The sequence below is a fragment of the Doryrhamphus excisus genome, linkage group LG20 (genome assembly GCF_037039965.1).
Source record: "Doryrhamphus excisus strain RoL-2023G ecotype Guam linkage group LG20, RoL_Dexc_Guam_v1.1, whole genome shotgun sequence".
Taxonomy (NCBI): Eukaryota; Metazoa; Chordata; class Actinopteri; order Syngnathiformes; family Syngnathidae; genus Doryrhamphus; species Doryrhamphus excisus.
In genome coordinates this window covers 6306172-6446247 of record NC_136376.1, presented here as the reverse complement: position 1 = coordinate 6446247, position 140076 = coordinate 6306172, and the positions used below count along the sequence as shown (strand labels likewise).

Here is a 140076-nt window from a genome sequence, read left to right as displayed (position 1 = left end):
TAAAAAGTTAACTTCATTTATATAAAGAATCGTGGTATTAATATTTTTATTGTTCCGTATTTATATCATTGAAAGTTTTTTTGAAATATTTCTTTTATATTCTTTTATATTTGAAATGTCTGTCTGAAAATACTCAATGATTTCTAATATAAAGACATTTTTATAAATCTTTCTAAATTTATTGTGTATCGTGCGAGAGCGTGCGAGAGCGTGAGGGAGCGTGGGAGAGCGTGGGAGAGCGTGAGAGAGCGTGAGAGAGCGTGAGAGAGCGTGAGAGAGCGTGAGAGAGCGTGTGAGAGCGTGTGAGAGCGTGTGAGAGCGTGTGAGAGCGTGAGGGAGCGTGGGGGAGCGTGGGGGAGCGTGAGGGAGCGTGAGGGAGCGTGAGGGAGCGTGAGAGAGCGTGGGGGAGCGTGGGGGAGCGTGGGGGAGCGTGAGGGAGCGTGGGGGAGCGTGGGGGAGCGTGGGGGAGCGTGGAAAAGCGTGAGGGAGCGTGAGGGAGCGTGAGGGAGCGTGGGAGAGCGTGGGAGAGCGTGTGAGAGCGTGTGAGAGCGTGGGGGAGCGTGGGGGAGCGTGGGGGAGCGTGAGGGAGCGTGAGGGAGCGTGGGAGAGCGTGGGAGAGCGTATGAGAGCGTGTGAGAGCGCGTGAGAGCGCGTGAGAGCGCGTGAGAGCGCGTGAGAGCGCGTGAGAGCGCGGGGGAGCGCGGGGGAGCGCGGGGGAGCGTGAGGGAGCGTGGAGGAGCGTGAGAGAGCGTGAGAGAGCGTGGGAGAGCGTGAGAGACCGTGTGAGAGCGTGTGAGAGCGTGTGAGAGCGTGGGGGAGCGTGGGGGAGCGTGTGAGAGCGTGTGAGAGCGTGTGAGAGCGCGTGAGAGCGCGTGAGAGCGCGGGGGAGCGCGGGGGAGCGTGGGGGAGCGTGAGAGAGCGTGAGAGACCGTGTGAGAGCGTGTGAGAGCGTGTGAGAGCGTGTGAGAGCGTGTGAGAGCGTGGAGGAGCGTGGGGGAGCGTGTGAGAGCGTGTGAGAGCGCGTGAGAGCGCGGGGGAGCGCGGGGGAGCGCGGGGGAGCGTGGGGGAGCGTGAGGGAGCGTGGGGGAGCGTGGGGGAGCGTGAGGGAGCGTGAGGGAGCGTGGGGGAGCGTGGGGGGGCGTGGGGGGCGTGGGGGAGCGTGGGGGAGCGTGGGGGGCGTGCAAACTTGGCAAAAAAATGTGCAAAATGTTGTGACAAGTGTGATGATTTTTTTTTTTGCACGTTTAAAAAAACAAGATGTCTTGTGTGTGTGTGTGTGTGTGTCATAATCAAAGCACTAACTTTAAAAACACTTGTGTGACAAATCTAAAAATAACACTAACTCAATCTCCAAAGTTTTTTTCCCGCAGGAAAAATGGTAAAACAAAGGGCACACAAAAAACTGAATAACGACAACTCTTGTGTTTGCCATGGTGTCAAAAACAAAAATCATAAACTGCAAACTTGACCAAAAAAAAGCAAAAAATGTGCAAAATGTTGTGACAAGTGTGATGATTTTTTTTGCACGTTTTAAAAAAACAAGAGGTCTTGCGTGTGCGTGTCATAATCAAAGCACTAACTTTAAAAACACTTGTGTGACAAATCTAAAAAAACACTAAATCACCAAAGTTTTTTTTCCCCCCCAGGAAAAATGGTAAAACAAAACGACAGCTCTTGTTTGCTATGGTGTCAAAAATCAAAAACTGCAAACTTGACAAATAAAAAAGCAAAAATGTGCAAAACGTTGTGCAAGTGTAAAAGGTTTACTACTGTGAAACAAAACTTCATCATGAGGCCTTGTGTTTTGCCAAATGTACAAGAAATGACCGAGTATATGACCGAGGCTTTGTTGTCTTTTACTGCTAAAACGGGAGAACATGGATGAGACAAAGATACCAGACATCAATCAAATCAATTCACTGACTTTACCTCTCATGTTGCCCTCCGAGTCTCCATCCTACTTGGATGACGGACAGCACCAACATGAAGTCACTTGTGTGTTGTTCAGCTTACAAAACACGACACTCACAGAAATGCAGTCTTTCATTTTTTTTTATCTCCAAGGCGTCTGAACGCTTGGTGCCAGGCAACACCTCCAGTGTATCCAAGCTAGAAAGAGATCTTGTTCCCGAAAGACTTTTCACGTACTTGTTAAACAAGTTTATCACAGTCCACCACTTTGTGTGTTAAATGCCCACATACAGTACACGGTTTACACCATTGAAGTACATTAAGCAAAAATAAGCAAATCTTGTTATAAAGGGAGATAAAATCCAAACCTACGTACCTGTGTGGAAAAGTGTGGAAAAAGTGGCCCCTCCCGGAGTGAAAGTAATTGAGTTCAATCAGTGAGAAAAAGCTTACAACACAATTTCTAAAGCTTTGGGACTCCAGAGAACCACAGCGAGAGCACAATTCAATCCACAATTCAAATCAAAAATTTTGGTGCTGCAGATTGCTCAAATGCTTCTTTTTCGTGTGAAAATAAAACTCCTGAGACCATCCAATAGTCGACCGTTTGGCATCGATCAATAATAAATAGAACGCAAACAGCATTGTGTCGTGGGATGTGACGTCACAAAAACTACCTCTTTAAATAAACTGAGCGTATACACACCTACACAGACTCAACATATATACTGTATATCTATATATATTTAGATATCTTTTCATTAATTCTATTGACGTGAGTTGGGTAGATTAAAGTGCATTACAATGACTGAAAACAAAAATGGAACCAGACGGAATTGAAACAACACTGGAACCTCCAAAGTTCTAAAAAAAAATATTGCTAAAAAAAAAAAGGAATGTTCTGCTTTTTGAGCGATCGCCATAATAAAAAAAAAATCCTGCAGTACCTAAGAAACCCACTAGAGGCCAGTATTGCTCCACCGACATCTTTCTTCTACTGCTCCATTATTTTCCATTTTATTTTTCTTACTTTACGGCTACATTTTGACACATGAAGATTAAATAAAAAAATATTAAAATGAGTTAAAACACCTTAAAAAACCTAAGCAGGTATACATTTATATAAGCATAAATGTATTTTCTTTTAAAATTATTCTTTTTTTCCTTGTAAAGAAGTAGCAGTTACGCAAAAAAAGTGTTTTTAAATATCTCTGCCTGGTAAATGTCTTTTGGCGTTAAAAGATAGATAGATAGATAGACTCCCTTTATTGTCATTGCACAAAAACACAGTAGTGAAATTGCCAACGAAATGTCGTTGCCTGGCTCCCATATAATAACAGACACAAAAGAAGATAAGTAATAATAAATAATAATAATAATAATAATAATGTGGAGAATAAATAGATAGAATAGACACCAAATATGAACAACATAATGTAAAGTGCAGCGTGAACAGTAAATTGCCCAAATAATTTAAATAAATAATAATAATGTAAGTAAAGGTAGAGGGGCTTATTTGGCATTCAGCAGTCTGATGGCCAGGGGGAAGTAGCTGTCTCTGAACCTGGTCGTCCTACAGCGGATGCTGCAGAGCCTTCTCCCCGATGCCAGGCGAGAGAACAGTCCATGCTGGGGGTGTGTGGGGTCAGAGCAGATCCGATGGGCTCTAGATACACACCGGCTGTTTGCTATGTCCTTAATGGGGGGGAGGAGCTGGGTCCCGATGATCTTCTCCGCTGATTGATCATTGATTAGATAATGTTCATTTATTTCATATTGATCATCTATTTTATATTGATCATTAGTTTAATAGAGATCATTTATTTAATAGAGATCAATTTGAAGTTAATACAATAACTTATTTACTTTAAGATCAAATCAAATTGTTTATTTAAAAACGTCTAACGAAATAAAAAGATCGACTTTGGCTCCTTTTCAATGAACGACTATAGTTTGGTTTCATTTTCCTAGCTCTTTTTATTTCATTTTTATTGAGAAAGACACATTTCTGACTTTTATCACCAAATGGCTTACAGTTTTTTGCACGTAAATCTGGTGTTGGTGAATCTGTCGATAATTCTAAGCAGAGTTTTTCAGAATTTTTTAGAAATATAATAACTGCATTTCCGTCCTTCTCTTCAATAACAAATTCAGAATTGTTATTGTTTTCAGTAAAACTTAGTTCATTAGTTCTTACTATACCCGAAGAATCCACAAATAGAGCAAGCATTGGATTTTTATATGAAACGATTGGTGCTACTTTTTCTTCTTTCCTGTTGACCAATAACTTTGTAGCTTGATCTATCGGAACCATGCGTGCACCAGAACTATCAATTGCTAATCCTAATTCTCCATTTTCTGAATGTGACAAATAAACTGGCTCTTCAAGACTGAATACAATCCTAAATTCTTGTGTACGATCATTTTTGCATGGCATCATTTACATTTTATCATTTTCATTTAAAACAGTTAAACATCCATATTTATTTTGAATATTGATTGTTCCTTGAAGTGTAGATGATTTACTAGGAACTAAATCGAATATTTCTGTTGTCGACAATCCTCTCAATTTCGTATCAAGCGAATCATCTTTATACCACACATAAAAATGATATGAATATCCGTCTGTACATAATCTGACGTATGGACCAAGACCAAGTGTGAAATATTCCAAAAATATTGGACATGCACTAGAAATAGAACGACTCAGTCCCAATGCTCTCTCAGATGTTAAATTTGCGAAACTTTCCTTTGAAAGAGGTTTTTTTACACTTCAAATTCAAATCATCACTAATTTAAGTATAACAAATAGTGTCTATACCCATATTTCTGAAAAACCACTAATTGTTCTGTTTCATATTTTTTTCAATTTCAAAAAGTAAAGGGAGTCAACAGAACTACTCATCACAGGCTGCAAAATGATTCTGTATTCATTAAAAATTAGGTGAAAAATGTTAAATATTATCATCATTAAAAATGTTCAAATAAATGTAATTATGTTTCAAAATTTTGAGATGCTATGAGCTTTTTCTTAGATTTAAAATTTAACGATAAAAACAATAATTCATTAAGAGAATTTTTAATTCATGTCATTTAGTTTGAAAATTGAAACTATTTAGAATTATTAAAGGTATATTCAAATTGATGCATCAATTCTAACTTTTGCAAATTCAGATTTTACAAAAATGATTGAATTATCATAAAAATTTCATTATTGAGTGTTCTCATCTTCTAGTTGGTTAAAATAGCTCTTTTGATAAAATGATAGATTTTTAATACTTTATACATAAATTTGTTTTGTTAGTGGAATGAAAACCTATCATAGTTTTAATTTAGTGTTTATATGTAAGATTAAACAAAAAAATTTTTTTTAAAGAGCTCTCTTACAAAAGGTAGAAATTTAAAGAATTATGACTTGTGTTGGGCTATTAGTGTCAGAATTGCTGTGTGAAGAAGAATAACTTGATTTCGTTGGACTCATGAGGTTTATCAATATTTTTCTTGCATATTTGGTTAAACTAAAAAATAAAGAATATACAAAAAAAACAACTTTCAAATTAATCAAGGAATAAAGGTCTTATTGGGCATTTAAATATAAATATTCTAATTTATGAAGAGATGAGAGACGTATCATCATTTTAATGATAAGCAGACCACGACAAAAACATTAAATTTTTGAAATGTCTGTCTGAAAATACTCAATGATTTATAATATAAAGACATTTTTATAAATCTTTCTAAATTTATTGTGTATCGTGCGAGAGCGTGCGAGAGCGTGCGAGAGCGTGCGAGAGCGTGCGAGAGCGTGCGACAGCGTGCGAGAGCGTGAGGGAGCGTGAGGGAGCGTGAGGGAGCGTGAGGGAGCGTGAGAGAGCGTGGGAGAGCGTGAGAGAGCGTGGGAGAGCGTGGGAGAGCGTGAGAGAGCGTGAGAGAGCGTGAGAGAGCGTGGGAGAGCGTGAGAGAGCGTGTGAGAGCGTGTGAGAGCGTGTGAGAGCGTGGGAGAGCGTGGGGGAGCGTGGGGGAGCGTGGGGGAGCGTGGGAAAGCGTGGGAGAGCGTGAGGGAGCGTGAGAGAGCGTGAGGGAGCGGGAGGGAGCGTGGGGGAGCGTGGGAGAGCGTGGGGGAGCGTGGGGGAGCGTGGGGGAGCGTGGGGGAGCGTGGGAAAGCGTGGGAGAGCGTGGGGGAGCGTGAGAGAGCGTGGGGGAGCGTGAGTGAGCGTTAGGGAGCGTGGGGGAGCGTGGGAGAGCGTGGGGGAGCGTGAGGGAGCGTGAGAGAGCGTGAGAGAGCGTGGGGGAGCGTGGGGGAGCGTGAGGGAGCGTGGGGGAGCGTGGGAGAGCGTGGGGGAGCGTGAGGGAGCGTGAGAGAGCGTGAGAGAGCGTGACAGAGCGTGGAAGAGCGTGGGGGAGCGTGGGGGAGCGTGGGAGAGCGTGGGAGAGCGTGAGAGAGCGTGAGAGACCGTGTGAGAGCGTGTGAGAGCGTGGGGGAGCGTGGGGGAGCGTGGGGGAGCGTGGGGGAGCGTGGGGGAGCGTGGGGGAGCGTGGGGGAGCGTAGAAGAGCGTGGGGGAGCGTGGGGGAGCGTGGGGGAGCGTAGAAGAGCGTGGGGGAGCGTGGGGGAGCGTGGGGGAGCGTGGGGTGGCGTGGGGGAGCGTGGGGGAGCGTGGGGGCGTGGGGGAGCGTGCGGGAGCGTGAGGGAGCGTGAGGGAGCGTGAGGGAGCGAGAGAGCGCGAGAGAGAGCGAGAGAGAGCACTAACTCAATCACCAAAGTTTTTTTCCCCCGCAGGAAAAATGGTGAAACAAAGGGCACACAAAAAACTGAATAACAACAGCTCTTGTGTTTGCCATGGTGTCAAAAAATATAATAACTGCATTTCCGTCCTTCTCTTCAATAACAAATTCAGAATTGTTATTGTTTTCAGTAAAACTTAGTTCATTAGTTCTTACTATACCCGAAGAATCCACAAATAGAGCAAGCATTGGATTTTTATATGAAACGATTGGTGCTACTTTTTCTTCTTTCCTGTTGACCAATAACTTTGTAGCTTGATCTATCGGAACCATGCGTGCACCAGAACTATCAATTGCTAATCCTAATTCTCCATTTTCTGAATGTGACAAATAAACTGGCTCTTCAAGACTGAATACAATCCTAAATTCTTGTGTACGATCATTTTTGCATGGCATCATTTTCATTTTGTCATTTTCATTTAAAACAGCTAAACATCCATATTTATTTTGAATATTGATTGTTCCTTGAAGTGTAGATGATTTACTAGGAACTAAATCGAATATTTCTGTTGTCGACAATCCTCTCAATTTCGTATCAAGCGAATCATCTTTATACCACACATAAAAATGATATGAATATCCGTCTGTACATAATCTGACGTATGGACCAAGACCAAGTGTGAAATATTCCAAAAATATTGGACATGCACTAGAAATAGAACGACTCAGTCCCAATGCTCTCTCAGATGTTAAATTTGCGAAACTTTCCTTTGAAAGAGGTTTTTTTACACTTCAAATTCAAAGCATCACTAATTTAAGTATAACAAATAGTGTCTATACCCATATTTCTGAAAAACCACTAATTGTTCTGTTTCATATTTTTTTCAATTTCAAAAAGTAAAGGGAGTCAACAGAACTACTCATCACAGGCTGCAAAATGATTCTGTATTCATTAAAAATTAGGTGAAAAATGTTAAATATTATCATCATTAAAAATGTTCAAATAAATGTAATTATGTTTCAAAATTTTGAGATGCTATGAGCTTTTTCTTAGATTTAAAATTTAACGATAAAAACAATAATTCATTAAGAGAATTTTTAATTCATGTCATTTAGTTTGAAAATTGAAACTATTTAGAATTATTAAAGGTATGTTCAAATTGATGCATCAATTCTAACTTTTGCAAATTCAGATTTTACAAAAATGATTGAATTATCATAAAAATTTCATTATTGAGTGTTCTCATCTTCTAGTTGGTTAAAATAGCTCTTTTGATAAAATGATAGATTTTTAATACTTTATACATAAATTTGTTCTGTTAGTGGAATGAAAACCTATCATAGTTTTAATTTAGTGTTTATATGTAAGATTAAACAAAAAATTTTTTAAAGAGCTCTCTTACAAAAGGTAGAAATTTAAAGAATTATGACTTGTGTTGGGCTATTAGTGTCAGAATTGCTGTGTGAAGAAGAATAACTTGATTTCGTTGGACTCATGAGGATTATCAATATTTTTCTTGCATATTTGGTTAAACTAAAAAATAAAGAATATACAAAAAACCCAACTTTCAAATTAATCAAGGAATAAAGGTCTTATTGGGCATTTAAATATAAATATTCTAATTTATGAAGAGATGAGAGACGTATCATCATTTTAATGATAAGCAGACCACAACAAAAACATTACGTTTTTGAAATGTCTGTCTGAAAATACTCAATGATTTATAATATTAAGACATTTTTATAAATATTTCTAAATTTATTGTGTATCGTGCGAGAGCGTGCGAGAGCGTGCGAGAGCGTGCGAGAGCGTGCGAGAGCGTGCGAGAGCGTGCGAGAGCGTGCGACAGCGTGAGGGAGCGTGAGGGAGCGTGAGAGAGCGTGGGAGAGCGTGGGAGAGCGTGGGAGAGCGTGGGAGAGCGTGGGAGAGCGTGAGAGAGCGTGGGAGAGCGTGAGAGAGCGTGTGAGAGCGTGTTAGAGCGTGTGAGAGCGTGTGAGAGCGTGGGGGAGCGTGGGGAAGCGTGGGGGAGCGTGGAGGAGCGTGGGGGAGTGTGGGAAAGCGTGGGAAAGCGTGGGAGAGCGTGAGGGAGCGTGAGAGAGCGTGAGGGAGCGTGAGAGAGCGTGAGGGAGCGTGGGGGAGCGTGGGAGAGCGTGGGGGAGCGTGGGGGAGCGTGGGGGAGCGTGGGGGAGCGTGGGGGAGCGTGGGGGAGCGTGGGGGAGCGTGGGAGAGCGTGGGGGAGCGTGGGGGAGCGTGGGAGAGCGTGGGAGAGCGTGGGAGAGCGTGAGAGAGCGTGAGAGACCGTGTGAGAGCGTGTGAGAGCGTGGGGGAGCGTGGGGGAGCGTGGGGGAGCGTGGGGGAGCGTGGGGGAGCGTGGGGGAGCGTAGAAGAGCGTGGGGGAGCGTGGGGGAGCGTGGGGGAGCGTGGGGGGGCGTGGGGGAGCGTGGGGGAGCGTGGGGGAGCGTAGAAGAGCGTGGGGGAGCGTGGGGGAGCGTGGGGGAGCGTAGAAGAGCGTGGGGGAGCGTGGGGGAGCGTGGGGGGGCGTGGGGGAGCGTGGGGGGGCGTGGGGGAGCGTGGGGGAGCGTGGGGGAGCGTGGGGGAGCGTAGAAGAGCGTGGGGGAGCGTGGGGGAGCGTGGGGGGGCGTGGGGGAGCGTGGGGGGCGTGGGGGAGCGTGCGGGAGCGTGAGGGAGCGTTCGGGAGCGTGAGGGAGCGAGAGAGAGCGAGAGAGAGCACTAACTCAATCACCAAAGTGTTTTTCCCCCGCAGGAAAAATGGTGAAACAAAGGGCACACAAAAAACTGAATAACAACAGCTCTTGTGTTTGCCATGGTGTCAAAAAATATAATAACTGCATTTCCGTCCTTCTCTTCAATAACAAATTCAGAATTGTTATTGTTTTCAGTAAAACTTAGTTCATTAGTTCTTACTATACCCGAAGAATCCACAAATAGAGCAAGCATTGGATTTTTATATGAAACGATTGGTGCTACTTTTTCTTCTTTCCTGTTGACCAATAACTTTGTAGCTTGATCTATCGGAACCATTCGTGCACCAGAACTATCAATTGCTAATCCTAATTCTCCATTTTCTGAATGTGACAAATAAACTGGCTCTTCAAGACTGAATACAATCCTAAATTCTTGTGTACGATCATTTTTGCATGGCATCATTTTCATTTTGTCATTTTCATTTAAAACAGCTAAACATCCATATTTATTTTGAATATTGATTGTTCCTTGAAGTGTAGATGATTTACTAGGAACTAAATCGAATATTTCTGTTGTCGACAATCCTCTCAATTTCGTATCAAGCGAATCATCTTTATACCACACATAAAAATGACATGAATATCCGTCTGTACATAATCTGACGTATGGACCAAGACCAAGTGTGAAATATTCCAAAAATATTGGACATGCACTAGAAATAGAACGACTCAGTCCCAATGCTCTCTCAGATGTTAAATTTGCGAAACTTTCAGGATAGTGAGCTGATTTTAGATACCACCATAATCTATGAAAAATGTTAGTCATCATTTTTAATCAAAACCTCATTTAAAAATGATTTGAAACTTAGTACTGGATGTCAAAAAATATATATTTTACATGATATTTTTGGAATAGGGCGAATTTAATTACTCGATTAATTTTATTATCATTTAAATGGATTATTTTTTTTAAAATTATTGCGGAATCTAGAAAGACATCAAGTTTTTCAAATTCTGAAATTTCATATTTATTATATAAAACCGATTGTAATCTCTTTTTCGATTAAATTTGATCTGTTAGTGAAATAGGTTAAGATTCTTGTTTTAATAAATATTCCGTGCACTAGTTACATAGAAAACTCATTTGATCACTAGTGATCTTTTTTATTTCTCAGACTGAATTTCAACTTTAGTCAAATGATTTACTATTACTACTAACAGAAATTGGTATATACTATAGTAAATTCATATATAATAAATCTTGTGAAAAAATGATATTTTTAATTCCTTTGAAAGAGGTTTTTTTACACTTCAAATTCAAATCATCACTAATTTAAGTATAACAAATAGTGTCTATACCCATATTTCTGAAAAACCACTAATTGTTCTGTTTCATATTTTTTTCAATTTCAAAAAGTAAAGGGAGTCAACAGAACTACTCATCACAGGCTGCAAAATTATTCTATATTCATTAAAAATTAGGTGAAAAATGTTAAATATTATCATCATTAAAAATGTTCAAATAAATTTAAATATGTTTCAACATTTTGAGATGCTATGAGCTTTTTCTTAGATTTAAAATTTAACGATAAAAACAATAATTCATTAAGAGAATTTTTAATTCATGTCATTTAGTTTGAAAATTGAAACTATTTAGAATTATTAAAGGTATATTCAAATTGATGCATCAATTCTAACTTTTGCAAATTCAGATTTTACAAAAATGATTGAATTATCATAAAAATTTTATTATTGAGTGTTCTCATCTTCTAGTTGGTTGAAATAGCTCTTTTGATAAAATGATAGATTTTTAATACTTTATACATAAATTTGTTTTGTTAGTGGAATGAAAACCTATCATAGTTTTAATTTAGTGTTTATATGTAAGATTAAACAAAATTTTTTTTTTTAAAGAGCTTTCTTACAAAAGGTAGAAATTTAAAGAATTATGACTTGTGTTGGGCTATTAGTGTCAGAATTGCTGTGTGAAGAAGAATAACTTGATTTCGTTGGACTCATGAGGTTTATCAATTTTTTTTCTTGCATATTTGGTTAAATTAAAAAATAAAGAATATACAAAAAACCCAACTTTCAAATTAATCAAGGAATAAAGGTCTTATTGGGCATTTAAAAATAAATATTCAAATTTATGAAGAGATGAGAGACGTATCAACATTTTAATGATAAGCAGACCACGACAAAAACATTAAATTTTTGAAATGTCTGTCTGAAAATACTCAATGATTTATAATATAAAGACATTTTTATAAATCTTTCTAAATTTATTGTGTATCGTGCGAGAGCGTGAGGGAGCGTGAGGGAGCGTGAGGGAGCGTGAGAGAGCGTGAGAGAGCGTGGGAGAGCGTGAGAGAGCGTGGGAGAGCGTGGGGGAGCGTGAGAGAGCGTGACAGAGCGTGACGGAGCGTGGGGGAGCGTGGAGGAGCGTGGGGGAGCGTGAGAGAGCGTGGGAGAGCGTGGGGGAGCGTGGGGGAGCGTGGGAGAGCGTGAGAGAGCGTGGTAGAGCGTGGGAGAGCGTGAGAGAGCGTGGGAGAGCGTAAGAGAGCGTAAGAGAGCGTGAGAGAGCGTGTGAGAGCGTGTGAGAGCGTGTGAGAGCGTGGGGGAGCGTGGGAGAGCGTGGGAGAGCGTGGGAGAGCGTGGAAAAGCGTGGGAGAGCGTGAGGGAGCGTGAGAGAGCGTGAGGGAGCGTGGGGGAGCGTGAGAGAGCGTGACAGAGCGTGGGGGAGCGTGGGGGAGCGTGGGGGAGCGTGAGAGAGCGTGACAGAGCGTGGGGGAGCGTGGGGGAGCGTGGAGGAGCGTGGGGGAGCGTGAGAGAGCGTGGGAGAGCGTGGGAGAGCGTGAGAGAGCGTGAGAGACCGTGTGAGAGCGTGTGAGAGCGTGGGAGAGCGTGGGGGAGCGTGGGGGAGCGTGTGAGAGCGTGTGAGAGCGTGGGGGAGCGTGGGGGAGCGTGGGGGAGCGTGGGGGAGCGTGGGGGAACGTGGGGGAGCGTGGGGGAGCGTGGGGGAGCGTGGGGGAGCGTGGGGGAGCGTAGAAGAGCGTGGGGGAGTGTGGGGGAGCGTGGGGGAGCGTGGGGGAGCGTGGGGGAGCGTGGAGGAGCGTGGGGGGCGTGGGGGGAGCGTGAGGGAGCGTGAGGGAGCGAGAGAGAGCGATAGAGAGCGAGAGAGAGCACTAACTCAATCACCAAAGTTTTTTTCCCCCGCAGGAAAAATGGTGAAACAAAGGGCACACAAAAAACTGAATAACAACAGCTCTTGTGTTTGCCATGGTGTCAAAAAATATAATAACTGCATTTCCGTCCTTCTCTTCAATAACAAATTCAGAATTGTTATTGTTTTCAGTAAAACTTAGTTCATTAGTTCTTACTATACCCGAAGAATCCACAAATAGAGCAAGCATTGGATTTTTATATGAAACGATTGGTGCTACTTTTTCTTCTTTCCTGTTGACCAATAACTTTGTAGCTTGATCTATCGGAACCATGCGTGCACCAGAACTATCAATTGCTAATCCTAATTCTCCATTTTCTGAATGTGACAAATAAATTGGCTCTTCAAGACTGAATACAATCCTAAATTCTTGTGTACGATCATTTTTGCATGGCATCATTTTCATTTTGTCATTTTCATTTAAAACAGTTAAACATCCATATTTATTTTGAATATTGATTGTTCCTTGAAGTGTAGATGATTTACTAGGAACTAAATCGAATATTTCTGTTGTCGACAATCCTCTCAATTTCGTATCAAGCGAATCATCTTTATACCACACATAAAAATGATATGAATATCCGTCTGTACATAATCTGACGTATGGACCAAGACCAAGTGTGAAATATTCCAAAAATATTGGACATGCACTAGAAATAGAACGACTCAGTCCCAATGCTCTCTCAGATGTTAAATTTGCGAAACTTTCAGGATAGTGAGCTGATTTTAGATACCACCATAATCTATGAAAAATGTTAGTCATCATTTTTAATCAAAACCTCATTTAAAAATGATTTGAAACTTAGTACTGGATGTCAAAAAAATATATATTTTACATGATATTTTTGGAATAGGGCGAATTTAATTACTCGATTAATTTTATTATCATTTAAATGGATTATTTTTTTTAAATTATTGCGGAATCTAGAAAGACATCAAGTTTTTCAAATTCTGAAATTTCATATTTATTATATAAAACCAATTGTAATCTCTTTTTTCGAATAAATTTGATCTGTTAGTGAAATGGGTTAAGATTCTTGTTTTAATAAATATTCCGTGCACTAGTTACATAGAAAACTCATTTGATCACTAGTGATCTTTTTTATTTCTCAAACTGAATTTCAACTTTAGTCAAATGATTTACTATTGATAACAGAAATCGGTATATACTATAGTAAATTCATATATAATAAATCTTGTGAAAAAATGATATTTTTAATTCCTTTGAAAGAGGTTTTTTTTACACTTCAAATTCAAATCATCACTAATTTAAGTATAACAAATAGTTTTTATACCCATATTTCTGAAAAACCACTAATTGTTCTGTTTCATATTTTTTTCAATTTCAAAAAGTAAAGGGAGTCAACAGAACTACTCATCACAGGCTGCAAAATGATTCTGTATTCATTAAAAATTAGGTGAAAAATGTTAAATATTATCATCATTAAAAATGTTCAAATAAATTTAATTATGTTTCAAAATTTTGAGATGCTATGAGCTTTTTCTTAGATTTAAAATTTAACAATAAAAACAATAATTCATTAAGAGAATTTTTAATTCATGTCATTTAGTTTGAAAATTGAAAATATTTAGAATTATTAAAGGTATATTCAAATTGATGCATCAATTCTAACTTTTGCAAATTCAGATTTTACAAAAATGATTGAATTATCATAAAAATTTCATTATTCTAGTTGGTTAAAATAGCTCTTTTGATAAAATGATAGATTTTTAATACTTTATACATAAATTTGTTCTGTTAGTGGAATGAAAACCTATCATAGTTTTAATTTAGTGTTTATATGTAAGATTAAACAAAAAAAAATTTTTTAAAGAGCTCTCTTACAAAAGGTAGAAATTTAAAGAATTATGACTTGTGTTGGGCTATTAGTGTCAGAATTGCTGTGTGAAGAAGAATAACTTGATTTCGTTGGACTCATGAGGTTTATCAATATTTTTCTTGCATATTTGGTTAAATTAAAATATAAAGAATATACAAAAAACCCAACTTTCAAATTAATCAAGGAATAAAGGTCTTATTGGGCATTTAAATATAAATATTCTAATTTATGAAGAGATGAGAGACGTATCATCATTTTAATGATAAGCAGACCACGACAAAAACATTACATTTTTTAAATGTCTGTCTGAAAATATTCAATGATTTATAATATAAAGACATTTTTATAAATCTTTCTAAATTTATTGTGTATCGTGCGAGAGCGTGAGGGAGCGTGAGGGAGCTTGAGAGAGCGTGAGAGAGCGTGGGAGAGCGTGAGAGAGCGTGGGAGAGCGTGGGAGAGCGTGAGAGCGCGTGAGAGAGCGTGTGAGAGCGTGTGAGAGCGTGTGAGAACGTGTGAGAGCGTGTGAGAGCGTGGGAGAGCGTGGGGGAGCGTGGGGGAGCGTGGGAGAGCGTGGGGGAGCGTGAGAGAGCGTGAGGGAGCGTGGGGGAGCGTGGGGGAGCGTGGGGGAGCGTGGGGGAGCGTGGGAGAGCGTGGGGAGCGTGAGGGAGCGTGAGAGAGCGTGAGAGAGCGTGGGGGAGCGTGGGGGAGCGTGAGGGAGCGTGAGGGAGCGTGAGGGAGCGTGGGGGAGCGTGGGGGAGCGTGGGGGAGCGTGAGAGAGCGTGAGAGAGCGTGGGGGAGCGTGGGGGAGCGTGGGGGAGCGTGGGGGAGCGTGCGAGAGCGTGATAGAGCGTGAGAGAGCGTGAGGGAGCGTGGGGGAGCGTGAGGGAGCGTGAGGGAGCGTGGGGGAGCGTGGGGGAGCGTGAGAGAGCGTGAGGGAGCGTGGGGGAGCGTGGGGGAGCGTGGGGGAGCGTGGAGGAGCGTGGGAGAGCGTGATAGAGCGTGGGAGAGCGTGGGAGAGCGTGGGGGAGCGTGGGGGAGCGTGTGAGAGCGTGTGAGAGCGTGTGAGAGCGTGTGAGAGCGTGGGGGAGCGTGGGGGAGCGTGGGGGAGCGTGGGGGAGCGTGAGAGAGCGTGAGGGAGCGTGAGAGAGCGTGAGCAAAAAATGTGCAAAATGTTGTGACAAGTGTGATGATTTTTTTTGCACGTTTTAAAAAAACAAGAGTGTGTGTGTGCCTCATTTCCAATACCTGATTTTTCATTAGTGAGTGCCATCTAATAATAATGCTTTAGTTTCATCGTTGTATTGAAATGTTTGTTCTACATCACTATCAGAAATGAAATGGGATCCTGAAACACTTCCATCAGTCCCAATATTTTTAGAATTGATGATGTTCTGTAGTGCTATTTTTAAGGAAGGACTTGATGATTTTGGCTGTGATTTTAATTTGTTTTTTTCACTTTCTGTAACTGCTTTGAAAATTTGTTCTTCTGAATTCTAAAGCACTGTTTGATGAATTGTATGTAAAACAACTATTATTCACTTCTATTATGTAGCCTTCGTTTCTTTTTGCAAGTGTGAATAGTTGATTATCAGGTGAGTAAAATTTAATTTTTTGACTGACTAATGAATTTGATGATTTTGCAGTAATTCCAGTGTCAAATGCGCTTTTTAAGGCGATAGGAACTCTTTTTTTAGGATCTGTTTGTATTAACAGAGGAGTTCCAATATCCAAATCTTTCATTTCTATCTTAGCATTTTCGGTAGCTGAAACATGTAAAGCTTGTAAAGAAGCATGTAAAGAAATGAAATTTTATAATTTGATCATCAAATATAGTTTGATCATTTCCAAAGAATTAAATTGAATCAAATTAGATGAAGTGAAAAAATCAGCTGTCTTTTTGAAAATGATAGGATTTTTATATTATGTAATGAAACTAATATAAAACTCATATTATATCAAATAATTTTGAAAGTCTTTTATTCAACTTTTTGATCAGAATTAAATTGAATAAAATGATTAAAATCAATCACAAAAAGATTGAAAGAAATTTTTATTATATTTATTGTTCTAACCTCTACTTAAAGATAAAATTATGAGTATTTTTATCAGTTTGAAATACTTTATTAACTTATAAACCTTAAAGAGAAGACATTTTTTGATTCGATATTACAATATTTTTAATATTGATATCATAACAAATTCAAAAATTTGAAATAGAATCTCTAATATTTTCAGAAGGTTTTGGTAGTTAATATAAAAGTACAAAATGTTTGAATGGAATAATTGTTTCATATTTGAATAAGTTTATTTAAATTAAATTTGAATAAATTTTAGCAAAAAGAAATATTTGACATGTAAACATTTCATCTGTACTTTAAACCTTACTTCTGCGTATCTCTTTTATATGCTTGTGTAGTACGTAACAAATTAATTTAGCAAAAATAGATCCTATCTTTTTCAAAGAAATACAAACATTTGGTCAATTGAAAAACTTATACATTTTTAATCTTCATCTACAATTAAGTACAATATTAAAGTAAAATAAAAAAATTCTAAACGTTTTTCATTCTTTGAGAATAAAACCGAGAATTCTCAAAAGACATATTTATTAACAAATATGAATTTAGACAATCGGGTATAAAAGATGATATAATTGGCCAAATATACCAATCAGCAGGTACTTTTTTTATAAACACGACGTTTCACAATTTATTGGATAATCAATTCTTATACAACGAAGAATACATGAAAAAATCCTAAAAGACTAATCTTCATCTCTCTCATTAGACATTCACCTTAAAGTAAAGATACTCAAAAATGTTAATATTTTTTATTTAAAGAATTTGCACAAGATTTTTTGAATTGTAATTTTTAGATGATCAAATGTCACTAATTAATTAATGTTGTATTTCTTACTTCAACTCCCAAAAAATATTTTTTAAATTGGTTTAAATCACTGTTATAATGAATTTAATAAAAGTTGTTGAATAAAAAGTTTAAAATTAAGATTTACTTGATATTTTAATCGAATTTTTTTTTCGAATATTTTATCAATTCCGATGCCTTGCTTTGAGGCTTTATGGTCTGATAGAGATAAAAAGAATTTTTGAAAGACATTTTGTGTATGGGCTATTTATTTAGTTTCTTTCATGTCTGTTTCAATCATGAAGAGAATTAAACAAATTTGATTTGCCAAAAAAACTGTTTCAATTTAGATTATGATTCCTAGATGATTCCTAGATTTGATTAATGAAATTTGGAATTATTGTGAAAGTAATTTCTTTTGTTTTATGGGATATTCTCCCATGACAGTCAGCTTTTTTTGAAATTAATACCAACATGAATTATTAAATTATTGAATTTAAACAAAAAAGTTATCTAAACAAAGAATAAGAGAATGAAATAGTTGATTAACAAATCAAATTTTAATTATTTTTACATTTTTTTAATTTTTACGTTTATGTTACAAATGATTTCTATGATCATAAGGACATTAATATTTTAGATCTTTAAAAAATTATTTTTTCAAAAAAGAACATTCATAAAAAAGATTATCAATTTACTTTGAATGTTGCTTAAATTTTTCATTCCTTCAGCAATAATTAAGAGATAATTAAACTTCCTTATGTAGAAATCAAAAAAACTAAATCGATTTATATTTTTTAAATTTTGATGTTAGATTCTAATAGATTTTTCTTAAAATTTTAATTGAATCAAAAAATTCCAGTATAGCAATACAATCATATCTTTTTGAATTTTTTCATATTTATTTTTCTATTATCATATACATTTAAAATAATCATTTTTCTATGAAAAAAAATCTAAATTTGGTATTGAGTTTCTGATTTATTTGAAGATTCATCGAATTTACTTTTTACTAAGAATATAAAAAACAACATTGAAATTTTATTTTTATTTGTGATTTGTTCTAAAAAAAAATCTGAAGCAATTGTTTTGAATGCACTCAATGTATTTTTTAAAATAATTGATTTATATTTTCAAACAATTGAAAGATGTAATCAAAAGATTTTTTAAATATTTTGAAACTATATTCATCCTACATATGAAAAAAGTAAATTATTTCTATGAAATTTTATATAATTTGAAACCACTTTTTTTGTAGTTAAATTATCCTCCACACTATTAAGAATATCTTGCAGATTCTTATTGCAAAGCTTTTTGATCATTTCCTTAAGATTTAATATTAAGGAAAAAAATTCTATTTTTGAATGTCTAAAAAGATAATCAAAAGATGAATAAATTACTCCTAAAGAATAAAAGTTTGTAGTCAAATCACATTTTTATTGTTGGGATGAAAATTCATATGAACTAATCGATCTCCTTGTTACTGTTTTCCTAATTGTTCTGGTTCTAACTACGTTTTTATTATTATGATTTTGTAATTGAATTGGATTCGATTGATTACCATATACTCCAAAGTTAGATACACTGCTATTGTTTGTTGGATTTGTGAATTGTTTTTTCGTTAAACTTTCATTTCTAAATTTTCTTTGTCTTTCTTCATTTTCTTCATCCATCATTCTCTTTTGTTTTTCGGCCGTTGAATTTCTATAAATGGCTTGTTCAGCTTGGAAAACTAATTCGAATATCTGCTCGGGTTATCTTATCTGAATCGGTTTATCTTTTTGACACTTGGTGAAAAAAACATCTCGTTCAGCCTGACGATATTCTAAACACTCAACATTCATGTTTTCATTCTTTACTTTTACTCTATATCCACCATTGGGCTGCTTCTGCACTTTAATTAATTGTTCTTTACGACTGTTAAATGGATCAAAATTTGATGAAATTAATTTTTTGCCACTGTCGTAGGAGAGACTCATAGCTGTTTGTTGAGAAAACAAAATGGGGACAAATGTTCTGTCTTGAGGTAAGAAAAGAGGAGTGGCATCCATTAAATCAACAACCGTTGCAAGACCACCATCTATTTCTGGAAGTTTAACAGCAAGATTTCTTTTTTTGGGAATTCCAAGAAAAGAAGGGGGAGACTGACTGAATATGAACCTGAACTGCTGATTACACTCTTAAAAATGCTGGGTTAAAAACAACCCAATCTGGGTTGTTTCCCAACCCAACGCTGGTTAAATATAGGACCAACCTCGCGTTGGGTTATTTTAACCCAACAAGTTGGGTTGGTTCTCTTAACCCAACAATTGGGTTGTACATTGGGTTGTTCATATGACCCAACGCTGGGTTCATATTTACTACACGGCTGGGTTATTTCAACCCAACAAGTTGGGTTGCCAATATACCATATATATATATATATATAAAATTTATTTATTTTTATTGTATGCTAATATTATTAATAATATATTACAATGACACCAATGTAACAATAAAATATTTATTAAAATTCAACATTTCCAGAACATACAAATATAACAACTCACAACATTTCCTTCACATATGAACAAATTATGTCCAAAAAAATTACATTTTAAGAACGGGTGAGGGGGACAGCTATGAGAGAGTGATATATACATAGAACAAGAGGCTCTGTGAGCAGCAGCACAAATGGGTAGGCGATTGTGCCTGCTGCAAGTATTCCACCATGTTAGCTCCGACCTATGATGAGAAAAGAAAAAAAGGTAAGTATTTTGTAAGTATTTCTAGCAGTGCAGAGCAATTGTCATCAGCTCTCTACTGAAGCTATTTCAATATAACATCTACGGGGAGAAGTGTGACACCTGTAAAGTCAATGGCGTGTTCAACAATTTATTCAGGGGGTTTGGCCAGTCTAATGTTTGGTCTGTGGTTTGTGTGATATGTTTGGTCACACATCACTATGGAGTAACAACTTACACCAAGTTACAACTTGTAAGAATAGTGCTTCATGAAATGAGAAACAGCCAAATGTTACGCTGTCACACAGTCCACGAAATACAATCTTTTCAAGTCGCTCCTCATAAAAAGAGTCCTGCTTTAAAACTGTGTAAAAGAACAACTGGAGTCATTTCACAATTCATTTACATTTTAATTTCTGTTGAAAGGTAAATTACTTACCAGCTTAACATCGATGAAGGCTCTCTTCACCTCCTGAATACTCGCCCGGGCCAATTTCCTGCCCTTTTTAAACACAGGCGGAGGGAGCAGGATGGGCAGCAACGTCATGGGCAACTTCTCCCCTGGCATCTGTAGGACAATTATGGGTGTCATTACCAGATTGTTGAGAACATGAGTTTTAAATATTATAATATATTACAATTTTAGATAAAACTGTTTTCAATATGTTCCACTACTGTGCAGTGTTGTCGTATTGCAATCAACCCTAAAATAATATTGAGAAAATGTCTCGATTATGTTTACTTAGTCTATATTAAAACACAAAAACACACCCCAAACATTTTTTTTTACCAATTGGGATCATAATGTGTACCATAGAGGGTTTGTCATCATTGTCTCGAGCAGTGGTGAGCAAACTTTGACTCGCAGGCTGATATAAAAGCAATATATATTGGAATCACAAGATGGCTCACCCTGTTAAAAATTTGGGTATTGGTACAAGCAACAGTGACTGACCCACCGCCATTTCTTATGTGTAGAACATATAGTAGGCACAGTAGCTACTGTAAAACAATACCCATAAAATGAAGGCATGAAGATGACTTACCTTTCAATCAGCCCCGGTAGCTGCCACTCAATCAATTTGGAACTGACAAACTCATCCATAGATACTTTTCAACGAACTGAAACATCACAAAGAGGGTCCATAAGAACAAACATACCATGAAATGAAATAAGATTCAGTAGTCCAAAAGTATTTTCGACATTTATATGCGACTTACAAAACTGTCGTCGAATTCGCGCCCAAACTAGTTCAAACTGCTAAGTATACAGTGGACTATCGGTGGCTAACGGAAGCCCGCTAGCATGCAGCAGTCTAGCTTAAAAAAACACCGGTTCATCAGCACGCTCGTATTAATTCACGAGTTTCTTTAACTTGATATCACATAAAATGGCAAATTGACGAGATAACTGACGTTGTCCTCATAACTATCACACATGTCTCTTGTAATTTCAACAACATAGTTTGGTTCCTACATAGCTCGCCAGCGAATGTGTTCGCTTGCCACTTTTGGAGGGAATGGAAGTTTGCTAAGGTTACCGATCGATTCCTCAAGCTAGTACTCAACAGTGCTTCACGAACTTACATTTTAACACGTTTATGAAGCGTTATATAATAATATAAAGACATTTATACGGTAAAACAATAGTGGGAATGTAACAAACCTTGCTCCGTGCTGAAATTGGTCTCCTCAGATGAAATGTGGGGTCCGAACGAAGTAAGTTTGTGGGCGGGGCTTTGTTGCGCATGTCCAAAATTCTACCCAACGCTCTGGGTTGTCCAAAATAACCCAGCATAATATAATGGAAATCACAACCCAGCAGCAAATAACTCAGCACCCAACTGAGATAACCCAGCGAATTGGGTTCTCAGAATACCCAACTCAATAAAAATAACCCAATTAAATGACCCAACAGGCTCAACCCAGCGATTGGGTCAAAAAAATAACCCAGCATTTTTAAGAGTGCATTTTGATTTGTTATTGTTATGATAATGACAAACGCATGGTTGCAGATGACCACAATATATTCCATCAGGCATCCACAGGGTAGGGCAGGGTACACCCTGGACTGATCGCCAGCCAATCACAGGGCACATATAGACAAACAACCATTCACACTCACATTCATACCTATGGACAATTTGGAGTTGCCAATTAACCTAGCATGTTTTTGGAATGTGGGAGGAAACCGGAGTACCTGGAAAAAAACCCACACATGCACGGGGAGAACATGCAAACTCCACACAGAGATGGCCAAGCGGGGGAATCGAACTAAGGTCTTCATGATCTCCTGACTGTGTGGCCAACATGCTAACCAAAAAAAACAGAAAAAAATGTTTTAAATATGATGAACAAAACAAAAAAGTTATAATTTTCGGATAATTCTGGTTGGCCGAGTGTGGAATTGAACTCGCAACTCCTAGCTGTGAGGCCTGCGTGCTAACCACTTGTCCGCCATGTAGCCTGGATACTGTATATGTAATATAAATATGTAGTAATGTACTTTGGACGAAAACCCAACTACTGTTTGGTTAAATCATTACATGACATAAGTACAGAACCTTGTGAGTTCCTAATAAGCATCGGTGGTCTTCCTTGCAGGTCAATGACCATAGGGGGTGTCACGTTCACCCTGGAGCAGCAGTCCAAAGATCCCCAGTCGGTCGTCTATTCAGGCCTCTACAACACTGAGGGGGTGACACACACCAAGAGTGGGGAGAGGCAACCTGTTCAGATCGACATACAGGTACACTTAAGGCGATGCATGTACCAGTTATCATGATATCAGGCGCACTTTGTTTGGCTAATACCCATGCCCGTCTTATTTAAGTTATTGTCCAGTAAGTAGAAGAAGTCAGAGTGAACCGGTGTCTCCCAGCTGCAAACAATCGGTTTAAAGTAAAGTAAAGTAAAGTAAAGTAAAGCCAAGTTGTCCTGCTTCCAGCCGAACCGAGGGTGTATGAAAATAGAAAAAAAACACACAAGAAGGTACTTTTACAATCAGTAACTGTTACATTTGTTCACTTCCTGCTTTCCATAATACAGTTTAAGTTTATTTATTTTTTTTTTTTGTCTTGTACCAAAGTACAAGGTGATATGACCATACAATGACATTATGTGTACCATAGTAACTGTCCATATAGTGATATATGTAGCACATCATGACTGGTTCAAGACTCTAAGCTAGTAATCATAGCGGAGTGTATACACAAAAATACCATAGGTGAAGGAAGGTCATTGTTTTGCAAGTGTAAAAGTAAACATGTGCAAGTCCAAGTCAAGTCCAAAGTCATAGGCATGTAATTATGTCCTTACAAGTCATAAGCACTGCTAAGTCTTTACCAAATACAATGCCTTGACTTTGTAATTAACAAATGCAAATGATGTTATCCTCGGTAGCATGTAGACCCATCCTGGAGCTCACAGAAATGTAAACCACACCCTCGTTGTTTGTTCTTAAACGTCATTGGACATCAATAGATGCATTCAATGAGGCAGATTCTGTGGGGAAATTTGCTGTTTGGCTTGAAATGACTTAATACCGGTTTTGTTAGTTGAATACTTTGAATGGGGACACACTTAGTCAACACACTGACTGTATTTTCAAGACATCAGACTAAAGTCGAAAGACTAAAACTAAAAAGTCTTTGATGATATCAAGTCGAGTCCAAAGTCATCAAGTGTTTTGTCCAAATCACAAGTGTGAACACAACCGAAGTGGCATATGTGTTATTGTTATTATAAATGGTGCTTGTGAACCCCGGTTATATTTTCCATCAATACATTGTATGTTTTTATGTATTCAGACAATTTAATAAGAACTGTATCCACAATTCCGCCTTCACAAAAGGTAACAATGCTTAGTTTTTAATTGTGGATGTAGTCTTCAGCGGTGTGACACTGCACCGCGTCATACGGAGGCTTGTTTCTAATATTTTGGTTACGTTATGTAGCTAAGTAGGGTAATTTCTGTCAATCTAATAACAACTATCTCTCTTTGTTGTGTGGCTACACTTGCCGATTCTGCAACTCCCTGTTAAATAAGCTATACAAGGTAATGCTTTTTACTGTGTTGCTTCATTGCTTTTTTTATCATTAAATTAAATTGTATATGCAGACACAAGCGCAAGTCCAATTGACCTGTCATCCATCAACAAAGAGAGGCAATCAGGCTCATCCTGGTCATAATGTGTTAGGTTTTTGTAAAGCAAAGTTATTACTATGATGAAACGTTCAAGTCAGCGTCTTGTGTGAACTCGTGTGAACTACAAAAATGGAACTATGCCGTTTTGAACCCAGTATTATGACAGTTTGTGATTATATGCTCCTGTTGTTGGTGTTTAAGTTCTGTCTACCTCGTTCAATGGATGTAATACTGTATAAAAGGATAAAAATATCAGGGTTTTTTCTATTTTGTGTTGTAAATGGTGTATTTTTTGTACAAGTGACAATGAATTTAAATGTGTGTACATTTTTGACAGATATATATGTTGTGATATACTATTTTCTTTGACTCGACCTATGCAAGAAAAAAAATAAACACCTAAAAAGTGCAAGTTAGGATTGATTCTTCTTTGGGTTTATTGCATTAATATAACTCATCTAAGATTTGCAGTTCCCCAAGAAATGTATTGGTAAGTCACTAAGAGTGTGATTTCAATTAACTACCTTGTTATTTATTATAACATGCTGTAATATTAGTTTCTCTTTAGAGGTGGCTCTCTTGACAGCGTCGCTTTATCTTTAAGCCACTTAAACCAACCTTAACCAAGGCTTAGAATGTTCAGCATGGATTTAAAGTGTGTGCGTGAGACAATCTTAACGTTAGAGGATTACATAGGAAAAAAATCCATCTATATGTACTACAGACGGGTGCAATGGCAATGGCTGGGGTCACTGATCCCAGCTGACTTTGGGTTTAAGGTCGCCACTCAATCCCAAGGCACATATAGACAATTGAGAGAACCTAACATGCATGCTTTTGGAATGTGGGAGGAAACTTAAGTACACGAAGAAAACCCACGCATGCACTGGGAGAACATGTGGTGGCAATAACAATCCATTGTAAAGAAAACATTGGGGACATTCACGTGATGAAGCGGCGTCTCACCGCCACCAGGGGGAACCCACACAATTGTGGAGAGGGAAACCTTTCCTCGCATACTCAACTGTCAGTGCAATACAGTACTGCAAATAGACACTGTTCTTGTATGTACGTTTCATAAGATATACGTTAAGAAGGTGTGTGACAGATAATGTATCGTTTGTGAAACAAAGTGTGAGACTTACTGTTTAAATATGAACACAGGTACCGTCGAATGGATGGATGCGACTCACTTCCACGTTAAATATGTGACGTCATACCGGAAGTAATAATATGCATATCAGGCATTAACAGTGATAGAGAAGTACTGTAATTTACAAAATACACTAATTAATGTACGAGTGTAGAGACAATAATAAGATTGCATAGATTGCATAGATTGAAAGTGATGGAATTAAATTGCGATTTGACTTAAAACATAATAATTAATAAATTATTATAATGAATAATCTAATAAAATAATTTTTATTAGAGCTGAATTAAACGAGATTAAACGAGAAATTAAACGATAATTAACCGTAGAATGCACTGATGCACAGTAACACACCCCGGCCCCTTTTACTTACGCTGTCTCCACCCCTCTGCCACCGCTTGCTTATCAAAACGAGCCCCCTCCTCCGCCTTACTGTCCCCGCCCAATGGCTCTCCCTCCCTTCCTAACCGCTGCAGTCACCGCTTCGGAAAAGGCGAGCGAGGCTGAAAAGAGAGCCCCAAAGCTGGGTGTAAAAGCAGAGAAGTGACACCCCCTCCCCCCTCCACCGCGGTGGTGTGTTGAGCGTTCCTCGCCCCCGCACGGCAACCCACCGACTCCCACTGCTGTATCTCCGTCCACGTCGCCTGGATTCGATCATCCGAACGGCACCATGGTAAGCGGCTACTGTTTTCACCCTGCGTCTGGTAAATACTCCTCCATAGTGAGCAGGCCCGCGTCTTTTTACATTGAGTAATCAACTGTTTTTGATTATTTGGGTTAAAAGCTGACCACAACGAGCACCCGAGGTGGGGATCATGCTTTAGCCGCCACTGTTGGCTCCTCTGTGCAATACCCGGAGGCTGTCACCAGCAGCCTGAAGCCTTTGGCCCACATTCGCTTCTCTTGATCCCTTCTCGTCTGAACTGTCACTGCTTTTTATTTTTTTAGTTTTGGTGACACAAATCCATACAGGAAAGCCAGCCAGACTGCAGACGGGAACGTCGTGTGTTTTTGTGCAGACTCATCGTTGTGTAAAATGTGTGTGTTGACATTTGCAACAATGCAGTTTGCATAATAGCAACCAAATGTTACGTTTGCAATGAAAGACCCATAAGAAAACCGCTGTAGCGAGTGGCCACTAGACTGCATCGTACTGACTGCTCATTATGTATTAAATAAGTGAAGGTGAGGTTGCCTAGTAACCACAAGGCATCGGTAGAGTGACCATCAGATTGTCCAGAACAGAACAGGAATCGAGCTGGGATTGACGCTGTCATTCAAATGTATGGTGATACCCGCAAAAGAACATTAAATAGTCTTTTAAAACACTCAATTCTACTTGGGCATCACATCATTCTAACAAATGTAATGCTATAAAAGTACTAAAATGGTTATGTTAATTTTGCTAGCATGTAAGTAACGTTTTTGTGTTGCTAGAGTCTTTGAATGTTAGTGCACTTCATCTTTAAAAGGGATGAGTTTTGCCGGGAACAAACCAAAACGCACATACCGAATCACTTCTTCAGTGAATGATTGAATGAACGACTCCAAGGTTCACTGCCATCTTGCGTTACAACGTGCATAGCGAAAGCATAGTTTTGCACTTAAGTGCCGTATTTGGGCCAAATTGTTTGACTCAAGTCTGCGATTGGCTGGCAACCAGTCCAGGGTGTACCCCGCCTCTCCCCCGAAGACAGTTGGGATAGGCTCCAGCATACCCGTGACCCTAGTCGGGATAAGCAGCCTAGAAAATGGATGGATGGATGGATGTACTGACAAAATCTGCAGTTACACAATATTACAACTTGTCAAAGTATCTTCCTGCTGGAAAATATTGCATTGCTGCAGCACTAGGCTCCAGCATACCCGTGACCCTAGTGAGGATAAGCGGCCTAGAAAATAGATGGATGGATGTACTGACAAAATCTGCAGTTACACAATATTACATCTTGTCAAAGTATCTTCCTGCTGGAAGATATTGCATTGCTGCAGCACTCGGCTTCAGCATACCCATGACTCTAGTGGGGATAAGCGGCCTAGAAAATAAATGGATGGATGTACTGACAAAATCTGCAGTTACACAATATTACATCTTGTCAAAGTATCTTCCTGCTGGAAAATATTGCATTGCTGCAGCACTAGGCTCCAGCATACCTGTGACCCTAGTGAGGATAAGCGGCCTAGAAAATGGATGGACTGACAAAATCTGCAGTTGCACAATATTACATCTTGTCAAAGTATCTTCCTGCTGGAAAATATTGCATTGCTGCAGCACTAGGCTCCAGCATACCCGTGGTGGACCATCCTCATTAGGGTCACGGGGGTATGCTGGAGCCTATCACAGCTGACTATGAGCAAGAGGCGGGGTACACCCTGGACAGTGATAACTGAAGTAAAGGGGGACTGCATGGTGCAGGAAGACGGTGCTCTAGTGTATGTTACGTAGTGTTGATTTGTATTGTGTACGTCTGTGGAAGTAATTCATACCTAAAAAGACATCCAGAGGAGAAATGGGTTAAGAAGCAGGAAGATTATGTCACAACTGAGCTTATTTATGTTGCCAACTTTGCTCTTTGTGTAGTTAAGTAAAACACAGCTTGCAAAAACGTATTCTGCTTATATGGCTTTTCTATGCAGAATACAGCACCTATACATGATATACTGCACATGGCGTGCCAACTTGTGGCCTGTCAAATGACAATATTGAGCGCCCTGAGGTGGCATTGTGTGTGTGTGTGTGTGTGTGTGTGTGGTGGGCGGGTGTTGGGTTTTGGGTGCACATTTGCAGCAGCACATACAATATAGCGGATTGATCCATGGAGGCCATATGCTGCTGCGCAATCAAGCTGGACTCTGAAGAGATAAGAGCTGCACTTGCACAAATCCAGCATCCCACTCAATCTGCATTTATTCTCCCAGTGCATCACTGCGGTGGTTGGCACCAGTACCAATACCTGTACCAGTGACTGTGGTCTGCCAAATGTTGTTCAATCTGTGCATTTATAGTTAATGCAACAACTGTTCATTGTATATACAAGTATTTGGATATGTTGCTATATTCCTTTAATAATGTCCAGTCTTCTGGGAAAATGTGTCTGTGGACAATTTTTTTTTTCCATTTGAGAAGTCACAGACCACTGCTGACTCTGTTCTACTTCATCTCAATACTGTTGGGTGGGTACTCGTCCACACCAAACCTATCCAAGCATGCTTTTATGTGTATTCTGGAACCTTCCCTAAAGTTTTACCGCAAAGATGGAATCATGAATTAGGATTCAAACTCTAGTCTAACCTTTCAAAACAGATTCATTAATTGCTTAAGAGCCACGTCCCAATACTTTTCACCTATCCCTTGTCAATTAGCCTTGGTGACATTGCTTCGAATCGCGTTTAATTAAAGAACATCAGGCGTTTACTGTGAATAAGCCTCATGAATGCACACATCAGCTGAAACGGGGGAAGAAGTGCATGGAGTGTTGCTGGGTTTATCGCATCAGATGCTGGTTAACATGCATTATGAGGCCTTCAGGACCTTTTGTAGGGATAGAAATAGTGGACAGGATTACAGTTGGCACACATACTGTAGTAGGATTGTATAGTAAAATAAGTGATGCTTTTTACTGTGTTCTTTTATGTATGTCTGGAGCAGGAGATGGCCTGCAATGTGTTTACAGAACCAAATCTGAATGCCATGGGAAGGAGGACCTTATAAATAAAGTTTTGTCATTCTTCTCCTAAGATAACTCCCCATTCTAGGCTTTTTAATAATAATTTACAGGACTTTTGTAGTTCAAAATGGTGCTTGCTTCTCTGCACGATAGATGGATCAGTCCTACTCTCACTTTGGCCGCCCATTTATCCTGGTGTTCAATACACTGATGTGCTGCAGGGAGTGATGCAGGCGTTACTGCCTTCATGAGTGGATACTGCAGCCATTATCGTTTTGAAGTACTTGACAAAAACACACCGCAATCGACTGCTATTGGATAGATTTAAGACCAATTGAAGCTCCAATTTTTGTAATTTCCTTTTGCCCCTGGTTGGTGTTGTGACCAACACATAGCTTCATGATGTCATCTTCATCATACGTGTCAATTATGACCAAGATCTGACTTTGCGGAGCTGGGTTATTAATGTTTACATTTTTGTGGTGCATCGTCGGACTGAACAGAAAAGTTTGTATCCATGCTCCGCCCACATCCTATGATGTATGCTTCCATCTGTCTTTGATTTGAGCTCATACGGTCAAAGTCCATCCCTGGTGTTGGAAATTAGCAAAATTCATAGCTAATAGCTGGCGACCAGTCCAGGGTGTACCCCCCCTCTCGCTCTAAGATAGCTGGGATAGGCTCCAGCATACCCGTGACCCTAGTGAGGATAAGCAGCCTAGAAAATGGATGGATGTACTGACAAAATCTGCAGTTACACAATATTACATCTTGTCAAAGTATCTTCCTGCTGGAAAATATTGCATTGCTACAGCACTCGGCTGCAGCATACCCGTGACCCTAGTGAGGATAAGCGGCCTAGAAAATAGATGGATGGATGTACTGACAAAATCTGCAGTTACACAATATTGTATCTTGTTAAAGTATCTTCCTGCTGGAAAAAGTCAAAAGTCAAAGTCCATCCCTGGTGTTGGAAATGAGCAAAATTCATAGCTAATAGCTGATTTAGCCACAGGATTTTGGACAGGAAGTGACAGTATTGTTTTCATTGATTGTTGGGCTACGCTAATGTCATAGGTCACGTTTTCACGTCAAAATTAGGACTCGTGGGTTTGTCATGAGACAGTGACACATTGAAAAATGTAAATAAATAATAATGTTTTTATTTAATGTAGGAATTCTACGTGCTCGAGTCAGATCTGTTGCGCCCCCTCATCATGTCTTTCACATTGGTGACTGGGTGCTGAAAGTCTATAATTAGGGGTGTTTTTTTGGAGTTGGCCATAGTGTTGCTGCCAGCCATCCTCTTCCATGTGCAAAAATGTGTTTTGTGTTTGCAAAAGGTCTGATTGATTGCGAATAAGGGATCCATTATTGATGAGACTGCACTAGGCAGTCAGCCTCTGTACTCACAGACGTGCTCAGTGAGCCCACTGCAGAGGAAGTGACTGGAGTTGCTTCTGTACTTCCTGTAATTCTCCAAACCAAATCTGCTTTGCTGTAAGTCTCCTTATATCCACTCGTACTTCCCAAGTGTGGCTAACCAGATGTTTGTTGTAAATACAGCAGTACAGTGTACACCTATAACTAATACCAGTGAGCAACGAATGAGTGAGGTTCCCAGGCTGGAGAAGTTATCATTAGTTCCTAATGGTGGAACTAACTTTGGTGGCTGATCATACTGTATTTTTAAACAAGGATGAACATGCTGGGCAAACTGTATGTTGTTAGTCTTAGCTTGTGTATTATGTGAAGACCGTTAGCTCTGAGCCTCAGGATGTTTTTTCAGTTTTTATTTTGAATGAACAGCTATTGTGTATTGTTTTATAGTGTTCTAAAAGGTATCGAATTGTCACTACGGGTAACAGCACACCCACGCTCAATGGCGGTGTTGTTGTGTGCTATGCTGAAACTCAACCCTGTTTGTTGTCAGCCGCGTCTGGCTCGCCGTTCTGCATGTAGTAATGAAGCGCTGTTGGTTTTAGTTTGAAATCTGTGTCAAAAGCTAAGTCGCTCCCATGACTTAATTCCGTGTCACCTCTGTCTCCTTGGTGTTCTTAAAATACCGCAACGCTCTGTGAGGTAAGTCTGCAAGGCCGTAAGCCAGATGACATAAGTGGCTCTGGGCCCGCTTTGTGTGTTGTTGTGTATTATTTGAGGTATGACATTAGGTATTATCACAGGTACACAATCTGTACAACAGTATCAGTATTTTTTTTTTGTTGATTTAATCTGAAACTTGTTTTGATTAATCAAGTCACCGGTTAGGCTCCACAACAGTTTGGTCGTTTGGTCTGCAAAACCAATCAGAAATGAGGCAAAAATGCTGATCACTGTTTTCCAAAGTCCAAGCTGATGTGTTTGTGAATATTTTTAGGCAAAACACAAAGATATTATGGTCTGCTTTCATGGATGACCTAAGGAAATGTCAAAAAATAACTATAAAAGCAATCTTCACTCGCTAAATGTACTGCAAAAAAGGTCAGTAAGGATCATTAATAATGCCGCCTACAGAGAACATACTAACTCCTTATTTCTAAAATCACAAATACTTCAACTTGCTGATATAGTTCATCTTCAAACAGCTAAAATAATGCATAAGGCTAAAAACAACCAATTACTTAAAAATGTCATCCAATACTATAGAAATATGATCTCTGGGAAGAACTAAATTTGAAACAATACGTTAAAAAGCCATAGCATTTCAGTATGTGGAATCAAACTATGGAATGGATTGAGTAAGGACCTCAAACAATGCACAATGATGAGCCAATTCAAGAAACAATACAAGCAGTTGATGTTTGCTAAATACAAGGATGAAGAGTCTTGAACCAATAATGATGTGCTATATATATCACTATATTGACACTTACTATGGTACACATTATGTCACTGTATGGTCATATCACCTTGTACTTCAGTACGAGGTACATTATTAAAAAAAACAAAAAAAAAACCCTTAAACAATATTATGGAAAGCAGGAAGTGAACAAATGTAACAGTTACTGATTGTAAAAGTACCAGATGGAGGGGTAGGATTTAATAAGCTTTGCTTCTTCCTACTCCTTTTGGACATGTGGAACTGTGAACTGATTATGTGATGCATTCAATTGTACTCTGATGCATGTTCAAATGAAATAAAACCATTACCAAAAAATCCCATCCACAGGAACCTTATTATCAGCTGGTGTCTATGTTGCCCATAGCTAATGATTATTACAGTTGCTCTTGGTACCTTAGTGCTGTTTTTTGATTAACAATTAGTAGCAGAAAAAGATTTTAGAGGTGTATTTTGTTCAAAATGAAGATGTATTGCACCACGAGGGACAATACAATGAAGCTGCTCGAAAATCAATCGCTGGCTCAGTATCATCATCACCACCAACCATCATCGCCATTGCCCCCTCAGTGACTCCTATGGGAAGTATTTTTATGAACAAGACCCGGTCATACCAATATCAGTAACCTCTGTTTTTCATCTCTCCTCAGGGAAATGAAGCCAGTTACCCCCTGGAGATGTGCTCGCATTGTAAGTATTTCCTTTTAAAAATCTTCACTTTCTCCACCTGATGATAATCTCAGCTTGGTGTCGAGAATCGAGCTGTGGTGTTGTTGGCACATTTTACACACCGCAAGGACACGGTTGAGAAGCAAGGGGCTAAAAATGGGCCTACTACAGGCTGCATCCGTTTTTAATGAGCAACGAGGACGCCAATGGGACGTTCTGTAATTTGAAGATCCAGCTCAGGGACTGAAAGGATGACCTCATTGCAATTACGCCTGATTAGGAAGTCTGACACTTGGGCTCAAGAGTTGATCGTATGTGTTTAGGTGCCAAATTTGTGAATTTAGCAGAAATTACAACTTGTTTTGACTGTGAACTCGTTAGCAAGCCAATACTATTCTGTTTGAGTCTTCTGGGAGGCGGTGCAGCACATTGACACAGTGACTATTTGTTAACTGTCAATCAAATCTGCGTCTCTTTATATTTATTAAAAACAGAAACGTAAATAAATAAACTGTCTTCAATGCTTGTACTGCTATAACCTTCACTTTTTCAGTGCTTTGGTTTCGGTTTTCTACAAGAAAAGTTCTGATAAAACATTCCACTGTTCTGAAATATCTTAATTTGTATTTCTCTACATAAAATAAGATGAAAAAATAAATAAACAATTTAAGCTGTCATTTCTCGGTACATGATACCATACAGCATCCAAACTCTCACATTAAACTTTCATATCAAGGCGGGGGGCCTCAAACTAGCGTCCTGTGGGCCGCGAGTTTGAGACCCCTGCAGTAGATCATAGTAACAACCGCCTTATATAAGGGTTGCCATTTTTATACCGTATATTCGCCCAAGCAAGAAGACCTCAACATATTCCAAATAACTACATAAGCACATCGTCCATACTTAGACCGTGGGCCTTCCAAGCATTCCTCCCCAGTCATGGTGCCACCATGCAGGGGTTGGATGATGAATGCCCCTGAGCTGAACCCATCAAGGACCTCAGTCAGGGATATTTACAGCCTCTCTTGGTTTAACCCCATCAGCTGCAAATTATATATATTTTTTTGTATTTGGTGTTCATAAACAGACTCTAGGGACGCATTAGGGTTAGAACATCATGAAAAGTCTGTTTTGCATAATAGGGAACCACCATGTGTAATATATTCTTCATAGTTTAGCCCCATTCTTGATAGTCTAGTCAACCGGACTTTCTTGTTGCTAAGGGATTTCCCTGAGGGTGGGAATCACTGTCAGTGGTGACAGTCCCGGTGGTGGTGGGGGGGTTCTCAGGGGTTTTCTAATGACTGCGTAGCTATAAATAATACCATGTGCTGCCCAGCTCGGGTGCTGCATACAGGCCGAGCTATACATTATGATAGCAATCAGCATAATGCAGGAAATGGCTGCACTCACCTCTTACAGCGAGAACACTCAAAATCGGTGTGTGCGAGCCGAGTGATAAATGTGTGCATCTCCTTTTTTTTTTTTTTGTAGTCCTGGTAATGACCCGATTTCCTGAACAGCACACAGAAACCATCTCCACTGGCACACTTTCACAAGTGAAGCACTAGTTTCACATAGTAGGGAGAGTGACTTTTGCACTTTTATGACTGCTTTGTTGTTAGGAGGTCGAGTGGTTAGCGCGCAGACCTCACAGCTAGGAGAGCCGAGTTCAATCCCACCCTCGGCTAGCTCTGTGTGGAGTTTGCATGTTCTCCCCGTGTATGCGTGGGTTTTCTTCGGGTACTCCGTTTTCCTCCCACATTCCAAAAACATGCTAGGTTAATTGGCGACTCCAAATTGTCCATAGGTATGAATGTGAGTGTGAATGGTTGTTTGTCTATATGTGCCCTGTGATTGGCTGGCGACCCCGCCTCTCATCTAAAGACAGCTGGGATAGGCTCCAGCACCCCCGCGACCCTCGTGAGGATAAGCGGTAGAAAATGAATGAATGAACTTAGGACAGTGTTTCAAATGTAATAAGCCAAACATGTACCACTTCCACACGAAATGGGAGGATAACTTTTTTGAACTCTATCATGTCAGATATAGGCAACTGTGAAATAAGCAGTGGAAAATGAATACATGAATGAATACATAAGCCTGGCCACTAGTTGGCGTGGGCAGCAACCTAAACGGGAAAGCCCAGACTTCCCTGTCCCGGGATACCTGGTCCAACTCCATACATGTCCAGACATGTCCAGGGTGTTTTTATTCGTTCTAGCAGGTTACACTTGTTATCCTGTTGTTTACAATGAGCTTATCAGTCAGTGCTAGTAATGCTAGCTGAGCCATTTGCTCCTTATTGTTGTTATTACAACATTGGTTCTGCTGCTGCTGCTTTGAGCAGTATATGGTACTTGTTAATAAATGGCCATTTGGTCCAAGAGAACTATGCTTTGCCCGTCCACTTTCTTGTGTTCTCCAAATCATTATCAAAGCCAAAAAATTTTTTGAAAGACAACTGCCTCTCTCTAATTTATTGCCTTATTCCAATAAACGCCCACCTCCCGTTTGCACTGTAATTGGGAATGTGCTGTAATACATACACACGTACAATGCACACATTTGATCTTGTATGTTCCAATGTTCTTTATCTCTTCTCTATAGAAAGCTTGGACTCTAGCGGTCACACTCTACCTTTCCGTATTATGTAACTAGCTTCTTTTTTTTTTCTTCACCTACGTTGTGGCTCAACACTCAGCAACTCAACTGCTTAGCTTGCGTGTCATATGTCCATGTATGTAAGTCTACTTAAGCTTACCTTTTGTGTAAGATGAAGGGCAACACTATAAGCTGCAGGTTGTGGGTTTTAGTCATTAATAGACAATTGTTTGTGATCAGGTTAAGGGTTTATGGTGGTCACCAGGTAGGGGTTGAATGGGTTCCTTTTGCCTAGTAACACAGATTTTGGTGCATGTAGTGTTTATTATATTCAATAATCACGGGGGCAGCAGTCTCAATAGGGGAGGCCAGCTGAGAGACATAACGTAATCCCTCCATCGTGTCCTAGGTCTGGCCTGGGGTCTCCTACTGGATGGTCATGCCCCGAACACCACCGAGAAAGTTCATTTTGGTCGCTTATATCCACGATTCTTCATAAGTACCCCTAAATCGTGATGATCAAGCTGCAAGTCAAACTGGTCCCATTCATTCATTTTCTACCGCTTTTTTCCTCACAAGGGTCGCGGGGGTGCTGGAGCCTATCCCAGCTGTCTTCGGGCGAGAGGCGGGGTACACCCTGGACCAGTCGCCAGCCAATCACAGGGCACATATAGACAAACAACCATTCACACTCACATTCATACCTATGGACAATTTGGAGTGGCCAATTAACCTAGCATGTTTTTGGAATGTGGGAGGAAACCGGAGTACCCGGAGAAAACCCACGCATGCACGGGGAGAACATGCAAACTCCACACAGAGATGGATGAGGGTGGAATTGAACCCTGGTCTCCTAGCTCTTTCGCCGTGCCGCCCAAACTGGTAACAGTGTCTGGAAAAGAGCGCTGTATCGAGCAATGAAATATATCTGGACAGTTTTCTTATTCAGTGCTCCTTTTAATGCCCCCCCCCCCCCCCCCCCCCTTCCCGATGCGGTGCATAGTCAACGAGCTGATGCAGCACAGCCTGTCCGGGCGTCCAAAACCCATAAACACAACCCACGTCCGTCTCTCTCGTTTCTGCATGGTTGTGAGAACATCTCACTCTCTTGCTTCTCTGCGGCCATGACAGTTGGCACACATCACAGTTCTTATCAGTGATTCCAACAAGGCTGCCCGCATGTGGGTCAGAAAGAAACCACGCAAGCCGATGAATAGATAGCTGGAGTCACTCGGGGAGCTCAGATTACAGCACATTGTCTTTTGGGTTTGGCCACCAGGGTCATGTGACCATGTTTGGACGGGCTTGTCTCGTAATTAACAGCTGGCTTTGTTATTGCCGTGTATGATTACACTTTGGCTCCTTTGCGACAATGTGAACCATAAAAAGTGTTACTTGGTTTCCTGTTTTTTTGTTTATGGCACAATATCATACAATTCTAATGACAATAAACCCAATTGATTTAATTGCATTTTGTGATAATGTGGACTTTCATTCATTCATTCATTTTCTACCGCTTACCCTGCGAGAGGCAGCCAATCACATGGCACATACTATAGACAAACGACCATTCACACTCACATTCATACCTATGGACAATTTGGAGTCGCCAATTAACCTAGCATGTTTTTGGAATGTGGGAAGAAACCGGAGTACCCGGAGAAAACCCACGCATGCACGGGGAGAACATGCAAACTCCACACAGAGAGGGCCGAGGGTGGGATTGAACTCGGCTCTCCTAGCTGTGAGGTCTGCACACTAACCACTCAACCGCCGTGCAGCCATAATGTAGACTTGAATCCATTAAACATTCATATCATTGACATTATTTTCTACAGGAAAAAAATGCTTTGGTTACAGTTTGTTTTGGTGTGAGTCGGACCTTCTGGAACGCATTAATGATCTGTACAAGGAATCCTACTTCACCGAAATTCACTAATCACCGTCAGGTCCAGAAACAATAAACTGTGATAAACAAGGGATTACTGTATTTACAATAGGTTGGACAATTTGGGGTCATTATCATGACTAGTTTGTTTAAAAAAATAAGCAGTAATTCTCCAACATGTAAGAATCGGTAATAAAGTGGTTGGATCAGGACACAGTGTACCATCTGCAGCTTGCTACCATGCAATATGGAGGTCTCGTCCTTGACCTAGTTGGAAGTGGCGGCGTCTTGGTGACAGCTTATTCATGTGCCAGCAAGGACTAGTCTGGCTTCTTCTTTTGTTGTTGTTGTTGTTGTTGTTGTATTTCCTGTAAAATAAAGTGCTCCGACTGTCTAATGTCTACTTAACTGGTTACTGCATTCTTTGTCTTCCTTGTGTCTCTCAACTCCCATCTTTTCCATCCTTGCCCCCCTTTTTCCCCACCCAGTCGATGCTGATGAGATTAAGCGGCTGGGAAAACGCTTTAAGAAACTGGACCTCGATAACTCGGGCTCGCTCAGCGTGGAGGAGTTCATGTCGCTGCCGGAACTGCAACAGAACCCTCTGGTGCAGAGGGTCATCGACATATTCGACACTGACGGCAACGGGGAAGTGGACTTTAAAGGTGGGTGCCACACAGTGAGAAGAAACCAATAACAGGTCATAAAGGCAGTGAGGCACATAATCAATAACCAATAGGTTAGTAGGAAACCAAGACAGCAGGGAACCAATAATAAGCTACACATAGTAAGAACAGAACACTATATTATAAGCAACAGGCAGGAGGAAACCCGTGACAAGGAAACTGATACTTTACAAAGGTAGACCATAGAGCAAGGGTGTCCAAAGAGCGGCCCCGGTGGTCACCCAGCAATTAGCTTCAAGCACACCTTGAACACATCATTCATTCATTCATTTTCTACCGCTTATCTCCCGAGGGTCGCGGGGGTGCTGGAGCCTATCCCAGCTGTCTTTAGACGAGAGGCGGGGTCTCCAGCCAATCACAGGGCACATATAGACAAACAACCATTCACACTCACATTCATACCTATGGACAATTTGGAGTCGCTAATTAACCTAGCATGTTTTTTCCCGGAGAAAACCCACGCATGCACGGGGAGAACATGCAAACTCCACACAGAGATGGCCGAGGGTGGGATCGAACCCGGGTCTCCTAACTGTGAGGTCTGCGCGCTAACCGTGCAGCCCCCTTGAACACATCCAATGCTCCAAATGTAATGAACATGCTGTTTATTCATTCATTCATTTTCTACTGCTTATCCTCACGAGGGTCACGGGGGTGCTGGAGCCTATCCCAGCTGTCTTGGGGTGAGAGGCGGGGTACACCCTGGACTGGTGGCCAGCCAATCACAAGGCACATATAGACAAACAACCATTCACACTCACATTCATACCTATGGACAATTTGGAGTCGCCAATTAACCTAGCATGTTGTGTTTTGTGTAATTGAGTTGTCAGCACTAATCCTCACTATCTGCTGCCGCAGAGTTCATCGAGGGCGTGTCGCAGTTCAGCGTCAAAGGCGACAAGGAGCAGAAGCTTCGATGTAAGTTCAACCTCCACACAGTCTTCACAGACTGGATCGCAACAGTACAGGAAGCATGTCCACTTAGCTACACTCCCTGCTAGAATCAAGCCTTTTCCAACTTATTAGGAGCACGTAAACAAGGTAGTTGTCATGGTGAGTGACGTAACATCTTTTGGTCCGTGCCCCCCCCCCTCCCACTTCGTGCCACGCAGTCGCCTTCCGAATCTACGACATGGACAAGGACGGCTACATCTCCAACGGCGAGCTCTTCCAGGTTCTGAAGATGATGGTGGGAAACAACCTGAAGGACACGCAGCTCCAGCAGATTGTGGACAAGACCATCATCAACGCCGACAAGGACGGCGACGGCAGGATATCCTTTGAAGAATTCTGCGCCGTAAGTTCTTTTTTTATTTTATGTTGACGTTTGTGCTGATGCGGTCTTTGTTGTCTCTGACGCAAGCACAAGTGAGCTAACATGTGTGACTCACTGGACACAACATTAGGTACACCCGCTTATGAGATCCAATCAAAAGTCAGCATTCAGTTTATCATGGTTAATTGAAAGTATGGGTCCGTATTTATTAGTTGAATATTTTCATAATTAGAGCATAGAAATACCAAATATCAGTTTTTCACCTTATTAGAGCCCTCTAGATATGAAATAACACCCCTATAGTCACATTTATACTGGCATTACCCAATGTAGTCAACATAATAACAAAAACAATATAGGCTAATTCATGTTAGCATTGTTCTTGTTTTAACTTCCTGTTCAATTCAGTACTTCCTGCTGTTGCTATGGTGACATCAATAACATTACTGACCAGTGTAGAGTACTACATATGTCTTTGAATGTGTCTTCTGAATGCCTTATATTTCTATTTTAGTTCATGTAGCCGTTTTTATGCTTGAAAACGCCAAACTTGGGACAAATATGTCAAATTTTAGTCAATGAACATATTTTGGGGTAATAATAGGCATGTTTCTGAAAAACTGATCAAGTGCAAATTGGTGAGGGATTATTGTATCATTAAAATATTACAACCAGCTTTCAGTATAAGGAAATAGAGATGTTGCCTTTGACTGTCTAGATATGTATGTCTCTAATTTATTGTTGGTGTGCAATACATGTTGTTATTAGAACAGTTTGTTGGATGATGCAAGGCAATTTCCTGTAACAAAACCGCTGGAACTTGCCTGAAGAAAAAAAAAAGAATATTATAAATAGCTCCTGATGATTGTAGTCAGATAAAAGTGTGTCATCTGTTTGACGAAGGAGCCTCTTAGGAATATCATCACTGAACCAACCTCCATAATGACAATGTTGTTGCATTAAACAGCATCATTAGCATCTTGGTTCACCCTCGTAAGGATAAAAAGGATAAGCAGTGGAAAATGAATGAATGGATGCTTGCATCTTTGTTGGGAGGGACCTTTTACATTCCAGCACGCTTGGATGAGTTTGGTGTGGAGGTTTGGGGTGCGCTTTGGCCACATTTCTTCTGCCGTTTCTCCTCCAGGTGGTCGGCGGTCTGGATATACACAAAAAGATGGTGGTGGACGTGTGAGCGCTTCCTATCGTCGTCCTCTTCTTCCTCCTCCTTATCCTCGTTCCCTCTCCAGTCGCTTTCTCCTCCATCTCTGAAGATCTGCTCAACTAGAAAAAAACACGCTCCGGATTCCATCAGCGGAAGAATGATCTCTTTTTTTTTTTGTTGCCCTGCGACTGGGAATAGCCTTGCTAAAGTGTTAAGTGAAAAGCGAGTGCTACTACCGGTCACTTTTTTAAAAAATGATTAAAACGGACCTGAAAGACATTTTGAATGAGGCATAGGAGTGGCTTGTGTTTTGTTTGATTTTTTTTTTTTAATTTTTTACATTAATTCACACTTGACAGTACATAACTAGCTACTAGGGTATGAAGTGCCAAGCGGAACATATCCACACGCAACCCACCAGGCTCCATGCAGAGCCTTAGTTGACTCAAACTAGCTTAAAAAAACACAAGCATGCATACAATACAGTTTTAAGGCTTTTGTCCTCACTAGACGGGCCTGGAATGAGTATTTAACCGTGAAGAAGACTTCTTGCTGAACCTCGGATGGTATTTAAATTTTTTTTTTTTTAACTTCCCATCACCTCACCAGGCGATGAGCGAGCAGGGAGAAAAGAAATAAAAAAAAGACATTTTTTAGTCTTGCAAGGGAAAAGCGCTTCCGACTTGAGAAGATGGAGGCGGACCACCACAGATGCTGCTTTCAACAGGACTTTTTTTTCCAGTCGGGATGTAAAACTGGAACACCCCCACCCCCTCGTCGATCCCTCTATACCCCTTTATCCCAAACTCCCAAAGCTCTGCACTGCACGGCTTTGGCCTCCCTGTTGCTTGCATGACATGGAATTTTATTTTATTCATTTTTTTTTTTGTGCATGTAGGTGAACATGTTTGAACTGATCCTCTTGTTTACACATGGATGGTGATGTGAATATATTTAAGAATTTACCGGTCCACAGTGCGGATGTTGCCAAACGTTTTGGTCAATGTACATGAGAGGTAATCCAAATGAACTCAACTTATGTGGAATAATATATATATATTTTTTTTGTATTCTCTTGCCGGATCAGCCACATGCTTCTATTTCAAACGGTTGCATATCTGATCCTGTCTGACTGCCACACACACACACACACACACACTGTACTCAAGCTCATTAAAGGGGACATTGTTTTTTATTTTTTGTATATTTTCAATGTAGCTGTTCTCTATAGTTCAGACTACGCTTTAGTTTGTAAGTGCTTCTTTTTCTGAGGGACTTGGGTTTTTTTGTTTGTGTTGGAGGGGGGGGGGGTATCAGATAATATATTTAAGGTTTTTCCCCCCTCACTCTTTTTTCTGCATGCTGCATATTATGCTGTGGGACTGTTGGAAACTTGATACTGTATGAAAATAATGAAATACGATTTAAATAAACGTAAAAATGTTGATGTTTGTTGTTCCTTTGTGTGTGTTTTTGTAGTTGGATTTGAGTGTGGGTTACTCGCTTTAGGGCGGTCGGGGGGTGAGAGGCAGTGAGTACTTTCAATGTTGCCGCAGATCTGTAGAAATGTACTCTTCAATTGTAATTGTATGCTGCACTGCTCTCCGGTTTATTGCATTGTCCTGCTGTCAGTTTCCATTTCAGTCTGTACAGTAAAGATACTGTAGATATTGTTTCTTAATAGTCCCAAGTTTGTACAAATAATACTTATTCACCTATGGAAAAAGTTTCAACACCCCTGATTCAAAGTCCCTCACAGAAATGACGTGTTTAGAAAAAGCCAACGCTCTGTCTGAGCTATTCATTTAATAATATTTATTCCAGGCTGGTAATTCAACTGCACTGAACTTGTTCTAATACCAAGAGGAGACACTTGGGAAACAAAAACGCTCTTGTGATTTGTATTTATCAAATTTACTGTACACAGAAATCATACAGATTGATCATCGATCCCTCATCTGGCATTATGTCCGCAATTTATCACCGGTGATGGAGATAAATAAAACAACCAATCACCCTTCAGAATCTCTCAGCCGCTCGACTAGCGACCACTCGGATGTTGCCGTAGACCTTCGAAGGTGGACTTCCTGCATTGGGGGAGACATATTCAATTGTATGAATCCACATAAAAAAACTATTCACTCCAAATTTTGTCGTCCCATTTTTCACAAGATGAGCTTAGACGAATATTGTTCCGAAATCTGTGTTTGTGAGCATTTATAGTTCGACTCGCTCCCAGGTGTGGCAAATCAAGATGCTGATTAGTGGCCACAATAAAAGGCCGCTCCAAAATGTGCAGTATAACGATATTGGGGGGCTAAGAAAACTAGTCAGTGAGCACCATTTCCCTCAAACGCTGTTAAATACAGCTCAACTGCATATTTTTGGGGGACCTTTTATTGTGGCCAGAACCTGTGCTGTCTAATAAGCCACGCTTGTGAGGAGGATGACTTATGAATGCTTGTTAACCACAAATTTAGACACGTAGGGTGGCCTTTTATTGTGGCCAGAACCTGTGCTGTCTAATAAGCCACGTCTGTGAGGAGAATGACTTATGAATGCTTGTTAACCACAAATTTAGACATGTGAACAATATGGGAGAAATAGGCCTTTTGTGTACATAGAAATATGAGGATATACAACCAATTGACTTACCGAGGATGAGGTTACATATGGCTGTTCGGGCCATCTTAATGTTTTGAAAGGAGCCCAATATGTGCACTTTTCTGTTGAAAGAGCGATAAATCACAAAAAATATAGTCATTCATTCTATTCCTCCATTCAAAAGCATCACTAATTATTATTCGACTCACGTTTCTGCCAATACGATGCGAGTCTTTGTGACGTTCTCGATGGTGAATTTAGTTTTTCCTCCTTTGCCTGCTATCCTTCCAATGGCTCTGGACAAGTGGTCTCCTTTCAGTGGTTTCACTGCAGCCCAAAAACAACCACCAGAAATTAAAACAGCTGTACCATGATAAAAAAATATATATAAAAAAAATAGTACAATGACATTAATTCTTACCGTCTGTGATATCAAAGGTTTCTATAAAGAGCTCGTCTAGTCTGATGAGGGCCAGCGCATCCTGGGAAGAGGTAATAGTGGTGTTTATGCAAAATGTACCAATGTAAACAAAACACAAAAACATGTATTTCTTCAGCAGGTTCCTCTATCTATGTGCTTTACATAGATAGCCATTAGCTTGTTACTAGGAGTGTAATGATTCATTCATTACATCCATCTGTGTTTTGCAGATTTTTCTTACAGGATATCATTCAGCATGACGTGTCCAGGTCAAAACACATATGAGCATATTTGTGAATTCTTGCTAGCTGCTGCTAATTTAAGATGCCATACCACTCATTTGCATAATGACATAAGTGTAGGTTAGGTTTGCACTATTTAAAGTAAATAAATAATCATGGCAAGCATCTCTATTCATCCTGATTTTACATTGCATCGATCAGGGGCTTACCAAAATAGTACATTATCATTTTGGAACTCATTGCACACAAAATTAAGGTATTTTAAGTGCACCTTATAGTGCAGAAAATATGGTATATGAATGTATGCTTTGCTCCCTCAACACTAGTCCGGGTTTGTTTACTTCCGTTAGTTTTTTGTTCTTGCAAACATTTTCATGTACTTCCTGAAATCACAGTACACATTGTTTGTGTTTGCTGTCAGTAAGTGACATACTTACTTCTATCTGGAATCCCAGAACGAAAGCTTTAACAAAATCTGCTGCTTTGGTGAGTGCGCTGATGTCCTGTGTCTCTTTGCATGTCTGAAAAATATATTTACATTACATGGGGATAATACATGTTAAAGGCCACCAGGTTGGAAAAATGGAAGCATGTCCCACACCACTCACTTTAATTTCAACGTGTCGTGTTTTGAGGTTGAATCTAACTTGAAGATGCAGGTTTTCCACGATGGGGGAGTAGATCTTCATCCAGTTGTCCTTCAGTGGGGTGTACCTATGGGCAGGGACGGCCACTTTACGCATCTGATCCGCCCCCTGGAATAAAAAAATGCTAATTACTGTAACCCATTATATAGCATTTAACACATATTAAGAGTTTAAGGGTTGTGCTTACCCTTAGATTTTCTGCAGAAATTGGTGGAAACTGTGGCCTCTTGCTAGCTGCTGGTCCGTCCGTGTCCATGTCTGCTGGATCATGTTTCCGCTTTTGGCTCTTTTTAGACTTAACTTTAATAAAGGAGTCGGTGTCATTTTGTTCATCTGTGCGAGCGTCCATTTCTGTATTTGTCGTCGTGTCCATTTTCTCGAAATTTACTCACAAAGGACAAATAAAAAGGGGAAAAATTATCGCGAATGTGAACAGCGAGGCATGAAGCTGTCCTCGTGTAATCGGAAAGACCCTAACAGCCACATCGATGTCGCCTGAATAAAATAACACAAATAAATAACAATTCTTAACGAAAAAGTCAAAATTATATATGTTTATGTACCATATTATACGCAACTGTAATTTCAGTTCCTCATAAATGAGGAAGATTTTCACTTAAAAGACTACATTTAATCAGGCATATCTTTGGACATACAGCTGGAAAGAAGCTGGTCCTGTCGTGAAGTCACGTGACAGGACATGGAGGTTTACATTTGACTAGCTCACTCGTACGTTCTTACCACATTTTCCGTATTATTTTGACAAAATACTGGACCGAACAAGATGTCATCGCCACTTTCGAAGCCCCAAATCATCGCGCACATCCAGAAAAGTTTAAACTACACAGTGTTTGACTGTAAATGGATTCCGTGTAGTTCCAAGTTTGTGTGTATGGGCAACTTTCCAAGAGGAACCGGAGTGATGCAAATCTATGAAATGCAGCATGGAGAGGCTCAGCTTATCAAAGAGGTAAATATTTTTTTTTAAAAAGCATACTTTAACATAAAAGGGTTTGCTATTGATAATGAGGGGGCTTCCATTCCTAGTTGTGTCCCGTCTCCATAGCAACAAGTGACGCAGTACTATAATACTTTTCGACCTGAAATCAACAGCATATATCAAAAATATACGTACAAATCCTTCTTATACTTCATGATTTTGCTGCATCATGGACGACTGGTATAATACGGCATAATATAACCAAGTGTGATATTACTAACATATAACCCCGCACTGGTGTTTTCCAGACATTTTCTTGTCTGATTGATTAAACACACTGGCCGCCCCGCCCTCTTCCCTTGCTTAACCAATCAGCAGTCAGAACGCAGTGTAGATACATTCATGAACTTGCGGTGAGTCGGATATAATCATACTTTTTTCGAAAAAGCACACTTCAGTTATTAGTGTGAAATCTTGTTCAAACGATCAATATTAAAAAAAATACTCATGTCAGTGTTGCCCTAATTGTCCTTCATAAAGTTACATGTATTACAATTTATAGAATATTCTTTGGGGGCCATAAAAATGGTACATCCCTGTAATAGGAACTTGTAGTCTTATACTCATATCTACACTATAGTAATGCCTTCTATCTATTTTTATCTTTCAGGTAGAGAAGCCAAAGCCCATCAAATGCGGCACATTTGGGGCCACATCTCTCCGACAAAGACACATAGCAACGGGTGATTTTGACGGACATCTAAATATATGGTAATGCTTTTAAAAACAAAAACACAGTCATGTCCTAGCCATTAATGTGTTTATTTGAATTGGCTGCAGAACCAAGCAGGGCTACCTGAAGTGTACTCGTTCATTCAGTGCAAATCTTCTTGATCGTTCACAGGAACCTGGAAGTACCTGATGTCCCGGTGTACACTGTAAAGGCTCATAAAGAGATAGTGAACGCTATTGATGGCGTCGGGGGCCTGGGGATTGGTGACGGCGCGCCTGAGATTGTCACTGGAAGCAGAGATGGTAAACCAACTTGAGTACAGAAATATTTAAGTCAATTAGAAGAGTTTTGCAGGAAATGTTTACCTCTTTTACAACTTTATTCTAACCTGAATACATCAACAGTAGTGCAATTTCAATATTTGCTTAATTTAATCATCATAATTCAATAGCATAGCGTAATAAGAGATCCTTCTGTGCGTGTTACAGGCACAGTCAAAGTATGGGACCCTCGTCAGCGGGACTCACCCGTGGCCAACATGCAACCCGTTGAAGGAGACGCCAAGAGGGACTGCTGGACTGTCGCATTCGGTGCGTCCAGTATCAAATATATGTCTCTAGAAAATGTTTAACCTCTACTAAGTGAACGTCATCGTCATTGCAGGTCACTCCTTCAATGACCAGGACCGATGTGTGTGCGCCGGTTACGACAACGGCGACATCAAACTGTTTGACCTGCGGAATATGTCCTTGCGGTGGGAGACCAACATCAAGAATGGGGTGAGGTGGACATTGATGCTGCCTATTCTGTTAGAGTCAGGGGCATGTTTTAGCTAGCAAAGTCAAAAAGAAGATCCTTAATGGCTACATTTACATGCAGTCAGACAACCCTATCATAACCTGAATATTAGCAATAACCTGGTTGCGCACGGTCATATAAACACTAATAACCATTTTATCATATTATGGTTTTTACTCCTAGGTTACTCCTTTTCTAACCTGAATATTGGGTCATGTATATACGCCTATCTGGATACCCCATTGAAAGGAATATTGATTTGTGTTCTGCACATTCATTCATTCATTCATTTTCTACCGCTTATCCTCACAAGGGTCGCAGGGGTGCTGGAGCTTATCCCAGCTGTCTTCGGGCGAGAGGCGGGGTACTCCCTGGACTGGTGGCCAGCCAATCACAGGGCACATATAGACAAACAACCATTCACACTCACATTCATACCTATGGACAATTTGGAGTCGCCAATTAACCTAGCATGTTTTTGGAATGTGGGAGGAAACCAGAGTACCCGGAGAGAACATGCAAACTACACACAGAGATGGGTGGAATCAAACTCAGGTCTTCTAGCTGTGAGGCCTGCACGCTAACCACTTGGCAGCCATGCTCTGCACATGGTTCATTCAAAAGGAATCTTTGATTTTTGATAGGAAAACATGAATTTGAAAACATGGCGCCATGCAAAACTGCACATTTCTTGAGCGAAGGGGAAGTAACCATCTCATTAATGTGGTGAAAGACAGAAAAATATTTATGTCCTTTCATAGAGTGTTGCTAATGTTATTTTTGTATACAGGAAGAAGAAACAAAAATGACACACATGGTGTCATGACGTTGTTTGTGCGTCAATGTTTTGTTTGGGATATCCCGATTGTTTACAATTACCCTGTATACAGGAATAACCCTGTTTGCACCGCCACGTAAATCCGAATATTTCAGAAACCGGAATATTGACCTTAACTGGAATATTGACTGCATGTAAACATGTAGTGACTGATTTTGGCCAGGTTTGCTGCGTGGAGTTCGACAGGAAAGACATCAACATGAACAAGCTGGTGGCCACCTCGCTGGAGGGGAAATTCCACGTCTTCGACATGAGGACTCAGCACCCCACCAAAGGCTTTGCCTCTGTGTCAGAAAAGGTAATTGACTCAGGGTCGGACCCTGGAATGCCTGGTGTGTTCTAGACTCATGAGGGCAAAACATAAAATATGAAAACTGAGCAGTTTCTTGTCCTTTTTGTGTTTGATTTGACTTCAGGCTCATAAATCCACCATCTGGCAGGTGAAACATTTACCTCAGAACAGAGAGATCTTTCTAACCACAGGTGGATCAGGAAGCCTTCATCTATGGAAATAGTAAGTCTTCAAATTTTAATTTACTCCTCATTAACCTATTGATCATCTTCTATGCTCATTATCTCGACTTTATTGATCCCATCTTATGATGTGATCCCCAGCGAGTATCCTGCTCAGAGAAGCAAGCCGGATTCAGAAGGCACCAGTGTGGGCGTGGCCGGGACGGTCAACCTCTTACAGAACGTCACCCTGTCCACTCAACCAGTCGCCAGTCTGGACTGGAGCCCCGACAAACAAGGCTTGTGTGTGTGTGCCGGATTTGACCAGTCTGTGCGCGTGCTCATTGTCACTAAACTCAATTTGGTGTGATAAATCTCACACACACATACACACATGCCAAACCAGGATTTATACTTCCAAACCATACCATTGAACTGAACTGGACCTTTCAATTTATTTTTTTTTACATACTAAAATGTTGCACGTGACCTGCAATTTACTTCCTTTGAACTGACTTTTAAATAAAGGATGAGAAACGTCGATCGCTAGTGATCGTGGCCATGTTGGCTTGGGTTTGATCTCTCTTTCTGACCTTTCCCTCCTGCTGTCCTGTGGGCCCATTTGGATGTTCACCGAGGGACATTCTGATGTCTACAATTGTGACCTACTTCTCTTGGAATGGATTGCTTGTATTTTGTCATTGTCTATAGCCACTCACTAGTGTACATGTTTTATAAAAGGCACTCACGGGTACTTTAGAATGACAGGATAAAATATATCATGGTGACAAAAAAAACAAAAAGCTTTATAGAATTATAAAACAATCCATATAAACAATTTAGAAAAGGTGTAAATAACTGCAAAGCATTTAAATGGTAAAATATACATTTATACAGTCAATCCGCCATTCCACCGATGCGTTACTGCCATCTGCTGGACACATCGAGATATTCGCCATGATTTTACAAAGAAATTCTATAGAACGCAGTTCAAGTTTAAAAAGTACGATAATTTTAGAAACAACAACCCTCGTGATGATAAGCGGTTGAAAATGAATGAATTAATGTTTTTAAAAAATGTTTAAAAGTAGAACAAAAACGCAATGAACAAACAGAGGCAGTGTAGCAAAAAGTACTTCCTTCCTTCCTCAAGCGTCATTTCCGGTTTGTTTCAGCGTGGCGTGCGGCGGAAAGAAGCTAAGGTAGCGTTCTCGCATAGTTAAAGGTAAATATAAACAGATAATTTGAACAGCTTAAACCGCAAATTGCGTTAAAATTGTCATCTCCTGGATTCATATGTAAGTATAAGTAACATATGTGCCCCAGCTTACTGAATTTCCGTCAGACGTTGAATATTATCGATCGCCTGTCGTTGCTAAAATGCTAATTTTCAGCTGCGGCGTAGCAAATCAACACTGTGAACGTCTATAAAACAAGTTATACATTAATGTTGTTATTATTATACAGAACTATGGCCGCTGATGACATAACGGACGATTACCCTAACGAGATAGACGAACAGCTGAAAGGGTTCGACTCGTCTGTGTCTGCTGTTAAAACCATGTTGGACAAACTCATGTCGGTACCCAGGAATGATCAGCGGCAAAAGGTAACAACAGCGTTTAAGCATCTTTTAGCACATAAACATTTATACAATTATAACATATAGGATTAACTCCAGTATTATCTTATTACTGAGTAGTAAATGTGTTCATGTGTAAACATGTCAACAGCTGGACCCGCTGGACCAAGCCAAGCTGGATCTAATGTCTGTTTACACCCTCAATTCTTTATACTGGAGTAGGTTGTTTTTCTTCACTAATATCAGTGCTCAACTATGACTTGGAGTGTTGTCATTTTATTTTTACTTTGTCGTCTTTTGCAGTGTACTTGGTAACACAAGGTGTCAATCCCAGAGATCATGGTGTCAAACAGGAACTGGTACGTATCATTTTGTAAGCTTTTTTACAGTATTATTATGTGTTTATTGACTGTGTACCATGTATGTGGGTGCTTAGGAACGAATCAGGACGTACATGAACAGAGTGAAGGAGATCACGGACAAGAAGAAAGCAGCCCGTCTGGATAAAGGAGCCGCCGGCCGCTTTCTAAGGCATGCCCTCGCTGATCCGAAAGAGAGAGACTCCAAGAAAAAAGCAGCGGCGTCCGGCAAAACCTCAGATGTGACGCCATCAAAGCGTGCAAAGAAGAGTTGAGATACACTAATATGATGTGCAGCTGCTCTGAAATACAATAATGTAATTTTTTTAATGACCTCAAAAGTGACTTTTTGGATTACTGTGTGAATTACAATTACAAATGTTTATTAGTATTTAGTAAGACTTAAAACGAGTTCTGTGTAAACTTAATGTCATGCTTTTTTGTTAACCAAATGAGAAATTATAATTTCTCTATATTTGAAGTGATTCTGTGAATCCATATTTTGTATTTTTTTGCTGTGATCATACCTAAATTCAGGGGATAGACAGTTGATATCTAAACGTGGCTTTTTTATAGGGTGGACTAACATTTGTGTCATAATTTCAATGAGTCCTACATCTGGGATTTGCACAATTTTAAATATATTGAATATCAAAATGGGGCTGAACGGAGGACTAGTGGTTAGTGCGCAGGCCACACAGCTAGGAGACCATAGTTCGATTCCACCCTTGGACATCTCTGTGCAGAGTTTGCATGTTCTCCTCATGCATATGTGGGTTTTCTCCGGATACTCCGGTTTCCTCCCACATTCCAAAAACATGCTAGGTTAATTGGCGACTCTAAATTTTTCATAGGTATGGATGTGAGTGTGAATGGTTGTTTGTCCATATGTGCCCTGTGATTGGCTGCCCACGCCCGAAGACAGCTGTGATAGGCTGCAGCACGCCTGGCGGCAGAAAATGAATATTAAAACAGGGCTTTGCAAATACGGAAAATAAGGTATTCCTAATATCTTGAGCACAAATTAATTGTATGGTGCATTTTTATTTCACTATAAGCACAATAATAAAAACAGTGTTCAAATGAATCCATGTCTGTTTGACTTAAAAAAAAAACACGACTGGCTCCGGCTAAAGATTATTACTATAGCAACCGGCTAATAGACGAGCCTATACTGCGAAAGCTTAGAATGCTAGCATAGCTAACATCCGGGGATTGATTGATGGTGAAGAAACAGGAAGTCAAAGAACTATCAAACTAGCTTAACCTGGAAGAAAACAAAAATGACCGCGTGTTAAACTCACGTTAAATCACAGTGCAACACGAAAGAAAACAACTCTTAAAAAATACATTTAAAAGTGAAAATTATCCATTAAACATTTCTTGACTTCTATCAATGAATGAGGACAATTCGTCAATGAAGTAACCCGCAAGTCGATGATGGCGCCTCGCCAAACAAGTTCAAACTGCTCGGAAACGTCGACAGCCACATACTCTTCTACCGGAGGTGAGTAAAATGTGTTTAATTCTTAACACGACGTCACATTTATGTGCAGATAATAATTACATTTCATTTTATCTCCCCAATTGACACGGTGACGTCCCACACTTGAATATGAACCAATCAACGTCAAGCATACGGCGACGTATGCAATATGTATGCACGTTAATAATAAATAGCTTTGTTATGACTTTGTTTGCAGCAAAATGCACGTTTGCAACATTATGATCCATTAATTGAAATGTTAAGTATGTAATTCTTGCAGTTTTTAATATATTTTATTTATTTTTATTTCATTTATTTTGATACATTAATTGAAATGTTAAGTATGTAATTCGTGCAGTTTTTAATATATTTTATTTATTTTTATTTCATTTATTTTATTCGGTTTATTCACCCTTGAGATAAAGTCAAACTTATTACATATACTCATATTTCCCAATATGATGCAGAACTACAAGCACAATAAACATTCAAACTAAGCATAGTTACTTCATAAAGACAGTTTTTGTATACAACTGTTATAGTTGTTGGTGTACCTAATAATGTGGTGGCAGTAAATCAGGCAGAAAATTGCTCACTGAAAGCTGCACGCATGGTAACAATTTGGATGGGCCCTGGAGGGGGTCAAACGTGTGATTAGAAAATAGTCCAATACAATGTAGCTGTAAGGCAGTTATGTCACATTGAATAAAGACGCACACGTTGCTTCCTTTGTGTGATTCCCTCTGGAAAGCCAAGATCTTTATCTCAATGTGCCCACCAGTCCCTGCATGCCTCTAATCACGGTCAGGAAACAAGCAGGCGCTGAGCTCCACTCTCAGGAATTGATCTTTTCGTTCCTTTCATCATCCCTCCATTCTGCTGCAGCGTCCAAAGATGACGTTTGTTCTGCCAAAACAGCCGGCATCTCATTCCTCTTGACTTTTTTCCACCCGTTTGTTGTTCTTAACTCGCCTCTAAGACGTGTCAGACTTTGGCGTGTGGCTTTTTTTTTTTGGGAGAAAGGTTTGATTTATCCTCTCATTTCCTGCATTTGTCCTTCAATCTCAACTCTGCATATGCCGCACATAAAATGTTGGTTTACACTGATTGTGTGGGAAAGGATGTTTATATGGTATGATCCTAAATTACAACAAAGCATTCTGTAGTGGGGAAGTGGATGAAGTCAGGTTCCCTAGACCTGTGATATTAGCATCTTTGGTACCAACTTTGTGTATTTTTATGTCAAGATATTCACCTCTGAAACTCAGACTAAATTGCGTAGTAATGTTAGCAATTAGGCTGCATGGTGGAAGAGTGGTTAGCGCGCAGACCTCACAGCTAGGAGACCAGGGTTCAATTCCACCCTCGGCCATCTCTGTGTGGAGTTTGCATGTTCTCCCCGTGCATGCGTGGGTTTTCTCCGGGTACTCCGGTTTCCTCCCACATTCCAAAAACATGCCAGGTTAATTGGTGACTCCAAATTGTCCATAGGTATGAATGTGAGCGTGAATGGTTGTTTGTCTATATGTGCCCTGTGATTGGCTGGCGACCAGGATGTACCCCTGGACTGGATAGGCTTCAGCATACCCCTAATGAGGATAAGCGGTAGAAAATGAATGAATGAATGAATGAATGAATGTGAGCAGTTAATGTCGAATTGGTAAGAACATTGTTGTTGTTGTATAAAAGTACACTACACTGTATTAATTATCGTCTGAAAAAATGCAATAAAATAAAATTCAATGGACTGTGAGTTTTCCCACTCATCAATCAATGACATCGCTTACTAAGCCAGTCCCGAGCCAGGACATTTCGGATATTTACAAACTTGGAATGGGTCTTCAAAGCTGACTTTGGCCCTGAAAGCTGTAGGAAAGACGCCTGGAACAAAGTTTTTGCTTTGAGCAAAGTGAGTGAAAGATGGACATGTTTTTATTTCATCATGGGTTCGGTCGTGATCTACAGATGAACAAGTTTACACTTGTGTTTAAACAAGGGATGCTTGGAATTTTGCCCCATTATTGACAATATTTATGTGAAACATGAACCCATATTTCTTTTCTGTGCTTTAGAACATGAGAACATTAGTTAACATGAGCTAGCTAAAATGCACATCATTGGGATACACTTATTTTGACTATGAAGCCCTCTAAAAAAAACCTCAAACAACCTTGCATGGTTTGATATCCATGCTGTGATCATACATTAACACATACACTGATGATTGCAGAGTTCATTTTTAATCATTGCGTGAATAGCTAATTTATTTAATATCGTCCCAGGCCTAGTTCCCATGAGACGTTCTTTTTTCTGAATGAGAAATCTCGAGTAATGCGCACATTGTGCTTTTTTTTTTTTTTACTTTGATGCCACCCTGGACTGGTGGCCAGCCAACCACTGGGCACATATAGACAAACAACCATTCACACTCACATTCATACCTATGGACAATTTGGAGTCGCTAATTAACCTAGCATGTTTTTGGAATGTGGGAGGAAACCAGAGTATTCGAAAAAAAACCACGCATGAACGGGGAGAACATGCAAACTCCACACAGAGATGGCCGAGGGTGGAATTGAACTCGGGTCTCCTTGCTGTGAGGCCTGCGTGCTCACCACTCTTCCACCATGCAGCCCTGATATAATTATATCAGCAGAAAAAAACCCTGATACCAGCCAATATCCGCACCTAGAATAACAAAATGGCGCCTTCTTGTTTTCTAACGTCATCTTGTGAACCGGCAAGTGACCTGCTAGCGAACACATTAGCTTTCGTTCAACCTTGGTGGAGATCTGCGCTCTCCTGAGAGCCGTTCTGGTTGCCATTATTGTTGGTCTTTCTCCTTTGTAAACATTTAGACTTCATCATTTCACCTCTTGATTTTTTGCACCAAGCATAAGAAAAAGTGTCAGCATGCGTGTGGGCAAACATCATCAGACTTTCCAAGTCTCCGACAATGCACGGCTGCACATCCCAGTGAGGTTTGGCCTCTTCCTTTTCTTCCTCCCATTCCTCCTCCTCTTCCACAGAGGTGACGCCATGCTGAAAACACGCACAAGCCCACGCCTTGAACCCTTCTCCTCTCCTCACTTAAAATATCAACACACTTCATTGGCTTTCCATCAACTGGTGGTGTACCTCCGTTCCTGTCAGATTGTTTAATTTCTGGCTCTCTCGCAGAGTGAGAGGAAATCTACACTGAATGTTACACTTCACTTCACGTCACGGCACGATCCATGTAATAATACATGTAAATATGCAAATATGTTATATATATTTAAAGAAAAAAAAAAGCCAGTACATCAGCTTTGTGATGTTGGTGAAAGCATATTAGTGTAAACTTTTTTTTCCCTTTTTATATTTTTTCTCTCTGAAATAGTTCAACATTTATTTATATATTTTATTATATTTATTTATTTACATTTTATTTAGCTTAACTTTATTCCCATTATATTTTCACTTTCTGATCATAATATTCTCACTTTTTCCCACCCGAAATTTTGTCTCTCATAATATTACCAGGCAATAGGGTAGGTACCCATAATCATATCGAAGTTAATGTAACCCAAGGAAAATAAGTCAGCTTCTACCTTAGTAAATATATTAAAACAACCTATACAAAAATTTTAATTTCACTCAACATATATGCAATTAGTTGGTTCAACAAAATTGTATCTCATTAAATGACAGCATTTTAATTGGGTGGAAATTCTTTCCATAATTTAATTACGTTCACCCAACAAATTATTTCTTTGAGTGTAGGTGGCATCAGGCAGAACAACATACTTGCTCACGGTGCAACAAAACAGAAACAACACACCCACAGCAAGTTCACGCATCACATAAATGAACTACACAATGAAGTGTATTACAGACATCGCCAACTAGTGGCCTGGCATTCACATGACATTGTTTTCTGTTGTTTACAAGTTCGTTGTCATGTGAACGCAGCAGAATTAAGATAATGATGGTTTCCCTTTTTATTCTTGAACTTTATATCCTGGTGTAAAACCACCGGATAACTTGTTGAGCCATCAAAGAAACCAACACAAAACCACCTCTGAATCTTTTTTTTTTTTTTAAGGCAGTAGCACATGTGTATGACTGTCGTGCAGCTGCTAGCATGCCAACAACGCTCGGAGATGCTCACCATTCTCCAAGTGGACTCACTTGTGGTGTGTAATGGAATAGATCCCCCCCCTCGTAATCCTGGGACAGTGTTGTCTTGAAGGTCTGCACAGGGGCGGATGAGACCACAGCTGTTTGGACATAAATTTTCCACAGGAATGCCTCAAGTTGGAGGCTCGGGCTTAAAGAGCGTGACTGTAGATTCCTCCCCAGTTGACAAATGGCCGCCCAGGGGACTGTTTGTGTGTTTTTATGGACGCATGTGTGTGTGAAAAGACATGTTGAAGATCTTTGTACACAAGTGGTGAGGAAGAAGACTGTTGCAGGTTGGAAAAAATGGTGGGTGAGGGGGGGGGCTCACCACTTAAATAGACAGAGCAGGAAAACGGTCTCTTATTTTCTGGTGTACTCCAATTTATCTTAGAATTATTATGGACAGTTACTATAGTACACATAATGTCATTGTATGGTCATATCACCTCGTACTTTGGTACGGGGCAAAAAATTAAAAAATTTAAACAAAACTGTATTATGGAAAGCAGGAAGTGAACAAATGTAACAGTTACTGATTGTAAAAGTACCAGATGGAGGAGTAGGATTTAATAAGCTTTGCTTCTTCCTACTCCTTTTGGACATGTGGAACTGTGATGCATTCAATTGTAATCTGATGCATGTTCAAATGAAATAAAACCATTACAATAATGTTATGCAGTAGACTGTTGGTGATTATGGCAATTCACAGTCATATCTATGTTTATATTTATGGTATCCACATTTGTTGCAGGTCATGTGACTCGGGCTTAAAGCAAACCAAAGCAGCTCATGTATAAAGTTAAGACGTACCTGCTGGAAACAGACACACACACACACGGTCTCCTCCTGCTAAAATAAAACCAAACACAATCCAGAGGTTTATTGCACATCAATAAGGCCTCTCATCCCTCGTTTGCCTCCAGCTTTACCGGCAGCCTGCAGGCCTCCATCATGTGAGAGCTGCAGTAACGGCAGTGTAGGGTACCGTAAAGCCGTGATGGGCCTCCACTTTTATGAGCATGATATGAATGATGGAGCACTATGGCAGCTTATTCTTCTCCATATAGAGTGTGGAGGAACGTCTCCTTTATGCTTTACTGTTGCCTTCACAAACACAGTTGACTACACACTAGAATAGAATACATTATCATTGCTTTTTACACGGGCTGCACGGCGGTCGAGTGTTTAGCATGCAGACCTCACAGCTAGGAGACTAGGGTTCAATGCCACCCACCATTCCAATAACATGGTAGGTTAATTGGTGGTATGAATGTGAGTGTGAATGGTTGTTTGTTTATATGTGCCCTGTGATTGGCTGGCGACCAGTCCAGGGTGTACCCAGCCTCTCGCCCAAAGACAGCGGGGATAGGCTCCAGCACCCCCTGTGACCCTCGTGAGGAAAAGCGGTAGAAAATGAATGAATTAATGAATGAATTGAAAGACAGCTGGACTGTAGTTCAGCTGGATTGTAGTTCTCACGCACATCCACTAGGGGTCAGTCCAACACAGCTTTACCATCTCTGCTGGAGAGCTTTGATTGACAGGCTGAGGTCTGCTGTCGCTCACATTGAAGAACATCATGAGGCAGAGTTTGGCCTTCTTTCCCTCTTATCACTGCAGAGAAGAACAACGCTTTAAATGACGCGCGTCATGTTTGCGGATGCTTCCTGTCGAGCTGCGGCGGCATGATGGATGACGGCCACAGTGTAGCGTGCTGTTGTTTGTCAGAGAGAACTCCCCCCTCTCCCCCCCATCCCAAAGAAGACTTCTTCTCCTTTTAGAAGCAGAAAGTGTCATTAACTGACTAGTTTGTCATCTTACTCAAAACGAAGAAGCAGACACGCTTTGCTCTTCAAAGGCCGCCGTTTGACTTCAATGGTGGCTGCCAGAAATGATGGCCTTCAAAGTTGAAAGCAACATCATTCATCACTCTGCCAGACCTTGCAGGTGTGACCCGGTTCTCACCGCCTGGTCCACATACATGGACCTGTAGCATTGCATACATGAGAAGTCCAATGTTGCAAAATAAAGCAATTAATACTAACAGTGGCTAACTTGTTTTTTTATTGTAAGAATGATGAATAACCTATCAGTACCTGCGTGACTGAGAATCTACTCGGGCACTAACAGTTGTCTACTACATTTTTTTTTAAATTAATGAATTAATAGCCTCGTATTTTGTGTGGAAGTGGTACGTTTTTGCCTGCTTATTTTGTTCCTTCCTCACTCAGTTTCAAACTTATGTTAGGATAAATAAATTGGAGGCGTGGGATATAAACAAAACTAGCAGTGCTGTCGGCATGTTCGACTACGTATGGCAGAGTCAGATCAGATCTTTTTTTGCCCCATCCACCTAAATTATGTTTGAGATACTACATCAACAAGGATATTTCCCAATGCTAAAGTTGTATTATTATGTCTTATTGCTTATCATGTTTACGATATTAAGTAATACGAGTGTAAAGTTGAATATAGGGGTGTTACTTCATGTTTCCAGGGCTCTAATCATTTAAAAAGGATGTTTTCAGAAGGCCATAAGCAGGTTTTAAATGCTCTGTCGATGAAAATATTCAATTCATTAACAATGAATTGTACTTGGCGGAAATTCACTTTTCACGGTCGGATCTGGAACTAATTAACTGTGAAAAATGAGGGATGACTGTACATGGAAGTGCGTCTCTAATCGGTCACCTTCACATTATGCCTCCTCAAATTGTGTTTTATACTTTCATGTTCTAATGGCAACAAGGGTTAACTTCTTTTTCCACTTAGAATAGACCGTTTTGGAAATCCAAGGAAATACAACTGGAATAGGTACAGATTCTGGAAGATCTAGGAAGCTTTCTGTGCGGGTTATTGTGTGTCGCTTCTCTATAGGAGTCCACAACTCAATACAGAGGGCTGAAAATGAACAAAATACGTCGCCTTTAAGCAGGGGTGAGGCACGGGCTGAGCACAAATCCATGAATGTTAAAAAAAAAGGACCCCAGTACCAAAGCCATGTCTTCCTATGAGGCTTAAAGCATGAAGCATGCCCCCCAGTGTGTTTGAAGAGGCACTGACTGTTCACTTTCATGCAAGATTAACTTGTAGCTTTTCACAGTTTGCATTTTGTATGTCGCTGTGTGAAGTTCCAGCTTGTGCACACGATCAAAACCACCCGTGATCCTTACTGAAACACACCGCTGTGCTGTATTATATTTCTCAGTCTGGCCTTGTGCAGGTAGTGTTGCTGGAAACCATGTTAGCTTAAGCTACAGGGCTAGTTCTGGCAATTGGAGACTTAAATAATAATAAAAATAAGCATGTTGTGAAGGCGGAAGCACTCCCAGCAATGGTACAATATATTACATTTTTACATATATTTATGTTTTCTATTTTCAGAAATACTTCAAAATCCCTTTTTGTGTGGGATACCTGATGCTTCCCATGAGCCTCACCCAGATTCCTCTCTGCGGCGGCCCGCAGGTAAGTTGACTTGAGACGCCTCATTCTTAAGGAACGTCATGTGTGACTGTTTCACTGTCACTTAAACACACCATTTAACTGTGTGAACTAGGCTACTCAGTTCAGGTGTGCAAACATGCATGCACGTACCCTGTAGGCCAGCAGCGTATTTTATTGGGCTGGGGTATATTTAAAGAAAATGAACATCAAACATGGCCTGCATTAGAACATAACCAAAGGTGACAATTAAACACTGACAATTAAACAACGAAATATCAACATCCACAATTATATATGACTTAAAAATGAAGTCACAACAAAATGTATTGGCCTATATAATATTTATATAGCATATGGGTAATCATAACATGATTCATCCATCCGTTTTCTATGCCGGTTATCCTCACTAGGGCCGCAAGGGTATGCTGGAGCCTATCCCAGCAGACTTCTGGCACATATAGACAAACAATCATTCACTCCCACATTCATACCTATGGACAAGTTAGAGTCCCCAATTATGAACATAATGGTTATGTCATTTGAATATTCATTCATTCATTTTCTACCGCTTATCCTCGCAAGGATACACCCTGGACTGGTGGCCAGCCAATCACAGGGCACATATAGACAAACAACCATTCACACTCACATTCATACCTATGGACAATTTGGAGTCGCCAATTAACCTAGCATGTTTTTGGAATGTGGGAGGAAACCGGAGTACCCGGAGAAAACCCACGCATGCACAAGGAGAACATGCAAACTCCACACAGAGATGCCCAAGCGGAGAATCGAACCCAGGTCTTCCCGATCTCCTGACTGTGTGGCCAACATGCTAATCACTCGTCCACCATGTGGCCCTATTGTGTTTTGTGAGATAATTCAATCCTGCAATACAAGCCTTTTGTTCTGGCAATCAAGTGCTGGTGCTCATTGAAAAACTAATGACAGTGACCAATGTAGTATGTTATATTTGCAATTTGAAAGCCATTTCTAGTATGCTTGAAAATGCTTATTTAAAATAATAAATTCATATTTGAACATGCAAACTCCATCTCTGTGTGGAGTTTGCAGAGAGTGGGATTGAACTCGGGTCTCCTAGCTGTGAGGTGCAGCCCGCCATTTGAATATAATAGAGAAATATGCATTCAATCGCATATAAGGGCTTCATTTGTGTTGCCCTATGGACTTAGGTTTATCATCCTTTGTCAGAATTCAACTAGAAATCCTATCCCGGTTCTCTATCGTTCAATGAGGTGCTATTTCTCATCACATCATTAGTGATGAGGTTTGTTCATTTAATGATGAAGGAACGTGCGACCACCCACACGCTTTCAACAGGAGAGCACACCTGTTTGGACGCCAACTACTGGAAGCCCGTCAACGTTCCTCCCTGTAAAATATTCTTATTTGGGTCATTTTTCTTCACTGTTCAAAGACCGCAGAAGTGCAGTAGTTGATTGGAACTAAATGCTATCATGATAAATACTTAAATACTTGACATATTGAGCTTATTACTGGAGGAGAAAAGAGGCAAAGTCATTTTATATTTGTCGGTCTGTGATAAATGAGAAGGCGTGTGTGTGTGTGTGTGTGTGTGTGTGTGTGTGTGAGACATTAAATCTCCACCATTGAGTGTCATTGTTTTTGGAGGGCTACATATGGGCTAATTACAGCGGTTGTTTATGTCGGCATTAACAATGGCCTTCTGCTGAAGCTTTAATGTCAAACAGACTGGTGTGTGTGTATGTGTGTGTGTGTGTGTATGTGTGTCTTTCTGCAAGTTTGTCATTTAGTGGCAATAGTGGGAGCCAGCCAATATACAACTACAAATGTGGCTTTCTAATGTGTGTGTGTGTGTGTGTGTGTGTCATTAAGTGGTGATAAAAATCTATATTTTTTACTTTCACTTTCCTTTTCTTTTAGACAGCGGTATCTGAGGAGTCAGTATCACGCGGGAGACATAATGAAGGAAACTAAAGAAGCGCTGTCAAATGATTAATCAAATGAATCAAATTAATCATGAATTAATAATGAATTAATAATGATTAACTCATATTATTATTACTATTGTATTATTATAACTCTAAATGTAAAAGATAAGATAGTATAAGATGTGAAAAGGCTCCATGTCTTGTAACGTCAAAGAAATTTGAATGCATTCACGTGCATTCACGTGCACAAACGAGTGCACAAATGCGTGCACATACAGTTCAGTTCAGTTCCGAATATGAAAATCATAAATACTGTAGTTCATGGTGTTACATTTGTAAATAAATTGTGATTTTTATGTAAATTTGTGGGCGGCACGGCGGTCAAGTGGTTATCGCGCATACCTCACAGCTAGGAGGACCAGGGTTCGATTCCACCCTCAGCCATCTCTGTGGAATTTGCATGTTCTCCCCGTGCATGCGTGGGTTTTCTCCGGGTAAAAAACATGCTAGGTTAATTAGCGACTCCAAATTGTCCATAGGTATGAATGTGAGTGTGAATGGTTGTTTGTCTATATGTGCCCTATGATTGGCTGGCGACCAGTCCAGGGTGTACCCCGCCTCTCGCCCAAAGACAGCTGGGATAGGCTCCAGCACCTCCGCAACCCTCGTGAGGAAAAGCGGTAGAAAATGAATGAATGAATGTAAATTTGTGAAAGAAGTGAAAGAACTAAAGAACGGAAAAATTCACAAACAAACTTTTTTTTCTGCTGAACGATGAGAGTTTCCATACTGTGAATGGTATGGATGGTAACATGTTGACTTTTAGAACTCTTCATGGATGCCATTTTCAACAACAACAAACGTCAGAGTAATAACATAATGATGATAAATAAAGGCCACTATTGCCAGTGAAGTCTTTCTAAACATTCATTCTAAGAAGAACTTGACACTGTTACTTCACAAAATACATGACAGCTTCAGGATTACACGACTGGTGCATGTGTGCATGCATGTATAGTAACCATATATGATATGAAAAGACACCAACACACACACACGCACATGCATAGGTCTGATTATAATGATGTTGATGCAGGAATTGAAGCCGCTCGCCGTGCACGACAGAAAAACACATCCAAATTTAAACACCAGATAATTACTGTTCTCGTGCACACACACACACACACACACACACACACACACACACACACTCCTTGAGATTTTTGCTGCAAGCTACCTCAGCAGCAGTCCACCTTCTTTGCACGCACACACACACACTTAGTGTAAATGTAAATATGTGCATTGCAAACACCGTCACACACGCATGCTCTATCTCGCCCTGAGGCATGAACACTAGCACACACCTGCACGTCCATCCTGCACACCTACTGTACATCCACACATACGGTGGCTCCGTGTAGCTCTACAGGCCACCTGGGAGCGTCAGCGGCAACCTGAGGGAGCTCATTATTTCTAATAAGAGTGCATTGTAAACATGTGAGGTGTAAATAAATGCACCGTGCTGCTTTTAATAAAGGAGGGAGTGGAGCATCACTTGGAAACGTTCTGATACATGGTGGACTTGGTGACCCGTAGTCACCGGGCAAAAGAAGTCAAGTTTGGGATGTTTTTCAGTCTAGTTGTTTTTTTTTTTTTTTTTTTTTTTTTTTTTACAGTCGTGACAATTGCACAAAAAAGGCTTTCAAATATTTCTAAAAAAGGAAAACATAAATATTAAAAAAACAGCTGTAATTGTATGAAAATGCTGTCAAAATATTACAAGAAAAAAAATCGACATTTTAAAGAATAAACTGGTAATATTATGAGGAAAAATACTGTTAATAATTTAATGATGATAATAATAATATTTGTAATGATGGTAATAATAATAATTTTACAAGTGCAAAGTTGAAATATTAATGTAATATAAATTTAAATACATTATTAATAATTTTAAAAATAAAGTTTGTAATATAAATATATATCAAATGTAAATAAAAAATAAAGGGAATAAAGTTACTGTATATTATTATGAAAATAACATTTATGAGGCATTATTTAAGAAGTGAAATATTTTGAAAAAAAATGGGGAAAAGAAGCAAAAACAGAAGTTCATATTAATAATGGGCTCTTTCTCGAGACCATATCCAAACCTATGTGTGACGGAAAAAAACAAAATAGAGAAAATCTGTTGGTTGATGTTACTGTATCATATATATATATATTTAATATATTTTGGGTTTAATTTGTAAGAAAAAATGTAATTCTTGTTTATTTATCAATAATAGTAGTTATACTACTACTAATTATAAAATAAATAAATGACTAATAAATTAAACATTTAATTTAATTAATTTAAAACCTTGCTCTTTCAAGACAAATTTGAATTAAAAAGAGCATATCAAACAATAAGAGACAACAATATTAATATATATTATTATGTGTATAAGGAATAGATTGACTAAATAGTGTAGAGCACACATATAGTATGTACACAATCCCTCACTCGTTCCTGCAATCTCTCTAAATGGCTTGACCCGACCCAAACAGCCGAGTCAGGATCAATTAAAAGCTGTGTTTTTTTTCCTGGACTCTCACAATGTGTGTGTGTGTGTGTGTGTGTGTATCCCACCCACATCATCTGTGTGTAATTTTTTAAAGCCTCAGCTCATTTTCCATGTTTATTTGAACAAGGGCCGACTTAAAAGGTGAAGAGCGACAAAGCACTTTTTGATGGCATGGAATAATGTAGTGTGTAACGTGACTGCCTGCCTCACTAAATATTAGCTCTCTCAATGGCCCGTTTATTGTTTTTTAGCATTGTGAGGACTCAAGTCGGTTAGAAGAGACTTTAAAAAAAGGCTTCCAGAGTGAACTTGACAGGGGTCATTTCAAAGATTTCTGAATACAGTACAGTATGGATATGTTGGTCCCGCCAGTCTTTTGCCTTAAAGGTAACCCTAAAATGCAAAAGTGACTTCTTAATGATGTTTTAACGGTTAAATGCGTCCCTAGAGCCTAACGTGAGAAAAGCTTGACCAGGCGCCTCTTTATGACCTATGAAACAAGCCAAATAATGAGCAGCCTTTTGTTGAGCGCTTTTCATCACGCGTTGCATCACCTGATCGTGCCCGCGGACTTTGTAAACCTCCTTCAAGGACTTCTTCATCCTGCCCGAGATGGTTCAGAAGCTTCATAGTGAGAAGATGAAGATGCCATGTTAGCATGAGCTTCAATGGACTGCTTTGCCGACTTATAATGTTGTTTATATTTCAAAGTTGGATGCTTTTTCACAAGGTTCGGAAGGTTATAATGTTGTTTTTAATGTAAATGGAATTTCTCCCTTTGTTGGGCACAGCACATGAAATTGTCAGGAGCATATAAAATTAACAAAATCTGCAAAAGGGTCCAAAGTCCAAACAGTTAGCAGTAATTTCATAAGAATAATTAAATACAAAAGTTGTAACATAACAAGAAAAAGTCATAATTTCACAAGAATAACTATTGTTGGACTATTCTAGGAAAAAATAACATTTTAGTAGCACGAAGTTGGAATATGAAGAATAAAGGTGCTATTTTTTTTTAAAAGTCATAATATGACAAGCAAACTAAATAATGTTATAATTTTGGGGAAATTAGTTTGCGTAAAAATCAATTGTAGGAGAATAAAGTCAAAATATTATAGAAATAAAGTCCTAATTATGAAAAAAACTTTGTATTAGTAGCATGGAGTTGAAATATTAATGAAAAAAAATGTTTTTTTAAACAAACTCAAAGTTGTATTTTTTGGAAAATTAGGTTGGGGAAAAAGTTATAATATTAGGGGAATAAAGTCAAAATATTATGGGTATAAAGTCATCATATTACAAGAAGAAAATGTACAAAAATAAGGAAACAAATACCAAAGATAAAATTTATAAAAACGACAAAAATGGGAAAAAAGAGCAAAAACAAAGTTCATACTGATAATACCCTTTTTCACCTTTATCACAAGGTTTTGTGATTCATTGTTTTTCTTGACATATGTATATACCATATAACTTCTTAGCATTACAAAATATCAAAGTCGCCTTTGCATCCTGTCATTTTCAGTATGTGGCCCTCAGGGGAAAAAATTTGGACACCCCAATTCTATGAGATTGAGTGAACAAATAAAAGTGCCTATTGGATACATTTGCATTTGGTATTTAAAAAATGCCCTCTGGCACTCAAACGTCCAGCGTGTAAAGACATTTAGCTACATGTTACCTTGCATACCAGCTTTTATCCTAAAGCGAGTAAACAGCATCTTATAGTTCAACATGTTTAAAGCCCCCCTTTCTCCACTTTTGGAGCGTAGGGAATGGAATAGAACTTTGCTTCCTGTCAGGATTTGGGATTCCCTTTCTCCCCCCCCCCAACCCGCCTCTCGGTCTCAATTTTTGAGGAATGGGCCGCGTGTGACGCCCTGAGGTTTGTCTTAACGTGCTGCTGCTGCCTAAATAGACAGATGTGGAGTGCCACTAAACGAGGTGTTGAAAGAAGAAAGCCTCCATTTCCCCTCCATCCATGAGGTCATCTGCTTTCCTCATTCTCCCCTTTTGCACTCGACATGACAGGGGTCCAAACTTTTTCCAGCGAGGGTCACCCTACTGAAAAATGAAATATTTGTAAGCTGTGCCAAGAAGTTACATATATTTCAAGAAAAAGATGCATCTTAATTTTTTAATTCCCCCAATTATTTCAAATTTTTCATAAATAATTTTCCTGCTTTTTGGTGATATTATGACTTAATACTCATAATATTGTGACTATTTTGGGAAGATGAACTGAGCTGCTGAGCTAATGTAAGATTTTTAATGATATTGTTTTACATCAAAATTGCATCTGCTTTTTGATGTAAATTTGATTTGGGCATTTTTGCAATATTTTTGGAAATATTTAAGTTGCATGTCTCTATTTGTCAAGAAATAAGCAAGAAATATCTTAAGACATCAGGTGATTGAATATCATTTGAAAAACTATAGTATTGTGGTGGACACGAGAGAGCAGGTCTCTCACCCAGTCACCAGCCGGGTTGGGGGCGTGGTTTGATCCCTATTTTTTTGGCGTGTAAATGCTATATAAAAGATGTTCCATCATTGTGATGCTGTGGTTTTTGAGCCTTGACAAATAAAGCTCTGCATAAGACAAAACATTTTTTTTCTGCAACAGCCACAGTATCACTTAAAACAACGAAGTACTGTAACAACGCTTTTTGGCTTGTCTCTTCTACAGCATCGGTAACATGTAATGTGTTTTATGCGACTACCAGTGTGTAAAAAAAACTCTGATTTGTAAACAAATCAGGCTTTCCCTTACAAGCCATTGCTAGCAATGTAAACAGAGAAGCAGAACTTGGAGATAAGCTTATCTTATTTTATCTTTACAGCCATGCCCATATAAGGACGTTCACTCCTCTGTGACATCACAAAGGTGAAGTTTTACCACGCCTTCTAAAACCGAGCATTTTGAGGCACCCCAAATTTTTATCAGAGCTCACTTCCAAATGCGCAAACCTCATTATATGAAACTTTGGCATCGTTTAACACGAGAATACTACATTCTTTACAGCCACACCCATATAAGGAAGTTCACTCCTCTGTGACATCACAAAGGTGAAGTTTTACCACGCCTTCTAAAACCGAGCATTTTGAGGCACCCCAAATTTTTATCAGAGCTCACTTCCAAATGCGCAAACCTCATTATCTGAAACTTTGGCATCGTTTAACACGAGAATACTACATTCTAAGTACATTTATAGGTCAGAAAAGTGGAACAAGCATAATAGGTGTTCTTTTAATTCTATTTTTAGAATGCATTGCCCAATAAAAAAACAGCCGCAGCCCGCAAATGGCCCCCGGGCTGCAATTTGGACAATATTGAGGTTCATATTTGACCATTCCCAGTTTAACTGTATAACTCACTATAAGTATAACAAGTGAAAAGTATGATATATTATGACATTACGGTAAAACCAAAAGAAAACATCCAAAGAAACATAAGGGACTGGGACTATGAATGTTACCAAGTATGTTGTAAAGTACTTGTAAGTGGTCAATGCTATCTTTGACACAGTTCACAAAGTGAGCACACGGAGGAAAATTGACCCCCCAAAAAGCCGCCGTTGCCAATGATGGATCCCTCGCTAATCCAAACAGTTTGCCCAGTCAGTCGGCCAGCTGGGCTTCATGTGCTTTTGATTACTCTTCGCCATTTAGTTCCACAAAATTACATGCTGCCTAATGGCCTTTTAATGGTTATAGGTTTCTGTGCTCTTTAATGAGCCTGTGCCAGTTGGCTGCTCGCTAACGCCCCTGTGGAAATTTGGCAAAGGTCCAACGTGGTTGACTTTATTTGTCGCAACTTTACTACTTTGTTGTGCGAAAACCCAAACAAGCTTTGTGCCGTAATTCCCTGGCCTCAACAAAGATGCCAGAAGGAATTTTGATTGGCGGGACTCGAGTTCATTTTTACTGACACAATAACGTGGAACTGCAGTATCTTTACACAACCTTAGCTCCACCCCCTGACGTGACCTTCCTCGTCACCTTATCGGCGACTGATGCGCCATTTTTTTTTAATCTGTGCAGTACTTCTCTTTTCACGACCTGCTGTGTGTTTTGTCTTAATGGCGATGTTAGCAGCTGCTTTCTGATGACCGCCTGTTTACCGGACCTAATTAGGCAGAAAACGGCCGGCCACACTGCTCCGTTGGTAAATAGGCGGCCAAACAGATGGCCCGAGGACCCCCAGGGGCCGACTGACAGCTCTCCCGCTCAGGATGGTCACTCAGTCCACAATGTGTGCCCTGTCAACCATCACCATTAATACTGTCCATTTTTAAATACTTCGGTTTTACGACAAATTCATCTGTGGGAGGAACATACTGTAGCTTGGAACAACTTTACTTCGGTATGGGACAAAAAAATTAAAACATTAAAAATAAAAAAACTTAAACCATATTAGGAAAGCAGGAAGTGAACAAATGTAACAGTTACTGATTGTAAAAGTACCAGATAGAGGGGTAGGATTTAATAAGCTTTGCTTCTTCCTACTCCTTTTGGACATGTGGAACTGTGAACTGATTATGTGATGCATTCAATTGTAATCTGATGTACGTATGTTCAAATAAATTACACCATTACCATTATTTTAAAAATGAAGTTTAGCATTTTGTTAACGTCCCCTACTTTTTGGAAACCCCAACCAGTCCGGTTTTAACATATTCCAGCTTGTGCTTTGTTTGTTTGTTTTTTTTTTTACTTTATTTTGTTTTGGTTTGTTTACATAAAGTCCACATCACTATGAGTCCACAGGTAGCATAGCATTTTCTGATTCTGTAAAATAGCATACATTCACCCATACATTTTCTGCTGGAGCCTATCCCAGCTGACTTTGGGCGGGAGGCGGGGTACACCCAGGATAAATCAGGCTTTGCGACACATACTAAAATGACGCCTGGAGCTCTGCCATTGAAGTCCATGATCATTTTCTTCAACCAGTCGGCTAACCTATCAGAATGCTGCTATTAAAATGTGATTGTAATGTTAGCACTTTATCTCATAATGCTTGGTGCATTCAAACTCCCCTTAAAGTAACCAGAAAATGGTTCCAAGACCTATAAAGATCTAAACATCTACCAATATCCACATACGAAAGGTCATAACCTGGACGTCTTGGCAATCATCTTTGTGGGTGTTATCCGCCTCCCTCTTCTTCAGCCTTCCATCACAATATGACAGCTCCTGAGGAAAAATAAACCAGCCCATCGCCTGCGGGAGGAACTCTCTTCCGCTTTGTTGTTCTTTATAGAGCTTTATCTGTCTGCAGCCTTGACAGAGGCTCACCTGAGGGGACTTTGGGATGGATCACGGTGGCAGCAGCAGCAACAGCAGCAGCTCGCTACATGTCTGCCTGATGGAGACATCACCGCATAGCTATGCAGAACGACTGGGGGGGGGGGGGGGGGGCGAAGAGGGTGATGACTGGCCTCACCGCAGGCACCATCATGTTTTAAAAGGGCTTTAATTGCAGCGCTGATGTACATGCGATACTTGAGCTACTTTTAATGTTGCAGCAACTGCAAAAACTGCCATGATGATATTTTGGAGGCATCCGAGTGCTGCTCGTACATGGTGTATGTAAACACAACATGATATTCCTCGTGTGTTACTGTGAACATACTGAAGGAAAAGTGGGGCAAGTATGCATGCCGTGACTTATTTGGAGTGGGTCACGTAACGGATGCAGGTGTGCCAGCACTCTAGGGGGCAGCAGCTGACCATGTAGGAGTGAAGCTAAAGGCCATTGTAATACTGTACTCAACTTGGTTTATCCAAAAATACACGGAAGGGCAACCAGCGACTGTTAAAAAATATATTTTTGAACTTTTCAAATCCATCTGTGAGCTGAGTGTAAGGGAATTATATTTGTGTTATTATTCATCATCCGATTTTATTTGTGTATAATAGTGTAATATCTAACAATATATCTAATTAAATCATTCGATCCCAGCTATTTATCAAAAGACAATTAGACTGATCTTTCAAGACACACAGAATATTGCGTTCTATGGCTACATGAACATGGAACCTACCAAAAGACTTCAGAAATATCAGAATAATATTATCAGAAATATAATATTTGTTTCTACCTTTTTCCGTTCTTTAGTAAACAACAGTCAAACTTAAGTAAGTTTCAGGAAAATATCAGTTCCCAACCAGAAAAGATACATTTCAAGCATAACTTTCATAACACAAATATTTTTTGCTTTTGTTACAGCTGAAACAACTATTACAACATCATGACAATCATAATCATAATTACAGACCACAGCAAGCTAAAAATCAGCTTGGAACTTTCGATATCACTTCCTATCCACCATCGAGTTTGCTCCCCAACAAGGTAAACTGTTTTAAATGGCTAGTATATTTACTATATTGGGTAATATGTACGTATGTCAAGGTGACTATAGGGGTGTTATTTCATGTGTAGATGGCTCTAATAATGTTAAAAATTGATCTACAAGATCATTAAAAGGTTTTTGATGTTTTTTTTTGGGTGAAACATTATCATACTCATTAAATTCACATATCACGGTCGAGTATGGAACCGGTTATCCGTGATAAACCAGGGGTTTTGGATATTGCTTTTGTTTTTATGTTTATTATGTAATAATTGACTAGCGCTCTGATGGCTAGGCAGTTCAAAGAACCAGGAAAAAAGGCTAAAGAAAAGAAATCGCCTTTACATTCAAGTTATTATTTTATTTATTTAGTTATTTTTACACATATATGACAGTTATAAATGTTATTTCTGTATAGTTAATTAAGATTTGTGTGGTGAAAGCTTGACCCTGGAATGGATCAGTTCCATGTATAATATTTCCAAAAGTTTTTGGACCTGCCTTGTTCCTACCAAAAGGCTTGATGTGTTGCACTAGTTTAACATTGGGTACAAAAATAAACAGGCACATGCGAGGTCACCCCTGTAGGAGGATATGTGGACGTCCAGTCATTGTGAGTCTCTATTAGCATTCTGACGTTGTGTTAGGGCTCTGTGTGTGTGTGTGTTTGTGTGTGTGTGTGCCATCCATCAGCCGATCAAGGAGGCGTGCAATGACACCCGCCTGATACCAGAATGATGAGCAGGGTGTTTAGGGGGGGTCCATATGAAGCTAATGGCACATGACCATATGCTTGCTTTAATAGCAAATGGGCTGTTAGAAGATGATGGCGCCACAGGAGCACTATTGTTTATTTCTCTTTATTTTATTTTTTTCTACCCAGTCATATTTTCAGCATGTGTTTCATTTCTTTTCATAGTCAATAAAGTTTGATGACAATTCAAATTTAAAGCCACACAGACGGCACATCATAAAGTTATCATGGCAGAGGCGGGCCTCTCACTTTACTGCTCGGCCTGTGGTTTGTCCTCAGAGATTCATTTGACCTCTCTCGGCGTAAACACCGGTACCATTCTGGTTCTAGCAGGTCATATTTGTAGGACGAGTGCAGACCATGTAAATGCCACCCGTCTTGGGAGAGTAGCACACAGCGTTTTAATTTATTTATCTTTTACTATCAATGCGAGAGAAGAGTTGCCAAGTGCACTCCACGTACTCAAACAGCCCCTTGACCTTTTCAGACCTCTTCAGACCCACTTTTACAGCACCGCAACCAACAGAGGCTACGTACAGTAAGCCATAACTTTACTTTTAATGAATGTATGTCTTGTTAAAGGCCAATCCGGGCCCGTTTAAACATGACAATATTAGAGATTCACGACTTCTGAGATAAAAGGAAATGAAAAGGTCTTCTGTGGAGGTGAAAGAAACTTTTCTGAATTGTATTTCTGTAGTTAAAGGACTCATATTATTTTATACTCATCTCTTGTTTATCACAGTTCCAGACCCGAACGTGTCAATGTAACACCTACTCCGAGAAATAGGATTCACTATTAATAAACAGCATATTTTCATACTTAGAACATAATAACACATATATGACTTTCCTTTTCCTTTACAAACAAATATAAACATGAAACAACACTCCGTCACTTTTATACTGCTGTTATTATTTGTTTACATCGCATTGCGCAAGCTACGGTATCACCACAGCATAGCAAGCTACCGAGCTAACTAGTTAGCTTCTCAAATGTATACAAGTGTATACAAGTCTTATATACAAGTATATAAGTGTAACATAAGAAAAGTGTTTCAGGTGGAGTGGGGAAGAAGGACAAAAAAAAACATAAAACTTACCACTTCCACACAGACTGAGAGGAGAATTTTTTTTTCACTTGATCTCAGCCAGTCTCCATGCAGTAGGAATACCATCTCTCACCCACCCTTGCAGCCCGAGTGAGGACACACCACATAGGAAATGGATAGATGGATGGATGGATTGATATATACATCATATAGTATATACATATACAACCTTCTAAATATGTTATGTATATGTTTTATTATTAGAGCTCTCTAGACATAAGTAGAGCTAAAAAGTAAGGGAGGTAATATATTTTGGTCTTGTTTGGTACTCATAAAGGACACATATTACAGTTTAAAATCTTTAAAAATGTCCCTTTTATGCATAATAGAGAACCTTACATTGGATAAGCAAAATGCCTTGGAGCAATATTATGGACATAAGTCTCTGTCCTTAAATAACACCCAAAAGGATGCCCGTCATTTAATTCCGTGTCACATATCCACATATCCACCTTGAGTCATCATCCTGTGACGAGGTTGCTACTTAGAGTACGTCCCAAATCCTGCAGCAGCTCGCTAAGTAGCAGACGGAAGCTTCTCTCTTTAACACTTTCCAGTGTGCTGACAGAAGCACATGCATGCACACACTTTTTAATAACCCAAAGGATTCAAGCTGTATGATTCCCTGTATGACTTTAGTAAACTTTATAAAGCTATATTACTGTGTTAAATGTATATTAATAGGTTTTGCTGGAGCCTATCCCAGCTGTCTTTGGGTGAGAGGCGTGGTACACCCTGGCAATGCTCAAATGAAATGCATTATGAGAAAACTATCATAAAATTGGTACATGTTTGTATATTTATCAGGTATACATTGTGATTGTTAAATTGCTGTGTGATGAATTCAGTGTTCACAGCAACATGACACCGCAAGTCAGACTGCCACATTGAGTAATGGCTTCCTGTTGACAAGCTCGTTGTGGATTTTTTTAAAAGAATTGATTTATAATTTCCCAGTTTAATAGGTGCTCTCTAAAATTGTTATAAATACATACATAGCATGCAATGTCCATGTAGCGCCACTGTGTTTAAAAGTGGATATTTCACACATCCTCATGTTTCTCTCAATGAGTTTTCTTTTTTTAATATAACGCTACATCATCACCTCAAGTTGCGTTCAGGGCCCATAAATTGTAATACATGGACTTCCTAAAGCTGTGACATGTGAAATTCAAAAGATCTTGTGTAAATGTAATGTAATCATGTGGAACAAAGCTATATTAAACATATACTGTACATACAGTCAGTCTGACAAGTTGAAAATGTAGGACAAACACACATTAGGTGGTTTTTAGCACTCCTCACATAGCGTACACTTGTCTCATTAGTGTGTGCTCGATAGCATCACACAGGCACAAGAAGTTATTATTACTTTGTGTCAAGTGTTAATAACCTACTTAACAACCCGTGCTATCCCAACCTGCAGTGTGCTTGTCCAAAATAGGCTGTGACACAGTGGAATAGCACGAGAAGCAGATATGATGAGCCTGTAATTGAAGGTCAGACACGAGAGTGTGATGCTGTTGCACCTGTCTAATGCTTCTATTCAGAGCACCGTGGTTCTTACCGCATCATACTTTAACTAACTATAGGAGGTCTCCCACTGGGAGAGTGGAAAACTCTCAGTGCGCTATGGAGAAACATACGGAAAGATAGTTGAATCATACTAATAATTAATTAAGAATCATTCCAAAAATATGTGTGAATGGATTTATAGTAACTGTATTTTTTAATACTAAAAATGTGTGTAATATATAATTATTATCATGAATGTAAAGTAGGGCTTGATGGCGGTCGAGTGGTTAGCGCGCAGACCTCACAGCTAGGAGACCAGGGTTCAATTCCACCCTCGGCCATCTGTGTGGAGTTTGCATGTTCTCCCCGTGCATGCGTGGGTTTTCTCACATAGCTCATGTAGCTATGCTAATGGTTAAAATTAACATCATAACTCCTCCTCTTTTGTTTAATAAATTGATAAACAATCCTTGAGACCCATTTTTTGTGTCATGGCTGCATCTCTCCAGGTCTGGGAGTGACAGGAAGAAAAGCTCAGACTTTGCCATGTTGTTTGCATGCATGCACATCTCTATTACATATTTTCTGGGGGGAAAAATAATCTTATATATAATATCAACAAGGGCTGCACGGCGGGATAGTGGTTAGCACACAGACCTCACAGCTAGGAGACCAGGGTTCAATTCCACCCTCAGCCATCTCTGTGTGGAGTTTGCATGTTCTGCCTGTGCATGCGTGAGTTTTCTCCGGGTACTCCGGTTTCCTCCCACATTCCAAAAACATGCTAGTTTAATTGACGACTCCAAATTGTCCATAGGTATGAATGTGAGTGTGAATGGTTGTTTGTCTATATGTGCCCTGTGATTGACTGGCGACCAGTCCAGAGTGTACCCCGCCTCTCGCCCCAAGACAGCTGGGATAGGCTCCAGCACCCCCCGCAACCCCTTGTGAGGAAAAGCGGTAGAAAATGAATGAATGTAAAGTAAAAAAATGATTACATTCCACCTCCAAACAAACATCAAAATTTTGCATAATTAATCCGGTCAGTGCTAACTGTTGCAAACTTCATTTTCCAGATGGTTCTGAACATTGTGATTTAGGTCATGATGCTCGCTGTCTGGGATGAGGATTTTCACCAGTCTGTCTGTGCAATCAATCAACCACACAGAGCCATCACTGATCGCAGCACACTGGATGGTTCCAAAATGGCGCCTCTCAGTCCTTAATGTTTGGACTTCAGGAACACAATGTCTGATCCTGGATGAGTTACAGTTGAGCAGAAAGGTGCCGCGTTGGGCCTTTAAGAGCTTTTTTGGAAGTGTTTGTGCTTATAGCCTTGATGGAGGGCTTCTTTTTGGGCAGGTGGAGCAAGTAGGATGGAACAGTGGCGCTGGGATCAGACCAGGGGATGAGGATTGGCTGCCATGTCATGCATATCCTTCATAAATCTGTCCAGCAGAGACACAGAGAGAGAGACTAGTCCATTTTGGACTTCTCCTCCTTCCGTCTCTCCCAGAGTGATGTTTATTTTGGGCCCTCCACTTTCTCTGAAGGCCAGTGAAGTCATGATTTCATGAAGTTCCACCTCTGTTGGCTGACACTTAAAAGGCTGAGCCAGTGATTAACAACAACGAGGAGAACGAGAAGAGGGAGGGATGCATCATGCAAACTAAAGAAGGGTGTAATGGTTTGCATCGGAGTGTAGTGGATACGCTAAAACACGGCTGTCCAAACCTTTTCCACCAAGGGCTGCAAAATGAAAGGATGCAGGGGCCATTTTGATATTTTTTATTTTGTAAACATACCTGCAGATATGCTTATAGTGACTGTCGCTTAAGCTGGTCCTGCTTACGTCTGTGTTAAATACTCCATTACAATGTGCGTAACAATGGACAGGCGGGAACGCTAAGTGATACGACAGCAGAGAAAATAATGCAGAGTGATTTGTGAGGTCAGATTTTTTTCTAGTCTGCAATTTTGTGATGCAAATGTATTATGTTTTTGAACGCATATTGTTTTGAGAAGCCAAACTCTTTACTTAACTGTCCCCAACAACTAGCTAGGACTTTCCTCAGCACCGAAACCTAACCAGAACTCAGCTTAAGGACACAAAGTGGGGAGTGAGTCCCTGCTGACGGACTTCACTGCTAATGGCGGTGTCATACAACTTCATACCAAGAAATCCGAACTATCCCTTTAACAATCACAGTGCAAAAAAAGAAGGTAACCACTAACAACCTTTTGTGGTTCTGATGTAAAGATGGGGGGCTAAGTCGTTGAGAAGTTCCAAACAGCAGAAAAGCTAATAAACATTTATAGCACGGTCGTAAAATCACCCGCGCGCTTGACAATCACTTTTGTTATTCCTGCAATGTCATTTCAATGACCTTTACTGGAGAGCACATTACTCATATAACAACACCCCCTCTTGCTGCCCCCTGAATCCCCACCTTCCCTCGATGACATCATCACAAACATTATATGTTTGGACATATAATGTATGAATAGAACAATGACACGGTTAGTTTTGAATTTCACAGATGTAGTAGTTTGCCTGACATGAGTATCATAACTTTCTGAATCAAGGATAGAATAAAATTAGTTACGATTAATTAACTGAAATAATAACTGACTGGATGTGTTGGATGGTGATGTTTCCCCTTAAATAAAGCAAATTATTAATTCATTCATTTTCTACCGCTTATCCTTACAAGGGTCGCGGGTGTGCTGGAGCCTATCCCAGCTGTCTTCGGGTGAGAGGCGGTCACCAGCCAATCACAGGGCACATATAGACAAACAACCATTCACACTCACATTCATACCTATGGACAATTTGGAGTCGCCAATTAACCTAGCATGTTTTTGGAATGTGGGAGGAAACCCACGCATGCACGGGGAGAACATGCAAACTCCACACAGAGATGGCCGAGAGTGGAATTGAACCCTGGTCTCATAGCTGTGAGGTCTGCGCGCTATAAAGCAAATTATCATTTAGAAAATAAAAATGTTGTAATTAATATACACAAATAAAAATGCATTCAATAATAAAACCACACAAAATATCAATGCTAAATATGAATTTATATTAAAAAAATACAAAATATTAAAAATATATAGTGTACAAATATAAATTAAATAGTGTAAATATTGTTATATTGGAAATTAAAGACCTGAGTATGAATACTTCTTTATATGTTGTGAGCAAAGCATGTTGGGATTGTATGGCGGCAGTATGCGGCCCTGGCAGTGATGGAGCATGTTGTGTTTTAGAAGCTAATTAGTGTCGCGAGCCGTTAGATGGAACCATCCGTCTCCGTGCTCGGTAAATAAGCAAAATGGAGCAAATATGCAAGTTTGGCTGATGACGCCGGTCCTCGTAGCCTTTTGTCACTAATGGCCGCCATTAACCTCGCAGCGGCTAAATAATAATAGCGGCATCATTAATTAGCTTTAGAGGGAAAGTTTGTGGCTGAATTTCATTATATTGATAGTGTACGTGCATGGTCGCTTATCGTTATTAACGATGTCAAATGGGGGGGGGGGGGTTCCCTCTGTGTACGTCGGCCTTTTCCCATATCCCAAAAACATGCATGTATTGATGAATTGCAGAATCTAAATAGTGTGAATGGTTGTTTGTTTACATGTGTCCTGTAATTGGCTGGCCACCAGTCCAGGGTCTACCCTGCTTCTCACGTTTATGTGTTTATTGCTGCCTCTAAGATGCTTTCTCGTCATCCACCCTTATCCACACACACTCCAACTGTTGTACTTTTTACTCCTCTTTGCGTCCTCTTCATCTCCGGATAGAAGGACACCCGGATCTATTACTGAGGCTCTGCGGATATACAGAGACAAAATTAGAGACTTTGATTTTCTAATACCATTAGACCCTGAGTGTGTGTGTGTGTGTGTGTGTAGGGGAGAGGGGGTTGGGGGGTGGTGTCCAAGTGGAGATCCGATGGAGGACTCAATAAGAGAGGAAGAGCTGAGATTTATTAGTGGACACTAGTCCAAAATCAATCAGGTGATTGAATCAGGATATTATTGGTCGTAAATTACATAGAGTTTTATGTCAGAAAAGGAAAGGGGAGGGAGGGATATGTGTGTGTGTTGTCTAAGTGCAGAACAAGGAAGAGCAAGGTAAGCTAGTTGTCCAGTTGATCTGATTGTTGATGTCATGATGACCGATACGAGCGCCTTATCGTTAAGCCAGAGTGGAATGTCTACCTTATGGAATTAGCCAGCATCAACTCCCTTATCCCAGCAATTGGCTGACGACCAGTCCAGGATCTACGCCGCCTCTTGGGTGAAGTGAGCTGGGATAGACTCCAGCCTCAGTCGCTCTATCACAACTTTTAAAACATATAAGAATTAATACATCATGTTGTTTTGTGGTAAAAATTAATATATTAATATACATCTGAAACACATTTACTGCCAGCCACATGAGCCTGTGTTTAAGTTATATCTTAAATGGCTTATTTTGTCTGATTATGTGTCCTATATCAGGTAAAACTGATATAAAGGTGACCATAGGGGTGTTATTTCATATCTACAGAGCTCCAATGAGGCTAAAATCCTTATTTGGAATATTATAAACAGGTTTTATTTGCCAAACCTACAAAATGACATTGTTGGCAAGTGTTTGGTTTAGCTCAGCTTAAGAAAGAACAGACAGAGAGAAGAAAAAAAGCATCAGCAATTATTTAATAGCGTGTTATAATATTTAATAGCGGGATGTAACCAAGGTTCAACAAAAGTTGACCTATAAATAAATCAAAAGCACTTGACATAACAGCAGCACAGACATTGAATAGTACTGTAACTAGTCGTTTTAACCACAGTAGAGACAGATATAAAGGGTGACATCTTAGTTGTAGTCCATCATCATTTCTCACAGAGAAAAGAGAAATGACTCCTGCCATGCTTCCCAACGATGTCGTAAAAAAATAAAAAAGGCGAGCGGCAATATAAAGATAAAGAAGGCCTTGTAAATATAAACTACAGAGATTTACACAACTGAAGCGACATAAAGGTAAACACTAGTTTCTACTGTAATGTGTTATTTCCTTATAACGTCAGCCTTCATTGTGCATTTGCACTCATGCGGAACATTTTCTCATGCAAGTAAATGAAAATGAAACGTTTCCTATGATAAAAGCAGGTTAAAATGTGACGCTATTGTTTTTGTTTTATCTCACATAGCTATGCTAGTGTTGCTAGCATTGGGGTCCTCCTGTTCTACTCCTTAATGCAGGGGCATCAGACTCGTGGGCCACATTGCAGTTAGGTTAACATCTGAGGGCCACCTGTAACTGTAAAAAAAAAAAAAAATATATATATATATATATATAATATTATATAATTATTTTTTTATTTTATGATATAATTATTTTTAAATTTTTAATTATTGATAAATTTATTTTTTCCGTCAATTTTGACAAAAAATTGTACTGCATGCAATTGGAGGTGATTTTATATATATATATATATATAATAAATTTATCAATAATTAATTTTTTTAAAATAATTTTCATAATATATATAATGTTGAATAGTTTTAAAATATTTCAATAAATACATTAGAATATATAATAATGATAAAAGATATGTAAATATATTTCTAAAAGTTCTAATAATATATGTTTTCAAAGGTTCTTTTTGACATGCATTAATTCCAGGTTTTTGCGGACCACATAAAACAAATCTGGTCTCTAGCCTTGGTGTACGTGATATATTACAGAGCTCATTAGCATTAAAGCTACAGACACGCAAAGCAGCTCAGCCCTTTTAAACGACCTAAGTTCCATCATCAAGGCTGGATTTCACTTCCAAAACACTGTTGTAGGACCTGTGAGACTTATTTAAGATTGGTGAAAAACCCTATAGTATGGGACCTTTAAGCACCAAATAGCGCCAACATCTGTGGGGAGTCCATCTTTCCAAAAGTGCATTTCTTTATGAGCGTGAACATTGTTTCATGTGGTAGACGCTCCCTGTGAGTAGTACTTGGAGTGGACTTTAGAAGAGCTACTTCAAGCGGGCCTGGCTCTCATTTGGACGCTCTCATCTGTCTGGATGCTGGGAAGCATTCTTCTCTCCATCATTAGAGCAGGAAACTGATTATTATTATTAGCATGAAATCAACTTTCCAAGAGCTCTTGGACACGTCTGTGCTTCCCTCTTCTCTCTCAGTATGTCTGTCTTTTTTTTCGAATTCTCTCTTCTTTTCCAATCATAATTCTATTTTATTACTCCGTCCCTTCACTTAGTCTTTCTTTCACTCTGTTCCTCCGACAGAAGTAACCAGCATGGCTTTAAAGTTGTTGAACTTGCACATTAGTCTCATCATTTGAGCGCCAGATGTTTCCATGAAGTCAAATATGAGGACCACAAGAAGGTCAGCCATTGTTCTCCAATGCAAACCAATGTCACTTTTAATCCAAATATTGTAGTTTCAGTCTACATCAGGGGTCTCAAACTCAATTTACCTGGGGGCCACTGGAGCTCGGGTCTGGGTGAGACTGGGACGCATCAGGTTTTCCAAAAAAAACCAACCCAAAAAAAATTAAAAAAACGTTGCTTTGGTTCCAATTTTCTACAAGAAAAGCTCTGATAAAACATTGCACTGTTCTCAAATATCTTACTTTTTATGTTTCTACACAAAATAAGATGAAAAATAAATAAACAAATCAAGAATAAAGAAAATCAATCAATCAGTAATAAATAAATAAATATAATAATAATAATAATAATAATAATAAAACGGCAAATAATAAAAACTTAAGAAACCACATATAGTTGGTGGGTAGACAAATAATTTTTTTCAGATTAAAATTAACAAAGCATTATTAGAGCCCTGTAGACATGACAAAACACGACTATAGTCACATTTATACTCTTTATTTACAACATATTGCTCAACTGCAGGGTCTTGAGACACATGCTAACTAAATGGTAGCCTTCAAGTTATTTCCTTTAAACTTAAATAGCCAAAAACTTACCACTTCCACACGGATAGGGAGGATAACTATTAACAGTTATTTAACCTTTAACATGAACATTAATCAAACGTAATAATTTTTTCTGGGTACATGATACCGTACAGCATCTATATCAAACTTGCGCGGGGCGCACAAACATTAAACTTTCATATCAAGATGGGGGCCTCAAACTAGTGTCCTGCGGGCCACATTTGGCCCGCGGGCCACGTGTTTGAGACCCCTGGTCTACATGATGTTCAGTGTCGATGATGACATGATGGAATTGGACCAAAACATTTTCATATTTTGCCTTTATCTTGTAAAATATGCTGATTTTTTTCCATTTTTGGAAGTGTTAAAAGTCAGGGTGGTGTACGACTCTAATTTTGCAGATTTTATGAAATCTGTGTACAAAATTCTACTTATATTCTACTTATGTATATTTGGGTTAAAAATGTGAGTCACTGGAACAATGTGTCTTTGCAAAATTGATTTGCTGTACACTTACTGTTATGAGTATATTACAAATAGAATCTTTCCATCAAGTTCAACAATCTGTTCTGGCTCTCTCATTCCATCTTGTCTTACCTCTCCATTCTTCAGCCTCCTTCATCTTTCCATCCTGGAACAAGGCCTTATCAGCCACAGGGGGGTTATTAGTCTATCAGTTACACCAGCCAGATAACACAGCATGAAACCATCTCTCTCTTCCGTCACACGCATTCATAGTCCTCCAGTGGCGTTAGCTTTCATTAGCGCATCTGGTCGGGTTCTAAACACAAGAACACTGTTCTGGCGCGGAGCCTGCTCACGTGCAACTCACACATATAGTACATGTCGGCATGGGCGCAATGGGCGCAAAAGCACGTTCAGATGCAAGAAACACAAACTTAAGTAAAGACAAATGTCTGTGCTGACACACACACAAACACCAGCCCTGCCTTCCATCCATCCAAGCGCCTTGATTAGATTAGACGTTATTAATGGAGGGCCTGTGAGGCGAGCAGACAGCGGGGGTCACGCTGAGTTTAATTCCATTCCGGGATAACTTCATTTGGCCTGATGCGGTTGTTATTGCCCTGGTGCTAGATGTTTATAGGAAACAATAGCCCCCATAACACATCCAGACATCCTATTTAAAAAGGGTCAGCCGGGGGCAACGCATGCGCCAACTCCGCTTCCTGCTGCTAATACGCAGGAGAGCATCGACGGTCACTACTTCGAGTCGTTTGTCTTCTACCTATGTGCAACAGACAAGAATTAAGGGCACTGCTGGAATTTTGCTGTTTAACTGAAAAAGGGTTCTGGAATTGTTGATAATATTCATTCATTCATTTTCGACCGCTTATCCTCACGAGGGTCGCAGGGGTGCTGGAGCCGGGGCGAGAGACGAGGTACACTCTGGACTGGTCGCCAGCCAATCACAGGGCACATATAGACAAACAACCATTCACACTCACATTCATACCTATGGACAATTTGGAGTCGCCAATTAACCTAGCATGTTTTTGGAATGTGGGAGGAAACCGGAGTACCCGGAGAAAACCCACGCACGCACGGGGAGAACATGCAAACTCCACACAGAGATGGCCGAGGGTGGAATTGAACCCGGGGTCTCCTAGCTGTGAGGTCTGTGCGCTAACCACACGACCGCCGTGCAGCCCTTGTTGATATTATATATAAGATTATTTTTCCCCCCCAGAAAATATGTTATAGAGATGTGTATGCATGCAAACAGTGTGTCAAAGAGCTTTTGTTCCTGTCACTCCCAGACATGGAGAGATGCAGCCATGACACAGAGACCCCTTGGAAAAATGGGTCTCAAGGATTGTTTAGCAATTTATTAAACAAAAGAGGAGGAGTTATGATGTTAATTTTAACCATTAGCATAGCTACGGTGCTAACATTACAGTTTTTACACCAACAAGGTTATCTTATACAGACAAACAAAATGATTTAACTTACAGCTCCCATGTCTGACATGTCTGAGTGTTAGTGCCAGGTTTTGTTTTAAGATGTGTAGCAAAGACTGTTTTTTTTCTCTGCCCTGTGTGAAGTGCATCAGCAAAAACATCAAACCTACAGTGTCAACATTTATAGCTCACTGAGAGATAGTTGGCAGATGTGTAGTAGTGCCTTGAAAAATCTGTCGAAGTAATCCAAAATGGCCACTAAAGAGTGGGACAGCGTTTGTAAAATGGCTGAGATTCAATGAGTTAAAAAGTCAGGTTTGCCTAATCAAATATTATTCCAGAAACAGGTCTTGAAAAATAGAGGTCGTCTTATATTCTGGTCAATACGGTACTCTTATGGACTTCCATGCTGGAGTCTGGACAACTATTTATCCATCCATTTTCTATGCCGCTTATCCTCATTAAGGTCACGGTGTATGCTGGAGCCTATCCCAGCTGACTTCGGGCGAGAGGCGGGGTACACACCCTGGACTGGTGGCCAGCCAATCACAGGGCACATATAGACAAACAACCATTCACACTCACATTCATACCTATGGACAATTTAGATTCTATAACATAACATGACCCAGGTCTCAGGCCAACTACAATCGCTTATATAAACATATTTATTTGTCTAAATTGGGCACATAAAAAAGTATCTTGGCTCTTCTGCTAACTAACAGGAGTCAAACATCAAATGAGCCTCTTTTCAGAACACTGGAAACGTTCCTTTTTTATGCTACGTTGCATTGATGTCACAGCCTCTGACGTTTCAGTCAGCACCTCATCCAGGCTGTGGTGAGGAAAAAAAAAAGAATGAAAACAAAGGGGAAATAATATCCAACAGCTCGTTGTGTCTCGTATTCCGAAGTCATGTGTATGATGGAGCGTTCAGGGCGGATAGGTCATGCTCACTGTGGATGGTTTCCCTCATGATGGATGAGTTTGGCTGGAACGTGTCAGTACAGCGTTGACCCTGTTGATTGCATGCATGTTTCATAGAGTGATGCAACGTTTTTTGGCCTGATAACATCACAGCTTGGCAGGAATGACATGTAACATACAAGTAGCTTATATTTCCCAATCTTAATATGCTTAATGTTGCATCTGTTTGCAGTGATACCAGTGCAGCAATCATGCACCTATTATAGTGCTATAGTTAATGTAGCAGCTTGCTTCTATAACTGATGGCGTTGTAAAGCTGTCATCGTGAATCCATTGCAGCCAGGGGTCGCTACATCACTTTACTACGTCCTGCTGAGCATCAGTGAGTTCTGTGTACAAAACAAACATTTGATGAGTCGCTACAGATAAAGGAGAGGAGGTGCTATTATGCCCGACACTTGCGGTTCCTGGAATGATGATAGCTTAAATACAGTGTGCACACTTTAGGGAGGGGGTGTGTTGTCAACATGGCCTTGATAAAAGGCCTCCAAATGTGTGCGTGCAAATGTATCAGGGGGGCAGTCTACATCAGAATACTGGACTCAGGAAGGAGTATTCAGGGGCAGAGTTGGCAGGCAGATCTTCGGTAAGTTTAAGTTAATAGTCCCCACAGTCAGGTTCAGTCCAAAACGGCAGCAATACCAACATACTGTAAACATAAACAACAGGCAGTAGACACGGTAAGAGGGCACAAAATTTAGTAACACGATACCAAAATGAAGAACCCTCGGATGTGGCATGAGATACCACAAATTATCACAGTATTACTACAGTATTAATTGTCCCTGTACCCTAGAAACCGCCCATGAATGATACGGGAAAAGGCCGAAATGATACTGTGTCAAAGCCCAGGGCAGTGATACTGATAAAATATAGAGTTTAACCATGTCCAGTATCAGCCCCCGTAGCTGTCCACTCTGGTATCGTGCCCGTGAAACAACCAATCAGAGAACAGCGCACAAGCGTGAACTGTAACTATAAATATTCCTAGTACTTCTCCAGTCACCAAAAAAAAACAAACTTGATTAATGGAACTTTAATTGTCAGACATTGATAAGATAAGACTGTTGATAAAATATTATTGTTGAAATATTTTTGCAATTGTTGTGTTTACACTGTTTAGATATAATACATGTAATAAACTGAACATTTTCTGGAAACAAAATGGTCTTTTGATTAAATAGTACATGATAATAAGCTCATGATTAAATAGTATGTGATAATAAGATCAGTATCTTCGGACTCGGGCTGATACTGGCACGCGGGAGCATGATACTGGGCCTGATACCAGACAAACCATGTGACTAGCATGTTGCTACGTAGTTGCAACTAACATAGTAATTGGTCCTGTCCTTCCAGTGGCAAATATTAATCCTCAAACAAAGACTTCTGTTTCTAAAGATGAAACCATAAAAAAATGTTCCGCTCATGTCATCACGCATGTGGAACGTCGGCATTGACTGGACCTGTGAAAAACCAACAACGACATTCCCAGCGTTTATCTTTCCAGATAACGTTGATGGCTGTTTAACGTCAACAGTGACCTCTCCGCTTTTGCTCCCCCCCCCCCACCCTCCATCATCAAGGTCAGGGAAACTCGATACTCCCGCCATGCTGTGTTTTCACCTGGTCGTCACGGTAACCCCAAAAACACGGTGGCGGCCCATGAATGAAATTCCTGTGTGTCATCAATCACCGGCCAACAAAGCTGCAACTGTTATGCTCTTAGAGCGAAGCGGCGGGCAGGCAAGGGGAGTTTGCCAGCTGAAGCCCGTTGGGCCCCCCCACCGAGCTGAGGTCCTGCATGTTTCCACTGCTCTCCTGACACTGGCTCTGATTCAGTTCAGTCAGAGAAGCGATGACCTTTCTCCGTTGGAGCACTGGAAGACCTGGAATGTGCATGTGAACAAGACATGGCTAGCTTAGCTAGTCTACCTGCAGCGCTCGCATCAGCCATGCAATATTCATTTCAGCCACAAGTGGTGACAGTGAGTCCCTCAGTCTATCTATACCAATACTCCGGAAATATCTATTTCTTGGGGAAAACTGGAAGCTTTTAGGAATAGTATGGTTAGCTTATGTAGCTGTGCGGTGGATGCATCGGCATTTTATAGCACGGCGCTCCAGGCTAAAGGGCTTGCAGCTGGCGGAAGATAAGCGTGCACGTATGTGCGAACTGTGCTGGTATTTGTTGGCGTTTGTTCTTGGTGTGTTCTGCAATACTTCATTCCTGCAACAATTAATGAGATGATTTTAATTGAGCAATGTTTATTATTGTTGTTGCAGTTTGCACTGGTGTACAAGTGCATTGGATTGGTATTGTACTTTATCATTATTTAACTCTATTTGTATTCAGTTTATACATTTATTACTATAACTTGTAGATGTAATAGTTTATTTTATGTTTATTTATTATTTTAAATATATTTGCTATATGTATTTTAATACTCCGGTTTCCTCCCACATTCCAAAAACATGCTAGGTTAATTGGCGACTCCAAATTGTCCATAGGTATGAATGTGAGTGTGAATGGTTGTTTGTCTATATGTGCCCTGTGATTGACTGGCGACCAGTCCAGGGTGTACCCCGCCTCTCTGCCCGAAGACAGCTGGGATAGGCTCCCCTCCGCGACCCTCGTGAGGATAAGTGGTAGAAAATGAATGAATGAATGAATGAATATTTGAAATAGTGTTAATTAATATTTTTTACTTTTTTAGGCCAAGGAGTTGCACTAGGGGTCACTGTCGTAACTTACAGCCAGAACCAACTATGAACTATTTATTAATTATGTATAAAAAAAATTCCTGCAGGTCATCTATAGGTGGTGAATATAGAAGAAATACAATGCATGCATTTTTGATAAATAACAAACCCTTATGCAGCTGTGGGGACCCCCAGCCACAAGATGCGACAGTGAGTCCCTCAGTGTGGGGACCTTGTCTTTCTTAAGACTTTACATTTTATGTGTTTTAAAGTGTTTCTAAACTTTATCACTGTAACAGTAAACAGAACATATAGCATTCTATATTCTCTGTCACTTTAAAATCTTATGTTGCACTGTGTCCTGGCAGCAAGCAAGACAGTGTCTTTAATATTTGAAGTGGAAATGGAGTCAATGTGACGCATTACATCGCGCTCATAAATATAGAATATACTACTCCAATGTGTCCCTTCTTCGCCATAATACAGTATGTGTTTACATTTACATGCTTTGTGAACTAACCACAAAAATACTACTTTCTTTTATCAGCTAAACTATACGAACAGAAGCACAATGGTGCTAAGGATTATGCAATTTTACCCACTTTAAGGGCCCTAAAAGTGGCAGACAAGAAGGTGATTCATTATTCAGATATTACCTTGGACGTGTGGCTGCTTGGCTGTGAAATACATCACCTGCTATGAATCATTCATAGGCTCCATCTGTGGTCTAAAGTACAGTGATGGAGGAGTGGAAGAACGCCTTTCTTCACATCGCTGCACACAACAAAGTCATAGTGAATCTGCTTGTCTATAGCGTTTGATTGAGTCTTCCAATCTATCAAGTTGTAGCCCTTTATTGGTCAATGGCCTGATACAGATCATTTAGATGGGTGAACAGATAAAGATAGTGGTGTACTCACTCATGCCTAGTAGTAAAACCATCTGAGATCTCAGCCAACAACAGTAAATCCTAATCATGACAAAATAGTGCTTTGGTTTGAAAATGTGCACAAACTACCGTTATGTTCATACAGTCGACATCGCCACCAAAAGGCTGACTAAACAAACAACCAAATAACAGGTCAACTTATTAACTAAGTAGATGGCCAAAATCGACCAGTAACTAATAAACTGTCCAAAAAGCAAAAGTAATGACGAATAGGCTAACCAATTAACAAAATAACCTGCTAAGGCACTTACCAACACACAAAGACCAACAGACAAACTGACTTGCAATTAACTAACTAAATAACGAAACCTAAACCTAACTGACTACCAAACCAACAAACAATATACTTACTACTAGTTACAGTTACAGTATTTGTAAGACTGAACAAACAACTCACGAAAAACTAGTAGCAACTAACTGTTTAACTATCAGTGAACTACAGAACTCATCGACCAACTGACTAAACTGGAAACCAGGCAAATAACTGACTACTTAATGGGCTAAATCTTACCAACCAAGTTGCATGATGACCCTAACCCAACACACGAAAGACAAGTACTAATTTGCGAAGTAACTATCAATTATACCTACTGAACTTACTTTGGAAACAGGCAAATAACCAACTAAATATTGGACCAACAAACCATATTACTAACTAACCAACCAATGTAAGAGTAACTCACTAAGTAACAAACTACAAATCAACTGCATGACAAACCAAACCAAGGAAATTAAGAGACTGACTGACTGACTTACATATCATAGAAACAAAGAAGTGTTTTTCAATTATTTCAATGAGTCCTCCTTGAAATGACATAAAAATAGAGAATACATATAGAGTCTTGTATCCAAGTCTCGCATGTAGTCCTGCATCAAGGTGCAGCTGTGTGCTGCATTGGCTTGCTATCATTCATCCTAGCAAGCAGTGATTGAAACCACCCGCAGCCCTCCTGTTACAAATAAGACCCGCCGGGCTTCTTTCGCTAACAAATATACAGTACTCAAATAGACGGACTGAAGGACGAAGGACTTTGGCAGCACATGAAGAGAAAAGAACGTGCTCGTAGTGACTGCTCGAGGGTCAAAACATGGACAACAAATATATGAATCTCTGAAACATTCATAAATCATTACAATCCCAGCTGGAGTGTTCTGGAAAGTGGATCCGTTCTGGAGGTATCCTGTGTTCTTGCCCTTAAACACGACAAAATATGATACATAGAAAAGTTACACGTATGTATAGAAATGATAGATCATTTATCATTGAAATATGCATTAAAAACTTTACTGAAGTTAATGCAAAGTGACAGTATTAAGGATGATTAATTTTTGCCAATGGGGGGTTAGAATCCTGAATGATAGTACTATCATGTTACTGCTTAGGTCATAAGCCATGTTTATTGTCATCCCTCTACCTGAGACCAGTTCAACCAACACATTTATTGGGAGTACCTTCTTGCTATTGAAGTCTCTATTAATTTTAAACAATATTGATTTTTGTGTTTTTCTACTTGGGGCAAGTAACGTGGTGCCCCACCACATCCAGTAGGTGGAGCTCTGATGAAAACATCCCAAAATGAATGTGGCCATGTTTGTAACATTTATTTTGCATTTGTTTCCAAAAGTTTTAAAGTAGACTTATTATGCTTTTTCTACTCTTCTGACCTATAAATGTTGTTAAAATGTTGTATTCTCGTGTTAAAAATGTCAACGTTTCAGGTAATGAGGTTTGCGTATTTGGAAGTGAGCCCTGAAAGAAGTCTGGGATGGCTCCGAACACTCTGTTTCAGAGAGTTTTTTCTAACATCGGCTCACTGTGACATCACATATTCCTTATATGGGCGTAGGCATGCCCTCCTTCCTGGTCTGTTGCTCTGTGTTGTCTTGGGAGTGTGACCAATCACATTGGAGAGGCCGTGGAAATCCAAGAAAATACAGCTGGAATAGGTGCAGATTCTGGAAGATCTAGAAAGCTTTCTGTTAGCGTGTGTAGCTGTAACAAATACGTTTTTGGTTGAGTTAATAAGTAATTCTATGGCAATTAAATAAATTTTGATATTTCAGCTATATTTTTGCACAAAAAGCCATAACATCAGAGTGAATTTAATATACTATAATAATTAGTTGTCTTTTTGGAATAATTTCTTATTAGTGTGTCTACCTAAATTTGACTTCCTGCTGACTCTCCTTGTCCTTTCTTTGCTCTGAAGGGCAGCTCCACGCTTTGGGAACAGCACTGTGAGCATTTAGGCTCATTACTTGGCTTATGAATGAAAATGTGTCAAACTAGGGGGTCTGCCTGGACAAATACTCTGATAGTTGCTGTTGGTGTTGCTAAAATATCACTTTCGTTGTGAGGTTTTATAATGAAAACACAACACACCAAACAGAACACGGTACGATGTAGATAATAGTGCATTGTGGTTGTGTTGAAGAAAGATATACATACAAATATAAAAGTGAACTTGTTTCCCTCAAACGCATCGCATAGTAAGTCATGTGCGTACAGCAGAAGTCAACACACGCTGATGTTTATCACCTGTCAAACACATCTGAATACATCAAGTTTGTCATGACCTGCCAGGAGAGCTAATTGGCAGCTGAAAGCGTTAACACCTGCAAACAACCCACGTCTTGTATCCATGCGGCCAGGCTGCATTCTCCCTGCAAACACACACACACACATTAAAAACAAAGGGCGAGCAGTGAAGCAGAAGAAAAGTGCGATGCGGCGGTGGTGGTGGTGGAGGCGGGGGGGTAAAAAGAGGCGAGGCTGACAAGCAATGATTGATGTTCGCCCATCACGCTAGGCCTTGTGTGTGTGTGTGTGCTGCAGACTAAAAGCAGCCATTCAATCAATAAATGGCGGCTGTGTGAATCAACGGGGCTGCAGCCAGATTGCTGACGAGACATGAGAAGATGCGCAAGGGAGCATATTTCTCATGTAGATTAAAATCCTGGCGTGATAACCTTTAGCGTGTATGTGCACATGTACAATGTGTGTGTGTGTGGCTGCATGTAAACAGGCCTTCTATGTCAAAGTGTTGTGTTTGACCTATGTTTCAAAGCTATTGACTTACAACAAAATGAAGGGCAACTAAATAAAAAGTAGTAGAAACACTTTTAGTTGACTTCCCATCATTCAATAAATTCTGGTTCAAAAATGCACTTCAAAAACATGCAAAAAGTTTTTAAAAAATCGGACATCCCTGCGCTTGTTTTTGGAGCGATTTGGAGGATTTAAGGCAGGGGTCTCGAACTCAATTTACCTGGGGGCCTCTGGAGCTCGGGTCTGGGTGTTAAATAAACAAATCAAGAATAAAGAAAATCAATCAATCAGTAATAAATAAATATAATAATAATAATAATAATAATAAAATGGCAAATAATAAAAACTTAAGAAACCACATATAGTTGCTGGGTAGAAAAATTATTTTTTCTGATTAAAATTAACAAAGCATTATTAGAGCCCTGTAGACATGACAAAACACGACTATAGTCACATTTATACTCTTTTTATTTACAACATATTGCGCAACTGCAGGGTCTTGAGACACATGCTAACGACCTAAACGGTAGCCTTCAAGTTATTTCCTTTAACCTTAAATAGCCAAAAACTTACCACTTCCACACGGATAGGGAGGATAACTATTAACAGTTATTTAACCTTTAACATGAACATTAATCAAACGTAATAATTTTTTCAGGGTTCATGATACCATACAGCATCCATATCAAACTTGCGCAGGCCTTTCATATCAAGGCGGGGGCCTCAAACTAGTGTCCTGCGGGCCACATTTGGCCCGCGGGCCGCATGTTTGAGACCCCTGATTTAAGGTATTTATTTTTAACTAACAAGATATTTTTTCTTACCATGTTTGGAACGATTTTATAAATTGATGTCAGTGACAAAACTTGTCATGATGTGATGTTCATGGATATTACGGATATTAGCTACACTGGGGTATTATTTTGTTCAATGTGATTACTCCAAATGTTTCCTGACAGCAATGAATACAGAAAACGCTTACAGTACTATACAAATTGAAATAAAGTTATTGCAAACAATGCACGTTAGGTGTTCATATTAATGGAAATTGTGGTAAAAGTTGTTATTGATGATATTTGTGCTATGTACTCTCTCATTTGAAGGAACTAAGTTTGGTAACACAAGTGTTGAAAATTGACTTTTTGAGCACATTACTGCGAAACCAAAGTGCACCAGCAGTCCTTTGAGCAACATATTTGATGGAAATGTTTAATTTTCCTTCCCCTCCCAACAGATAGCAGCTAAAAGGGGCGGCATCTGTAGCTGCTTGGTGGATTTGATAGTGCATCGTTGCATCTTATTTGACTGGGGATTTCTGCTGTGCCTTGGAGGGCTGTGGATTGTGTTTGCAAAAACGCCGCCTGTTTGGAACGTCTGTCTTTCTTTGTGTTTGTGTCTCCTTGTTGGCACCAACGTCATATTTGCGGGCAACTGATATCAAACATTAGCCAACATTACAGTGAAATATCTTCCTCCGAGTATATGCCATGCTGCTATAAGACTATTTTGGCATTGTTCCTTTCGTTGCACACTTTTATTTGCTGACTTGATTGACTTTTGTCCCCCATTTTGCTGTAAAGCAAAGCAGGGATCCTCAACTGGTCCCCATGATCATAAAGTCGAGACCCACATTCAAGTCAAAACAAGCAAATTTATTTTTATATAAAAATATCATAAAGCACAGCAGCCTATCCTGTTATTCCTCTTAATTACTATTTATTATTACTGTGTCTTATAATGGGCCTGCAAATCACAGCAGTCCATCTGATTATTCCTCATAATTACTATTATTACTGTATCTTATTATGGGCCTGCAAAGCACAGCAGCCCGACCCATTATTCCTCATACCTAACTATTTATTATTTCTGTATATTGTTATGGGCCCGCAAAGCACGCAGCCCATCTCAATATTCCTCATAATTGCTATTTATTATTACTGTATCTTATTATGGGCCTGCAAAGCACAGCAGCCCATCCGATTATTCCTCTTACTTATTATTTATTATTACTGTATCTTATTATGGGCCTGTAAAGCACAGCAGCCCATCAAATTATTCCTCATAATGACTATTTATTATTACTGTATCTTATTATGGGCCTGTAAAGCACAGCAGCCCATCAAATTATTCCTCATAATGACTATTTATTATTACTGTATGTTATTATGGGCCAGCAAAGCACAGCAGCCCATCTGAATATTCCTCATAATTACTATTTATTATTACTGTATCTTATTATGGGCCTGCAAAGCACAGCAGCCCATCCGATTATTCCTCATACTTAATGTTTATTATTACTGTCACTTATTCTGCCGCAACTAATGGTGGAATAAACCATTTGAAGAAATCCCATCACTGGAAAGGTCTTGATCATCGATACTGTGCTATTTGTACTATGTAAGATTTTGTCGCAAGTGGCGTAATTGGAAAACATTGATTAAGATAATAAAGCAGTTTTTACTAGTATGGACTGTCTGAAAAGTCATCTTTAGGGTCAAGACAAAAGGAATTTGCATTATTATGAGACTCTAACTAAAGGTTCAGTTAAATGATGGAGTACTCTGCATGTTTTTGCACTACATTTGAAATAAAAAAAAGTATATATACGAGAAAAAAATCATGTACAGGACATTACAGTATGTTGGGTGTGTGTGTCTTTGTGTGTGATGGTCAGCGAGCCAGTTTTTTATGTGTTGATGTGCTTTCCACATTACCAAGGGAACCCCTCTGGCCTTGTTTGTGGTTTTGCATGAGTGTGTGTCTTGTACAGCTGGACTTCCACTCCTTCTTCATGCAATCCTGCTGCAAATAACGAACTCTGTCCCAGCACAGTTGGAGGCTGTTTTAACTAGAGAGCGTACAACTGACAGAAACTGGTACGCCGCTTTTGAACATTTAGAACATTCCCCCTGCAAAACAAAGCGGCCATTAGCACCAACTTGTACTGTATATCTATTTTTAGCCAACAAATGGCTGGTTTTGCATCTGTTGCTCAAACGTCCTCTGGGAAAGATTGGACATGTCGCTGTAGAGCCCGGCAAGAGCATGACCTCAGCCTAAACCTGTCAACAGACCATTACATCCCACGCTAACTATTATGGGGTGGAGGATGAAGGGGTGGAAGGGAGGGTGCATTAGGGCCAAAGCCATTGTAGCGCAAAGGTGTTGGCAGATATAAGCTAGAGGAATGCGCTAACTGGGATGTTTGTTGGCTAGTCTTGCTTCTACAAACACAGCCCGAGTCGACACGGTCTTATCAGCACGCTTAATAAAGCACAGCAACACCTGGAGAGAAACGCCGCATCACTCTGGAGCTTAGCCGTCCAACAAGATGTGGGCCGGTGGAATAGGTTCACTCGGTCTCATAAATCCTTCCAGAAGAGATGTTTTTCTACTATTCACTCCATTCCAAAGCTCTAATCTAAATTGTAATAACACTTTTTGTCGGTTTGTCTTCTCTGTGACTTTGACCTTCACATGACTTTACTCGAATCAGCAATTTAACATTTTACCAAGTACTCAACTCTTGAGTCCGCTTTTAATGTAGTGTGAATTTTGTCTGCATGAATGTAGCTTTCATTTGGAGAAAAAAAAGCTAATTAATGTAAATTCCTCCAAATACCTAATATTTTCAGAGGTTTTTCTACTTAATATACAATTTGTGACCATTTGTCCGTTGGTTAGCATGAAAAAATTTTATGCCTACAAATGATAACATTTCAAAACCAGTACATGTTTTTTAAAGGTCTTTACTGTTTGGTTTGTAAACATTGTTTGCCAAATGTTCTTTTCTCTTTAGGATTATCTGCTTGTTAAGCTAGCTGGTCACATGCTAGTTATCGGCTAGCCCCACAAATAAACCCTGGTACTGCATCACAAAGCTGGAAGTTGAAGTCGTTGCAATTAAACTCATTTATAATGACAAATTTCTCAAAATAAACGGTTCTAAATCGGTTCTAGATTCACAGTTATCAATGACAATATATTTTGAGACAATTTAGTGAAGTAGAATGCTTACAGCTTGTAAGCCAGCACATTAAATGCTAGTCAGAAACTAGCCAAGTAAGCAATGTTAATATTGAAGTTTGTGCAATTAATTGTCATATATTTACAAATGTATACATACACAATTCATAGAAACATACTCTAGATTCTTTAAGTCGATTTTTTGTCGTAGAATGTCTTAAACATTCGTTTAGCTTCTTAGCAAGCGTGCTGCTCACCATGTAACAATGGTGACAGACATTCATTCATTAATTCATTCATTTTCTACCGCTTTTTCCTCACAAGGGTCGCGGGGGTGCTGGAGCCTATCCCAGCTGTCTTGGTGCGAGAGGCGGAGTACACCCTGGACTGGTGGGCCAGCCAATCACAGGGCACATATAGACAAACAACCATTCACACTCACATTCATACCTATGGACAATTTGGAGTCGCCAATTAACCTAGCATGTTTTTGGAATGTGGGAGGAAACCGGAGTACCCGGAGAAAACCCACGCACGCACGGGGAGAACATGCAAACTCCACACAGAGATGGCCAAGGGTGGAATTGAACCCTGGTCTCCTAGCTGTGAGGTCTGCGCACTTGCAACAGACATATTGACTCCAAATAAATACAAACATAGCAATCGCACACACAATTTAGTGGCGGAGATGGTGTTGCGTGAAGTACATGTTAAATCGTTACTTTCAAAACTGTTTTTTTTTTTTACTGCTTTGCACCAACTTGTTCATGACTGTCGTCCACAGGGAGAGGGAGGGAGTTGTGGAGGTAGGTGAGCAGGGGAATTTGGTGAGGAGGAGGGGGGGGGGGGGGCGTCATACCTGAGGGTCCATGAATGGAATCCTCAGGTAAAGCGCTGTTGAAACAAATCTAAAGGAGTCTAATGACATGCACCGTGAAACTCTTCACGGGTCATTGACGCTGCTGACAGCCTGTGTGTGTGTGTTTGTGTGTGTGTGTTTGTGTGCGTGTGGTAGCATGAGCAGAGACAAACATTGTTGGGCAGAAAGGAAGCTGATGTCATTCAGTAGGAGGTCATCTGAAAGACATCTTGAGGGTCCCATATTGTTGTATTTGTCACCAAAGTGTCAGACATCCCAGAGTGGTGTATTAGAAGTGTGTTGTCCAAAATCTAGCCTTGTTGCTGGAATTTAGATGTGTAAAAAAAAAAGTAAAAAGTAAGGCTTACTGGGAACATGCAGGACGTGCAGCAAATGGCTGAATTCATGGTTCCATTTATCACAGCAAGTCTCCCAGGTCCTTCAGCAGAAAAACAGCCCCCAGACCATCACACTACTACCACCATGTTTTACTGTTGGTATGATGTTTTTTGTCTGAAATGCGGTGGTACTTTTACGCCAGATGAAATGGGGCACACTGTATTTTCCCAAAAGGTCTTGGAAATCATCAAGATGTTTTCTGGCAAAATTGACACAAGCCTCATTAGCCACGTTTACATGAGTGGTTTTTCCTCTTTCTGAATGGAATCTTTTCGAATGACTTTTCCGAAAACAATACAAGGAATATTAGATTCTGTTCCACAGATGGCGGTAATGCACACCGAAATCTGCTTGCCAACCGCAATAAACAACAGAAGAAGAAAAACACGATAAAGAAGAACGCAAGAACTCTGTCAACTGTCTGTTTGAGTGGGTAAAGATACCTCAATCGGATTGGGGAAAAGAATATTCCACCCCTGTGAATCTGATTATATGTTCATTCGGATTGGCACTTTTCTTTCGGAATGAGGTTAAATTCTTTCCGTTTGAGCAAATAAACTGAATTCAATTGGAATATTTGGGTCCATGTATACTAATGTTCATCTTTGAAATTTGTTTCAAAGTGTGACAAACATGCAAAAAACACTTTTTTTCACATCACTGTATTTGAATTTACGGGACATTTTCAGAGGAGCGCCGTATCAGGCCTCCTGGACAGCTGTTAGCTCCATCAGATAGGTGGAATAAATAGTGGAATAAGTAGCATAACCGTAATCACGCTCATATAACCAGGCCTTGATGATGCTGCCAAATTTGACACTCAACACACACATAAACACACCTGGGAAGTCCCAGGGGTGGGCTCAAAGTCCAAGGATGCCTGCTGGGATCACAAAGACCGACATTGTGCTTTCAGTCTGGCAAGCTGAGTGCACTGATAAGAGAGGGCAGAGCAGACAAATTAGACCCTAAATTAAAAGAATTCATCATGTCTCAACGACGACATGATCTTCATTCCCCCCCCCCCAAGCTGCTGCCTTGATAAAAAATAAGCAATGAATTGAAAAAAGCTGTCAACGGTCCCCAAATGTAACAGGTGCCAGGTGTAACACAACAGTAGCAGCATTAATGCAGCAACAGGACTCCATCATTCCCAATGATGAATCAAAAAATCGAAAACTTTCATGCAAACAGTCAACACGGTTGCAAGAAACACAAAAAGTAACTTTTTATGAAAGTTGCATTGAAAATGCGTGCACTAAAGCTGACTTTTTCCGTCTTAAATACTGAACAGTGAGCATTATTGACATTTTAGATGGACTCTGAGCTCTGTAGTATGAAATACAACAATAGTACAGCATGAAATACCTACAAAACATATTTATTTCTCAGTATTCAAAAACAGACATCCTGTCCTTCAAGTCTTCCAAAGGTGCATGCATGCATGCCTGGCAATGCTGTTGCTGTGGGAATCAAAGTGGGCTGCTTAAAAAAAATTAATTTGATGAAATAAACAATACTGTCACCGTTAAATTAAACTGTGTATCCACGTGTTCAAGTATTCATCAGCTACCATTACAGTATATTCTGCATTCGGTCAGACATTAGAACTATTCAGTCAAAAGAAAGTCACGCAATGAAGTTTAATCTCTCTGATTATCCTTTCAGTGTCACGCAAGCAGCAAACGTGTCTTTCTGCTACATTTTTTTTTACCACTATAGCAATAAAGGCACTGTCATCTGGTCTGTGCATTCTATGGTTTTTGTATGTCCTGCATTCTCTGTCGCCTCCTGGCCAAAGCCTCTTGTTTCTTCCTCTCAATTTCGGCTGCCGAGCACTTTCTCGCCATCTGGTTGGTGACAAACACTGGAGGGGAGAGAGGGAATGAGAGGATGGTAAGAGTGCATTTGGGATGTTTTGGTAGCACAGTTCAGTTATACACATAACTGGGGCTAAATTACCCCAATCTAGTCAACATACTGCACTATGTCTAGCTCCCTTTAGGTAGCCTATAATAATAACAACACGACTAATAATAATGGATTGGATTTATATAGTACAGTGATATACTGTAGCTATATAACAGCAGTGACTGGAATGGAGGAAACTGGGTTCAAACTGCCAACCTTCTGGTTTCTGGACAACCTGCTCTACCTCATGAGCCACTGCCAGCCACTGTACTTTAGAGCAATCAATGTACAACCTAGCAGTATACATTTACTATCCACCGAAAAGGAGTCAAGACGCAGCCATTATTATATAGCTGCCAAAATACGTGACTAGCAAGGCTGCACGAGTGCTACCGGCACTGGGGGAGCTGCTGTTCGTTGTGGGGGAAACATGAATCCCACCATGTACTCTGACATTGTGATGCAATTCTGATTGGGCTTCATGTTTCCCTCAATGAACCGCAGCTCACCTGTGGCGGCAGCACTTGTGCAGCCCAAGACTGTGACACAACCACCACGTTATGTTGTTGAAATGGCTGTTTGTTTTTGTTTTCACTGGATAGAAAATGAAAACTGCTGTACAAAGCTGTACCACTATACGTGATTAGCAAGGCTGCATGAGTGCTACCGACACTGGGGGAGCTGCTGTTCGTTGTGGGGAAACATGAATTCCACCATGTACTCTGACATTGTGAAGCAGTTTTGGTTGGGCTTCATGTTTCCCTCAATGAACTGCAGCTCACCTGTGGTGGCAGCACTTGTGCAGCCCAAGACCACCACCATTTTATGTTGTTGGAATGGATGTTTGTTGTTGTTTTCACTGGATAGAAAATAAACTGCTGTACAAAGCTGTACAACAACAACTCTATAAAGTACTGTATATCCACGTTCCATAGTATTGTCCCCTGACAGTACTGCAAGGGCTGTATATTTGTGTGAGATTATATGTTACCTTTGTTGCTTTTCGCTGCCGAGTCACATACACTCCTCTTGAAGGCAGCATTCGAGGGCTGCAGACCAGCAGTCACTGTACATGTTTTCACGTCAACATGACTTCCAGAAGAATTTCTGCTTTTTTGGCCTTCTGGTAGACTCTGAGACATCCCTGGTCTGCTGGTCCAGCCCCTTACTGGACTTTGCCATCCTTCAGGTAGCGAGTTAGACCGGACAAAGGCACGAGGTGATTTGTTGGTGTTTGTCGGAAGTGTTTTGTCGATTGGCAGAGGGGCAGAGGTGGTCTTTGACGGTCGGGCGGTGGCCTCAGCTGGTTTCTCTGGCTCAGGCTGGCTTTTGGAGAGCCACTCCACGGTGTCACACACCTGGTAGAAGAGAGCATCGTCGTCGTCCCAGTCGTCACATAAAATGTCTTTTGACAAGTCTGCAGCATCACAAGGCTGCTTTTTGTCTGTGATTTTGGTGTAAATAGTCTTTGACGTGGCAGATTTGCTCTCTGAAGTGTTTCTGGACGTGGGTGGACCTTCAGTGGATGTTTGGAAGCGAGGGTTAGGCTCTAACTTGAAAGTGCGTCTGTTGGTGGTCCTGACTTGGGGACACAGTTGCTCAAGAGTGCTGATGCTCGGCTTGGATTCGGGTACCCGAGCGAGCTCTGAAGGCTTTTTGGAGGCAGTGCGTTGGCATACAGTCTGTTTAGTGTTTGACGCCAATGGCGTCTTAAAGCTGTCTGGGTTCTGTGTCATGGCCAATATAAATGAGTCATTAAGGAGGTCGTCATTCTCCCAGTCGTCCTCAAAGTCGTCACACTTGCTTACACTTACAGTAGCAGAAGTACCCGCTGACTTCAACTTGGATGATTGTGATGCCTCTGCTTTACCGCTTGCTTCCTGGGAAGGAGACGATCTCAATGAGCTCGGACTGAACCCGCCGCTGGCTCCTTGCGTGGAAGAGTCAAAAAGGGCATGCAACTCCGCCTCTGTTCGATTTAATGCAGATGTCTGCATTTGCGTTGTGTCGGACTTGTTGTTGTTGTTTGTGTTTAGCTGCTCTGAGGCCTCCTTGTCCTGCTGCATGTTCTCATCAAACTTCCGGGCTAACTTCATGAGGTCATCCACACTGTTTTGCCTGTAGAAGCGAAAGGTCATTAACTCATTCGCTACCAAATACGAATTTATATGTCATAAATAAAATTTGCTCAAATTGTTCTACTGGTCATTATGGAAGAATGGAAAAAGGTAGAAACAAAGGTATTTTCTCAGTCTAATCTTTATTATGGTGTGTAACAAAACAACACATTATTGTGTCTATCTTGAAAAGTCAGTCAAAATGGCCGCTACTGACAGGGATGTCTTTTGAAAATGGCTGAGATTGAATGAGTTAGTAAGAAGACACCTTTTTTTTTTTTTACTCACCGAATTGACTTCTTCTTCACCCTTGGTTTGGGCATCTCGGGAGTCAAAGTGGTGCTATCGCCGATCCACTGCCACAGGGGAGATCGAGGCCCTCGTGGTTTTACATCCTGTCAGACACAAGAACAACGTTAGCGGCAGACGGCAACACGAATATTTAATATTAATTTAAAAAAAATAACTACTGACCTTTGGTGCTATGCGATTAACAATGTCGGATATTTCCACTGATCTGACATTCCTAGAGTCCTTCCCTGATAACAAGTAAGGGACTTTTGGAAGTGAATGATTTATTTAATAGTACATTGCTTTTTTGTGTTGAGCGTAAGTATTATTTACCCGCTTTTGGGGGCGACGTGGAATCCCAGATGATGTCCTGAGAAGGCTCCATATCACTTGGAGAGTCTCCATGGTTCTGTCCATAGAATCTGCCGTAGCCTCTGCACTGAGGACTCTGCAGTTCTGTGATAAGAGAACATCAATTACTGACTTTGTGCCTCCTAAAACGATGTTTTCAATTTTTTAACTAATTAAGTAAGTAAAACCTATGATAGTTAGTGACCCACAACATTTGAGTACCTTTTTTGCAACTAATGTGCACGTCAGCAGACCCCTCCCCCAACATCTCCTCCTCCGGTTTAAACTTCCTTAGAACGAATAAACACTATTTACATTATCACCTTTGCAAACGGTCCCTGATGGTGCCTCTGCGTCCTGTCTCGTCGTGTTCTTGTCTTGTGTTTTGCACGCTTTCAAACCAGACCTCCACGGTTCACCGAACGCAGTAGAACCAGAAGAAGAAGAAGAAGCAGCAGCAGCAGCCACCGAGTGCGTCCTCGGCTTGGACATGTTCGATTAAAACAGTGCAAACGACACGACTTCCGCTCACCATTCTTTTATTCGTAGCCTCGTCGGTGCTCAAAAGCTAAAGCTCAGCGAAATCAATGTGTAACATCCGTGGCCCGGTCGTGTTTGTAACACGTTTATTGTGTTTTGGCGTTCAATGGAGCGACTCACTGTGCGCCGCCATGTTTGTTTGTGATGTCATACGGAAGCCTCGCAGGGTCTGTCGCTAACAAACTCGCAGTTGTTTAATAGTTGAATGCTGACATAGAAAGCTACACTAATATGAAAACGTGCTTTAATCTTGTTATGTGAGCCACGTACAGCATATATCTTTTTTATTTTTGAGACAAACTTTGTTAAGACATTATTCAGTATCAGTATTATTGTTATTGTAATGACCCTTAGGGGTATTTATGTGTTATGTGTTGTGTTTGCATGTGTTGCAGTGGAGAGCTATGTTCCGGGGTTGGAAAGGAAAAGGAGTGACGGACAGGAAGTGAGGCAGAAACCACATGTTAGGTAGTTGTAGGCGTGGGTTACGACCACGACAGTAGCCCTTGTTAGGAAGCTTGGTTCTTTTGACGTTAACAAAAAAATGGCCGCCTGTCTGCTCTGGTGTTTGGCTGAGCGTAGTGAGCGAGTGTTACATTATTATCAGGTCAGCAACACAAGATATAAAAACTGTTAGATCTATAATTTTAATCATTGGACCTACCGGATGTCACAAAACTCTAAACACAAAAGAAATGACTCTTTGACACAATGTAAAGTAGTCAATGTACAGCTTGAATGACAAAATTACCATCAAAATAACTAAAACACAACCATTAATGTCTAAAACACTTGAATACACTTTTGTGTTAGCATTTACTGTATAAATTGGACCCAAGTAGCCACTTTTTCCTCCCTGCGGTCATGTGACTCATTAGTGTTAGAAGGTCTTGGGTGTGAATGGGGAGGAGGTTTGTTAGAACTGGTCACAACTGGTCACTGTGGTTAAAAAAATCTGCTTAAGGATGTTTTAGACCCTGAAACTGACCTGCAGCACAGCGACCAGGACCACACAGTGCTTTAGCAGGACAGGCTCCACTCAGAGCAGGCCTTGTGGTGGTCCACAGAAGAAGTTTATTGCACACGCTCAGCGTCACATCCACACAGTCTGCTGGAGACGATGGATTAATGGAAGTCCTGTTGTGTGATGAGACCAAGATGAATTTATTTGAGTTGAGCTTTGAGTTAGAGTTAAGCGTGTGTGGTAACTATAGATGAGGAGTTAAAAGACAAGTGTGTCTTGCCTACAGTCAAGCAAGGTGGTCTGAGTGTCATGGCACAGGGCTGCATGAGTGCTGGCGGGACTGGTGAGCTGGTGAAGCAGAGCATGATGCCCTCGCTTCAGAAATTTGCCTGCAAAACCATTTCCACACTGAAGCACTAGATGGTGCTTGCATACCTTCTTGATATTGAGTGCTTGATCTGTACACAGTCAATTAATCACTCTATTTAGAAAAAAATATACCTCTTGTCAATCAAAACATTTTTTGATACAGGTATTAGAGGTTGTAGATGTGCCTAATGAACCGCCCTGTCCTGCTGTGTTGCATCATAGAATATTATTCAAGTCTTTAGGGCGGAGCTATGTAAGATCCATCATGACACGTGTGAGCATTACTAAGAGGTGAGGCATCAGCCTTCCTGCAAACCAGCTTGGTCGTCTTCCAGCAGCCTCTCTCACGCGTCTACCTACACGGCACCTTCTTCTATTTATTGGTTACGCCCGGCTTGTTTAGAGGCAATTAGGGAGCTAATTGTGCAGATTTCTTTGCAGCGGGTATTACAGCGGGAAAAAAAAAAGTCAAAACGGAATGGCTGCTTGCCCGAGCAGCTGCTCGTGTTTATGAAGGGGAACGGAGATGTCAGGGGATCTAGCAGGTGTAGGCTGCAGAGAGGAAGAGGATGGCTGGGTAGATGCCAGGTCCTTAAGAGAGTAACAGGCTCGACTGCTAGCAGAAATAATAATAACCCGCTTTGAAGGCCTCCAGTGATGCATCTCCAAGGAGTAAATTGTGTCATCCGTGTTGACACAATGAAGGGTATATCCCGACACTTATGCCGCCCCCCCCATTCTCGCTTTACACCTCCGCTCAGTCTGCCAGACCGCCTTCGGCGAGCACATGCGTCTCGTGGATGACAGTTAGCATGTGGCGCTGCTCTCTAAAGTGGAGAGCATCCAGGACGGTTGGTGTGTCAGTGCCAACGTCGCCGAGCTGGGATTTCACCCGTTTCACAGTTAGTCTGCAGACGGCTGGGGCTGCCAATAAAAGCGGCGGAAGAAGCGCCTGGCCCTCTTCTCTAGAGGCGGATGAACGTGGTCTTAAGGGGCTTTGCCGCCCGTCAGGCGGAATCCCGGCGGCTCCTTTTTGGTCACATGAGGTGGAGAGGAAACGCTAAAGGGCTTCCAACTGTGCTGTGACCCAGCAGCTGGTGCTTGGGAACACCAGAGCAGTGCTACTATAAAACTGGTCTTTACTACTGCAGCAGGAACAGTACTGGGAGTCTGTAGTGACTTAGAAACTCTCAGTTTGAAAGACCAAGGAAAGACCAAGTACAGGAAGTGAGTGCATCCTGAAAAAAACTTAAGCGGCCATAGAATTGGACATGATAAAGAACCTCTGCGGCTGGTCTGCTGCCAGTTTACGGCTCGAAAATGAGCATGTCACACCCGCACCCTCCAGGCATTTCTTGCATGCTTTTCTAGCAACCCGCATTACTGGTTGTGACATAGACTTAACCTGGAATTACTTTAAAAGGGGACCTATAATGCTCATTGTCGGCCCTTTGTTGTGGACTATAGAGCAGCTACACACAATAACCGGCACAGAAAGCTTTCTAGATCTTCTAGATTCTGCACCTCTTTCTGCACCATTTCCTCATTCCGGCCAAAACAGTCTCTTAATTTACTTCACCCCGGGCTCTCCTCCAGGTACACCGACTCCGCTGTGATTGATCATACTCCCAAGTGTTCTCGAGGGCTTCCGGATAGCTGCCGAGCTCATTTTGTCTGATGACATACACACGATAAACACACTGATAAGTTGTTACTTAGAGCTTGCTCTTCAATAAGACCGAATAATGTTGGAAAGGCATCAGGCTTCAGCAACAGTTTTGTGGATAGTCCAGTTTTGCCCATGTTCACAAAACAGTCCTGTATTATTTTTTTTATTGCTGGCCGGTAATCAGAACTCCAACCACTTCTGCATGATGCTTGCCTTTTTAGGGAAGTTCGCTTTCCCTCACACCTGAAAAAACGGGCTAACACAGGGAAATCTTCGACAAACGAGTGTAATTATAATGTAATGCAATTTTCTTTCTCTGGTCAAAATCAGATGTTTGCCTTGCAGACTTTCAGTGTTTCTCGTGATTGGTCTCATGAATGTAAACAGGAAGTAGCCTTCACAGTTTTGGTGTATGGACTGTTGAGTGAAACGGCGCTAATAAACATGACATGGACAATCTAGAATGCTACAGTACACCAGAGATGACATCCTAACCACATACGTGCTAAATTGAAAACACATTCAACAGCAGTTTTGCCTGTTTTTACATCACCATTCCATACCAGTTGAGTTAAAATAGATTAAATGTCGACTGTGTCGCCTCCTTAGACTCTGCAGGATGCTACAAAGGTAGACACAGTTTGATTGACAGGAAATACAACGTAGAGGTCAACTACAGTCTCTCATGTTTTTGGGCAACACCTTTTGCTCCTAAAAGTTCACCCTAACCTTGAAAAAAAAAAAGCTAATGAAATAATAATTTTAGTCGATCTAATTAACCCCTGTCTCGACCCCCCGAGGGCTCTGCTTAACACAGATAGGTTGTCTTCTTGTCTGCATGGAATCTCTCCGTTTTTTAAAGTCAGGGAATGCCAAAAAAGTTGCTCATGAGGCTTTGCTAGATGTCACGTGAAGGACGCGGCAAAGAAAGAGGGCTGAAGCGTGCAAAGAGCATGCATGCTCTCCTAATTTATTGTGTTTATAATAGCACAGCTGATGATAAATGTCCCGCAGAGTGCACACGTGCTAAAATATTCATCCCGACCCTCCCCGTCCACCCGGCTTCTCATTTGTTGAAGAGAAAAAGGAATAAATTCAGACATTGAGCGGCAGTCATGTCATATTTATATGAATATGCAAGAGTATTGTTGGCACATGAAGATGAATCTGGCACATATGTGCCTTTTTAAGCTGTTTCAACGCTCTCTTCATGTGTGAGACGTGTGAGAGGGAGGTGAGATAGCAGGGCGGGCTACGTAGCAGCCATGTTTTCTTACAATCATGTCTTGAAATTACCAGGAAGTGCGCTTGCAAGCCACCATTGCAAGTAGGACTATTTTAAAAAGCCATAGCTTTTCAGTATGTGGAATCAAACTATGGAATGGATTGAGTAAGAACCTCAAACAATGCATAACGATGAGCAAATTCAAGAAACAATACAAGCAGTTGATGTTTACTAAATACAAGGATGAAGAGTCTTGAACCAGTCATGATGTGCTATATATATCACTATGTTGACACTTACTATGGTACCCATCGTACTTCGGTACGAGGTGCATTATAAAAAAAAAACTGTATCATGGAAAGCAGGAAGTGAACAAATGTAACAGTTACTGATTGTAAAAGTACCAGATGGAGGGGTAGGATTTAATAAGCTTTGCTTCTTCCTACTCCTTTTGGACATGTGGAACTGTGAACTGATTATGTGATGCATTCAATTGTAATCTGATGCATGTTCAAATGAAATAAAACCATTACCATTATCATTACCATAATAAACATACTGCTAAGTTACTGCATTGATCCGAATATAAGACAACTCGTCTTTTTCAGGAAAAAAAAAGGGGTCAATTTGTAACGTTCATTCAACCACTTCTAATTTAACAATGTAAAAACAATGAAACACTGGCTTCATAACAGAGACGTTAAGTGACCGTGACTTGCCTCACAGATGTGCCTCATGCGTATAATTTATGTTAACATTCTTAGTCGTCATACAAGTTGAAAAATAGGTTAATGAAACGCTAACTTTGTGACCTTGACGGTGGTTTGTATCAGTGAAGCGCCTCATGTATGTTGACTTTTAACATTCTTCACTGTCATGCAGGTGTAAAAAAAAAATGATGCTAACATCGATAACAAAAGGTATATGTTATTTGTTGTATATGTCATGTGGTTTAGCCATACTGGAAAAAAAATCAAAGGGGTCATACAATATAAAGACTGAAATATTTTTCAATATGATATCCACCGTTATGATTTAATGAGTGCTTCTTTTGTTTTCTCCTCCACTTTTTTGCCTTATTTGTTTTTGTCCCTCCTTATGCTCAGGTGTGCAGTGTTGATGATGGTGTTGGTGGATGGGAGTCCTCCGCACAGACACCCCCTCCTGGGTTAATGATGACAGGAAGTGGGCCAGATGGCACTGATCGGGGCTGCGGCGTGTGCGACCTCCTCTCCAGAGAACCAGGAGGAGGATGGAAGATGGAGAAGGAGGAGGATAAAAAGATGCGAGGTGAGCCTGTCATGTGTCATTGTTAGTGCTTTCCCACTGTCGACATCACAAGCTTTCATTGATGGTGATTTATGGTAATATATATATTTTTATAACCATGGTCGATAACATTTTATACAAATACATTTAGCACTATACTGCAATGCAGAGACGTATAATTTAAGACTCCTACAGCTTGATTCCTACTTTGAACAACATTGTGGGCCTAAGTAAAGAGGAATGATGAAATATAAAGCTTTTTCATTTTTAATTAGGTTTTCCACTCTGACTAAAAATACTAGTGAGAAACCTCCCATACAGTAACATTAAGCGACATTATATTATTTTTTCTAATTGACACCACATTTACCTGATCTCAAGTATCAATGTGTTGTTTACTTGATAGCTAATTATAAATGTTTTATATATACTTTAGTATAGAGCCACTGGTATTGCTACAGAACAAATTGATAAAACTGACAAAAAATAATACATAAAATTGGTGACTCCAAATTGTCCATAGGTATGGGGTACACCTCATACCTATGGACAATTTGGGTTTCAGACAGAAGGACAAAGTAAGATGCCAGAAACCTACCACTTCCACATGGAATGGGAGAACTTCTTTTCATTATGTCATGTCGGACATGCCATGGGTAACTGCCATGTATTCATTCATTCATTTTCTACCGCTTATCCTCACGAGGGTTGCAGGGGTGCTGGAGCCTATCCCAGCTGTTTTCGGGCAAGAGGCGGGGTACACCCTGGACTGGTTGCCAGCCAATCACAGGGCACATATAGACAAACAACCATTCACACTCACATTCATACCTTTTTCATACAATTTGGAGTCGCCAATTAACCTAGCATGCTTTTGGAATGTGGGAGGAAACCGGAGTACCCGGAGAAAACCCATGCATGCACGGGGAGAATATGCAACTCCACACAGAGGTGGCCGAGGGTGGAATCGAACTCGGGTCTCCTAGCTGTGAGGCCTGCGCGCTAACTACTTTAAATTAAATGCAAAAAAAAAAAATCAATAATCGTTTTTTATGACACGTTTGGGGACCCCTGGAAATCTCATGGCACCGGGCAATTGCCTGTGTTTGCCAAATGGCAAGTCTGCCCCTGCGTTAACACTATTATTACTATTATTCACAACCAAGCATGATTACATTTGTAAATGAACATAATTTTAGATATTTTTAATGTACACATTATATGTTTAGTCAGATGAGAAAGCTCATATTTAACGTGGACTTCAAATTCATCATCATTTAAGTTGAACTTGTAATTTGCGGACGTACATTTCACCAGTCATCTCGGCGTCTTTGATAAACCACATCCATATTGCAATTTACACTAATTGACACCACATGCATCAACACAGATGTGTTTCGCTCTCGCTGCTTCCATGACAGAAAATGAGGAAACGTCTCAGTGAAAACATCAAACGCTAATTTGCATCCATAGCCTCCTTCTGCCAATTCATTCTGGTGTGCTGGTACAGTACAGTAGGAATGGATTTATTATTTACAGTGGGAGGGCCACTTTGGTGACCAGGAAGGCGCACGGCGTCAAGCTCAAAATTGGGTGTGATAGAAATGAAAGAAAGTAAATATATAAATAGGCACGTTTTGATTATTATTAATGTCTCCATGCACACGCGGCTTTTCTCATCACATTGCACAAACTTACACTCCATGCACAAGTACCAGGCTGGTCCAAAATCATGCCCACCCTCCCCCCATCCTCCTGCCCAGGCTGGTCTTTGATCTAAATTTGGCTCTCATACGCGGGCATCATCATTTTCATATTTTTATACGCAAGCTTTGATGGAGGGCCCGCCACCGCCATCGTTGCCATGCTCACTTTCATCCTCCCAGCGAGCATATGGCAGCTTCCCCACAACACCAGAGTCCACTTTTAACACTTCCTGGTCCCCAAGTGCTTCTGTCACCGTGGCTAGAGATGCTGGAAATCTGCTGTGTTGTTGTAACCATGACAACCACACTCATGAGCTTGATTTCAAGCTTTTATGGGACAAGCAGGCATATTTGCTCACTTAAGTGGGTGTTTCAAGTGAGCTTTGTGGTCCTTGTTATGATCAGAGTAAAAGGAAACACAATTTTAATGCGATATATGTAAATTTTAATATAAATATAAATGTTTAACAATGCGATTACCTTAATCAATTGTTCAAATTTATTCTACTAATTTGAATCCCTTGTAGGGAAATATAACTGGTAATATGCCAACGTTTGATTTGATCTCATATTGATAGAAAGATATTTTTTGTTAATATATCATGCAACGGGTTGGCACGGTGGTCTAGTGGTTAGCGCGCAGACCTCACAGCTAGGAGACCAGGGTTCAATTCCACCCTCCGGCATCTCTGTGTGGAGTTTGCATGTTTTCCCCCATTCCAAAAAAACATGCTAGGTTAATTGGCGACTCCAAATTGTCCATAGGTATGAATGTGAGTGTGAATGGTTGTTTGTCTCCCTGTGATTGGCTGGCGACCAGTCCAGGGTGTAGCCCGCCTCTCGCCCAAAGACAGCTGGGATAGGCTCCAGCACTCCCGCGACCCTCGTGAGGAAAAAGCGGTAGAAAATGAATGAATGAATGATATCATGCAACGTTTTGTTTAATTAGTCAGTCAATAATGAATTAATCTGAATCATAAAATGTCAACATATGCAGGCAACGCGTCTCTAAGAAGGTGTGCTAATCCAAATGACGCTGTTTTGCATTTTTCTTTGAAGTAAAAATTCTTAGTAAGAGCAGCCTTTCCTCTTAAATTAAATTATCCACCGAGAAAGTAGTTATAATTCCTTAGTCTTAATCTTTGTTAAATGTAATTGCAGTTTAAATGTATAAACATGATAAACAGGCATACGCCAGAGGGGCTCCACTATTTATCTGATTACTGTTTCTGAAATGTTTACAGCAATTTACGTGGAAGGGAAAAAAAAGGAAAATTGCTGCGGGGTGTTGTTGTGGAGCTTTTATCTTGAATGCATTCATGTCCAGATTGTTCAGCCTTGGAAGGGACTAATTAGCATATATTATCACCTGCGCTGGTTGCCATGTTTGATGTAATTACACGGCTCCCCTGTCGACGCCATAGTCACTTAACTCACAAAGGAAGCCTGAAATGTCACCCACCGATTTTAACATGAAGTGAACCTTGATAAAATTCATTAATAAAGTTCAGTGCAGGTATTATTTTTAAGGTTTATGGCTTTATACATGGGCTGCACAGCGGATGAGTGGTTAGCACGCAGGCCTCACAGCTAGGAGACCCGAGTTTGGAGTTTGAATGTTCTCCCCGTGCATGCGTGGGTTTTCTCCAGGTACTCCGGTTTCCTCCCACATTCCAAAAACATGCTAGGTTAATTAGCGACTCCAAATTGTCCATAGGTATGAATGTGAGTGTGAATGGTTGTTTGTCTATATGTGCCCTGTGATTGGCTGGCGACCAGTCCAGGGTGTACCTCACTTCTCACTTGAACACAGGTGGGTAGGCTCCAGCACCCCCGCGACCCTTGTGAGGATAAAATGAATGAATGGCTAAGTACTCTATCCATGTTCATTCTTTTTAATCAAACATTTTCAACACTGGAGGATTGAGTTGTGGTCTCCTATAGAGCAGCTACACACAATAACCCGCATAGAAAACTTTTTTAGATTTTCCAGAATCTGCACCTATTCCAGCTGATTTGTGCTTCCTGCCAAAACGGTCTGTTTCCTTCCCAACTATGAACCATATAAGGAAGTTCGCCCCTCTGTGACATCACAAAGGCACACTTTTACCACGCTTTTTGAAACTGAGCGTTTTGAGCCATCCCAAACTTCTTTCAAGGCTCATTATCTGAACCTTTGGCATCATTTTACATGATAATACAACATTCTAACTACATTTATAGGTCAGAAAAGTGGAAAAAGCATAATAGGTCCCCTTTAAGTTAGTTTATTGGGATATTACAGTTTTCTGCAAAGTCTGAATTAAATGGTTTATTATTGCATGTCAGCTTGCAATTGGTTAAATTTAAGTCCAGATAAAAGTGCAGATGTAGGGGTTTAGTTTCACTTTTTGCTTGCAATGGATAGAAGTGCTCAGTTACGGGTGTGCCCTGCCTTTTCCCCGAAATCAGCAGGGATAAGCTCCAGCTTATCTGTGACCCGAGTGAGGACAAGGGGTATAAAAAATGGATTGATGGATGTATATATAAGTATAACAGATGAAGCTATGGTGAAAATAAGCTAGTGGCACCCACTTTGTAATCGGTATTAGTGCCACTTGCAGGGCTGGGGGTGAAATCAAGTTAGTTATTTAGTTGATTATTATTGATTATGTATATAGTTAATTTTTCTGCAAATTTGGAGTGTGTATTGGGTATAAGTACTACAGTAACCCACCAGATCCAGCAGATAGAGTTGTGTAGAAAAAAGCTAAATATCTGTGAAAGATGTCACTCGATTTGCAATAGTTAATACTGCCACCAACTGAACTGGACAGAACTGTCACTAATTAGGCTGTTTTGGAAAAGCCACACCATCATTTCATCATTCCATCTTCCTACCTATTTCTTTGCGGTCTGCAAGCACACCAGAAAACAAGGAAATAAGTGTCAGCAGGTGGCGCTACATTACCAGTCCCTATTCCCGTGTGCCCTACAAGCAGTACTACAGAATGTCATTACGGCAACAATAAAGGGCGAAACACACCTCCTCCTCCTTCTCCTTCTCGTGTTCATTTGCAACTCTCCAAGCTTATAAACTTCATGCGATTGCCTGTGTTCAAGTCAACATGGAGTCCCTGGGCCAGGTTTTTTGGCAAGTTGCAGCGTTAATTTATGAAAAACAAATGTGAGATATGCAGATGTCTTTTGTTTGAAGCAGCTGTTTGTTGCCGTTGCCAGGTTTCAATCAGGCGGTCTCGGAGGAGAAAATGGGGGAGCGTGGGGCCAAGGCTCCCCTCGTGTTTGATGTCTGACAGGGACTGAGGGACAATTGGCTGAAGTGTGAGACACCCACAGCTGATGTGCAATTACTGTACTATGTTGATAATATGGCAGCGTATTCAAGGCCGTGCATCAAGCTAATGATGTAATGTCCTTCATATTATCAGTACAGTTTGTTTAAGGTGCAGGAACCCCCCCTGCAGTCCTGAACTTCATTTTTACCCTCAAAGCATGCACACGTTTCAAGCAGGAGGACGCATACGGCTCATTTTCCTCCTCCGTCTTCTGACAATGGCTGTCAGCCGCGTTCATCGCTAATTTATGGCGCTCATTAAGCCACGCGGACCGCATAAAAAATGGCAGCAATTATCATTTATCTTGATAAATTATTTACCAGGGATCACTTTCCTGCCTGGTCGGGGAGCGGCAGAGGTGGGAGTTTCGGAAACAGCTGGCGGAACAGGAAGGAGACGGCACGATGCAAGGGTTTGAAGGCGTGTTTATTTTATACGATTATCCTGCTCTGTGTATGTCATTTACAGAAAGTGACAACACAAGCAAAATTTGTGCAAACTTGCGAAAGATTTGCAGGGAAGCTTGACGACAAGTCGACTTCTCTTTACGTTTTATATGCAGGAGATCATTATAAAGCTAACACAGTACATTATGTCTGATTTGCATGAATAGGAAGCACATTTTATTGCTAATTTAGAACCAACATTATTTTTTATTGGCTTAAATGGCCACCCTCATTGAGGCTCATGGAAAAGATCTAAAACAGGGGTCTCAAACTCAATTTACCTGGGGACTGGAGCTCGGGTCTGGGCAAGGCTGGGCCGCATCAGGTTTTTCAAAAAAAAAAACAAAACAAAAATAATTTATTAAAAACAGAAAAATTAATAAACTTTGCTTTGGTTCCGATTTTCTACAAGAAAAGCTCTGATAAAACATTCCACTGTTCTCAAATATCTTCATTTTTATTTTTCTACACAAAATAAGATCAAGAATAAAGAAAATCAATCAGTCAGTAATAAATAAATATAATAAAAATAAAACGGCAAATAATTAAAAATTAAGAAACCACATATAGTTGGTGGGTAGACAAATTATTTTTTATTTTTTTATTTTATTATTAATTATTTTTTTCAGATTAAAATTAACAAAGCATTATTAGAGCCCTGTAGACATGACAAAACACGACTATAGTCACATTTATACTCTTTTTTTATTTACAACATATTGCGCAACTGCAGGGTCTTGAGACACATGCTAACTAGCAAACTAGAGAGCTAGCGACCTAAACGGTAGCCTCCAAGTTATTTCCTTTTAAACTTAAAAAGCCAAAAACTTACCACTTCCACACGGATAGGGAGGATAACTATTAACAGTTATTTAACCTTTAACATGAACATTAATCAAACGTAATAATTTTTTCTGGGTACATGATACCATACAGCATCCATATCAAACTTGCGCGGGCCGCACTAACATTAAACTTTCATATCAAGGCGGGGGCCTCAAACTAGTGTCCTGCGGGACACATTTGGCCTGCGGGCCGCGTGTTTGAGACCCCTGATCTAAAATTTGTGTATGGATGAACCAACATACGTACGTCTGCACTGTCAACGTATGAGAGGGTGGATCCTTTGCAGGTTGTTCTTGAAGGCCCATAATATTAAGCAAAGGTAGACCTAATGTGAATCAATTCTGCATATTTTTAGTAGTGGGCATTGCTATTGTATGATTCTGCCTCTCATATCCCAACTTTTTTTTGCACGCCACTACTTAATCCATTCATCCATCCATCCATTCACTATCCCGGTCTGAAGTCTGTTCCAGGTTACATTATTTTTTTTACTCAGAAGCCAAAACTTCGGTACTCACGCTCACTTATAGCCTCTCACATCAGCAACCAGGAAATCCTCTATTTAACATATCTGCTATTGATCATCACTAGAGTGCTTATGTATCGCCTTGAGTAGTAACAAAAGAATGTTCCTCTGCTACTTCCCCTCTATTTCATGTATAACTACAGCACATGTCTTCAAGTAGACAAAGAAAAACGCTCCTTTCTTCCTCCGACTGCAGCCAAAAGCGATGGAGGGACAGCTTTATGCTCCTCTCGTACGGCATCACGGGGATCCACCGCTTACTGTGCTTTAACGGCGGAATTAATGGGCTGGCAAAAGTGGCCATAAACTGATAATATAACCATTGAACATACTTGCCAGGACAATTACGATAATACAACGGGAAATGGAGGCGGCGCCGTAAAGAGGAACAGTCGTGTGCCGCCTCGTCATTCGTCTTCTCGCTCAGATGAGATGCGATTAAATCGTAACAATCACGCAGGACTCGCTGGAGGGTTTGTAAGACTAAAACTTTGGAAAAGCATAAAAGTTTAGGGGTTCACCGCACTCCACGAGCGTTAGCATCAGACTTCCATGGCAAAAGGAGCGATAAAACACCTCGGCGAAAAGGCTTTGAAGCTGAAAAGAGAAGGCAGAATTTTATTGTCAAAATGCCATTGAGGGATGTTTTAATGGGTTATTACAAGAGGGCTTAACATTTTATAAGACGACTGGGGTGAGTGGCACGTTCAAAGGTCAACAGCCATTAATTATGAGAGCGTTGGTGCCCTCAGCACTCACAACGTTCAATAAGGATGAGTTTACATATTTTATTCTCAGCACTATTTACATAAAAAGACCTGAATCCACCTGATTATAAAGTCCATGCAGCAACCGCCTGACAGGTCGTCTTAACGAACGCCATCCCATCCCTTAACGAGCGCATAACAGTGGGGTGTAGACTGCGCCAAACAAAAACAAAGACCCAATAATAATAATAAGAGTATGAAAAATGATGGCGAGCAGTCGTAATGAAGATGAAAAGTCTCGCTCTGATTTCTAATGATGATACATGACACAACATTAATTAGCCGCCTGGCCTCCATTAATAGCCCATGAAATATTAAGTTCCCAATGGATGGGAAAAGTGCGAAAAAGCAAAGCAGGGAATATCGGAAGGCAGGTAACTTCTTTGAAACGGGACTTAATATGTTTTTTCCACTTTTCTGACCTATAAATGTTGTTAGAATGTTGTATTCTCCTGTTAAACCAAACCAAAGTTTCAAATTATCAGGTTTAAGCATTAGGAAGTGAGCCCTAAAATAAGTTTGGGATGGCTCAAAACGCTCTGTTTCAAAAGGCGTGGTAAAACTGCCCCTCTGTGATGTCACAGAGGGGAGAACTTCCTTATATGGGCATGGCTGTAAGCCAGCATATCTCTCCACCTTCCCCCAAGCTCTGCTCCTCTGTTTACTTGCTAGCAATGGTTGGTATGTGAGTTCCTGATTCCCTACTCGTAAAAGAAATGCATTTTAATCTGTAAGCAGCATTTCACACTGGACCGTTTTGCGATTATGGGCCAGTATGCAGCTGGACTAGCCGACAAACTTCCCAACGTTACTCGATCATGTGGACGAGTCAGAAGAAGAAGCAATAAGTAACAATTTATCAGTGTCCTAACTGTGTTTATAATTCATGAAGCAAAAGCGCTTGCATACAGGAAGCTAGGTTGCTAATAGCCGTATCCTACCATAATTAGTGGCCACCTAGAGAACGCTAAAATGCTAACGCTACTTACCATTGAGAAACATCTTGAAGCAACCTCTTTTCTTGAGAAACGTCGGACTATCCAGTCTCGACTTCCAGATTGGATTCGGAATCCAACACATACGGTTGTATGTTAAAATGCAAAGAACGCATTTCCTGTTATGAAAACGTGCGCAAAGGTGTAATATTCCAAACCGTACCAAGGCCACATAAATTTTGCTGGCCCATTTTAGTTTGAATGTGTCTTTAAGTGACATTGAAGTGAACGTGTAGTAGTTTAGCATGGGTAAGGGTGTTGTGATAGTGATAGCTTTAGCAAGGCCTTGGGACCTAATGGATACTGCTGTGCTTGTGTGTGTGTGTTTGTGTGCGTCGATTGGCGGTATAGGGCCCTGAATGGCACCTGTCAGCCTCTTGATTAACGAGGCCCTCTGCCCTTCAATCCCCCGCCTGTCACTCAGAGAGGACGCATTAATCTTCATCGGCCTCTTGTCAGGTCAGGGCCGCTATAAGACACCCACTGCTGTGGGTGTGTGTGGGTGGGTGTGTGTGCGTTTGTATCCATATGCTTCAGTGCATGTCTATGCGTGTGTATGGGCGCATTGACTTGCACCAGATGATGCTTTGTGAGAGAGAGAAGGGGTTAAAAAAAACACCAGCAAAGCATCAAAGACCAACGTACGTAAAAATAATGACTAATTCATTCTCCGTAGGTGTGTGTGTGTGAGTGTGTGTATGTGTGTAGTGAGAGGACAGATGGAGAACGGTGCTCACACATCCCAAACAACGCCATTATCCTAACGACCAATCAGACAAGCCCATAGCGCATCAGCGCGAGCCAATCAAAGAGCCTGTAGCTCAATTAGAGCATAATAAAGGAACATTCATCATTCAATTAGGCCACTTGTCACTGAGCCACAAAGGCAAGTAGCCAGAATATGCAAAAAGAAAGGCAGAAAGAAGCAACAACACAGTAAGACACGCGCGGTGCAAGGGAAGGTTTGTACACTGTTATGCTATCACTTCCTACAGCAGGTTTAGGAAACAAAATATTTGACCCTGATGTGATTTGAACACACAACCTTCTGATCTGGAGTCAGACGCGCTACCGTTGCGCCACAGAGTCACATGTGCTGATTAGCAAAAAAACAGTACCAATGAAAACAAGGCAACATACAGCCATTATCTTCTAAATCAGTGGCAACACAAGTGAGTACACTTCAGAGTCGGCGTGTCCAAGGTGTAAACATTTAGCGTGAGCACCATAGTTATTTAGCTTAGAGTCTTAATCATCTCGGGCATGGATTTGACCAGAACTGCACTGGAATCCTCTTCCACTCCTCCAGGATGACATCACTGTTTTAGCTGGTGGATGTTAGACACTTGCTCTCCTCCACCTTCCTTTCCTTCGCTTTAGGACGCCCCCTCAGCATGGTGCTTGTCATCTGAAGGTGTGTTTCGACAACTTATCATGTTGTATCTGCTTCACAATGTCACAGTACATGCTGGAATTACTATTTCCCCTCAGTGAACCACAGCTTCCCAGTGCCAGCAGCACTCATGCATCATGCTTGACTGTAGACAATACACTATTCACTTGTGTAGATCATAATATTTATTCATTCATTTTCTACCGCTTATCTTCACAAGGGTCACGGGGGTGCTGGAGCCTATCCCAGCTGTCTTCGGGTGAGAGGCAGGGTACACCCTGGGCTGGTCGCCAGCCATTCACAGAGCACTTATAGACAAACAACCATTCACACTCACATTCATACCTATGGTCAATTTGGAGTCGCCAATTAACCTAGCATGTTTTTGGAATGTTGGAAGAAACCGGAGTACTTGGAGAAAACCCACGCATGCACAGGGAGAACACAAAACTCCACACAGAGATGGCCGAGGGTGGAATTGAACCCTGGTCTTCTAGCTGTGAGGTCTGCACGCTAACCACTCGTCCACCGTGCATCATAATATCTGTGTGTTAATTCATTGTGTAGTAAATTTATACACTGACTACTCTAAAGTATAGTTCCTATCAAAAAATGACGGCTAGAGTGTGTGGGTTGTACTCCCTTTTGTTACATGCTGTAGGTCATTTTTGTTTCCTGCTTCAAAATGTGTGAGGCACACATGCTCATTCTGTGCGTGGTCTTGTGTGCGTGGCCCCCTGCTGATGTCAGGGTTCACAGGTTAGAGGCCAAATGCCTGGTCCAATTACAGGCTTGTCACATACTGCACATGATGGAAAAGTCACCTGTGCCTTTTTTGGTGAGCTGCACAAACAAAATGTGTATTTATTTTAAGAAAAATGGCTGAAAACCTGCAATAATGAATTACTGGCGAAAGCCTCTGAATGTGTGTGTGTGTGTGTGTGTGTGTGTGTATGCTATCTATGTCTCTTCCATCCCAGTGCTAGCTGGTGTTGTGTGCAGGCTTCAGTAATTGCCTGACCTTTACGGCAGCGAGATAGTCTCATTAAGCCTGATGGATAATGATGGCGCCTCTCTCCGTGCTACGTGAACCTCTGTGATAATGAAACAACACAACAGCCCCCCCCCCACCCACCCACCCCACCGCCCTGTTTCATGGATGGCGGAGAAGGGGTGGGGGGTTCATGACAGAAGGCTGATAACCCAGAGAGAGCGACCCTTTCTGGGATAACAACAAGACACCGTGCACCCCCACGGTCATCATGTGTCACCCCTCTGTCTGTCCCCTGTAACATTCCAGCTTTTGATTGGGAACCTTGATGTTCCTAAATTGGCGGCTGTTCCCATTAAGGCTAACGAGTCAGCAGGGTGAGGTTTTGGATGCAAATGAGTAGGCAACACTTATTTAAGGCTCTCAACAGTAGCTGCAGTGAGACGTTAGTGCTTTTGGAATATTGATCCACTTCATACATTTCTGTACTATTTTTATTAAAAGGTTTTTTTAATGTGTTTTTAATGCCACTTTTTTTTGGACGTGCGTTTAACGTGTGCATGTCCTGTGTGACTCGGCCCACGCTGAAAAGAAGTTATGGTTTAATTGACATAACATTAATGTTCCATATAATAAAAGCAGTTATCCTGATCGATACCATTCTCATATCCAATTATAGCTAATAACTAAACGTTTCCAGTTCCATGACTTCCTGTTCTGCCGTCTTTTGTGTTGAACTGTGAATGCCATTGAATGCAAATATATTACATGGGTACCAAATTCCAGTACTTCTTAGTGAGCAGGCCCATGTAATAGTGGTATTGATGTCAAAAAATGTCTAATTGCATTATTGTTTGTTCTTGTTGTCATGGTGATGTTTTCTTCAATATTGATCAAGATCCTTAGCATGATGTATATTTGGTCCTCTGCACTCCAAGTACCTTGAATCTTGCTACCTCAAGCTTTGCATCTTTGCATTCATTAGTGCCTTAATATCATCCTGTAGTACCTTAATATCATTGCATAGTGCTCTATTTTCCTCCATAAGGTTTTTAACGTCCTGCAGAACGCAGACATTATCATCTTCTAGTGCCTTGATATCATCCTGTAGTACCTTAATACCTTAATGATGTATATTTTGTTGTTGTCACTCCAAGTACCTTGAATCTTGCTTCCTCAAGCTTTGCATCTTTGCATTCATTAGTGCCTTAATATCATCCTGTAGTACCTTAATATCATTGCATAGTGCTCTATTTTCCTTCGTAAGGTTTTTAACGTCCTGCAAAAAGCAGACATTATCATCTTCTAGTACCTTGATATCATCCTGTAGTACCTTAATATCATTGCATAGTGTTCTATTTTCCTTCATAAGATTTTTAATGTCATGCAGAACGCAGACGTTATCATCTTCTAGTGCCTTGATATCATCCTGTAGTACCTTAATATCATTGCATAGTGCGCTATTTTCCTCCATAAGGTTTTTAACGTCCTGCAGAACGCAGACATTATCATCTTCTAGTACCTTGATATCATTCTGTAGGGTCTCGGTATCATTGCCATCAGGGATGTCAGAGAGACTCTTCTTGAGGCTGCAGGCCTCTTTTGCCTTATTTGAGCTACGGTTTCCTGCACTTTCATCTCCGCCGTCAAGGTGCAATTTAACACAGAAACCTTCTCTGGCCTATTTCCAATTGTGGACCCGAAGCTACATTCTTTGAGGCACCATATAATATGAAATCCTCCTCATTCAATGTTTAATATGGCTCTGTTTCTCATATTGTTGGACCTGGATCAATTTGCTTTTTGTTTGGCAATGTTGGTTAACTTGGCTAGCTAGCAGCTGTCAGCACTTGTAACTAGTTTATTTCCAGGAATCTGTCGGAATTCAAGTTGAAAGTGTCAGCAAGCCTGAAGTTTAGTCAGGAAAGCTCCAAAATAGTTAAAAACTCTAGTAGCGACAGCTGAACTCTTGGCATGTACATAGTACGTCCTTTCCGGCCAACAAAAACAAAGGTAAGTTGAATGGTAAGTTTAGCTTCAAAGCCTGAGCAGATGGCTCAGACGGACCAAAGTTATTTGCATCTACTGTCGCTGTGAGTGGAATTGTCACTGAGTCTCAAATGCCACTTCCTGGACGCAGATGGAGAAATCCAAGAAGGTAGTGTGCTGGTGCACTGCAAGTGTTTTTTTTTATATTGTCATTTAGACAGTGGTACTTTGGCATACCAGTGTCCCGAATGACAAGCATTTTTTATTTACGAACCGACTCTGGGCTGCGAGCTAAAAGTTGGCATAGATGAAGACATCTATTTGGAGGACTTGTGTCACTAAGGCCAAATTTACCCAATACCGATATGTGTAACATCACATATCTACTGTCATGGAATGAACACATATCTGTTAGCTAGTAGATAGATAGATAGTAGATAGCTAATAGATAGAGCATTAGATAGATAGATAGAGCATTAGCAAATAGCTTCTCGACATGTAAGCAACATCTGAGAAATACTTGCAACTGGGCATGGCAAAGTGTGGCTCCAGGAACTTTGGTTCCTGATTTGAAGTTTGGTGAATCCGACGTCTTGCAAGAGAGAAAAAGGTTGGTTATGCGGTGCGATGTGATCCGCGTTTTTCCGATTGAGGTCTTGGTTATGCCTCACATAACCAACGCTTTGCAGTTACTGCAAATCACAAGTTTAATATTCAAAGGAGACACGGCAGATATAACGTTAGTCAGGAACGAGCTAGCTTGTTACTAGCAAATCAGGTTTGTTTGCTAGCTTTAGACGTGATTTGATGAGGTCGTCATGTGTGTCCTGGAAAATACGGTGACTACATAAAAAAAAATGGTTTTCATTATAGCGAAAAAAAAGCCAATACGGATATTGACCAATATTACATTTTTATGCCAACATCGTGCCGATAACGTCTTTCTATCTGCAATCAATTGATGGAAAACATGGATATAAACTAATTAATTACATTGACAAATAACATATTTAAAACAAAAATATGTCAGACCAGATAATAATACTCATATTTTTTTGCTTAACTATTTAGTTGTCCAGATTAAAATCACAATCATTTTTATAATTAAGTAACAATGTATTATAATATTATAGGGTACATTTTATGTAACTTTTATGCAAGAATTTGACAGATTTTTTAAAATACTTTTAAATACTACTGTTGTTGTTTTAGTAGTAATACACACAGGCTTAAGTGTGTATAGTTAAGGTAGCAATACATATTGTGTTGAAAATATAGCTAACATAAATTATGTATTGTTAAAATATTTTTTTATTTGCACGCCCCCCTCCCCCCAACCATGCTGCACTTTAATGTATGATAATTATTCACCAAAACTAACTAAATCATACACTTTTTGTTTCTTAAATAGTCCTGTGAGCACCCATTGACATCATTTTGTGCTGATTTGGGTCTAGCTGTATGGGAGGGGGGGGGGGGCAGACATCCCAGTCAAGCAGCTAAAGCCAGCAGGGGGTGCTGACACCCTGATAACCGCTTCTTAAAAAGACCCCTCTTCTTCCTTTTTTTCCTCCAAAGATGCTAATAGCTGCTGGATAGTTGTAATGTAAAATCTCCATCTTAGCTTTTACTGTTGACACACATAATTCTGCAGAATGATGCAAAAACCAGAAATATCTGAACGGAAAAAAAAGTCCAACACTGTTTGTATCCCACCTTTGTGAAATAGTTTCTCCCAACAATTCAGCAGCCAGTGTGCAAATAGCTCACATTCTTCAATTTACCTTGTGATATGTTCTTAAAATAAATCAAATAAACTAAAAAAAAGGGAACATTATCCGTGGATAATGTTCATAATTTGTCAAACGTCATGTCTGTCCTCTTTTAATGACAAAAAAGTGGTGCTTATCCACTAACCACAGCAGAATGATGTGAGATATGACATGTTCCATTAATTAGGGAATAATAATTATAGTAGTGAATTGCCCCAATTATTCAAATGTACCATTGGGTTGTTAATTAATTAGCATTTTAATTATTATACAGAACATTTGACACTCAAACTGACATAAAATGACATTTAATAAGAAATATTTTTGTAAAGCATAAAAGGAACCATAGTTTCATGATGAAAATTGGCTATAAAATATGTAACGGAATATATTTGGACTTTCTTCTTGAAGGGACTATTCTAGTGCTGATGAATGTATCTTCCATTCAAACACTTTCTAAACGTCTCCATACATTATATACACCCCCCCCCCCCACTATCATCATCCATAAGAGTTATTTGACTTTGCTTGAAATGAATCCACCTTTCAATGTGTCCATTCCACACCGTAACTCTGAGCTGGATGGTCTATTAATTGATGTTTGATGGCCGTATTAGCTTGATCAGTTAATTTGCCTTAGAATAAGTGTACACTGGGGCGGGGGGGCTGCTGTGTCACATGACAGATTACATGAGTTTAATGGGGGGGGGGCGGGGGGGGGGGCTGGGTATTCTTCTATTTAAAGTTAATGATGCTAATTGTTGAGAGGGACTCATTTATCAATACGTGTTACTGTGCTTGTAGTTTTTACTGCATCACAATGAGAAGTGGGTTTAATATTTATGCGTTTTTTAAAATACATTTGCTCTGTCATACCTTTTTTTTTTACCCTTCTGTTTTTTTTTTACAATGTAATTCAGAATTATTTTGTTGACAGAATACTGATAAATATATTAAATGACCACATAATAAAATGTAGTGGTGGGAGAATGCCTTAATAAAAAATATTTTTTAAACATATTTTTACATATATTTTTATTCATAAATATAACATTTATAAATGGAATCAAATTAATTGCTTTGTTTGTCAATATTTTCAGATAAAAATACATATTTTTGTAGATTTATTTGGTTTATTTCTCAGGATTATTGGTCACCTTTCTATTTATTATCAATATCTTTTATATTTTACTTTTTGTGATCTTATCATTGTAGTGTTTCATTTATTTAACACAATTTGTTTGCTCATTAATCATTATTTATGAGCATTTTTGTCCCTTATGTATATCGTCTATATTTTAGTAATGTTGTGATGCTATTTTAGTATTTAATATACCAATGTCAGTGGAATGTCTGAATTAAAATAAATAAGATTTCAAAATAAAACTAAAATTGAATATATAAAAGTATGTAAAAATACATAATAAATAACCTAGACATGTGTAAATATTTGATATTGACATGCATTCCCATTCTAGTTCTTGTATTGTGACACCAACGTTATCACGGTCCAAACAGTGTGATAACATCCTAGTGTTTTGATTGCCACCCCAGTGTGACATCACCACCAGCACCAAAACGCCTCATTGGATTTATTGTTTTTCCTCTTTCTTCCCTGTGCATAACATCTTGTAATATTTACTGTAGACTCCCATTTCCAGGGTGAAATTTGTGGGAGTAGAAATTGCTGAGGGATGTGTCAGGCTCGCATCCCAGCATGAGCTCATTCATGCACACACACTGTGCAACGCTACAATGTGATGTGTGTGTGTTGTGTGTGTGTGTGTGCCAGCTGTGGGGGATGGATAGAGGTGGGTGGGCAGACTCAGAGCAGGCGGGCTGGAGTGGATCAGGTCTGTGATACCAGAACCACCACCACCACCACTACCACCTCCTCCCCCCCTACGGGGGCCTCACACCCCAGGGAGGGGTCAGAAGTTCATCTCCCTCATCTGCTGCTTAGTGCGGCAATGGGGTGTGTGGGGTGGAGGTGGGTGAAGGGGGGCACGTTCATGCAGCAACACAACACATCTTATGTGTGATTAGACACACAAATCCAAGACATCCTTCAATTTAGCATCGATTTTACATCACGACGACCACTCCTTGGTTCTATTTGTGGTCCGCTAATCACCACTAATCTCATTCAGGCTGATTATCGTTTGATGCTTAAAATTTAAGGTTATTATCACATTTATATACACAATAAAAAAACCTCACAGTCCACATGAAAATGGATTCACCTCCAAAGTGGATTTCAGCCAATCAGAAGCTCAAAGAAAGTCATTTTGAGGGAAAGTAACCATAAGACTCAAAAAATCAAACATTGACGTCTAATATTTTTCCCATAAGCACTTCCACAAAATGTTACTTATTTATTTTTAACCTAATAAAAAACAATTGCAGAGAAGGGACTGCTAGTGAATTAGACTTAGTCTTTAATATCACACTTTTACATATTACCTTGACTATAAACAATAATCAAACCAAATCAAAATACATACATATACCATGGATAATTTATTTTTTTCAAATCTCCAAACTGGTTTCAGATATCCCCAAAAATAAATTTTAATTGCAAGTCCAAAATACCAATGTGTTTACATAGTTTTTTATTATTTTGTTATTAAAGTATTAATTGAATGATTGTATAATAAAGCAATAAACAATAAAAAGGTGGAAAATTTACATTTTTTTAAATCTTCAAACTGGACTCAAATATGCAAACAATATATATTTTAATTTTACAAAAGTCCGAAAAACAAATACAATTTCAAAAGTAGGCATTCCAGATGTTTCTTTGGACATGCAACAATAAAATAATAAACCAAGAAACAATACACAATAAAAAAAAACAATAAAATCTAAGGAGGAAAATTGAGTCCATATTTTTAAATGCTCAAAAAATTTGTTAGGATGTGTTTTATTTTATTTTTTTTAATTTAGCAAAATGTTTCAAAGGTTTTGAATAAATGTTCAGTTGACATTCCATTCTATTAACGCTGCAATCCACATCTAAAAACCAATAAAACCAAAAGAGGAAAATTGAGTTTTGTAAAATCTTTAAAAGTACATTTTCTTGATACTACAAACCAAAATCACAAAATAAATATATCATAATTTGTTCCCGTATATTGTGGATATTCCATATCTAGAATATACTTTCACTCATAACAAAATAAACCTGTTTTTTTAATGTCAATTTAAAAGCACAAAAAAAAGATAATTTGAGATGAATGTAAAATTGTTAAGTTTTATGTAATATGATTTAATCCCAACGATACTAATAGTCACAAAATGACATTTTGGAGTACGCATCACAAGTCATCAATTCCTCAAAGATCATCTATCACAGCGAAGCGGGTTTTGTTATGTTTTCATGTTGAACTAGTGGGATCATGGCGTTCCAGCTATCCACGGCACCTCTTAAAAGCTCGAAGAGGCTTAGCAAAGGCCGTGGTAAGCTGATGGATATTCCCAATATTTCACGGGCCAGGCCTCAGCAAACAGAAAACCCTGCTGTGCTAAAGAAAACAATGTGCTCCTGAGCAGCAAAATATCATCCATCACTGAGCCAGGCAGCAGGACTCGGGTCCAACCAAACGGGAGCAACCGTGGGGGGAAGAAAAAAAAAAAGACATGTGGTCGAGGGAGGGGGGCGGGGGGTATACCTGCTTTTCACATCAGAGACCCTTCCACGCATGTGACCGCGAGCCGCAGTCTTGGTTTTTGAAGGCTCCGATCAGCTTGCGTATACTTTTTTTTTCCTGATGTTGAAACCGGAGCCGTGTTAGCGTCAGAAACGAGCCTCCATCAATCACTCGCTGTGGCCGAGGTGAGGATGCATTCTGGGAGATGAATCGTGTAGTGCTTAATTCCGGTCCTAATGTAAACGAGGAAGGAGTCCAGCTCTGAGGGGGAGGGGGGTCAAAGGGGGGCTGCTTTTAAGTTGACCAACCAAATAAGCAAATTGGCTACAGGAATCTGTTTGGTGGTAAATCCCAACCAGTCCAGGGTGAAGTCAGCTGGGATAGGCTCCAGCATACCCACGACCCTTGTGAGGATAAGCGGCATAAAAAATGGATGGATGGTGGTAAATCCTAGTGATGAACATTCATCCATTCATTCATTCATTTTCTACCGCTTTTTCCTCACGAGGGTCGCGGGGTGCACCCTGAACTGGTCGCCAGCCAATCACAGGGCACATATAGACAAACAACCATTCACACTCACATTCATACCTATGGACAATTTGGATTCGCCAATTAACCTAGCATGTTTTTGGAATGTGGGAGGAAACCGGAGTACCCGGAGAAAACCCACGCATGCACGGGGAGAACATGCAAACTCCACACAGAGATGGCAGAGGGTGGAATTGAACCCTGGTCTCCTAGCTGTGAGGTCTGCACGCTAACCACTCGTCCACCGTGCCGCCAAGTGATGGACATAATTAAAATCTTTAGTGTTATAGCCTAACTAAATGTGTGGTTAAGCTGCATTTTACTGCAAAATGGGACCGTAAATTTTGTGGGTGAACTTCGAAAAACTGCTTTCCTGAAAGAACTCTGTGTCGTTTGGTGTATAACAGTTTTTTGATGTATCACCTAAGGACATGTGTCTTTCTTGTCTCCTTACATTTGCCCTAATCGACCTCCGTTCTCACCCAAAAACATTTGTATGATTGCCCCCCCCCACCATGACCCGTGGGGACGAGGCAAAGACACCTGGCACATTAGGCGTGATAACTAATCTATTAATGTTGAGCGATGGTCTCATTAAAAGGTTCAAATATAAGTCTAAGCTTACGTGTTAATGACATGTTAATGCTTCTGTCAATTACCGGCCGGGCTAATGACACCTGCAATGAGACAATATCGCTGCTAGAAGTCAAACTTCTATCTCCGTCCTCCGAAGAGGTTAAGTGGAGCGTTGATGGTCGGGCAGCGGAGGGAAGATGAATGCTTGGGGGAGTCTTGGTGTTCATGTGAGGCATGAATGTTTTAAGTAGTGTCAACCACATGTCCAAAAGGAGTAGGAAGAAGCAGAGCTTATTAAATCGTACCCCTCCATCCGGTACTTTTACAATCAGTAACTGTAACTGTTTGTTCACTTCCTGCTTTCCATAACACATTTTAAGTTTTTTCTTTTTTTTTAAAATAAGGTACCTTGTACCGAAGTACGAGGTGATATGAGCATCCAATGCCATAATGGGTACCATAGTAAGTGTCAATATAGTGATATATACATATAGCACATCATGACTGGTTCAAGACTCTTCATCCTTGTATTTAGCAAACATCAACTGCTTGTATTGTTTCTTGAATTGGCTCATCGTTGTGCATTGTTTGAGTTCTATACTCAATCCATTCCATAGTTTGATTCCACATACTGAAATGCTATGGCTTTTTAACGTAGTCCTAGCATATAAGTGTTTCAAATTTAGTTCTTCCCTGAGATCATATTTCTCCTCTCTTGTAGAGAAGTATTGGATGACATTTTTAGGTAATTGGTTGTTTTTTCGCCTTATGCATTATTTTAGCTGTTTGAAGATTAATGATATCGGCAAATTTAAGTATTTGTGATTTTAGAAATAAGGAGTTAGCATGTTCACAAGGATGGACATGGGCGGCATGTGGAGTTATTGTACAATACGATTATATTTTTCTTACAGATTATCAGATTATTTTTGGAATATAATCAAGTATTAGTAAAGCAAAGATAATAAATATTATTGTTATACAGGACGCCCTGCATCAATCACAACAACTCTCTTAAGTCCACCCTCAAAGACATAAATAGGAAGACTCCACAGTTCCAATTTCGAACTGAAGAATCCTTCTGAATGAAAGGGTGCCTCGATTCAGCCTCCGCAGATTACCATAACCTGGATGACAGAAACTGTACACGGATATCGGCCCAGGACTAATGGGCCCAACCTTCCCACCTTCAAAACCCACCTGTTTAAATCCGTTCTTAATGTCGAACCTTTTATACCTGACTGCTACGCCCCGCCCCGCTTTTAGCCTTGTTTTAGCTCTGAATGAATGTTTGGATATTGTATTTTAATACATCGTTTACTCTGTTTTACTCAATTCTATTTTTATTTCTTTTTTCTATACTGTAAAGCGTGTTTGAGTACTCTGAAAAGCGCTATACAAATAAAATGTATTATTATTTATTTATGTATGTACGTATGTTAGTGTGGTATGGTCGGCCTGCTGTATATGCTTTTCCTTAGATCGTTACTTCTATTAAGTCATTATAAGCTGGCCCGAGCAAGGCCTGTGAGTTCGTCACATTAAAGAGTTAATACTTTCTGTCTTCTCCAGCCGACGGAGTCACTGCAACTGACACATTGAATACGTCCCGTAATTAGGAAAATTGCTCTTAACGGGACCGCACCGTTTAGTAATGCTCTCATTTCTTCCAACTCGTTTGGACGAGAGCAAACTGCAAGAAGATGTCCCCCATTAAGACTTGCCCCCCCCAACATACAAACACACTGTAGACCCTACTAATGGACCCTAATGAGCCATGATATGGCCTTTTCCCCTTATAGATCTTTAGCATATTTTAGGAGACCTTTGATCAAACAGGTATCATTTTAAGCCTTTCTTGGAGGGAGGGGTCGATGCTATACATATGTGAGGAAACGAAAGGACAATTTGGGGAGAATGAAGGATGGTGAGACGATGGGGCGGTGTGTAACAAGCTGAGCTTTCATCTCAGAAGCCAGTCCTCCATCCCTTCATCTGTACCCCCACTACCACCAACAACCCCCCCCCCCCCCCCCCCTCTTGCCCCGCCTCTCGTCTATGACCAAATTAAATTGAAAGCAGATGGACCCCAGCCTGGACTGTGCCTTGTGTCCGATTGTCATAGCGTATTAAGTACAAGTCCACATCCAGACAGGAAAAAACGACAACATGAGACAAATTTAGAAAAGAAGGACATGGAGGGAGGATGACAAGAAAGAAAGAAGTATTTGATGGACACGGTCAAGGCTGCCAGTGGATCAATGCCATCCATGGCACAGCTGTTACAGGCAAATGACATGAACACCATGTGACATGGAGACAGGACGCCATCAGGCAGGGTCGGGGTGGTGCCGTATCATCACAGCAGCTAAGATTCAACATGTCCAATAAATCTGAATACAAATCCAATAATCATGGAATGAAACATCTGCATGTCACCGTGCAAGGAAATTCCCCCCCTGTGGGCTCGTTTGGTATCAACCTGATGTGTCTCTAAGTAAGTTAACTTTCCTTATTTAAAAAAAAGGAAGAAGATGATGTGTGTGTGTCACCTAAAGGTATAAAAAAAGCCCAGTACACAAAAAATATTTATATTCTAGCTGTCCCAGAGTGAAATAGCATTTTTTTAAGAAACCGTTTTTACAACACAGCTATTAGCAACTACCAATTCAAAGTCTTGCGTTGACATTATTTTTGTTACACTGTTTATACTGTATATCGTTGCTAGATACTTGAGTATCTTCAGTATTTTAAGTTAGTTGGTGAAGAGCACTTTTTTAAAATGCGCCCTACAGGCGCCATTTTTTGCATATTATATAACAATCCATGATCCACTAATTAACTAATATCACCTCGTACTTCGGTATGTGACAAAATAAAATTTTAATAAAATAAAATAAAAAAATTAACTATATTAGGAAAGCAGGAAGTGAACAAATGTAACAGTTACTGATTGTAAAAGTACCAGATGGAGGGGTAGGATTTAATAAGCTTTGCTTCTTCCTACTCCTTTTGGACATGTGGAACTGTGAACTGATTATGTGATGCATTCAATTGTAATCTGATGCATGTTCAAATGAAATAAAACCATTACCATTTCACAGTCAGCATGGAAACGTAAAGTAAGCATAACTTCCAACGCCCTTGACACCGTTGAACATGTTGACAGTCCATCACAAGTCAGACGTCATCACTAGATGACCACATGAGCACTCAGCACTCGCCAGGTGGAGGAAACCCCCCCACTGAACTCAGGTGGGTGTCACAGCCAAAGTCATATCAAGGCCAGAAGGGCTGGAGTTGACATTTTCCTCATTAGTGTGAGTGACTTGAGTGACTTTTACCAAAATAGTTCCACTAAATCACACAAATTGTGTATGAATTTTGGGACAGTTTGATGATAGAATTGTCTTTGCATCCAAAGTCCAGTTGGAGAAAACCTGTCATCTGCTGTGTCGTCAAAGCGGCGAATGCCTTACTGACCTCTGTGTCTTTTCCTCCTCGTTGCACCAGATTAAGTGGGTGCTCAGTGATTTCTTGGCTGAGACCCGCCGCAAAGGTGAAGGCCTGCCCAGCATGCAGCTGAAGCAACAGTCTGCTTTTCCTAGCGGGGGTCAGGAATGCACGTTTGTGTCTGCTAATCCCGGCGGAAAAAGCCGCAGAGATCCAGTGTAAAATGTATGTGTGTGTGTGTGTGGGGGGGGGGAATGGTCAGGATTCCCACCTCATCCATCACACTCGCCGCATGCTTTGCCTCCTCAGCCTCAGTCCCGATAAGGTCGTCTTTTAGCAGACCCCCGGTGACAGCCAAAGCATCGGGGGAACGCTCTGTGGAAGCAATGAATTCACGTCAGCTTTATGATGCGTTTAGCCGGCGTGGGGGGTTATTGAGCATGAGCGTGGTCTTCATATTTTCTGGGCATGCTAATCAAATACACACCTCCATTTCCATCTGAGGTTATCAGGTCAATAACACCCGGCGACCTCGGCCGATCATAAAATGGTCAATGCAGAGCGGACATGCCGATTGATTAAGTTTGTAACTCGATTTGAGCCTCCACGATATAAAAAAAAAACCCAATTAGTGTAAATCTAATGCCAGGACATCATGTGTTTATTGTTGTTTTTCTTAAAGTCACACTGGACAGCAGCAATTGAGCTTAAGCAGGTGATTAAGCCTTAATTCAGTCTTTTGTGTGACCCTCGTTTTATCACAGACTGTTATCAGGAGCCCTGATGACCTGCAAATTCCGCCTTTACAAAGATAATAGGTGCTATTAATAGCTGCACGAACCTGCATCATACGAACAGATGTTTGGTTTATTCTTGTGATTGATGTTTGTACCGCAGCATACAGTTTCTAATATTTTGAATATTTAGAACCTCAAGTTTACATAGGCGCATGTTTAGATCACACTATGACACTATGTCACTGAAGATTTTGTGGCTTTTCAGTTGGAAAAAGCTACAAATAAGACTTGCCCCCATGGGGGGGGGATCTTGGGGTGTAACTCCACAAAATGTTTGTCAAAGCATGCACCCCATGGTGTTGCATGTGCTATTATTTTTCTGACAAAAATTGTCCATAGGTATGAATGTGAGTGTGAATGGTTGTTTGTCTATATGTGCCCTGTGACAGCTAAGAGACCGGAGTTCAATCCCACTCTCGGCCATCTCTGTGTGTCTATGCATGTTCTCCCCGTGCATGCGTGGGTTTTCTCCGGGTACTCCGGTTTCCTCCCACATTCCAAAAACATGCTAGGTTAATTTGCGACTCCAAATTGCGACTCCAAATTGTCCATAGGTATGAATGTGAGTGTGAATGGTTGTTTGTTTATATGTGCTCTGTGATTGGCTGGCGACCAGTCCATTGTGTACCCCGCCTCTTGCCCAAAGACAGCTGGGATAGGCTCCAGCACCCCTGCAACCGTCGTGAGGATAAGTGGTAGAAAATGAATGAATGAATGAAAGTCGGATTGACTCGACATTTTCACTTAGCTGAAACCATTTTAACCATAGGTTGTTTTGCCAAATCACCACAAAATTTGTTGCACACTTTCAGGGGACTGAAAAGCACATGCGTGTAAAATTTGCACAAAATTGGTTAAAAAACATGGCTGCCCATAAGCAAAATGGTCGGCTGTAATTAATTAGTAACTAGTAACTATTATTCGTCTAATTGCTATAAAAGGATATCTGCATCAGACACATCAGTGCAGAAGGGAAACATTCTGTGTTCAAACACTGCACTGTTGACACGAAACAGCAAGAAGAAGAAATTGACACCGAGGCAACACATTCCCGTATTTAATATTCGGAGGCTCGTGGGCGTCGTTGGCAGAGGAAGCCCACCACCATAACAACCACATTGCATGCCGCCCACTCACGCTGCCCATCATTCCAAGATGACAGATGGCTGCTCGCCCCAACAGCTTTCTGCTGTTTAATTATAGCCATAATGGAGGGAAATGAAGATCAATTAAAGCTGGGCTGATCGTAATGAAGCGTAGACAGTTGTCCAAAATGATGGTCGTCATCAGTGTAAAATGTTACTGCGTTTTGCATGTCCATACTCGAGTTATAGGTCCTTAAATGAACTCCGAGACTGTAAGTCAAGTTTTGGTGTGATAAAAATATTAAATACAAGAATGAAGTGAAAAAGTCATAAAAAATATTGGAAGGAGGAAGTAGAAGCCAAAGCACTATCAACTTTTTCATTTTAATAATACGCTCACGACGCTGCTTAGTTATTACTTTCATAGGAGGAGATCCTTAACATACTCAGTATATGGTAATGGTTTTATTTCATTTGAACATGCATCAGATTACAATTGAATGCATCACATAATCAGTTCACAGTTCCACATGTCCAAAAGGAGTAGGAAGAAGCAAAGCTTATTAAATCCTACCCCTCCATCTGGTACTTTTACAATCAGTAACTGTTACATTTGTTCACTTCCTGCTTTCCATAATACAGTTTAAGGGTTTTTGTTTTTAAATAATGTACCTCATACTGAAGTTTGAGGTGATATAGTAAGTGTATCATATTTATTATATCATATTTAATCATATTTAAATATGATAGTGGTATCATATTTCTCCTCTTGTAGAGAAGTACTGGATGACATTTTTAGGTAATTGGTTGTTTTTAGCCTTATAGCATTATAGCATTATGCATTATTTTAGCTGTTTGAAGATGAACTATATCAGCAAGTTTAAGTATTTGTGATTTTAGAAATAAGGAGTTAGTATGTTCTCTGTTGGCGGCATTATGAATTATCCTTACTGACCTTTTTTGCAGTACATTTAGCGAGTGAAGATTGCTTTTGTAGTTATTAGTTATTTTGTAGTTATATGACATTATTTTGTAGTTATGACATAATACAAACTAGTTTGTATTACATTAGTTATATGACATTAATACAAACTATTAATATCAAAAGTGCTGCAAATATGAGTGGGTGTTTCTCTTCTCTTGGGAGCTTTTACGATGTTCATTTTCACATCCATGGGGATGCCCTTTTCTTAAAATTGGGAGACATAAAGGAGTGCAAAAAGTTAATGTTAAGAAATCATTAATAACCCCTTTAAAAGTCTGCCATAAGGGTACTTTTATTAACTCTTTTATTTGCTTGGAACACTCAACCTAGTTCTGTTTAAGAACCCCAGCTGCCCTCACTTTAATGAACATTTTACCATTTTGGTCCATTTACTCGAGCGTGATGGAAACAGTCGGCGCAGCGTGCGTCTGTTGGCCACCGCCCAACTGGCCTCCGCCAAGCTGTGTGCGGTAGCGCCGCGTGTCCATCTGAGACTTGAGATGCACAAGGACGACTTTCGGACCAGGAGAGGTGAAAGGAAGACCAGCCGAGAGAGGCCCGAGAAGACAGATGCCACCACCGTGTCCCGTGGCATGCTGGGATATTAATAGTACAGAGATGTGTCGTGCTAAGCTTGTTATTGGACGCGAGTGCGGCGCCGTGCTGCGTTGCCGCCACATGCTAGTATTGAAATGAAAAGAGAGAGGCTGTGAAGGAAATCTACCTGGTCAGGTGAGACGACCACTATGGAGAAGTCAGAGGCTTCACTGTCAACACACATAACAATCACCCCATTGAACTGATGCGACATACTGTACAATACAGTGGAGTCTCACAAACTTCTTTCTTATATTTTATTGTGCTTCTTTTAGACTCATTTCCTTTGTGCTTGCTGCATTTGAGGTGGCTCGGAAGTATGACATTTCCCAACAATAATAATAATAATAATAATTTTGAAACATATGCTTTTATAGAGGGCTGCACGGCGGGCGAGTGGTTAGCACGTAGGCCTCACAGCTAGGAGACCAGGGTTCAATTCCACCCTCGGCCATCTATGTGTGGAGTTTGCATGTTCTCCTCGTGCATGCGTGGGTTTTCTCCGGGTACTCCGGATGTTGTTTGCGTTTTACTGCGCATGTCCCATTGACTATTCCATTTGATTATAGCGGTGCATGCAGACAGGTGATTGGAATATTCCTTTCCATGTATACACTGTTTTCTGGTATGTCATTCGGAAAGATTCCATTCGGAAAGAGGAAAATCTAAAATGTAAACGTGGCTTGTGTGGAGTTTGCATGTTCTCCCCGTGCATGCGTGGGTTTTCTCTGGGTACTCCGGTTTCCTCCCACATTCCAAAAACATGCTAGGTTAATTAGCGACTCCAAATTGTCCATAGGTATGAATGTGAGTGTGAATGGTTGTTTGTCTATATGTGCCCTCTGATTGGCTGGCGACCAGTCCAGGGTGTACCCAGCCTCTCGGCTGAAGACAGCTGGGATAGGCTCCAGCACCCCCTGCAACCCTTATGAGGATAAGCAGTAGAAAATGAATGAAGACTTTCAATTGCCTTCCAAGGCATACGCTCTTATTAATTCCCAGTTTTCCCGAAGACAACATGCCCAATTGTTTACATTTTTGCCTTTGCAGCATCATGCTCGACAAATTCTGCCTTCCAACAAATGGCTGCAATTGTAAAAATTCCATTAAATAAAGAGATTACGATCGACCAAATTGATAAAATGAATATGAATATGTCCTGATATGTAAACTACCCAAGTGATTTTCTTCCTATCAGTGGGACATTGTTATTTATACCCAGCAGTCATCTACTATCCCTCTTAGGACCCTTGAAACCGAAGGGTGGGCGTCACACGTCTGGGCTGTCATGCCAGCTCGCCCTGAATAATTCACCCATGCACCCCTCACTTTCACACTGTTTGGAAAAGTCTGTAATGGGAGAAAGTGTCAAACGCATGGCTGCTTTTTGCTGCTGCACCAAAAACCAGGATGCTGAAGCTGCTTTTTTTCCCCCCACAAACAAACTTCAAAAGGCTGATGTGCATATTTACCCCCCTGGTTGCCTCCCCCCCCAATTAGACGATTTTAATGTTACGTTTAAGGCGTGATGCTCAGCCAGGCGACAAGGGAATACATTAGAATCGTCTTCCTGTCTCGATGATTGTGCCATTTCGAAGGTGTAAACATGAGACTGCTCAGGGAGAAATTATCTGAAGGAAGCTCGGAACGTTGGCGGGAATTCAGTAAAGTAAAGAAGATTTGTTATTTTCCTTAACTCTTCTCTTTGCTCATGTAATTGTCCTCCTGTTTCAGCTGATTTCAGTCAAGAGGATGGTGAAGGAAACGTGTGATTTTGTGAACAGCAACACTCCCATTTCGTTTTGACTGAAATTGTCTATGAGGTGTTCATTTATATCAGGGGTCTCAAACTCAATTTACTTGGGGGCCACTGGAGCTAGGGTCTGGGTGAGACTGGGCTGCATCAGGTTTTAAAAAAACACACAAAAAAAATGCATTTATTAAAAACAAAACATTTTTTAAAAACTTTGCTTTGGTTCCAATTTTCTACAATAAAAACTCTGATAAAACATTCCACTGTTCTCAAATATCTTACTTTTTATTTTTCTACACAAAATAAGATGAAAAATAAATAAACAAATCAAGAATAAAGAAAATCAATAATCAGTAATAAATAAATAAATATAATAATAATAATAAAACGGCAAATAATAAAAACTTAAGAAACCACATATAGTTGGTGGGTAGACAAATTATTTTTTTCAGATTAAAATGAACAAAGCATTATTAGAGCCCTGTAGACATGACAAAACACAACCATAGTCACATTTATACTCTTTTTATTTACAACATATTGCGCAACTGCAGGGTCTTGAGACACATCCTAACTCGCAAACTAGACAGCTAGTGACCTAAACGGTAGCCTTCAAGTTATTTCCTTTAAACTTAAATAGCCAAAAACTTACCACTTCCACACGGATAGGGAGGATATCTATTAACCGTTATTTAACCTTTAACATGAACATTAATCAAACGTAATAATTTTTTCTGGGTACATGATACCATACAGCATCCATATCAAACTTGCGCGGGCCGCACTAACTAACCCTGAATACAAAAATACTTCATTTAATTGTTGCTGTTGTACGTGTCATTGAAATACCACATTTCTGACAGTATGCATCACACTTAAACGTCACTGTTAACAGAGAGATAGTTGATTGCATATCTGAGAAAGGCCTCCGAGTATCTACATGTGACCCGTTATGTAATATTCTAAGTGTGCTGCTAAATGAAACGTGAAAGTGACTTAGCTGTTTTTGTGTTGTTTGTATATTCAAATCCAAACAGCCCCAGTGGGGGGTCTTGGATCCAAATGAATGAACATAAATACCCTCTTACCGCACAATCAGTGAAATCCTGGAGGCAAACACACTTAGCCTCCCTGATCCCAAATCAAACTCCAGGCATGTGAACAGGAAGGGGTGGGGGGGATGGGGGGGGGATCTCTCCTCTGAACATTACCCAGCAGTCCCGCCACTCTCCCCGAGCTAATCCCGGGAGGGGGGCGAGTGGGCGTTGAGGCAGGATACGTTGTCTCATCTGGGCGTTAATGGGGGATTACACATGTTAACATGGAGCTCACAGTGGGCCCCGGCCAAAGGGGCCCTGCTAGTGCAGCGCAGGCCTTTAGCATATGAATAAGCAAGAAGGGTCTGATTGAATGGAGGCTTGAGAGTGAGAGCTGACACTTGACACCAAAAAACACCATCATGGCCTTTTTTTGGTGATGAAGTGGAGTTGAAGGTCTCAAAGGATGGTTCGTGTTGTTTTTGCCAGACGTCGAGACGTCAAGACGTCTTGACAATAAATGGCCCTTACTTATAAGTTTTATATTTCTCAATTTGCCGAACAGGAATATCTACAAAAAAGCTATCTTAAAAAAACAAAATTAATAAAAAAAAAATACACCTTGCACTCGTCGGCAGCCCATCACAGAAGAAAAATAATACGTTAAAGGAAAATACCACTATCACATAATAATAATAATGTAGTGAATAATAATGTAAATAATGAGAAGTCTTAGCGCTATAATAATATTATTATAAATGATAATAACGATGTGTGTGTTTATTGGACTATGAGTGAGATAGTGCTTCAAGTTGATGACCCTCTGTCCTTTTGTGCTGTGTAAGTTTTAAGAGCGCTAAGCCGCTATTAGCAAAAAAAGGACTACTTCCTCTGACTATATACTACTATATTTAGCAGTTATTACAGACTGAAAGAGATGGATTTTCCTTTCACTCACATAAAAAAATGTATTGATTAAAAAAAATCTGCAAATATGCGGGATTCACTGTAAATGCAGTAGATTTTGAAATCATTTTATGTTGAAATATTTATTAAATTATATGTAAGATAAAAAAATATATTATTTATATTTTTTTGAATTTAAAAATAATTATAATATTTTTATATATATATATATTATAAAATATATTATATTATTATATTATATTATATTATATTATATTATATTATATTATATTATATTATATTATATTATATTATAAAAATATATATTTATATATATAAATTATTGAAACTGCTGATTTATACTTATGGTACTATTAAAAATGACAATAATGCCAAGAAAATAGCATTGCATTATTGGTGTATTTTATTTTTCTATTTGCAAGTTATATCCAGTATGTCAATATTTTTTTTCATTAAAATCTTTGCAATATTTACATGTAAGTCAGGTTGAAATCTCCCATTCACTTTATTAAATATTTATTAAATTATGTATAAGATAAAAATATATTATTTATATTTTTTATAATTTAAAAATAATAATAATTATAATATTCTTTAATATATACATTATAAAAATATCTATATTTGTGTTTTAAAAATAATTGAAACTGGTGATTTATACTACTATTAAAAATTACAAAAATGCCAAGGAAATAGCATTGCATTATTGGTGTATTTTATTTTTCTATTTCTATTTTTATTTTTATTTCTATTTGCAAGTTATACCCAGTATGTCAATGTTTTTTTAATCTATTAAATCTATTAAAATTTATTAAATTAAATTAAATCAAAATTAAAATGTACATGTAAGTCAGGTTGAAATCTCCCATTCACTTTACCAACCGCCGGTCTTTTTCACTCATTATTATGATGAAAATATCTGAATTTGCAGAGACCTTCCAATGGAATGGAGCTGTCTCGCGGCGAGGCTAAGGTGTTTATTTGGTCAAGGTCAGGAGGAGCAACTTCTCTCCAGATGAGATAGAAAATCAAGTCAATTGCACATGTAGCAATCCCTCTCTCTTTATGTTCCTGCACTCTGTGGCCGTTCTTTCCTCTTCTCATGTGTGTTCTGCCGTATTTTCTAAATCACCTGCGCCTGTACTCTTTTTGTGCACCCCCCACTCCTCTGTGAGTGGAGTAAGCGTTGGCACGGTGTATGATTTATGGCCCACTCTGAGCGGCTCTCTTATCAGGGCAGGCAAGGCTCCGGCTGCTGCTGCTGCTGCTGCTGCATGCGGCTGAATGACAATGGAGGACCAGTCGCATTATGCTCAGCAGCCTCGCCCCTCGCATTCTGGACACTGCAGATTACATCTAGCGCCTTGATTTATGGAGCCATTTTGGTAGCAGTGAGAAGTGGGGGGTGTGGGTGTTGGGGGGTTGGGGGTGGGGGGGGGTGGTAGTGGTTTCCAAGGCTGTCTGGACTCAAACATCATTTACAAAGCAAGAGCTGTCTTACATTAGGTGTACAATCTAATAAATTCAAGGGTATAACATCCCAGCTACAGTTTTCATGTATCAACTTGTTTTTTTTGTTATCAGTATTTGGATAGGATGCTCTCATTAAACAATAACTAAAAATAACAACAATATTTTGGTGACTCATTGGAGTTTTAGCACATCAAAGAAAGGTTTATAAATAAGCAAATAAAAACTTGATGCATGCACGTCTGTGACCTTTCTACGTCTCAGGAGTGGGGAGGGGACGGGCATCCATTCTGCAACAACAGCTGTGAATAAATGTAAATATACATGTAAATGTCATTCTTCTTTTTTTTTTTTTTGGCACTCAGGACGTCCATCTCCATCTCAAGTGGTATGAGGCTTGCTGATAAATGTCCAGAATACTTTTGCTTTGAGGATGAAAAGAAGGTCTGGAACGGAGGTGCCACAATAGTGGATTGGTTGTCCAAATATGGGAAGACACTATTATATGTGTGTGTATAGCTTTAATGCTAATGAGCTGTGGTTGTCCATGCCTGTCTGTGTCCATATACACTATAACTCTAGACTATAACTCTATACACTAGCATAGCTTTAATGCTAGCATTATACTCATCACTGTGCTACATTAGCCTATTTGCTGCAAAAAACAACATGATCAAAGTTAAACTCCCATATGAGCTTATTTTAAAATGTTTAGCAAAGTCTAGCTTGTAAAAAAAATGATAACTAAGTCATAAATTCACCAATATGAAATAATATCCATAACAAATTGTCACAGCAGAACCAGCAGCAATGGAGAACCTTGTTTGTGTTGGCATGTTGATGTTTATAATTCGGCTGTTTGTGACTCGACTTCATGCACCTCATGTGACCGTGATTGGTGGATAATGAGGAAAATGATGTGTTGCTATGATGAGGCGATACGTGACGACAAAAGGTGTGTGCCATGTTGGGTTTGAGCACTGCTGTTGGCGTGTTAAGTTGGACATTCATTCACTCATTTTCTAGCGTTTATCCTCACGAGGGTCGCGGGGATGCTGGAGCCTATCCCAGCTGTCTTCGTGCGAGAGGCGGGGTACACCCTGGACTGGTGGCCAGCCAATCGCAGGGCACATATAGACAAACAACCATTCACACTCACATTCATACCTATGGACAATTTGGAGTCGCTAATTAACCTAGCATGTTTTTGGAATGTGGGAGGAAACCGGAGTATCCGGAGAACACCCATGCATGCTCCACACAGAGATGGCAGAGGGTGGAATTGAACTGGGGTCTCCTAGCTGCGAGACCTGTGCGCTAAACACTCGTTAAGGTGGACAATTACATTTAAAAATGGTGTCACACTATGTGTGGATCTGTCAGGATGCTACATTACTCCCAAAATTTCAGTTGTGCAATATCAGGTCTGCATTCATTTGGCACCAAAATGATGACTTTACCTACATTACCTGTTACTACCGTTTACATTGGCACCAGTACCATTGCGATACAGACCTTTTTGCATGCATCCCTATTAGAAAGGGCCCGTATCCTTTTTTTTCTCATATCATGTAATTTTCACACATTCGCACTTAACCCTCACTGTGTAAAACAATCACGTGCCAAAAACATTGGCACACAACACACAACATCATCCGCCCCACCCACCAGAAAAGCCCACTTGTAATGCTACCACTCTCCAAGCCCACTTTTGCACGTTTGCTCCCATAATCCCAATTACAGGGGCTCATTCCAGATGATGGATAATGCCTCTCGTAAGGCCCACAGAAAACAATTTGGCCAGTGTGCTTGTGAGGGAACCTTTTCGAGGAGGGCCGCACCACACACACACACACACACACACACACATACATCATCTGGTCCAGCTAATGGGAAGGTATTCACACGTTCACAAGAAAGAAAGCAATGCATTGCTAAGAATAAGAAAGATATATGTACCTTATGTAGCTTAGCCTAAACCTTTCCGCGTGGACTCTACACAGCGTTACATTCCGGGTTTCCAAACATCATGAGTGTGTGAAGTCATTCCCGCAATCCTGGTTAGCTACCAGATCGTTAGGGTTTGGCTTGCAGGCGGATGTTTCCATGTGATCTTCTCCATGGATCCTGCTAGATGTACTCTGACTAACTGCTGCAATTTCCCTCTAATTGTGGAAGGAGCGTTAGCTAATGTTGTAAAGCGTCGCAATTTATACAACGCTGTCATTTGGTTTTGGAACAAATGAAAATGGTAATGACTGGAATATTTTTTGCCACAAAACTTTAAGGATTCGTTAGAGAGCTGCGCTCTAACACCAAAGTCAAATGCAGTAAATGAGAGTTTTTTGTTGTTGCGTTTAATGACCAATGACTTCCTTAGCCAACACCACACTATTTAGGTTAGATACATTTCATAAATAATGACTCTAATGACGTCTTTATGCATGTAAAAGCATCCATTTGGAGAACTTGAAGCAGATTCTTCCACATAAAGTACAAAAAAGGAGGGATTTATGTAGTACATAGTACATAGCATAGACGAAATAGGACTTTGTGCTGTCGATATTGTACTGCATTGACTTTATATAAAGGTTTATTAACTGTACAGTAAGATTTATGTTGTCTACAGTTGTTTTTTTTAGTATTCCTCCATTCATATCTAGAAGGTGATCTGTTCATTTGTCCATCCGTGTGTCCATCTACAGCAGGGGTCTTAAACACGTGGCCCGCGGGCCAAATGTGGCCCGCAGGACACTAGTTTGAGGCCCTCGCCTTGATATGAAAGTTTAATGTTAGTGCGGCCCGCGCAAGTTTGATATGGATGTTGTATGGTATCATGTACCCAGAAAAAAATATTACGTTTGATTAATGTTCATGTTAAAGGTTAAAT

General features: G+C 40.2%; 5 protein-coding genes, 2 long non-coding RNA genes and 1 other non-coding gene across 14 annotated transcripts; 4 read left to right on the top strand and 4 right to left on the bottom strand.

Moving 5' to 3' along the window:
* Positions 1–19754: 19754 nt before the first annotated feature.
* LOC131109288 (uncharacterized) lies at positions 19755–21839 on the bottom strand. The gene is made up of 3 exons (XR_013625090.1): positions 21042–21839; positions 20435–20563; positions 19755–19996 (listed from the first exon to the last, which is right to left on the bottom strand). It is a non-coding gene; the product is annotated as an uncharacterized LOC131109288 (long non-coding RNA).
* Positions 21840–25747: 3908 nt separating this feature from the next.
* On the top strand, positions 25748–41538 carry ppp3r1a (protein phosphatase 3, regulatory subunit B, alpha a). The gene is made up of 6 exons (XM_058058656.2): positions 25748–25968; positions 32453–32492; positions 37452–37628; positions 38511–38570; positions 38765–38949; positions 40076–41538. Exons 1-6 carry the CDS (start codon positions 25966–25968, stop codon positions 40121–40123), a joined length of 513 nt encoding a protein of 170 aa, XP_057914639.1. The 5' UTR covers positions 25748–25965; the 3' UTR covers positions 40124–41538.
* pno1 (partner of NOB1 homolog) lies at positions 40347–44491 on the bottom strand. The gene is made up of 7 exons (XM_058058655.2): positions 44195–44491; positions 43969–44115; positions 43798–43881; positions 43119–43179; positions 42907–43024; positions 42749–42819; positions 40347–42180 (listed from the first exon to the last, which is right to left on the bottom strand). Exons 1-7 carry the CDS (start codon positions 44378–44380, stop codon positions 42113–42115), a joined length of 735 nt encoding a protein of 244 aa, XP_057914638.2. The 5' UTR covers positions 44381–44491; the 3' UTR covers positions 40347–42112.
* A 188-nt stretch (positions 44492–44679) lies between these two features.
* dnaaf10 (dynein axonemal assembly factor 10) lies at positions 44680–48345 on the top strand. The gene is made up of 8 exons (XM_058058654.2): positions 44680–44977; positions 45618–45718; positions 45852–45982; positions 46169–46270; positions 46344–46459; positions 47480–47614; positions 47733–47830; positions 47932–48345. Exons 1-8 carry the CDS (start codon positions 44792–44794, stop codon positions 48137–48139), a joined length of 1077 nt encoding a protein of 358 aa, XP_057914637.2. The 5' UTR covers positions 44680–44791; the 3' UTR covers positions 48140–48345.
* Positions 48346–48928: 583 nt separating this feature from the next.
* c1d (C1D nuclear receptor corepressor) lies at positions 48929–50258 on the top strand. 3 transcript variants are annotated; one of them, XM_058058658.2, is made up of 5 exons: positions 48929–48971; positions 49237–49378; positions 49503–49569; positions 49655–49710; positions 49788–50258. In XM_058058658.2, the coding sequence occupies exons 2-5, from the start codon at positions 49241–49243 to the stop codon at positions 49983–49985; spliced, it is 459 nt and encodes a 152-aa protein (XP_057914641.2). In that variant the 5' UTR covers positions 48929–48971; positions 49237–49240; the 3' UTR covers positions 49986–50258. The 3 variants fall into 3 exon arrangements, with proteins under 3 accessions (XP_057914641.2, XP_057914640.2, XP_078655524.1); XM_058058657.2 differs by having other exon boundaries at positions 48931–48994; XM_078799398.1 differs by having other exon boundaries at positions 48934–49067.
* A 636-nt stretch (positions 50259–50894) lies between these two features.
* LOC131107994 (uncharacterized) lies at positions 50895–105558 on the top strand. 4 transcript variants are annotated; one of them, XR_013625113.1, is made up of 3 exons: positions 50895–51217; positions 58742–58825; positions 105397–105558. It is a non-coding gene; the product is annotated as an uncharacterized LOC131107994 (long non-coding RNA). The 4 variants fall into 4 exon arrangements; XR_013625111.1 differs by lacking the exon at positions 105397–105558 and adding an exon at positions 68590–68711; XR_013625112.1 differs by lacking the exon at positions 105397–105558 and adding an exon at positions 63754–63866.
* On the bottom strand, positions 96478–100215 carry etaa1b (ETAA1 activator of ATR kinase b). Of its 2 annotated transcripts, none has more exons than XM_078787345.1 (6): positions 99847–100215; positions 99506–99628; positions 99356–99438; positions 99170–99276; positions 97756–98882; positions 96478–96720 (listed from the first exon to the last, which is right to left on the bottom strand). In XM_078787345.1, the coding sequence occupies exons 1-6, from the start codon at positions 100013–100015 to the stop codon at positions 96608–96610; spliced, it is 1722 nt and encodes a 573-aa protein (XP_078643471.1). In that variant the 5' UTR covers positions 100016–100215; the 3' UTR covers positions 96478–96607. The 2 variants fall into 2 exon arrangements, with proteins under 2 accessions (XP_078643471.1, XP_057914551.2); XM_058058568.2 differs by having other exon boundaries at positions 99356–99420.
* A 9639-nt stretch (positions 105559–115197) lies between the features above and the next one.
* On the bottom strand, positions 115198–115269 carry trnaw-cca (transfer RNA tryptophan (anticodon CCA)). Its single transcript has one exon. It is a non-coding gene; the product is annotated as a tRNA-Trp (tRNA).
* Positions 115270–140076: the final 24807 nt, after the last annotated feature.

Bases quoted from the DNA above. Each gene is read 5' to 3' on its own strand.
- ppp3r1a (XM_058058656.2), top strand. The intron at 37,629-38,510 runs GTGGGTGCCACA...CTGCTGCCGCAG, and splicing joins CGGGGAAGTGGACTTTAAAG to AGTTCATCGAGGGCGTGTCG. The intron at 38,571-38,764 runs GTAAGTTCAACC...CGTGCCACGCAG, and splicing joins CAAGGAGCAGAAGCTTCGAT to TCGCCTTCCGAATCTACGAC.
- pno1 (XM_058058655.2), bottom strand. From the start codon at position 44,380: ATGGACACGACGACAAATACAGAAATGGACGCTCGCACAGATGAACAA. The intron at 43,882-43,968 runs GTGAGTGGTGTG...TATATTTTTCAG, and splicing joins CACGACACGTTGAAATTAAA to ACATGCAAAGAGACACAGGA. The intron at 43,180-43,797 runs GTAAGTATGTCA...ACCTCTTCCCAG, and splicing joins TTCTGGGATTCCAGATAGAA to GATGCGCTGGCCCTCATCAG.
- dnaaf10 (XM_058058654.2), top strand. From the start codon at position 44,792: ATGTCATCGCCACTTTCGAAGCCCCAAATCATCGCGCACATCCAGAAA. The intron at 44,978-45,617 runs GTAAATATTTTT...TTTATCTTTCAG, and splicing joins AGGCTCAGCTTATCAAAGAG to GTAGAGAAGCCAAAGCCCAT. The intron at 46,460-47,479 runs GTGAGGTGGACA...GATTTTGGCCAG, and splicing joins AGACCAACATCAAGAATGGG to GTTTGCTGCGTGGAGTTCGA.
- c1d (XM_058058658.2), top strand. From the start codon at position 49,241: ATGGCCGCTGATGACATAACGGACGATTACCCTAACGAGATAGACGAA. The intron at 49,379-49,502 runs GTAACAACAGCG...ACATGTCAACAG, and splicing joins GGAATGATCAGCGGCAAAAG to CTGGACCCGCTGGACCAAGC. The intron at 49,711-49,787 runs GTACGTATCATT...GTGGGTGCTTAG, and splicing joins ATGGTGTCAAACAGGAACTG to GAACGAATCAGGACGTACAT.
- etaa1b (XM_078787345.1), bottom strand. From the start codon at position 100,015: ATGTCCAAGCCGAGGACGCACTCGGTGGCTGCTGCTGCTGCTTCTTCT. The intron at 99,439-99,505 runs GTAAATAATACT...CACTTCCAAAAG, and splicing joins CACGTCGCCCCCAAAAGCGG to TCCCTTACTTGTTATCAGGG. The intron at 98,883-99,169 runs GTGAGTAAAAAA...TCGCTTCTACAG, and splicing joins GTGAAGAAGAAGTCAATTCG to GCAAAACAGTGTGGATGACC.